The following is a 141,693-nucleotide window of genomic DNA, read 5'->3' as shown; positions in this document are numbered from 1 at the left end:
CCCAGCTAGGTTATGTTAACCGTTTCCTAGTGCCCCAGGTAAGCTTACAGTGGGTTTTCCTTTGCAGCTCCCATTCATAACGGAGGCAATCCCAGGCAGCTGCTTCTCAAAGACAGACAAAAGGTGGGAAACTGAGGTGGAGAGAGGTCAGGTGACTGGCCCAGTCATGCCACAATCAAGTGACTGAGTTGGGCACAGAACCAGGGCCTGTGACTCCTGATCCTTTACGAGCAGACCAGATAACGGATCTGAACCAGAGTCTGATCTATAACCAGGTTCAGGACAGCCAGGCCTGACTGGGAGAGGGGCAGAGGCCTCTATAGTCCCTCGATGTCTGCTGGAGTCGTGGGTGCTCAGCAGCTGGGCGTTCCCATGGATTAAATTCTCCTCCTTCCGCACGGCTGGCGTTCCACTGGTGTCAGTGAGGCCACACCAGTGCGAACAGGAGAATTTAGTTCTCTCTCTTCCTTCACAGTGGTCTCCGCTGCTTTTCTGGTTGAGCCCCACTGGATCAGACACATCTGCAAGGACCTTGTAATGGGGTTTCCCTCGCCTCCCACGAGCATCCCCTGGCTGAGTGCATGGGCCTGCACTCCCTCTCTCTGTTTATGGAGGCTCTTCAGTGACTCAGCTACGCACACTGTGCCAGAGTAAAACAAACCCCTTCTGGGGTACAGTCTGACGGGGCTTCTTTTGGGGACCCCTTTCATATCTCCGAGTTCTTTCCCATTCTGGAGTAGAGTGGTGCCCCCAGGGGTTCCTGGAGGCTCTGTCTTGGCCATCGGGGCCCTTCTAGTTATAACCTTTGGCTGAGTCACTATAGTCCAATTCTTGCCGCCTCTGGGATGCCTCAAGATCCAGGCCACTTCTTCCCAGTGGCTAATGTGGGGTTGGGGTAGACTCAGTCCCACTCTTTACTCTGGGCCCCTCTCGGAGACCCTGTAAATAGCAGTTGTCTGCAGTGTCCCAATCATTACAGTTCTGCTGCTATTCTCATTCCCTGGGCCACTTCTCCGTGGCCCTGCACCGTCCTGGCCCCTCCGTCCGGGCTTTGTTTCAGTCAAGTCCCAGCAGCGTCCAGTCTAGGGTTCTGCCTCTTGTCCCTCCTGCTGAGCCCTGATTTTCAGTAGCCAACCCTGGGCCTCGGAACGGTCTGCAAGAAGCACTGCACCCTGAGCTGTCCATGGTGCTGCTGCTCTTTCAGCCACTCACCCAGTCTGCACTCCTCCAGCTCTCAAGAGCTGCCGGGCTGTGGTCTAACAGCTTTCTTTATGCTGGCCTGGTGGACCCGATGGGCTGCCTCTGCAGGGAGATTGGAGGACTTCTCTACTGCTCTTTTCCTGGGGCTTGGTGTGGCTAAACCTCAAACCTCCAGCAGGGTGCTTCGGGGTCTAGTCCACTCCGCCACAGACCCCCAACCCATGCCAAGCAAAGTTGCCATCATCTTTGTACTCCCTATCCCCTTTCTGTTTTCTCTTGTCCTTTCCTGCCTCTGGTCAGTGTTACAGACTGATGTCCAGATCTTACAAGATCTGCTGATTTTGGTGGGACAGGCACCACCCCATCCTTGAGGATCTGTGCCTGAGGCCCTCTTTGGTTTAAGCTTTGCTTCCCAGGCACTGGGACCGGTACTGATGAACCCATTGGTCTCTGAGAAAAGACTTAGGAACAGTTGTGATTGCAGCCAAGGCTGGGGATGGGGAGGGGTTCATTCCTGGTAAGGAAATGCACCCTCCTGGGGTGGGCTGGTTTGGAATGTCCTCTTGAAGTATTCACACAGCCTGCGTTCATGGCGTGCCTGCTTTGGTTACAGTGACAGCTGGAGTCAGCTAACATTGTCAGCTGCCTGGCTTTTTTCAGGAACAAAGGTTAATGGAAGGCCAAAGGTCGATGGAAACGATTTGTAAATTCAGGCCAAGTTTAGCAAATTGCTTCAGCCATGATGAATGTTTTGATTTTTGGGCTAGATTCACCAGGACAAGAAGGTGTCATTGTTGTTGTTGTGCCCAGTAGCCCAGTGGTTAGGGCACTCACTGAGGTCGGGAGGGACTGGTGTGAATGAAGCAGGGATGTGAACACAGGTTTTCCCTATTCCTGGTTAGTGCCCCAGGCTCTGGGCTGTAGTGTATTCTAGCGAGGGGTTCTGCTTCAGTCCTCCTGAAGCACTTCTACTGTGTAGAAAAATACTGGAAGACCCATTGAGCCAGAGAGAGGGCGTGAATGACTCTGGAGCCTTGTGTGCTAGAATGGAAGTAGATGCTGGCATTAGATAGGAGAGGGTCACTCAGCTTGTCTGCCAGGGAGCAGGGCTGTGTTGAGGACAATAACATCATGTCCTGGCTACTTTGTGTGTGAATTCCTGCCCTCTGCTGGACAGAATGAGATCTGCTCAGCTGGTTCACAGTCCCCATACTGCCAAGAACTGATGGCGATTCTCCTGGCTCTGTGCTTTGGGTACCGGAGGCTCATAGCAGCACTGTTGAGATTAGTCCCCAGTAGATGCTGCCTAGCAGTAGCCTTTACATTTGAAGTGGCCTTGTTACAATATCTTATTAAACAACATCAGTGTTCACCCCTTGAGGCCAAACCCACGTTTGTTTTGCCATGGTGAGTGACTTCTCAGAAAGAGTTGAGTCATGAAATTGACACCAGCCTGCTCTGGAGAAAATCATTAATTCCCTGTTGGTACATGCTCTCTCCTTTCCTTCTTGGATCCCTCGTTCCAGGGCTTTGTTCCAAGTCCAGCTCTGCGGAGGATGATGGATTAGGGGGTCTCAAATGCCCACTTCCCTGTTCAGTCACTGCATTTGCACGTGCTGTAAATTGCTTGGCTTCCTTCTGGGTCTGTGGGGAGGACAGGGGAACAATGAGAGACAGACAATGAAGACTTGTGCTGTGCAAAGGTAATTTGGGAATGCTGGCCTGGGTATGCCATAAACAGCCATGTGCGCATCTACTTAGGCACTGAACCTTTTGTTTTTTAACACAAGAAACCGAAGCAGCCCTTTTGCCAGAGAATTCAGGCGTGACAAGCTGGGACAAGCTGTGTAATGTCACATAGCTTCTTTCCCCTCCGTCATGCAGTGTGGTGTCAGGATAACAGAAATAAAAAACCCCAAGATCTTTCCCTTCTTTCTGATGTAGCAAGGACGTTAATTGCATTCTCAAGTCTGGCACTGGCCTAGAACAATTAAAATTCTGATAGATCAACAGTTACAGCCCTGTACTGTGGGGATGGATTAAACTGAGCCTTGTTCTCCCGGCGACTCTGGACCACGTGGAATTCGCATGCCTTTGCTCTTGTATCGTGCTGCAACAGTTTGGCGTGGTTTACACTGGATCACTGTCTGGCTGATGTAAGAATCCCGTTGCAGGGATGGAGCGTGCAGCCCTGGTCGGCATGCTGGGCTTGACGCAGTGCGAGTGTGGACTTTGCAAGACCTACGTTGACCCTGTCAGGCCTCCAGCAGCTCTTCCACGTTCCCTGTGACAGTGACTGCTCTGATCACAATTTGAAACACCCCGGAGCCCAGAGGTCGCAACCTGGAGTGAATGATTTTCACCAGACCGGGGTTGCTGATGGTGTTGATTTCATGACTCAGTTGTTTCTGAGATCTCATGGAGCTGTGGGGAGAAAAGCCCAGTCAGGCACAGTGCGGTCTGTCCATGGAAATGTGCATGCCTACGAGCAGCTTGCACAGGAGAGGTGGGTGAAGGGATCCAGTGGGGGTCAGCAGCGGGGCTGTGGCAAAGACAAGGAATGCCACATGGGCTTCACAGGGCAACGGAGAGCAACCCTTGATTTGGTGCTGAGCTGCTGCATTTCCAGGCAGCCCCCTGTTATCCTTGGTGATGACCCCCACCCCCGCAGCAGACAACCGAGAAGCCTAATGGGGAGCCATAACAGGAGAGTCCAGCCAGGTTTTGAACCAGGGCCTGTTTGAGTCTTCATCACAGCGTAGCCAGTCTCACCAGGTTCTGCTGCTGCAGTGGACTCGCCGCTTCTGGGGATCGGGCACAGTGTGGAAGTGTCAGGATATCGCTAATTATAGCGGGAACACACATGCAGAGCAGGCAGGACCTATAGCAGGGGTAGCCAACCAGTTAAAGACACAGAGCCAAAATAGCTGTTCATAGTGTGCAAAGAGCCACATATTACGGATTTATTTCTCTCTCTATATAGATAGACAGACAGACAAATGATCTATAGATATAGATAAATATTAAATATCTCTATGTAGATAGATCCATAGCTATAAGATGATACCGTAGGTTGGTGCAGAGCTAGTCTAAGTCACTCTGCACTGGACAGGGAGCAGTGGAAGGAAATAGGAGAACAAGCATCAGGCACCAAGGGGCGCTGAGCCCATGGTGGTTGATGATGATGAGGACGATAGCTATAGAAAAATAAATATATAATACATGGCTCACTGCCCTTCCCCAGGGCCAGGCACCTGCCAGCCAGGGCTGTTTCTTTCTCCGTCTCTGGGTTTGGATAGTGCTAAGCGTGAAAGGGGGCCTGACCACAGCTGGGCCAGGGAGGTGGTTCTGGATGCTGAGTGGCGGAGAATGGGAAAGCAGCTCGCAAAGGAAGGGGAGTTAGTCGGGCTGTGTTCTCTGGGATTGCCAGAGGAGGCTGCGGAGGCTAGAACTAGAAGAGAGTTCAGAGAAGAGCTAGATAAATTCAGGGCGGTTAGGTCCATAAAAGGCTATTAGCCAAGGGTGTCCCTCGCCTCTGATTGTCAAAGGTTGGAGTTGGATGGCAGGAGACAAGTTGCTTCATCATTGTCGTTGGTCCACCCCCTCTGGGGCACCTGGCACGGGCCAGTCAGCAGATGGGATGCTGGGCTACATGGACCTTTGGTCTGACCCAGTAATGGCCATTCATATGTTGTTATGATTGATCATCAGCATCTGTCAGCCTCTTCCCTAAGGGGATGAGAAAGCAGACCTGCTGGGGAAAATATTCTCATCAACCGCAAGCTTTGGAATGCCCAAGTCAAATGAGTGAACTCAAGGGTTTAGAATGCCCCTATGTGCTTTGCTCACATGGACCGTAGAGCAGTGGTCCATATACCCCTTTGGGGATGCAGAAGTCTTCCATGGGATGCGTCAATTCCTCTAGGCTATGGTTACACTAGCGAGTTTGTCCAAAACCCCAGTTTTGTCAAAAAGCTGTTGGAACGTCAGCGCAAAAAACATGTTTTGTCGACAGTTTGTCGACAAAACTCAGCACTTTCCCCAGCAGGGAACACTGCTGTTGATGAATTCTGTCAACAAAAAAGCTGTGTGGGTGCTCCTAGGGGGGCCTTATCTTGACAGGCAGGGCATCTGGAACAATGGGCAACCCTGTCTGCTGTGCTTCCGGGTGCCTGTTTTGTTGAGAGAGCAGCTGGGCAGTCCAGCCAGTCTGTTGACAGAAGTTTTGTTGTTGGGGGGGGCGGGAATCTCTTCCGACAGTGACTTCTGTCAACAGATTGCTGAAGTGTAACCATAACCCTAGAGATTTGCCGAGTTTTAGAACAAGTTACATAAAAACCACTAGTGAAGTCAGTACATACTAACATTGCACAGTCACTGACTTGTTCCTATTGCTCTGTGTGTTATATACCAAAATGTAAATACAATATTTATTTGCCAATTGATTTATAATCATATGGTACACACGAGGACGGCAGCCATTCGTCAGTACTAGCATGCTGTGGTAGGTTTATGGTGAAGTTTTGTAAGCAAGTCATTTTTCAGTGGTGACACTTGGGGATAGGCAAGACAAATCAAACTGCTGAAAAGGATACAGTAGTCTGGAAAGGTTCAAAGTCGCGGGGAGTCGTCTCTCTCATTTTTTCCATCCATGTGCAGAATAAATTTTTTGTATGCACCCTGGCATGTGTGGATGTGCACCACCAATAGAAACACATGCTGCCGGCACTTTGCTAATCAGCTGGGTGGCATTTGAATCTGCCCAAGCACTCAATTTACAGGGAAAATAGAGAATAAGGGTGACGTGTGGCAGAGGTTTGGTGGGTAATGCTCTGCCCTGGGTCGTGTCTTGTCTTTCTTTGTTCTGCTCTGATCATTTGCCCGCCCTTTTCTGTCCGTGGCCGGCAGTGGAGCTGATTGACAAATATGACCTTTCACTCAGCAGGGAACATGCCAATAAGCCCCAGAGAAAGTTCTGACAGGCAGCAAACAAACGCTGCTACTTTAAAAACTACGCTGCCTGGGCCTGGGCTTTGCCTGTGACCATAATCAAGCACTACAGGTTGGCATAGCTGAAAAGGAAGGCTTGGAAAGCTTGAAACAAGCAAACACAGTGCCTGTAACCCTGGGCGTGTGCCCCCAAAAGTTCACATCAAACATAGAACGAAGCACATGGTTTCCCATGTCCCTAAAGGGAGAATCTGTTGAGCTGTGGAATATCAGGATGATTTATCACTCGTCAACGCATACTCAGCTTCCGTGGCAATTTCAAATCGTTTCCGTGGCAGAAGCCATCACCAGAGGACTGGGAGAGCCGGTCAGCACCCCCATGCGGCTGGTAAGCTGCCAGAAGAGCTAGCCAGAGGTTGGATCGCCTGATTCAGGGAAAGCAGGTGGGTCCCCGGGGTGTACCTTTTCTGGTCCATTTTGGAGTGGGGGTGTGTGTTGCTGTTCTGGCTTCGGTGATTGGAGAGTGTCTTAAACTAAACCCTGCAAGCTGACGCTGGCCATTCACAGGAGTCTCCTTCAGCCTGTCTGTGGTGCGTGGGCACGCACCTGGCTCAGCCTGAATTCCCCACTGTGAATCTCTGGCCTACAGTACATGGGCTTTGGGAAGCCCCAGGTGTGGACGCAAGCACTCGAGGGGCGTGTCTACACTACAGAGTTAATCCAGAATAGTTTATTCAGAGTTATCATTCCAAAATAAACTATTCCGGAATAACATGTCCACGCTACAGGGAAGCCCCCTCCCCTCCAAAAAGCAAAACTTATCCTGAAATACAGGAAACCCTTGACTTACGGCGGGAGGTGGGGTTGTGTTTCTGCAACCCCTGCATAACTCAAATTTTCATGCAAGTCAAGGGGAGACAGGAACCAGGAAACTGTCTAGCTGACCAGGGCTGGTCAGTTTCCTGGCTCCCAGAGTGGCAGGGATCCCAGAAACGGGGCAACCTGGTTCCCTTCTCCCCACTGTTAGCAGAGAGGGGAAACTGAGCAGGGCAGCAGCCTTGGTCAATTTCCTAGCTCTAGCCAGTACGGAGGGGCAGGGAACCAGGGGCAGACTGGTTCCAGGCTCCTCACCACACCTTGGAGCCAGGAGACTAACCAGGGCTGCTGGCCTGCTCAGTTTCCTGGCTGTGCAAGCAGAGGGGAGCTGGGAGCCAGCCTGCTGCTTGGTTCCCAGCTTCCTGCCATTCCGGGGACTGGGAAACCACTCCTGTCGGGGGCAGCAGTTGTGTTAACCCTAGACACGCACAACTTGATCACACATATCTTGATGGTTTACTGTAGTCGAAGAGCAGTAGCCTTGTTAGTTTCTATCTTCGCAAAACAAAGGAAGCAGTCCTGTAGCACCTTAAAGACGAACAATCTTATGTATTAGGTAATGAACTTTTGATAAGCTCAAGAAGTGGGTTTTACCTCATAATTGTCTTTAAGGTGCTACAGGACTGCCTGTTTGTTCTGAAATAGTGTGTCCACACACAATATAGCACTCCTTCCAGGGGTTCTACTCTGCAATACAGTCTACACAGCAGCTTTATTTTGAAATAAGCGGTTCCGGAATAGCTTGTTTTGAAATAGCCCTCTTCCCTGTCTGCACGCTCCCTATTCCAAAATGCCCATTTCAAAATCGGCGCTATTCCTCCTGGAGTGAGGTTTACCAGTTTCGAAATAAGCCATCCGCTGTTTCGAAATAGCCATTTTGCTGTGTAGTCACTGGTAAAGTTCTTTCAAAATAGCTTTGCTGTGTAGACGCATCCTAGACGGACAAACTCCTATCAGGGAGAAGCAATTCTAAAAGCAACGGTATCCACCAGCACCAGTGGGCTTCCCCCTCCTGCTCTTGCTGAAGGAATTCCGCTCCTCTTCTCGCTCATCCCTGCTCTGTCCAATCACCGGAGCTTGCCGTTCTGTCGTGTTTTGCCCACGTGATCCTGGCCTGAGTTGTCATTGGAAACTGGCCTGTTTATTTTGCGACTGTGGAAGGAAAAATGAAATAACTCTTGAGACTCCAGCTGGCAGGAGATTTTCTGCCCGTGTGTGTGTGTGTGTGTGTGTGTGTGTGTGTGTGTGTGTGTGTGTGTGTGTGTGTGTGTGTGTGTGTGTGTGTGTGTGTGTGTGTGTGTGTGTGTGTGTGTGTGTGTGTGTGTGTGTGTGTGTGTGTGTGTGTGTAATTCTGCAGGGAGCAGGCAAACCCTCTCCTACCTGCTCCGGCCTGCCTGCTCTCATGCCTGTCTGTCCTCACGAGATGGATCTGGCTTGCCGGGAACTGCCAGAGCATCAATCGCTGGCACCCACTGCCTGTGCAGGGGCCAAGCACGTGCTCAGATGAGAAAATAAGCTGGACATGGCCATCACAGACTTGATTCCAATGCCGCTGGGCCAGCTGTAGGCTGCTGGCTGGCCTCAAACCAGAGTCCCTGGCACTAAAATAATAGCAACAGCGTTGTGTGCCTTGGCAGGCCTGTCTATGGAACCATTTCTATGTGCTTTACAAGGGTTAGTGCTCTGACACTTTGTGGTATCCGTGCTCTGACATTCTTGATACCAGTATTTCTTAAGCGGTGCAGCAAGGTCTTCCTGGGGTACATCAACTCACCTAGATATTTGCCTAGTTTTACAACAAGCTGCATAAAACCACTGGTAAAGTCAGTACAATCTCAACGTTCATTCAGTGACTCTTCATATGCCTTAGGCTGAAATGTAAGTACAATATTTCTATTGCATTCATTTATTTGATAATAAGATGGTAGGAAGGCAGCAAATTTTCAGCTGTAGTCTGCTGGGATAGTTTTGCATGGTTTTGTACGTCGTTTTTAAGTGAGATGTAACTTGGTGGGATGCAAAACAAACCTGACTCTTGCAAAGGGTACAGTCACGTGAGCAGGTTGAACGGCAGTTGTTTCAAGACCTCAGATTACCTTAGGACCATGGTTTCTCAGCTGGTGGTACATGTACCCTTAGGGGTACATGAGAGAAGTCTGGGGGGACTTATAATTTTTTTAGAAGGGATACTGTATAAAGGAAAAGGTTGATAGACACTGCTTTATACCATCCCTTCTGAACTCATGTGGGCATCTCAAGCCTGGAAGTGCTGTCAGGCTTGAGCAGGAAAACCTGCTTGGGGTCGGGACTAACGCTGAGGCTGGTGCACCTTGGGACCCACACTGTGTCCAAAGCACTCGCTCCCGAGATGGAAGCACTGAGCAGACGGGGAGTGCAGTGTGACATTCTGAAAGCCCCCTGTTGGGATTTGACCTTTAATCCAGAGCCAGGCTGACATTTCTGGGATGTCAGATGCGATCAAGCCTGGTTGACTAAGTGCCAGTTGGGATGGGGATTGGTGGGGAGCACAATGCAGCTGGAGATGGGAGTGGGAAAGAGTGTCATTCCCAGGAGGCCAGCAGCCTCTGGAAGTGGGGCTCTCGCCAGCCCTGGGCAGAGTGCTAACCCACAGACAGACCCAGCAACCAGCTCTGGTGCTTACAGACCAGGAAGCCCCTGTGTGGCCTGTGGAAAGCCCAGGGACTGATCCTGGGAGGCACTGAGCATCCTCAGTTCATACAGCTGTCTGTGGGAGTGGTTTTGCTTTTATGCGCTTTAGGTGCCTAAATACCTTGAAGATCCATCTGGGCCTTTCAGGATCAGTCCCTTACTTATGTCTGGCAAATTGGCCTGGCTTTCACCTCCTCCCAGCCCATCCCCACACAGATTGGAGCGGGGAGTTAATTTGCCTCATACCCACCCCCGGGTAAGGTCCTGCTTCCAGTTATGTTCAATGGCAAAGCAGATCTTGACATTAACATTTAATGCCACCCTAGAGGCAGAGTGACCTAGTGGAGAGAGCATGGAACTCCAGAGACCTGGGTTCCAGTCCTAGTTCTTGCCTGCTGGATAAGTCACTTACCCATTATGTGCCTCAGTTTCCTCATCTGCAAAATGGATCATGCATCTGACCCCTTTGTAAACCACTTTGTGTTGAGGGTTGAGTAGCATCTCCTGGAGAGGGCTCATTATGCATTTTTCCACCATCACCCCATTGTGCTGGTGTAACCCCTGTTTTTGCTTCTTATTTCCCAGTGTTCGGCTCATAACCCTCCTGGCTGTAATTCCAGCTGCAGTCTGTACTTGCGCTCCCACAAGGGAGCAGCACAGAGCTTGGTGTGTTGCTATTTCAGCCCCCGAGAGGGCATGCCAGAAAGTGGCACCCATGCCCAGTGGCAGGTTGGAAGCTGGTGTGGCAGGCTCCATTAAGGGCAGCCTTCCTGCGTGTGCGCACCTGTGCCCTTAGTGAGAGGCTGTGACTTCTCTCCAGGAACAAACCTCGTCTGATGCAGTCCAGGTCTGTACGGAGAAGCTGAAGCTGCCAGATATAACCCAGACTGAGCTGTGAGGAGGGTCTCAGTGCAGTTTCCTCTAATTGCACAGGTCATTATTAATTGCACAGATGATGATAATATCGGAAAGAGGGGTGGAGCAGAGGAGCTAAGAAAAGACTCTCTTATTTCGAAATACAGTGTTGGCAAGCCTGGCTGGAGCCCCATGTTGTTCCTTGTCATTTTACAGATCTCAATGGGTTTCAGACTGGCAAAACGCCATCAAGTCATAATGGCAGGCTGGAGGCCAGATGTCTTCAGAAGGTGCGCTGCATGCCTGAACCTGAGACCACGTGTGAGCCTGACCACTGTACGCCTCGCAGAGGTTTCCCTTGCTCACGTGAAGTTGTGTCTGTGCCCAGGAATAGGGATGCTGAAGCAGCTGGGTACGTAGGACAACGAAATGTTGTGTTTTCTTTGTGCTTGTCATATGCAGGGTGTGTCTGGGGGAAAGCAGATTGTTCGACATCCCAGTCCCGTTGTTGATTTTTGTCTGGTAGTCTCTGTCTGTGGGGTTTTGGTGCTCTGTTTCTATTCTTCATTTAAAAGGAGAAATCACACATCTGGTTAGTGACGTAATCGCTGAGGTATAATGGTTTGTCTTTGGAGTGTTGTTCACAGAAAGGAATTGAAATTTGTGTGTGTGTGAGAGAGAGAGAGAGAGAGAGAGAGGGACGCTGTCTTATGGTAAAGATTGGTGCTGGATTCCTAAGAGAGAGAAAGTGAATCCTGTTATAATCGCCACTGCTACTATTTAAAAGGTTTGTCCAAGAAAACGCGGCAGTAGCGTCTCTTGCTAGGACAGGGATCCATGCTCTGTGCAAGTATCAGAGGTAGCTGTGTTAGTCTGAATCTGCAAAAACAACAAGAAGTCCTGTGGCACCTTGTAGACTAACAGATATTTTGGAGCATCAGCTTTCGTGGGCAAAGACCCGCTTCATCAGATGCATGAGTCAAACGTTCCATCAAAGAGAGGAATGCAGCAGCACAGAGTAGGTTAAGTCAATTGACTTACTTCCCCTCTCTGCTGGTTATACTGAGCTTAGCACCCTGGGTTGCTCTTGGTGCTTTGCAGAGTCAGGGCTCTGCAGCCACATCCTCGGGGAGCGTACGGCTGCTTGCAGCTCCCATTGGCCGCAAATCGCCATTCCCAGCCAATGGGGGCTGCAGGAAGTGGTGTGGACCAAGATGCTGCTTCCTGCAGCTCTCATTGGTCAGGAATGACCATCCATGGCCAACAGGGGCTGTGAGCAGCCCCACCTGCAGATGCGCAGGTATATAAAGTGGTGCTAACCCTGGTGAACTGTGCTTAGCTTGCAGGGGGCGTATTCCTCACCCCTGGTCTAATGGTTGAGGCACCTGTGAACTATGACCCCGGCATCCTATAAGTTCTGAAGTGACCTAGCCACACTATTCTGAAAATGCATCAATTGTTCAAGCCAACTAACCACACTCAGCTGGCCAAATAGCCACATGTGGCTAGTGGCTAGCATGTTGGTCAACACAGAGCTGGGACATCTAGCTTCTATCCCAGCCCTGGGGCTGTGTCCTTCAGCAAACCAAGCTGCCTCTTTCCACTCTTGCTGTGTCTTTTAAGACCAGCAACTCTTCAGGGCAAGGCCTGGCCGTTACCTGTTCCATGCCCGGCACCTCGCACAAATGAGTTAGCATCTCTACTGACAGCGGCAGGAGCCCCCAGACGGGTGCGAGACTCTGTGCTGTCCTCATTGGGCCTGACTTTCCATTTCAACCCAGCTCCTGGAATTTCCTGGGCCGCGTGCCAGGTGGTTGAACCCGCTCAGCCTTTGATTTACTTCTGCTGCTGCTTCTGTAGACAGCTGCCGGGGGTGCCTTTCAGGCGTCCTTAGTCCTTTCTAATCAGCCTCACTTGGTTGGCACACAAATGCTTGGACTGGGAATACAGTTCAGTTCAGGCTTTCATGCTTTTGACATTGAAATTCTTCCCCAAGCGGCTGGCCTGCGTGCCAGGCAGCTCTGCAGCACCCCATGGCAGGCCCAGGGGATGAAGGAGACTGCGTCTGGCCCTTAGAAAGGGGCTGGCTTGCCTCTTTGCATCTTGAATTTCAGCTCTCCCTTGCCACAGAGCTCCACTCGCTAGCTCCTGAACAATGACACAAGCTCTTGGCCGAGTGAGGGAGATGTCAAAGCAGGGATCAGAAACCAGCTTTCTAAGGCAGATCCTGCCATGCCCGCCTCCTTACCTCTCTCTCGCTGTACATGCCTTAAAAGAGGGATAGGCAGAAAGACCTTATCAGGCAGATGGACTGAGCCAGGATCTTTCCAGCTGCCTCTTGCTGTACATTTCACTTCCTCCTGCTTACATCTGATGGAGGCAAATTCATGGAGGTTAGGTCCATCAATGGCTGTTAGCTGGGATGGGTAGGAACGGTGGCCCTGGCCTCTGTTTGTCAGAGCCTGGGAATGGGCGACAGGGGAGGGATCGTTTGATGATTTGCTCTTCTGTTCACTCCCTCTGGGGCATTGGCCTCTGTCTGAAGACAGGACACTGGGCTAGGTGGATCTTTGGTCTGACCCAGTCTGGCCGTTCCCATGCTTAAAACCCCATTTATGGCATTTGCTTTGATGGGCTCTGTCAGCAGCTTAGCCCCTTCCTTCTTGTGCTACAGTTTGGTGTGCATTTCTCCAGGAAGCCCTTCCTCCTGGGGGACAGCTATTTGAAAGCTTCGAAATCATCCTGGATTGTTTGTGTGGCCAAATAGCCTACTTCTGACCAGGGTTCCCTTGATTCTTCCCACCCGTGGGCAGAATAAATTTTGTTATGTGCACCCAGACGTGTGTGTGCAGAAGTGCACCAGCTTCCAGGGAACACCAGGAGACCAGACAGACTCAGAGGCAGGTGGAGCAGGTGTCGGAGTTGTGGGTTTGCTTTCTCTGCTGCTGTGGCTGCACCTCAGGCTGAATAGAGCCGGTTTTCCAGCTGCAGCCAGGCTCCAGGCTCAGAATTGAAAGGTTTACTACCCCCACCCTTGAGCTGCCTGCAAGGGGCCAGAAGTATTGACTGACTTTCCTGTAAACAGAGGGAATGAACACTGAGGCTGCTCATTCCTGGGAGTTATTTTTGGCTAGTTGATCTTCACTTTAGGTACATCAGGTTAGCTTCCGCCACCCTGCAGCTGTTCCTCCCACCCTGCCGAGCTTGCACCACCCAGAGCTACTGCCCATGTGTCCCACTAACTTCAGCACTCACAGCAGGATCAGGTCCCAGATTCTTCAGTACCTGCCTGCTGGCCTCGTTCAGCTCAGATCTGATGCTCACTGGGTCAGCAGGAGTCTCTGGGTTGACATGGGGAGTGGCTTTGAGCTTCGGTGTTCCGGTCTCTGCACATCCTGAGTGGTACTTCAACTTAACTACGTCTGTGCCTTACCCAGGGCTTTTCAAAGGGTGCTGCAAAGCAGCTCAGGATCATGATCCCTGGCTTACAGCCTGGGGAAACTGAGGCAGCAGGAGGAGAAGTGACTTGCCTCCAGCTAGCTTGAGTTCCAGGCCAGTGCTGTGTCTTGTAGACTAAGGAAGGGCTCGCCATTTGCAGCAAAAAACCACAAATACTGGGAGGCGGGCGGTGTAGGTGTGGGTGTTTGCAGCAGAAACAACACAGTGCCTGCAAAGAACATTTAATTGCCTGCTGTTTAACAGTCAACAAGCAAGTTTAACTTAAAAGCAGTGAATTAACAGCCAAACAGGAGCACAAAGATAACATAAGCGACAAACCACGAATAAGCAAAACCATGAAGCTACATATCCACCTTCCTGTAGGTTGTCTTGTCTTGAAATGCCAGTGCCCTGTTCAGAGTCATTTTAGAATAGCCTATGTCCGTTTCCCTGCTAGCTAGTTACAGGAATGTTAGGCTGGAAGGAATCTGTCTGAAATGCACAGCTGCACCCCACTCCCCCATGGTGAGCCAGGTGTAGGTAAACGTAACCCAGGGCTCTCTATCCCTGGGATTTTCCTGGCACAGTTTAGGGAGACGGCAATAGAGTGAGAAACATGACCATCACTGAGAGGTGCGTGTCCTACCTCATCTCTAAAACCACCAACCACAGGGATTCCCCATCCCCTCAGCCACCCATCCCTGGCCTGAAAAATCTGTAGCAAGTTTTCCCTGCTACTCCACTTCAATCTCCTTTCTTGCAAAGTGAGCTGTTTCCTTGTCCTGCCGTCAGTGAACAGGGGCACAACCAAACATTGTTCAAACCCTCGCCTCTTTGCACTGTCCCAGGAGGTGTCTGAACCCCTCAGCTGACTCAGCCCTTTTGAGGCTGGTCGGTTCCTTTCTACATCTTGCTCCGTTTTGGCCACATAGAGGGTTAAGGATTTTGCAGGCAGGTCACCACATGCAGCCCCCAGACCTGGCCTGGTTCCAACCCTGACATGTAGCGTCTCAGGGAAGGGAGCTGCTTGCTTTAACACACTTGATTTTTTTTCCCCCTCGAGAGTGCCCAGAGCACAGAAGGAACACAGCCTGTACGCTACCTGCCCCAGCTAGCACTCCCATGGGGAAACTTTGCAAGTGACTCATGCATCTGACAAAGCGGGTGTTTGCCCACGAAAGCTTATGCTCCAAAATGTCTGTTAGTCTATAAAGTGCCACAGGACTTCTTGTTGTTCTCGAAGATACAAACGAACTCAGCTACCTCTCTGATACTTTGCAAGCGTGTTTGCCTACCTTAAGGTCCTCCTCAATGCAAGGCTGTCATGAATGAATACCTGGAAAGGGTTAAACCCAGGGCTAGTAGGTTCTGTGTTGCAAAGCAGCCAAGTGAGCCAGTGGGAGGAGAGGAGGGGGATTTCTGAATTGAAGCTGGGAGAGTCGTTTGTGTGGCCAGAGGAGAGAGACAGGAAATGGTTTAAGTCTGAACCAGGCTTGGAGGATTTCAGTCAATATCCAGGCCTCAGAAGAAATTTGGGCATGCAGGTATGTGAGTGGAAAGAAAATGTTTAGTCAGACACGATCAGGTTATTTATTTTGGGCTTGGTGCGGGACTTCTCAGGCTGGCTGGTGTATCCCCCTGTACAGTGTAACTTCTAAACCGAATCCCAGGGACGTAATCCTCTGTGCTTTCATCTGCTTTTTAGGTGCTCTGTAACACCTTGTAGCCAAGTAGGCTTTATGATGTATACCTTTTTGTTGTGTTAATAGATCACTTCTTTAAGGCGGTGATTTGATTCCTGTGCTCCAGAGAAGGGTCTGCGTGTATACATTCCTGAGACTGAGAGGTCAGCTTTCAGCGCCTGCAGTTCATTTGTTTTCCTTTGTTTCCAAGCTCTCTCCTAAGGGAGGGTTAGGAGCTTGGTGTTACCCTACAGAGAGCCATCCCAAGTGTGTGTGCCTGGGTTCCAAAGAGGGGTTTTACTCACTGGAGTGGTGGCAGGCAGCCTGTGACCTTGGGAAGCCTTTAAGCAGAAGCCTATAGAGACAAGATCAAAACAAAAAGCAGTCAAGTAGCACTTTAAAGACTAGCAAAATAGTTTATTACTATTTTGCTAGTCTTTAAAGTGCTACTTGACTGCTTTTTGTTTTGATAGTGTATAGACTAAAACGGCTCACTCTCTGTTACTATAGAGACAAGGTAATTTTAAGGTCTTCTGTGGGCCCCCAACCATCTGCATTCAGAGTGTCAGAGTGGTGATCAGCCTTGACAAATCTTTATTCCATGCTGCTTCACTTGAAGCTTGCCTCCTCCAGGTGGCTCCTAGGCAGCCCCTCGGCCTCTCCTGTCCTTGGCTGGGATACGCACAGTTGTCTGTCGAGCTCTGAAGTGCTTTCATTGAACTGCAGTTCTTTAGGTTTTGGGTGAAACGTAACGACCTGTGCTATGCGCAAAGTCAGCTCTGTGTATCGACAAAGCTGGCGTGACTCTCTGGTGCAAACAGCAGCTTTGCTTGTCTGAGGAGCTGGCATGGATGCAGCGGCCACGTGGCTGGAATTGGGGCAAACCCCACTGCAGCTGCATCTCATATTATCCTCTGTATGTCCTTCTAGCCCAGGGGTCTGCAACCTCCTAGTCTTTAAGGACATCTTTGTACCTCTCAATGCTAGAATTGCAAACCAAAACCAAAACAAAAAACCTTCCTGATTGTTTGATAAACAGTGAACATCTGTAAGCCCAACAACAACAACTCATATCTAAATAACAAACAATATGTGATCTCGAAACACTGGATAACTCCCCTTTTAATATGTGCCGTGGGATATCATACTGTAGCTGTGTTTTGATCGTGTTGCTAATAAAGTCTTGATTTGGAAGAGGAAAAGGAAGCTTGCATCATTCCTGCTGTGAAAGGCAACATGCATTTTATGAAGGAAAAACATGAAGTAAGATTGGTATAAGTAAAATAGGTTTGGGAGTGAAAGTCAGGAAGACAGTGGTACAAACATACATGTAAAGTGTGAGGAAATAGAATATGTAAAAAGTTTGTGAACTTGCTGCAGTAAACGTGTATTGCATCACAAATCATTGTGTGTGCGCTGTTCTTAAGATAGGGGTTACAAAAAGTACCGTTGGACGTTATTTATTAAGGACCGTCTCGTATTGACATGCATGGTGGCTCCTGAATTACTGAATTTTCACCAAATTCTAAAGAATGGCTCTTCTTGCTCTTTCGGTTGCCGACCCTTGTTCTTGACCATCACTAGCAGTGTTCCCTGTAAGCTGAGCCCTGGGGCGGTCGCCCAGGGGAGATTCAGGTGCTGCCCAGCTGATGAGCAGAGCGCCCACAGCCATATGTTCCTATTGGTGGTGTACATCTGCACTTGCCTCGGTGCATGTAACAAAATTTATTCTGCCTGTGGATGGCAAAAATTGAATGGAACAGTGATTGCCAGGAAGAAAGTTCCAGGGAACCAATTCTACCTTTCTGCAGTTCCCACTGCCACCCTCGCTCTTCCTTTCTGCTGCTGTACCAGCTCAGGGATAAGGAAGTGATTCTGATGCAGAGCACAAGCAGAAATAGACTCCAGCTCATTGCAGGGCTACTGAAAGTAAGAGGAAAGAAAGATTTTATTTACCACTGAGGCCAGCAGGTAGGAGTGTCTTTAAACAGAAAACTATTCAGCAGGAGCTCTGTAGGAGGAGAGCGTTGTGTAGTGGGGGCCATTATACATCATCACCTTTCAAAACAGAACTGCCCTGAAAGCAGCCGAGCCAAACGCTTCAAGCAAATGGTCTGCTCTGCATCACCTTGCAGCTAGCCAGGGTAGGTCAAGAATGACGTACACTAGGCAGCCGGAGTGCAGCAGAAGAGGCTGGAGCTGCTACTGGGGGGGCGCGTTTAGAGAAGATGCAGCGAGGTGGGACTGCAGCCAGCTGCAGGATGGAAAGCAGCGAGGGCATCATGCATCCCAGGAGAAGAGCAGAGAGCAGACACAGCAGAGGCGCTTGGGCCCCTGAAGCCAGGACGTGGCCCAAGAAGGGAACACAACCTAGCCACTCGTGACACACAGCCAGAGGTGTGACCCAACAGGCCAGAAAGCGGGGAAGCTGCAGAAAGATCCCAGTCTGCTCTCCTGGTTTCTGCCGTGATATTAATTAGATAATGCGAGAGTGAATGAGGCCATTAGCAATCAATTACAACAAAGCACTGGCAATAAATGCAGATAATTAGGCTCCCAAAAAGTAATTATGTTTGTTCCACTCCAGTGAACTTTGTATTTTAGCAGTAATTAACTCGGGCTGGGGGCGGGAGGGGAGGTTTTCAGGCCCTACTGCCTCCAGCCCAGCTGCATGAGGAATGGACAGCCTCGGCTTCCAGCTCTGAACTCTCCCTGCCCTCTTCAAAACCTTTGTACGCAGGAGGCTGGTCCAACCAGATCTTCTTTGGGGCAGAGTTTCCAGATGGGCATCCCCTAGGAAACAGAACCCCAGGCTGGTCGAATCATTGTTAAAGCTTCCGAAAGCCTTGTGGGGTAATTTACTAGGAGACAAGGACAGCAGCTCTCACTGCCCCTGAACGCGGCCAAATGTGGCATCTCAAGAGGCTGCTGATAATGAGAATTTTATCTGCTGAATTCTCTCCCCTCAGCTAGAGGAATTGCTGTGACCCTGGCACAGGAGCCCTCAGAGCAGCTGTCAGTGCCTCAGGACCTGTTCTCCAAGAGGAAATGTTTATGCACTCCATTAGGTTTTCAGGCTCGCCTGAGGAGCTGGTTGGCCTTTGGTTCACTCGCATATTAGTTAAACCACAATCAGGATGATGATTGAGTTACAGCGACCTCTGGTTAAAGAAACTCCACTCCTGTGTTGTCCACATGTGGCTATTTGGCCAGTGGAGTGTGGTGACTGGCTGGAACAATAAGTATATTTTCAGAATAATGTGGCTAGTTTGCTATAGCAACGACTGCATCAGAACTGGTTGGACAGCACAGTTCCACATCAAAAGGGGCCATTATTGTGTTTTCAAATATAGTCTTTGCCTATATTTTAAAACAGCTGTTGCTTTCACTATTCTGGCATCGATATCCTTGTCTGTTCCTCCATCTCTGCTCATAACACTCCCCAAATAGCTGAACTGCTCTGCGTCTTCCAGGTCGTCCCCTCCCAGTGTGGTGGTGCTGGTGTTGAATTAGTTGATCCTTATTGTCTTGGTCTTTCCCTTGCTGATGCTCAGTCCAATCACTGAGGCAGTTTTGTCTAGTGTTGCAACATTGTCTTCCATGCGTTCATGTTGGTGTGAAAGGGGGGCGACATCATCAGCAAAATCAAATGTCCTCTCGCTGTCTGAGAAGTGAAATAGGGAAAGCAACAGCTGTATTCAAGACTTTGTCCCATATGGCGTTCACAAATAAATCTGCAAAGACAAAACTACAGATCTTCAACACAAATGTGAAGAGTGTGCTCTTGTACAGATGTGAGACCTGGCGTACTAAAAAGTCTTCAAATCACAAGCTGCAGACATTCTTAATCAGCTGCCTGAGGTTAATAATGGTAGTCCATCGACCCGATGATGACAAATCTGTGCAGATCATCTGTTGTTGGTCTTATGGTGTGCCCTCTGGTGACTGGATAAGCCCATTCTATAGGTGCACATTTTGCCGCAGATGGTGCATGGGAAGTTTGCAATCTGTGGGTTGTGCATTGCTGATGCTCTGTGATGTTGTTCACATGCCTCTTGTAGATGCCAGCAGCGGTCTTCCTCAAAGGCAGTGCAGATATTTCTGACTCTTGCACGCCACTGTGTTCTGTCACTGGCGGCGTCCTCAAGGTCCCTAGGTTTGATACTGCTGTACTGCAGATTGGCTTTGATGGTATCCTTGTAGCGTTTCCGTGGACAACCTATACGCCGGATGCCTTGGGAGAGTTCACCATACAGAAGCTGGCGAGGGATTCTGTTGGCTTCCAGGTGGCTGACATGACCGGTCCAACGTAGTTGTGACTTCATAATCATCATTTCGATGCTGTCATCTGGGCCCTCTTGAGGACCTCAAGATTGGGCACTTTGTCTTGCCAGCGGATCTTCATGATGTTACGGAGGCAGCGCATGTGGAATGCTTCGAGCTGCTTGATGTGATGCCTATAGAGTGTCCATGTTTTGCACCCATACAAAAGAGATGAGAGAACAGCTCTGTACACAAGCAGTTTTGTTGACATCCGGACATCCTTCACATCTAATGGCAGGTAATGGCAGGACTTTGTTACAGATGAGGAACTTTGAAACAGAGCAGGACGAGAACCAATTGACATTAAAATCAAGAGAAGAAAGTGGGGATGGCTAGGCCACACTCTCAGAAAATCATCCTCCAGCATAGTCCGTCAGCTCTCCCATGGAACCCACAAGGAAAATGCAGAAGAGGAAGACCTTGGACAATATGGAGATCTGATGAGACTGAAGGACAACAACTGGGGGACTGCTGGCGTCAGCTAGAAGTTTTGTCCTGAGACAGAGTGAAATGGAGGCGACTTGTAGTGACCTGTGCTCCACTTGGAGTACAAGTGTTTACGTTAAATCTATAAAACATAATAATGTAAGAATTAGTATACTTACGGGGTCGAAGCAGCAACAGGTCTTCCTACGACACATCCATGTGATCGATACATCTTAGCCTCCTTGCCAACAGACCCAGTGAATTTGGTTTTGATGAAGCCTAAGGGATTGACAACCCTGGGCCAAATCTGCACCAGAGAACTGAACCATCGGTCATTCAAATGGTGTGTCTACATTTAATGCAAGTTGGCTGTGACTGAGAACAAAGGGTCAGTAGCTATGATGGGTGCTGCTGGCCAAGGTGGATTGCAAGGTCCTGTTACAAGGGAGAATGATTCTTGCAGTGGTCCCCCAACTTAATTATTGCCCACCCCTGTCCTAGTGGCACATTGCCTTGACCAGAGGATACAGGTTGTACATCAGATGCTAACAAGAATAAAAGGACCTATACACAACCTATGAAAAATGCAGTGCCCCAGTATTCTTGTGGGGAGGACACAACAGAAAAGATGAAAACAAGGGTTGAGGTTTTCATGCGCAGGCCTGGTCAGAATCATGTTAAAAAAGAGGGCGGCCAGCCTGGGAAAACTGAATTCCCTACTGGAAAACTCAGCAGGAACCTGTGAGCCGATGCCCAGGTGCCAGCTAAGGGTCTGGTGGGGCAAAGGGGGTGATGCCACACCAGCAGCTACGCTAAGCAGCCAGGGCAGGCTGGGTTCTTTGGTTTGTGTTTAGTTCGGGTACAGCAGCAAGAGGAAAATTACACTTGGAGAGGCTTTAACAGTTACTTTTTATTTATACAAAGATAGAAACAATTTAACTAAGACAAATGATTAAAGTACAAGTTAGTACTCGTGGTTTTTAAAGGGGAAACAACACAATTTAATTTAAGAAAAGTTTTAGACAAACTAGCTAGCTTAAACTAATACAAGTAATGTGTACACAAGAAAGGCAAGTTGCAGGTGTGATTTTCACCCCTGCCTCTTAGACCTGGTGGAACCAGAGTCTTTCCCTCAATTCCTATAGGAAAGAAGTGTAATACAGGTGTAATTCTTACCCCTGCCTCCTAGATCTGGTGCGACCCAGAATCTTTCTTTCAATCCCTCGGGAAGAAGTAGATACGAACCAGGCGCCCCCAGTCTCGGGAGTCAATTCCAGACCTGGCCAGCAGGTGTAGGTGTTTGGAACTCAAAGGGGGGTGGGCTGCCAAACCCCTCTTATACCCCTTTTGTCACATAGGCTTCTTCCTGGTCTCAAGTGGCCAATCGGGAGGAATGTGTTTGAACCCCAGGTTTCCCAGGGAAGGTGCAAGGCTCAATTTGCACCTGTGAATTGTGGACAATTGGGCACCTTTGGAGGTGATGGGCGGAGATTCCCCGTTCTTTCTGGGGCAGTGATCAGGCATGTCAATTACCGAGATCAGCCAGAAGGGCGGCCATTAGCTAGCCCATTCACTGTCTGTTTTTTGTGTGTAGTAGAGAGGCTGGGCGAGACAGCACACCTGCGTTCCCGGGACATCAAAGGCTGCCTGTCTCCCCCTCTTTGTTTCTCTTTCTCTCTCTCCCAGTGGGGGGGGAGAAGAAAAAAAGGCCAAATGGGGGGTTCATGTCTGGCTATAGAACCATCCTCTGCTGCCGATCAATTATTGAGAGCACCATCAGACTATAAGACTCGCTTGGAGGAGACAAGTATGACTGTAGCTATAATTTGTGCGTGAAGAGATGTGGGATTTATCTCTGCCTGGATAGTCATAATTTGGCTGGTAATGTTAATAACATTGACAAAGGATATGAGACCTTGTACTCGTGGATGTCTGTGTTGCTTTCTTTAGTCCTCATGTGTTCCTAGAGGCTGTAGATCTGAAAGAAGGGGCAGAGGTAACTTTCGCTTTGTTGAGATTGAGACCCTAGCCAGTGGCGTGACGTGACATTAGTAAATCCGCTGGAACTAAAAGTTAAAGGTTATGCTAGCTCTGCCTTCTGGACTTTAACATGAGAATCAGGCAGCATGGAGGTCATGTGGATGACGAGAATCAAGACCAGAGCACGTGTGGCTTCTATGGAGACAAATGCCTCTTGGCCTCTCAAGGATTTCTGTTCTTCAGAACAAAAATCAAGAGGTACCACTTAGTTTACTAAGAATCACACTCTCAGACCCGTGTAAGCTGGGGCAGTTGCATTTTTCACCTCAGCTGAGCTACAACATTTTACACCAACTAAGATTCTGGCCCTAGACGCACACACTGTCCTGATTCTCCACCCTTCCGGTGTGAGGCCTGGAACCTGGAAGAAAAAATAACTTAAACCAGTGGTGGGCCACTTGTAGGCCACATGTGGCCCATCGGGGTTCTATATGTGGCCTGTGAGCAGTGCTCCCTGTGCACTTGAGCAGTCGCTTGGGAGAAATTCAAATGCCGCCCAGCTGATTAGCAGAGTGCCCACAGTTAGGTCTTGGGTGTCTACTGCTGGTGCACATTCACACTATAAATTTATTCTGCACATGAATGGGAAAAAAATAGAACACTCCCCATGAGACAGTTTGTTTACTGTTGCCCAAGTGCAGGACTGCCCGATTCTGCTGGGTCCTGGCCACCTAGTTTTTTTCTTACTGATATTGCTAAAGTAGCCTGCACATAAAACAAGAGCACAGGAAGTGAGGGGCTTGCAGATTGCACATGACATTAATTGTGAGAGCCGTGTGCTCCCTCTGCGCCCATCAATGGCTTCTATGGTTTGCTCCACACCCCCTGCAAATTCTAGGTACGCAAGGGAAGTTAGCAAAATGACCCTATCCTGGGAGACGGTAATGACAATCTTGCAGCCCACCAAGATGAAAGCGAGCCACTCAGATGGCCCTCTCACTAGCCTCAGCTACCCATTGTCGACACAAGCCATCCATATTCATTCCTGGGTGCCATCTAGTCAAGTTGATAAAACACCAGGCTCATTTTTCATGTTAGCTCTTATTGCTTTTCATGATTAAAATTGTCACCTCTTCCTGCTGGACACGGAGAGCATAAATGTTTCCCTTATGCCTCTGAAAAGATTTAGAACATTGCTCCGCTGTGGCTGCAGTATAATTCTTATGATTAAAACACACAGATAGCAGTGTAAATAGCTGGCATCAAGTAGGTTCCGCTCCAGCCTTCAGCATGCTCATACTGATTACCCTTTAAATTACACGTGGTATGTCAGCTAATTCGTGTCTCCTTCTCGTGTCAGTGTTCCAGCCTAGACTTCCTTGCCATCCTTTACTTCTGTGCTTTGGAAAATAAGGCTATCGTATGGTGCATTAGCAGCTAAGGGAGGCAGCAGCACCTTCATTAAGGCCTGGGTCACAATAGTTGTTGTTCCCAACTTCAGGGAGTGTGTTTGCTGTAGCAATGGAAACCCTTAGTGCAGGGGTGGGAAGCCTATGCGCGTGGGCCAGATCCAGCCCACAACTTGCTTTGATTTGGCCTGTGAGTCTTGGGGCTCAGCTCAAAGCAAGCTGCAGGCCGGATTGGGGCCACAGGCTCAGCCCTGGCAGAGGGGAGGAAGCAGCTTCTGTTTTTGGCAGATATGTGTTCTGTCTTGGCTCCTCCCTCACCCCCCACATCGCTCCCGTTGGCCAGGAATCATGGCCAATGAGGTGGGGGGGGGCAGTGCCTTCATGGAGTGCATCCCTACAGGGTGCAGAGCTTTGCAGAGCCACCTGTGCTGTCTTAGGAGGATGCCTCCATCTCCTGTGCCCTCCTGCCCTGACTTCCCCACTCCTGCTCCCCACATACACCAACCCCCACTCCCACCTTGTTCCCACACCCCCAGCCTGCTCCTGTGCCCTCCCTCCCACTCAGACCCTGCACCTCCAACCCACTCCTGCACCCTACTGCGTGCTCAGCCCCTGCACCCTTCACTCCCACCCTGCTCTTGCATCCCTAACTTCCTTCTGTACTTTTCCTCCCACCCAGACTCCCCATCCCTACCCTGCTCCCAGCCTGCTTAGCCTTTCTTCCCTGATTTTTCTGTGGGTCACTGGCCTTTGACCCAAAAAAAGTTACCCGCTCCTGCAGCACATGACCTATGAGGAGAGGCTGAGGGACTTGGGCTTGTTTTGTTTACAGAAGAGAAGAGTGAGGGGTGATTTAATAGCAGCCTTCGACTTCCTGAAAGGGGGCTCAAAAGAGGATGGAGAGAAACTGTTCTCAGTCGTGATGGATGGGAGAACAAGGAGCAATGGTCTGAAGCTACAGGAGAGGAATAGGTTGGACATTAGGAAAAACTATTTCCCCAGGAGGGTGGCGAAGCACTGGAATGTGTTACCTCGAGAGGTGGTAGAATCTCCATCCCTAGAGGTTTTGAAGTCCTGGCTTGACAAAGCCCTGGCTGGGATGATTTAGTTGGGGTTGATCCTGCTTTAGGCAGGGGCTGGACTAGATGGCCTCCTAAGGTCCCTTCCAGCCCTAGGATTCTATGATTCTACTCCAGTGTCCTTCCCAGCATCTATGAGGGACAACACAAGGAGCACAAAGAAACCTTGGAAGCACAGGTGCTGGTTATATGGGCCCATGGTGCCCAGGCACCAGAATATTCCTGACCCAAGGGACCTGCTCAATCAGTTGGGGGCTGATTATCTCCTCTGGCCCCACCTGCCACTCCACCCAGCGCTTGCAGTCCTGCCCTACAAATTCCCTCCCAGAGCCAGAGTCAACTGGTGCAGGGGGACACCACCTAGGTACTCATGCCCCACCCTTGCCTATGTTCCCTCGTGCTCTGCTCTGCCCCTGCTCACCTCTTCCTCCGGGGGCAAGATGCCTATGCTGGGGGGGGGGCAGGGATTTGCATGTGACCCCTGTGCACCTCCCCCACCCAGAGCCTGGGGCAGGGGTGTGGGCTTTGGGCATTCTGGTTACCACCACCCTTTCTGCAGCGCTGCTGCCCCTGCTGGCCAGTGAGCCGCATGGTGTGAGACTGGTCACTGACTGGTACAGAGGGCACAGCAGCTAGCACGGGCCAGGCAAAGGCTGGATGTTCTGTCGAAAGCATCCCCTGCCTGGCCCCAGGTCTCTGGGGGCAGGTCAGACGCTTGCACCAGGCTCTGCCCCCTCCACCCATTCCCCCCTGGAATCTCGCTGCTCTCAGCCGCATGGGATCTCAGAGCATGTGTCAGTGTCAGCCGCGCGTGCCTTTTGCGCATGCATAGCAGCCTCTCCTGTGCCAACGCCAGTCCGAAGCACATCAGGGCGCTGGATTATTGCGCATGCGCCATCCGAGGAGCGCCGCACTCCCTCTGTGACGCCGTCTTGGCTCCCGTAGTTTTGAATACTCTTTCTTATTGGCAATCCAGAATCTGTAGGCATCCTTCAGTCTGCATAGACTATGGATCGTGCCCTTTATAGTTTCAGATGAGGACTTCATTTACAGTGGCTACTGGGACTATGAAGACCCACACGAGAGTGACAGTCCTTGCTGCATCTCTTGCAGATGTGGTGGGTGTCTGACAAGTCCTTAGTGTGCTTTCTGTGCGCTCGCTTCTCCTCTGCTAGCTGTCTGATCCTCATCTCGCCCTTGTGAAGGCCCTTGTGTAACCCCTGCCTCCATCTGCTGTGGTCGTCTGCTAGTTCTTCCCAGTTGTCCAGCTCGATGTCTACTCCTCTGAGGTCTCTCTTGCAGACATCTTTGTAGCACAACTGGGGGTGTCCGGGAGGTCTTTTGCCAGAGGCTAGCTCACCATACAGGATGTCTTTTGGAATCCTTCCATCATTCATCCTGTGGATGTGGCCAAGCCAGCGGAGCCGACGCTGCCTGAGGAGGGTGTGCATGGTTGGGATTCCAGCTTGCTCAAGGACGGCGGTGTTGGTCACTCTGTCCTTCCATGATATTCCAAGGATGCGCCTGAGGCAGCGCAAGTGGAAGACGTTCAGCCTCTTTTCCTGGCGGGCATACAGGGTCCAAGTCTCGCTGCCATAAAGGAGGGTGCTGAGGACGCAGGCTCTGTAGACTTGCATTTTGGTGTGAGTGTACAGCTTGTTGTTATTCCACACTCTCTTGCTGAGTCTGGACAGAGTTGTGGCCGCTTTTCCGATCCTCCTATTTAGCTCAGTGTCCAACAACAGGGTGTCAGTGATGGTGGACCCGAGGTAAACGAACTCGTGGACGACCTCTAATGTATAGTTGTCAATGCTGATTGATGGGGATTCAGCAACATCCTGACTGAGTACGTTTGTCTTCTTTAGGCTGATGGTAAGCCCAAAGTCCTTGCACGCTTTGGAGAACTGATCCAGCAGGTTTTGAAGCTGGTCTTCTGTGTGAGACACTACAGCAGCGTCGTCTGCGAACAGCATGTCTCTGATGAGGACTTCTCGCACCTTAGACTTAGCTTTCAGCCCTGCAAGGTTAAACAGTTTCCCATCAGATCTTGTGTGCAGCAAGATGCCCTCTGTTGAAGATCCAAAGGCATGCTTCAGGAGGAGTGCGAAGAAGATCCCGAACAATGTCGGAGCAAGCACGCATCCCTGTTTGACGCTGCTCCTGATTCTGAAAGCATCCGATAATGCGCCGTCATATTGGATGGTTCCTCTCATGTCTTCGTGGAACGACTGCATCATCTTGAGTGACCGTGGAGGACAGCCTATCTTGTGGAGCAGTTTGAACAGACCATCCCTGCTGACCAAGTCAAAGGCCTTTGTCAGGTCAATGAAGGCTATGTACAGCGGCTTCCTCTGCTCCCTGCACTTCTCCTGCAGCTGCCTTAGAGAGAAGACCATGTCAACGGTAGACTTTTCTGCGCAGAATCCGCACTGCGATTCGGGGTACACCCTCTCAGCAATCTTCTGGAGTCTGCCAAGGAAGACGCAAGCGAACAGTTTACCAGTAACGCTTAGGAGGGAGATTCCATGGTAGTTGTTGCAGTCACTTCTGTCTCCTTTGTTCTTATACAAGGTTACAATGTTAGCGTCGCGCATATCCTGTGGAACCTCACCCTCTTTCCAGCACAGGCACAGTAGCTCATGTAGGGGTTCCAGGAGTGTGTCTGCGGCACACTTGATTACCTCTGGTGGTACCATCCTGGCCAGGGGCCTTTCCTGCTGCAATGCTGTCGATGGCTCTCTTCAGTTCATCCACAGTTGGTTCTTGATCCAGTTCGTCCATTACTGGTAGGAGCTCGACAACATCGAGGGCTGCGTCAACCACAACGTTCTCGCGTGAGTACAGCTCGGAGAAGTGCTCAACCCAGCGCTCCATCTGTTTGGCTTTGTCAGCAACGATTTCACCAGATTTGGATTTCAGAGGTGCCATCTTGTTCTGGGTGGGTCCCAATGCCTTCTTCATACCCTTGTACATTCCTCTGAGATTACCAAAGTCAGCACAGGTCTGGATGCTGCTGCATAGCTGGAGCCAGTGGTTGTTGGCACAGCACCTGGCTGTCTGCTGTACTGTTCTTCTGGCTGCTCTAAGTGCTTGCTGGGTACTCTGGCTTGGTGAGCGTTTGTACTCCAGGAGTGCAGCGCGCTTCTTTTCAATGACTGGAATCATCTCATTGGAGTTAGCTTTGAACCAGTCGTTTGTGTTTCTAGTTCTTCTTCTAAACACCGACAAGGCCGTGTTGTAGACTGTATCCCTCAGATGTTCCCATTTGGATGTCACATCGGCGCCCCCAGGGCCGCTGTGCAGATTTTCCTGGAGGGTCTCTCTGAACTTTTCAGCTTTCTCCGAGTTTGCCGTCTTTCTGGCGTCAATGCGGGGCCATCCAGCAGGTTTAGAGCAGTACAGCTTCTTGAGTCTCAGCTTGAGCTTGGAGCAAACTAGCGAGTGATCTGTATTACAGTCAGCACTATGATAGCTGCGTGTCAGAGGGACGTTTTTGAGGTTATTACGCCTAGTGATGACCACGTCTAGTTGATGCCAGTGCTTCGCGCGTGGGTGTCTCCACGACACTGTGCTGTGGCTTTGTTCGGAAGAATGTGTTTGTGATGCACAGATCGTGGTACATGCACAGTTCAAGGAGACGCTGTCCATTGTCATTCATTTTTCCCACACCGAAGTGTCCTAAGCAGGAAGGCCATGAGGCCCAATCAGCTCCAACTCTTGCATTGAAGTCACCCAAGATGTACAGTTGTTCACTAGCAGGTATTTGCACTACAGCAGCACTAAGCACGTCATAGAACTTGTCTTTTACTTCTGGTGTGGCGTACAGGGTTGGAGCATAAGCGCTGATCAGGTGGACGGGACCGGCGCAAGTTTGAAGCGTGATCCGAGGAAGTCTTTCTGATCCGCCCATGACTAAATCCACCATTTGTAGAAGGCTGTTTCTGACAGCAAAGCCAACACCATGCTGTCTGGGTTCTTCTTGGGCTTTACCCTGCCAGAAAAAGGTGTAGTCCTTTTCCTTTAGAGATCCCGAATCTGCGAGTTGCGTCTCTTGCAGTGCAGCGATATCAACTCGGAGCATCTTCAGTTCCTCGTTGATGACAGCGGTCTTTCGGGTGTCACTGATGGCCTGAAGATCTTCAGTCCAGCCGGTCAGCATGGTCCGCACATTCCAGCAAGCAAGCTTAAATTGTTGATGTTTCTCATTTCTTGTTGATTTTCTTATTGGTTTGCCTGGTGCCCAAATTTCAGTCACTTGTCAGGTTCAGGAACCTTAAGCCTCACGCACCCAGCAAGGCAGGTGAAATGTGGCGGGACTGTACCCTATTGGCTGGGGGCTGCCCCGCTTGTGGCGAGCGGTGACTGTCCAGTGAGATGCGAGGATCTCTCCCACCGTCGAAATCAACCCCTGGCGCTCGTTCTCTACGCCAATCGAGCAAGAGCTTATAACCGGTATCTGTTGCCTCCCGTGTTGATGCAACGCTGTTCAGCGATGCTGGAGTACCTCTCCGGGCGCGAGCCTGGGCACTTATGGAGACTCTGGGCTGCCCAGACACCCGTGTTCCCCTCTCGGCTTTACTGATGAAGTCCAAAGGAGAGGATAACCTCCACGTCTGGTACCAGCTCAGCTGCAGGAGTTGCCGGGACAGTGCCAGAAGTTGACACCGAACCGCCTTCGGACTCCACTCCAGATTCTCTGTCAGGGTTTACTCCCTTAGCCTTTCTCCTTCCCAGGATAACCCACAAGGCAGTGGGCTGTGGAGAATGTGGTTAAGGATCCCACTACTTCATACCTCCCTGTCACAAGTCACCATAGCTACCTGTGGCGCAATGACCTCATATCCCCGGGACCCTCCTCCCCACCTTCCCCCCCGCCCCCAGCTACCATCACCATAGGAACCTCCTCCACCCACTACCCCCATCTGCTCCCATGTCCGCCCTCCTCACTGCACTGGCCCCTCTCCCCCCCAACTGCTCTCAGTGCCACCACGTCCACCTTCCCCCATCGCTCTTCAGGCTCTTCTCTGCAGAGGCTCCTTTTCCTGATCGTGTTTCCTTGCAGGGCACAGGTGGAACACCATACCTGGAAAGGACAACAAAGACCAGGGCTCCTCCCTCGGCGAACTCCCAGAGGCAAACTCCCTTCCCTGTTCGCTGCTGCCCCTGTTTGCTGCTCACAGTATTCGCTGAAAGCGCCCTTCTTATAGAGAGGCAAGACAACTAGGCAGGCAACTCAAGCACACTGAGCAGAACACTAGGTCCAGGTAGAGGCAGAAACTATCCAGTGCAGAGCTGGGGCATGTATGGAGAGTGCACAGGACATGCTCGGGGCTCTTATACGGTCTTACAAGGGTGCTGCACCCCATGAGCACACTGTCAGATCTATAAAGGAAGTCAGGTGCTTCCAAACTCCTGCACAGCTGATGCCCAACTCTGGAGGTAACCAAGCTCACTTGGCACAAAGTTTTTCCTTCAAAAGTTCCTTAGCTGTCTAGCTTTCTGCTGAGCATGTATCCTGCTACCTCACTCAGATAACTTGGCTCCTGCCTAAATCCTAGTTTAAAGATGAAGCCTTTTTCTGTAGCCATGTTGGGAAGCCTAAAACCTTTGTCTGCAGCCAACTTAGAAGAGCAGCAACCGCTAGTGGAAAAGCAGGCAGCCACACAGTCACATTTTATTTTAATTTCATTACAATAGTGCCACACTAGGCTATTGTGAAGGAGACCCTGTCCAAATACTACCTATTACCACAGATAAAGAAACAGATCGCAAGACGGTTAAAGAAAACTTCATTTGACAGCATTTTGTGGGGCTAGTAACTACTTATTGGTTGCAAGTTTAAAACTAACAAAATGAAGGTTTATCTTCATGCAGCGCATGGTTGGCCGGTGGAAATCCTGGCCACAGGATGCTTCAAAGACCTGAACCACATTTAGTAAAATGCAGTTCACTCTTTTGCCCCTCTGTGGTAGGCGCTCGCCTTGGAGGTGGGAGATCCCAGTTCCAGTCCCACCTCTGCCAAGGGACTGGAGCAGGGATCTCCTGCCTCCCAGGGACCACCCTGCCCCCCCTCCTGCCCCGCCCACCCCACCTCCCCTCCCCTCCCACCCCCCTCAACCCCCCCACCACCACCCCCTTGAGAGGTGAGAGCCCCCTGTTCAGGTCCCCTCCTTTTCCCAGGAAGATAATGGCTCCTGCGAAGGAGAGGGGGCCTAAACAGGAATCTGCCACCTCCCTGGTCAACTGGGAGAGAAGATTTCCTCTGGTCAAACCCCTTCTAAAGGGGCAGAGGCAGGATTTGAACTAGGAAACCCAGGGATCTCCTACCTCCTCAGCAAGTGCCACAACCACCAGGCTAGAGAGTGATCCTAACAAAACTGCTGCCCCAGTTCACACTTAAGTAAAGGGGAGAAGTGCCAACAGGGAAAACTGATGCTGCTTCCTCCTAACAGGAAACCCTTTTACTAGGGTAGGAGGGCCTTGAACCCAGCATACTTACCACCCTAGACAAGGGCTAGAAGCACCACACTAGATAGAGCCTTAATGTTTGCAGCCTTCCTTTGGCCCTCTTCTTAGTCAATTAAAGTAGTCTAGCATTGACTGAAAAGTAAGCCCTTCTCTTTCATTGGAGGCTGCTCTCCCCCTAGGTGGGGTATTAGGGACTTGAACCCAGGCAGCTCCTACTAGCAATCAGGTACCACCCACTGCACCACGAAAGGCTGGCTGCTGAACACTTGCTCTGACCCCACTGATGGTTAATTAAAGTGATATGACCTTCCAGAGACAAGCCACTCCTCAAATCTTACAAGCCCCCGCACAGGGCTGAGCCCACAGAGGGAGGGAGCTGCCGTAAGTGGCGCAGCTTTTGCATATGGCAAAGTTTAACCTTCAGCGGTCAGCCAGGCTGAAAAGTGAGTGTATCACAAAAGGGCCAGCGTCACAGAAACAAGTTTAGTTTTGACCAGAACAGGCAGAAAGCAGCTACATGTGAGAGGCAGTGCAGCCATGTATGCCAAATAGTGCAGCTCTGGGCAGTCTGGGAAAGATTTTGCGCTAGTGGTGATTATTTTTTTTTTGCACTCAGTGTTTCAGGCCCTTAGCTGGGAGGTGAGTTCTACATTTTTCTTGACCTGAATGGACTCCACCCTTTTTCAAGTGAGTGCCTGATCACTGGCCTCAGGGGCATGCTGATGTGGGTGGTTCCTTTTTTACTGAGCTGTTTCACTTTAATTACATATTAATTGACGCACAGAGACCCTCTGGCCCAGTATGTAGGCCCTCTCCTTGCCCTAGGAAGAGCTGGGTTCACCCCTCTTCTGTTTGCTGAGAAATTCTCCTCCAGGGCAGTTGAATGGCATAACTGTTGGACTTAGACATGTTCTGCAGCAGAACTCCCTCAGCCTCTCCTGTGGAAGCTGTTAGATTGTAATTTTTGCCAGGCGTAGCTATTCTACTTTATTTCAATATTAATTGGGGAAATACCAGTATAAGAAGCCTTCCACAACACAGTGGAGGAGAGGGCTCACTTGGGCTACTGAAGACAGGTTTGTTTTTTTTTAAACCCTGCTGGTATTGCCTGAAGTGAAAGGAGATGAAGGGCTGCTGCCTTAGTGTTCCTCTGGACACTTGTCTGCTTTAAGTAAGTATTGATTCGGACCAATTAAGTTTCAGGCATAAGCAGTCCTCTGCATTACAATGGTTAGAGTAAGTATGTTGGAAGATAGGGATCCTGGTTCAATCGTCAGGGCTAATCCAGTGGCCTTGATTAGAGCCAAACAAACCAGCAGTCATGTTGCACTTTAAGAAAATAATTGAAGGTGATGAGCTTTCCTGGAGCAGATCCACTTCTTCAGGTCTGGAACGAGTGCTGAAAATGAACTGGCAGAAGTAATATGAGAGAGTGTGAGAGAACAAAACAAACAAAAATGAATTGAAATCTGACAAATCAGCTGGCACAGCTGAGGGGGTAAAAGCTGGGAAGGAGAGGGAGGAAAATTACTTACTCCAAGTGTCTATTAAATTAAATTACACACCCCAGATTACTACAAATATCAGTGATGAGGAAGCTGTCATTTTAATGTATAAGGTAATTGCTATCTCTAGTAAGACCCACTCCCCAACCATCAAATTTGAGAATTTATTCCAGTGCAGATTTCTCCATGGTCTCTTTGTTGTAAAACATAGATTCTCAGGTCTTTAATACTATGGCCTACTCCATGGAAATGCTCACTGGCAGGTTTATGTGTATTCAGATTCCTACTGTCTGATTTATGTCTATTCATTCTTTGGGGAAGTGGCATTTGACTCTCTCCTGAATGGTACCAAAAGCGCTTGCAGGGTCTTGCACTGGTGAAAAGACTTCTACAGTAATAAGCTCCTTAGTCACTATTAACAATCACCAAAACCAGAATGCACACACTAAGCATATAACATTTGCCACTCCCAATGAGACACCAATTTTTCCTGCTGTCCAGGGAGCACTTGGTCGATCCGGGGGACTTGTTTTTCTGTATGGTGTCTTTGGCACAGGGCTAAAGTTGGGCAGCTTCAGTCTCGGAGCTGTGTCCTGGAGTTAGATCCCAAAGAATGGCCTTTTGGACCCCAGGTTACATAGAGGACATAAGAACAGCCATATGGGGCCAGACCAAAGGTCCAGGTACTCCCGTATCTTGCCTTCTGATGGTGGCCAATGGCAGATGCCCCAGAGGGAGGGAACAGAACAGGGAATCCTCAACTGATCCCTCCCCCGCATCCACTGTCACACTCACAACAGAGCCAGGGCTCCGCACCCCCCCCCCGGCTGAGAGCCGCTGATGAACCCAACCTTCATCCAGAGTCACGTGCTCCGTTAACCGTCAAGTCCGACATGGCGGCGCCCTGCTCCAGGCGGGTTGTGAAACTGCGCGAGGCGGGACCGCGGAGGAGACCGAGCGGGGCCGCGACCTGATCGCCGTCCTCCAGCCGCGGGTCGCTCAGGCCTTCCGGGAGGGGAGAGCGCCCACGTGAGCGCCGGGAGCGGGGCTGTGTGATGGAAGATGGCCCCGGCCCGCGCCTCTCACAGCCGCGTCGCTGGTCCCTTCACGTCACCGCCCTACCCACAAAGACGTCATCTCACCGCGCCCCCGCCCCTCCTTACAGCTACGTCACCGTACCGTCCTACCCACAAAGACGTCATCTCACCGCGCCCCCCGTTCTCCCCACAATTACGTCACAACACAGCCCCTCCCCCGCGACATGAGAGCCCCGCCCGCGCACCTCCCCTCGCGCGCGCCTGCAGCCGCCCGCCTGAGTTCCGCTTTACCTCGCTGCTCACAGCGTCCCCCCGCCGTACGCGCGATCAGTCCTGGGCTCATATCGCGTTCGGTCCTAGCCCGGCCTCTCCCAGCTACCCCAGGGCCCTTCCCTTACGTACGCACCCCATGCAGGCTCCCCCACCGCCCCAGCTTACTTTCTCCTTCGATCGACGTGCAGCCCCTGCCCCCCGGTTTATGGTCCGCTTAATTCACACGTAGTAAGATGTGCTGGTTTAGTTCCTGCTGCTGTTATTGCTAAAATATCAGAGGGGCGCCCTGTTAATCTGTATCTGCAAAAACAACAAGGAGTCCTGTGGCACCTTGTCATGCATCTGACAGAGCGGGTCTTTGCCCATGCAAGGTTATGCTCCAAAAAAATCTGTTTGCCTGTAAGGTGCTACAGGAATTCTCGTTGTTTTTACTAATATATTCATAGTGTTTTAGGTGGGGCTAAAGTGTGGACAGGTCACCGGTCTCATTTTCCTGCCTGCAATAGCTGCCGTTAGCTGATGCTGTGGAAAAAGAAAAATCGCTTAATTCTCCCCACTTCCTTAGTACATTGTACAGGTTTTTCTGTTTGCTAATTTTATGAAGTAACACAGATAAGCTCTGTAACCCCTAGTTATAAAATATATTTTTGAAATTAGCTGGCGACAGAAATCTAAACCACACCTGACAGAATTGTAAGCTTTTAATACAGTGGCACATAAATAACAGTAATGAGTCTCAGGCAAATTGCATAGCTGAAGTCTACGTACATACTGTGTTGTCTTCCATGCACCTCCCCTTCACAGCTATGTCACCTTACAGCACACGTTGATGGGGGCTCCTCTCCCGTTGATGCTGGCTCCTATTGTTTTGCTGGAGTACAGTAAAATCTCAAAATACACAGTGCTGCTGGGGGTAGGCAGAGAGAGAAGGCTTTTAGCCTGCCTAACTGCCTGCTGCTAAGAGCCCCTTCTCCCTGCCTTCCCCCAGCTGTGTGGCTGTCAGCCTGACAGTGATGCCACTGGGGGAAGGTAGGGAGAAGCAGCCAGGTGGGCTGGTCAGTTTCCTGGTCCTGCAAATGGTGGGTAGCTGAGAATCAAGAGGCAGCCTGGTTCCTGGCTCCCCTCAGCTTGCAGAGCCAGGAAACTGACCAGGGCAGCAGATCTGGTCAGTTTCCTGGCTCCAATAAGTGGCTAGGAGCCTGGCGCGCATGCCCTTTTTTGGCTTTTCTTATTACATTTTTACATTTAATTGGACAGTGTTTATGTTCCTTCCTATTTACCTCACTAGGATTTGACTTCCACTTTCCAAAAGATGCCTTTTCGTCTCTCACTGCTTCTTTCACATGCTTATGAAGCCATGGTGGCTCATTTTGAGGTCTCTTACTATGTTTCTTAATTTGGGGTATACCTTTAAGTTGGGCCTCTATTATGGCGTCCTTGAAAAGTTTCCATGCAGCTTGCAGGGGTTTTACTCCAGTCACTGTACCTTTTAATTTCTGTTTAACTAACCTCATAATGATGATGATAATAATACTACTAAAATATGGGGATATGCCCCTAATAGAACTGGAAGGGATCTTGGAAGGTCACTGAGTCCCACCCTCTTGGCAGGACCAAGTACCATCTGTGATGGATTTTTTTTTTTAATCTATTTGCCCCAGATCCCTAAATGGTCTCAAGGATTGAGCTCACAAGCCTGGGTTTAGCAGGCCAATGCTCAAACCACTGAACTATCCTTCCTCCCTTAAAAGGGCTTTAAATGGCTGTCTCTCCCCACCCACACTTTAGTCTGCTGGGAGGGAGGCAATCCCTCTTCAAAACCCTTCTAAGGGTGGATTCAAACCAGGGACTCTTGTATTGTAGGTGAGCAGCCTAGCTATTGCACTATAGCATGTCTAACTTTTGAGTTGGCCCAATGAGTTGTTGAGCCTCAATAGGCAAAACTGAGGAACATTACCCTACTGAAGGGGGCTTGAACTAGGGCTTGCTTACATCCTAACACTAGTCCCAAACCACTGTACTAGAGGGTTGCTTGGGCCTAGTTAGAGAATTAGTGTTGAAAAGCTTCAGCAGGAAAAGCCCCAGGGAGCAATTTGTGCAGAGCCCTTTGCCTCATTAGACAGGGAGCAGAATTGAACTAGGGTTTTCGGCATCCTAGTAACAGATGCAAGCTACTATGCTATAGAAGGTAGCTTGTGAAAGTTTTCTTAGAGCTCAATTAGTAGTGAATTAACAAGGAACAGCCTGAAGAGGAAAGCCCAAGGGAGTGCTCTGCTCAGCTCCCTTCTCAGCAGGTAGTTAGGGAAATTGAACCCCATTTTCCTTTGATACAGACCGGTCCCTGTCCTGAACACTGCTGATGTCTGTGATGTCGGGTTTTTACCATGCATCAGACATGCTCATTGACAGTTCATGTTCTCTCTCACTGGATGGGTCAAGAGAATGGTGAAAAAATAGAATTTTCCTCTTTAGGGTATGGCGGTTGAACCCAGCTCAGGTCAGTATGAACCAAAAAACTGTCACTGTCTGTGGTGGCAGTGTAGCTGAGCCAGTCATTTTCCACTCTGCCTCTCTTGTGCATATACAGGACCTAGCAGTAGGCAGCTTCTAGGGGGGCCACAGTAATGGTAGCCCATTTCCTGCTCCTGTCAGGGGCAGCAGCTGAGAGTCAGGCTGCCAACCCTGACAGGAGCAGTTGCCCAGTCCCCAGCCTTGCGAGGAGCTGGAAACCAGCCAGCAGCCTGGCTCCCAGTTCCCCACCACTTGTAGAACTGGGACCTGGAGCAGGACAGCAGCCCTGGTTAGGGTCCTGTCTCCAAGAAGTGGAGGGCAACCAGGAGTCAGGCTGCCCCTGTTCCCAGCTCCCCTACCACTTGCAGGAGCTGGTCAGTTTCCCAGATCATCAGTTTCCCAGGTCCTGCAAATGGCAGGGAAATGGGAACCAGGCTGTCCCCTGGTTCCAACTTCCTGCCACTCTGGGAGCCAGGAACCTTACCAGCTATGGTAGGCTGGACAGTTCCCCAGCTCCTGTAAGCCCAGGGGGAGGCGGGAACTGCAGCTTGGTTCCTGTCTCCCCTCAATTTGCACAAACATTTGAGTTATGCAGGGGTTGAAGAAACAACGCCCCCGACCCCCAATAACTCAAGGGTTTACTGTATACATCCCCCCCAAGTAATTTCCCATGCTGTACCTGTCCTAGCACTAGGAACTTTAGCTTTCATGGTGCTCAGCATGGCACCTTTCTCCAGCAGTAAGAGTCATATGGAATTTTTAGTGTATAAGAGGCTTAGTTTTAAGGGCTGAGAGTTGAAGACAAGGTCAGAGGTGACCACTGTGAACAAACAACCTGACCTATAGCAACACCTGCATTGAATTCAATCCCACTTGTGACTGAACTACAGCATCTCTCTCACCAAGACCTGGAGTTTGGAAACTGGACATGATGGAGGCTATGGGGCTGGAGGTTAATTCAGAGCAGAGGAAGCAAGAGACCCTTAAAAATAAATCATTATTTGTAGCCCTCATAGAGCACTTGTCCTCCCAGGGCCTTGCAGCGCATCCCAAAGGCGCTCCGTGTCATTATCCCTGTGGGACAGATAAGGCACAGGGAGGTGAAGTGACTCATCTAAGCTCCCCCCCCTCAGCCGTACAGGGCCAGAGCTTCACTTACTCCAACAAATGAAACAGCTTCTGGCACACGTTTTACTGGGGTTTGTTTTTAATTAGTTGTGTTAAGCTAATGAGCATCGGGTTGCGCTCTCAAGAAAACAACAAAAGGCACACACACAAAAAAGTCAAGTCAGAATGCCTGAGAAAACACCTCCAGATTAGGAAAGCAACTCTTGAGACACTGGTTGGAGTTTATTGGCACCACAGCACTCACGTTCACCTTCTCGCAGCCTTCAGCAGTTACTGTTGCCACTGGAACGCTCTCCTCCCAAAAGAACAACTCAAATAACCAGTGCACTCTGGTCCCTGGGGAACAGGCCAAGATCCCCCCTGTGGTACAGGAGGATGACCTCAGCCTGCAGCCCCCCGAGGAGTCAATGCTTGGCACTAGGGAGATGGTGCCTTCTGGCTGGAATAAAATGTTACATTAAAACATTCATGTTGTGCTTTTAAAAGCACATTGAGGCAAGGTCTGTGGGGGAGGGGTAGAGCAGGAGGCGCAGTGTGGGTACAAGTCAGCTCTGTCCTATCCGCCCCCCAGGAGTGCAGACAGACACGAGAGATCCTGGGCCTTTCTCCTCTTGGCCCTCAAGAAGCAGACCGGGGCCCAGGCCCCTTTAATGAGACTCCTGCAGCATTGTACAGTAATGGGTCAAGCTGCCACAGCAGACAACAGCCATGTCACAGTGCCTGGGGCGAGATCACTGAAGTACTCTTTGCAAGGGCCTGGCCAACTGTGGAGAGAGCTGGCAGACACCCTCCAGCTCAAATCCTGGCTCTTCCAGGGGCTGCTCCTTCCGCACCTGGAAATCTCCTGCCCTGCAGGCCCCTTTAAACCAATTCCTAAGTTTCTAGACAAGTTTTCCTAATAGAAATTCAACACTTGTCTCAATGTGCTAGTGCAGAAATGCCTACAGCTCAGCAACCCCAAACTATACTTGTATCTAAGCAGCCTGTGCACGCACGAGACATTATAAATATAAAATCATGTCTGCTACGAACAGAGGACGTATATTGTACATCTCTTACCCATATACACAAGACCACAATATACACATATGCCTTGGAGGAGGAGTGTTGTCATGGAAGCAGGATTTCAGGAGGCATAGCTCCCAACTCCAGTCCTCGGCGGGGAGGGAGGGGCTGTGCGCACAGCAGGTTAGATCTGTCACAGGAGTCATCTTGGCCAGTGGACATGTCATTCAGGACAGTGTGTGGATGGGCCAGCCTCACTCACACACATGCACCCCTGTGCTGTGTGAGGAGGAGGAGAGAGTGCATGTGAGCATGTCTCCCATTAACCCGTGCAGTGCTGCCTTTCTTCAGCCACTTGGAGAGAAGCAAGGCCCTGAGAGCTTTTTGCATCCTACAGCACTGCTGCTCTGAGAAAGGGGTCCACCCGGACTGGTCGCTGGTAAGGCATTTTTGTCTGGGAGTTGGATCAAACAGTATGTGAAGGGGAAACGGATCCCGCTGGGAGTGTGTGCGCACCTGGGTGGGATAACATGAGGCAACAAGGCTCAGATGGCTGGTGACAGCCAGGCCAGGCCTGCGGGGTCAGCCAGAGGCTCAACCCTTGGCTGCGTTTATACATAAAGCGCCACAGAAGCTGCCACACTCTGCCTCCGTTCCCCTCAGCTGTCAGCCACCAGGGCAGCGTGGAATACTGATGGTTCAGTGGCACATCCACACATGGAGTGGCAGGCAGGCACACGTAAGAGTTAAGACAGAAGTCGATGTGAGCTTTGTACAGCTAGGAGTGGCTCCTGGCCAGCATGTCCAAGGACTTTGACGATGAAATGCCACAGTGATTAGATCAGGCCAGGGTGGGGAGACTAAGTCCTGGCACCTATCGGCGGTAGTGATTTGGGGCATCTGCAAACATGTACTTGAGTCTGTAGGCTTCAGCAAGGAGGAGTCCAATCTCTTCATTGCCCCAGTGTATTGTTGGTAGGTTTTGTAACAACATTAGAAGACCCTGAAACAAGGAAAAAGTAGGTTCTTATTTTGGGGAACAGTGGAACAAGGATTCTAACTACATGGCAAATTTATATCTGGTCTGAGCAGGCACGGGGGGGCTGTGACTGGCCCAAGGTCACTCAGGACCCAAGTCTCCTGCTACTGGCCTGCTCGTCCCTGCTCTGAGTCCCAGTCCAGTGCCCTGTTCGTGCCTACCATGCTGCCCCCATGAAGTCAATGGAGTTGTACCTGTTTACATTAGGTCAGAATACGGTCCTGACGGCAGAGAGAGACAGGACTTTATCAACATTGCACACACGCAGATCTGGGAGTGCTGACACACAAGTTGGCAGCCACACAAAAGTGGAACTTTGTTAGCCATCTTTTCAGTTATCCATGGAAAATGGGATCACATCCCCCAGCCCTTTTCCTGATGCACTGAAGCAGTCATGCCCCAAGTCTGCAGCACAAGCCTTTATAATGCATAAGCCTGATACCAGCACCCATGAGCGGCTCCTCCTTTATCCAAATTGATTTCACATTCCCTGGTCTAGTGAACCGATTGCAGTACTCAGACCCCAGCAGCAGTACCTGCACACCCAGTTCTGTGGGAGTTGCATACACAGTGCTCTGCCCTCTTTAGCTTCTAGTCTGCTTCCAGAGGATCTCAGAGCACTTCACTAAAGGCTCCCCGCAATCCCACTGTGAAACAGAGCATTAACAGACTGGAACCAAAGCACAAGGGCAGACCGAGTCTGTGATAGAGGATCCCAAAGTGCCTGGTTCTGCCCTATTCTCAGAGTAACAAAGCACATGTTCTCTCTTACGTACTCGTGGGATGGTCACGTGGAAGGCCCCCCATTCAGAGGAGCACTTGGGCACAGATCTGCCATATCACTTGGCTGCAATGAACATATGCACACAGCCACCTGCGGTGCATTTCGCTGCTTGGCCTGACCACCCAATGGGGGAATTATACTGCCCCGCCCTCCTCCCTGCCACGGAGCTGCTTCCCTGGGAGTCACCTGGAAGTCCTCCTCTTCCAGGATCTCTTTCCGCCACTTGATCAGAAATGCAGCACACACGTAGAGGTGGAAATGGGAGAATCCTTCCGGCTCTGACTGCAAAGGACACAAAACTCTTGAGTCAATCCATGCAGCAAAGTCAAAGCTTAGCCTGCCTTTGCTCCAAGCTCTCAGCAGGCCTGGGGCAGGCACTTGGGGCTGAGCTGCACAACAAGGCAGATGAGAGGAAGCAGCAGGTCACTTTGCTGCTCATCTTTAACAGCACAATAGCCTTCCTAGCACTGGAGCTGCCCCATACCCATCACTGGGGAGGCTGTGCCTGGAGCTGGCCCCTGGGCAAAAAATGGAGCGGCCGTGAAGTTTGAGTCCTACATACCTGGTAGGTGTCCCACAGGCGGATGGTGCAGCGCAGGGGAAGCTCCCTCATGAGCAGATTGTTCATCCAGCGAAAGGCGAACTGCAGGTATTCGACCTCATACTTCCTAAAGTGATTGTGTACCTGCTCTGAAACAGCACACTCCATTACACATCTGCACCCCCATGGCGCTCCCAGCTCTGTGCACTAATGCACAGTCCCTCAAAGCACACTGGACCAATCCCACCCCCTCCATTACATCAAGCCCCCTCCAACCATATGCATTAAAGCCCTCTGTTCTGTTAAACGACCCCTCCATGTGCACTTCAACCAAGTCCCCCTGCTAAACCTCCGTCCCTGATACCATGTGCTTTCTGGCCAAATGAGACTGACTCATGCCCAACCCTGCCCTTCCCCACCTGCTTTCTAACCGAGCCCACTCCCCTGCCAGCCAGGACCCCCGCTGTGTGCCTTCCACCTGAGTCCCTTCTGCCACCTAAACCACCCCACCAAACCCATGCCTCCTCTTACAAGCTAAATTAGCCCCACATCTTCATCAAGCCACACCCATCCCAACGAACTACATCCACTTCCCCTTTCCAAAGCAAGCCCCACTTCCAGCTCTTTCCAATGGTTTTTGGCCTCTGTCCTGATCCAGATACCCTCTGGCACAACCACCGGTCTGTGGGAACCTCTTGGGGGATGGGAGAGGAACCGTTACAGTGCAGGCTTGCTCTTGCCTTAGGGTGTGTGCTAGAATTCTAGAGCGGAGCCGTGTGCACCAGCAGCTTCCACTTTGTTGAATATTCCACTTCTCCCCAAAAGATCTGTATCGTATCACTGTGATCAGTGGTTACTGAACAGCCCTACGTCCCCAAGGATTAGATGGGATTCAGCCAAGATTTCTGAAGGAAGCCAAACGTGGAATTGCTGAAGTAACTGCTTGGTAACCAATCGTTTAAGTCAGTTTGTGTATCAGATGACTGGAGGTTAGGTAGCTAATGTGAGGCCAATTTTTAGAAAAGGTTTCAGAGGAATGTTCTTTCTCCTTTCTTCCATCCAGGTGCCAATTATTTCCACCTATGTGCAGAATTAATTTTTTAAGTGCACCAATGCATGTCTGCATGTACACCACCAGTCAAAACAAATTCTAGCTGAGGTGGCTCTACTAATAAGCTGGGCAGCGTTTGACTCTTTCCTGAGCGGTCACAGCTTACAGGGAACACTGCTTGAAACAATAGTTAAGAACAGAATTATCAGAGCCACAGATGACCACAATTTGTTGGGGGAGTCTCAACATGTTTTTCGTAAAAGGAAATAATGCCTCACGATCTAACAGAATTCCTTGAGGGGACTACCAGCATGTGTACAAGGGGAATCTGGTAGGTATAATATACTTTATATTCCAGAAACCCTTTAACAATGTCCCTCACCAAAGGCTCTTAAGCAGAGTAAGCAATCATGGGATAAGAGGGAAGGTCCTCTCAGTGATCAAGTAACTGGTTAAAAGATAGGAACAAAAGGGAAGGAATAAATGTCAGTTTTCAGAATGGAAGGAGGTAAGAAGTGGTGTCCCTCACGGGTTTGTACAGGGACCAGTCCTATTCAACATATTCATAAATGATCTGGACAAAAGGTAAACAGTGAGGTGGTAAAATCTGTAGATAATACAGAACTACTCAAGATAGTTAAGTCCAAGCCAGACTGTGAAGAGTTACAAAAGGATCTCACTTTGTTGTGATTAGGCAACAAAACGGCAAGTGAAATTCAGTCTTTACGAATGCAAAGTAGTATACGGGAAGACATGACCCAAATATAAACATACAAAACGATGGGGTCTGAATTAGCTGTTCCCATTCAAGAGAGAGATCTTGGAGTCACTGGAGATAGTTCTCTGAAAACATCCACTCAATGTGCAGTGGTAGTTGAAAAAGCCAACAGAATGTTGGGAATCATCAGGAAAAGGATCAATAATAAGACAGAAACTACTACATTGCCTCTATATAAATCCATGGTACACTCGCATCTTGAATACTGCATGCAGATGTGGTCAACCCATCTCAAAAAAGCTATCTAGGAACTGGAAAAGGGTCAGAAACAGCAACAAATTAGGAATATGGAACAGCTTTTGCATGAGGAGTGAATAGAAAGATTGGGCCTTTCACCTTGAAAAAGAGACAGCTAAAGGCAGGTAGGATTGAAGTCTATGAAATCGTGACTGGTGTGGAGAAAGTAGATAGGGAGTGTAATTTACTCTTTTTCAGAACACAAGAACTAGGGGGCCCATCACCAAATGAAATTAATGGGCAGCAGGTTTACAATAAAAGGAGGTGTTTCTTCATACCGTGCATAGGCAACCTGTGAACTCTTTGCCAGAGGATGCTGGGAAGGCCAAGACTAACAGGATTCAAAAAATAATGAGATAAATTCATGGAGGAAAGGTCCGTCAATGGCTATTAGCCAGATTGGTAGGAATGGTGTCCCAAGCCTCCATTTGTCAGAAGCGGGAAATGGATGATGGGTGGGATCACTTGGTCATTCCCTGTTGGGCACCTGGCATTGGCCACTGTCAGAAGACAGGATACTGGGCTAGATGGACCATGGGTCTGACTCAACACGGCCATCCTTATCAAACTTTGGGGGCTGAGGAACAAGAGATGTGCACAGCATGACCTCCCCCCTGCTTCCTTGCTCCCTTCAGATCTCCTCACCACCTACCATCGATCCGGCTGACTAGCTCCTCCAGGGCTTTGACCTTCTTCTGGATCCCTGGCTGTGCAAAGGTGTAGTTATCCTGCAGGAAGACAGGGAGAGGCAAAGGCAGCAGCTGCTGCAGTGACAGCATCCCAGAGTGTGGAACCCAGCTAGGAAACCTGCTTGCCCTCTGCCTACTCTTGGGATCAGTGAGGTCAGCTGTCATGCTTTCGACAAGAGTCCCTGCATGTGACCTGTCCAGGGGACAGTGAGTGTGGGGTGATGGGATCCTCTGCTCTGCAATTCACGTCCCTGCTGGGAAAATTTGCTGCCCTTCCAAGCCCAGTGTAAGCCAGAATCCCTAGAAAACACGAGCGCGAGGGTATTGTTGAGTTCGGCAGGATGCTCTAGCAGTTAGATCTACAGATTGAGAATCAGGACGCCTGGGGAGAAATCCTGACTCTTGCTGGGCTTTTTGCTCTAGACTTCCATTGGATCAGGCTTTCCCTTCTGGATTTTATTCCCAGCTCATGCTGAGACACCAGGGGCATCTTCTCCACCTCAATTCCCTGATCTGTCAAGCTGGGGCAATTTTGTAAGGTGCTTTGAAATCCCCTGATTGATGCTAAGTGGTAATTCTTCCATTTGAAGTGGAAGGTGTTTGGTGTGTGTCTCATTGTATGCTTTGCTTCTTGTCATCTATGGGACCCTCACGTCACAGGAGAGCACACTTGAGAAATGGCTAAATAAGTGAATTTGTGTCAGGGTGCAAAGAAAGCCACCTGGAGCTTACAGAGCAAAAGTCCATTTTAATGGGGCCATAAATAGGCACATAAGGATCAAGTACTTAAGTCTCACTTTATTAGGAAGGTCCTTGATAAAAGAGGAGTGTTTCTACTACAGGAAACAAAAGGACATTTGTTACTGCCACTTGTAAGTGCATGTATCTTTGGGAGACCCTGAGCAGTGAGGCCTCTGTGGGATCCCAAGCCAAGGAGGAAGTGGCAGAAGTCTGCAGCACTATGAGGCAATGAGAGGCAGAGACATGAGGGGCTGATGTGCCTGGAGACACGGGACTAAGATGCAGCGTGTTTTCTGGGGGACAAGAGGCATGAGAGATCAGAGAGCATATGCATGGGGACAGTTGTGATGGAGGGGTGTGATAAGGGAGTCTATGTGGGGAAGCAGGAGAGCAGCCAACCAGTGAGTAGGAAGTTTCAGAGGCCAGGATAGAAGGGGATCAAGAATAGACTCAGCAGAACAGCCCTGCCAGGAACTCCCCTCTTTTAACTGAGTGGGGGCTAAGCACAGGTCAGTGACGGGGACAAGACCACTGAATTACCAGTAGATGAGCTAGGATTAGAACTTTTTTGTTCCTGGCATTGGGGCTCCAGTCTCTAAAACTAGACAGGACTCAGCCTGGAACCAGAAGGGAGCTCAGTAGAAATGTCACTCCAGTTGGGGCCTGGCCTGAGGGTGGAAGACAAAGGGAAGACACTGGGACTGTTACCCAAAGGAGAGGGGGAGCAGAGAGAAATCTGAGGGGTGTTCCCCGGTGCACGTACCTGTATGCCATCCAGTAGTTTGCTCATGCACCAGAAGCTGTCAGCTTCGATACTCCGCAACACATCCTGAGACAGGTTCGTCACATCAAAGTTCTCCACGTCCTCTTCTGCAAAACAAAAAGTGCAGGGAATCCAGAGGCCATGTCTGCAAGGGTGCTGGGAGAGAGGACATGGGAGTGCCTGGTAGCTTTATCGGGATCCTTTAGTGGGATGGGATGCCAGGCTGAGTTCCCCACAGTGCCACCATCCTTGTTGCAAACACACTTCTGTGTCCCTGGTGCAACCTACCCTTGGTTTTGAGTCACGCTCCTGCGGCCAGGCTCAAAGGGGAAGAGGGTGGGTAGACTGTTCATGGCAGCTCTGGCTTCTAGAATATGATCTGTAACAAAAGCCATGCAGCACAGCGAAAGATCAGCTGGGAAAAGCTGGAAAGCCCAGAGCCCCTGCACATGGAATGCTTGGGATCACTTGCACACAATTATGCTGTGTAGGGCAGTAGTGCCTGAGTTCCAAGCACAGACCGAGACCCCAGTGCACCAAGCGCTGCACAAACTGAGAGCAAAGCTCTTACGATCTAACAGAACACCTCACCTCGCTCGACAGGGGAGCCAAATCCACAACTACAGTGCCGTTCCATAGACAAGCCAGCGCGCATGCTACGGCGGCTGTGGCGCTCCTTACTAACACTGGTCCTGGATCCAGTCATCTGAGCAAGCTGTCAGGTGGGCATACCGTCCCCAGGCACCACATCATGGTCACCCCAACCAATGAGTCGCCTTGGTCACTGCTAGGCTGGGCAGGATTCTATTTGCATTTCTGATCATTTGGATGGATAACATTGCTGTCTCTTTCCAAGCATTTTGTTTTCATTGGTTTACACTGTCGGTTGTGGGAAAGGGGGACGGGAGTCAGACAATTATTTCCTGACAGTAGGTCTTAAGATTGAAAAGGTGAAAGCTTTATAATCACTGAAATACAAACTGTCAACGCCATGCCAGAATATGCAGAATAAACAGCCTTAAAAACCAAATCGCATCTGCTCTGACTACTCCTTTGCTCGCCACTTGGGACAAGCCTAATTCCAAAGTTTGAATCACTGGATTTTGAGTCTAAGTGCTCAAGCATGTTGCCCGTGTGCACACGTTATTGATGGAAATAGTTCAGGGGGTTTGGCTGTGCAGTGAAATTGGCACCTATCAGACACTTGCGTTTGAGAATGCTGGTGATGCATTAAAGTCCCTAACGAGGACTAGCCATCTCCTTGGCTCAGTGACACAGTCTACCTGGAAGTGGGGTGGGGGAAGATCAAGGAGTCCAGGTGCAAGGGAAAAGCCTGCCCAATGGGTAATGGGTGGGGGAGGGGAGTCAGCCCCCTTTATAGAAATAATCCATCCTTGGAGGCCATGGGAATGGCCCCACAGCAACTCCCTCACTCTGTGAAGGCAGGGAACTCATACACTCATCCAAGCTGAGCGCTGCCCCAAGAGAAGCACAGAGAGTAGATCTAAAGACCAGGATTCAGACAGAGAAATGCCACCAGGCAGTCAAAGCCGTGCATTCCAGGCAGAGCACTGGCTCCTTTGATTGCATATTTGATCTGGTCATGGTTCCTCCACAGGCTGCTTACAGCAGTTTCTCCTCAGGCTCTTTCCTACTGCACTGGCTGCCAAGCCAGAAACCCCAAAGCTCTAAAGCAGCACAGCATGCTTTCAGTGGTGATAATCCTACTGATAGAGCTGACAGCTAGTGGAAAAAGAACTCCTGACAGGGACTGGTTTCATTGGTAGAACTAAGCAGGAGGTTAAATGTTGCCCATCACCCACAGCCAGCAGAAAGATAACAGGCCACTCGAGCCTCTCGCAGAATTAACAGCGACGGAGCAACTGATGGAGTTCTCTGAAGGCAGGTTAAAGGGGAGCGGAACCCAAGACCATGGTACAGCCAGCAGGCCTGGGATGCAAACTGGCAGAAAAGCCCTAGGGAGGAATTCAGAAAGGGTAGGACCTGAGGACACTGCTGCTTCTACCTTTTTACATCAGGAACAGTGTGAGTGCGCCTTTCACACAGGCCTGGAGGGAGGGATGGGCTCTTACTCTGGGTAGCAGCCAGCTCATTCTGTCTACAGCTCTTCCTCAGCTCAGTATATGCTGGTGCATCCAGATGGATGGGAAGCGGGGCTGGTCAGTGACACCTGAGCAGTCTAGTCCCGCCCCCTGCAGTGCCCAAAGCCAATTGCTCCTTCAGTCCATGCCACTGGTGTGCTACCGCTCCTTTAATCTGAGCAGCTCCAAATGCCAGTCTCTCAAGCCACCCTGTGGTGCCTGTAGGAAACAGGAAAGTGTCATTACGGCTGTAGCTACCAATGGCCAAACTGAGGCAGGGAGATGTTGAGTGACTTGCCCACCCTAGCACAGTGGTCACAAACAGCACTAGATCCCATGATTTGGGACTCCCTGTCCTCTTCCCCACTCCCTGGCTGGGAAGCGGAGACCCACTCACAATTTCTAAATCCCTCCCCAGTGCAGCCAGAATAAGAGACTACCAAAACCATCCCAACTACCTCCACACTGGCCTGGGAATGAGCACGCGCCCACCCAACAATAGCTCTTCGGAAACATGCCGCAGTGCTAGGCGGAGAATCCGGGCTCCCAGCAGGAGAGGCAGCTGATCAAGCTGCTCCAGCACCAGCTGCATAATAAATACAGCTCTCATTTGGGCTTTGGATGGGAGCGTCACATCCCACTGACTTCCAGGCTCTGTGCAAGCCTCTTCTCTCTCTGCATTTCTAGCCTAAGCTGTGGCCATTCTTGGGATAGAGAAGGCAGCGGTTTGAGGTGGCAGTGGAGTAAAACAGGCCCTGGATGAGACGAAGGGTTCAGTAATCAGACTGCTACAACTCCCTGGTGAATCACCAGGGCATTTTTTCTCCCCATCACTGGGCAAGCGGTAACTCAGAGACTCATCTAGGCTACGGTAGGAAAACGGAGACAGATGATATTTGCCTTGCCCCAAATCTTGGGAGCTAGACAGGCAGATTGTGTGAGCCTCATGCTCCAGGCATAAGCCAATCTCTAGTTCCTAGGAGGAAGCCTAAATGGAGCTGGCGGGTGGGATTAGCTAAATGTGAGGTCTCTTGAACCTTCGTCTACAGCATGTGCCAGCCAGAATCCCTATGGAAAGGGCATTGCTAGGGACGTTTAAACACCCATCTCACAGGCTCGTTCATTCCACCCTTTGAAGCAGGATCTCACCACCAGCATTTCTCCTGGCAGCTGGAGCCAAGATCCCTCCACTCCCCACTGCTGCTCCCCTCTCGGTGGGTCAGGGGGGTTGGAATAAAAGGCGCTGCAGGAAGCACGGCCTAGTGGTTAAAGCCAGAGAGGGCTGGCTGCCACAGACACTGCATAGCACTGAGCTCCTCACGCTCTTCTCTGCTTCTGTGTCCTTGTCTGTCCTGTGTGTCTCACCCCTCCCTCCCTTGCCCAGCTGGCAGGCGACTCCCTGCAGAGGCACCCACATCTCCCCTCCATTTCCACTGGTGCTGCAGGTGCCAAGCACCTTTGAAATCAGGTGCCAGGAAAATAAGGGGTAAGGGGTGGTCGGCTCTTTGGGGCAGAGCCATCTTTTTGTGCTGCATTAGTCCAGCCCCCAGCCCAAAGGGCTCCTATCACTGCAACAGCCGTAACCCCCTGGACACCAACAGGGCACTGCACTCTCCCAGCCTTGCTGTGAGACGGGCTCCTCGAAGGGACAGGGCTAGAGCTGCGCAGCTCCTTGTGGGCTGGCTGAGGGCTTAAGGCTCTGGTGCCCATTTCCAGTTAGCCCACTAATGAGCTTCACTTTTTCTCTTAGCTTCCAGTTGCCTCCCCTTCCCCTCTGCCGAAGCCAGGCACCCAGCATAGCCCTGCAGGGAAGGCACACGGCTGGCCTGGCAGCAGCGAGGGAACGGAGACAGTCCTAGAGCCCCTACGCATTACAAAACCAGCTGCTGGGAATGGCGAGGAGGCAAAGTCTGTCAGTCAGTGCCCAGGGGAATATTTTGGGAGGGTTGTGCCTGGGTCCGCAGGTGCAACAGCTCTAACATCTTCTGGGCCAGCAAAGATGTAACAGTTAAACCCAGCTTGCAGCAATTAGCGACGAACTGCCAACAGTGCCAGGACTGCTCAGCTTCCTAAAGACCCCTTCCCTCTCGCCTCCCTCTGCAAAGCTGAGCTCCAGTAACTGCAGCCAGCCATAGGCATTGGGGGCAGCTAGGAAGATTTGCTTCTGGGCACAGGGAGAGGGAGGACAGGGCTCAAGGCCATTGCAGACCAGGTTTCTAAATCGAGCTAACTGGGGGCGCAGCAGGCAAATGCTGCGAAGTCCGTCCCTGAGGAGTACGAAGCAGAAGAGACAGCGCTTCCCTTCTAGCCGGCCCATGAGCCACTGGCCAGGCGCAGAAGGAGACCATCAAACTCAATTCTGTGTGGCAAGAAGGCGGGAGCAGCACCACAAGACGACCCCGACTTACATACAGAGACTGCCACGGGCCAGGCAGGAGCACGAGACTCACACCCAGAGCCTGGTGCTTGGAGTCAGGCAGAGCCATCCTGCCCATGGGACTGTTCCAGGGGATTGCCCCATACCTCACACTTTGGGGGCCCCAGGGCAGTTGCCCCAACTGTCCTATATATGGAACAGTCCCCTTTATTGAGCTTAGGCCATGGGGCTGCAGGAGACCTGCAGGATTACCCGGGAGGCTTGGCGCAGGGTGGCAGCAGGGGTTAGATACCCCCACACACTGTTGCTGCAGGAGCCATGGGATACGGAGCGACCCAGCAGCCTGCTCCACCTCCATCACCCAGCTGGGCTGCTCCACTTCACCACTGCCCCAGAAGTGCAGCACCCTGGCTCCTGCCTGCTCTGCTCTGCTCCAGCCAGGTGATCCCTGCAACTGCCCTGCGCCAAGCTCCCTGGTAATCCTGTCACTCGGAGGCGGCAGCTTCAGGGAAGGGCTGCAGTGGGGACTGGAGGGGGCAGAGCAAAGGCAGGAAGAGGTGGGATGGGGCCAGATACAGAGAGGGGGTTGCCTGGGCTTCAGATGCTCCTAGGGTCAAACCACCAGAGTGAGTAAGGAGACCCGAGTCCCACTGCTGGCTCTGGACAAGTCACCGCACCTCTCTGTGCCTCAGTTTCTCCACCACTTTGTCTTACCTAGTTAGACTGTGAGCTCTTTAGGGCAGAGGTCATCTTCCTCTGTCCTGTGTCTAGCACAACAGGGCCACTAGAGGCGACTCTCGTACTAACTAGTAACACCAGAATGAGCAAATTCATTTGACTAAAACCCAAATCCACTTGGGGCCTGAAATTCATTATTTGCTGCCGTTCGGGAACCACGGAATTGTAGGACTGGCAGGGACGCCTGCACTCAGGGCAGGGTGAAATTTTACCTAGACCACAGGTGGGGAACCTGTTTTCTATCAGAGCCACTGACCCACAGAAAATAAATCTGCGTGGGCCATGCACAGTCCCACTGAGGGGATGGGGCTTCCCCCTACAACAGGGCAAGCCAGCACGTGGGGCTCCAACCCTGCAGTGGGGCATGGAGGCTCAGGGCTTCCTGTAGTGTCCAAAGTGGTGCTAGAAATGAGGGGTTATGGGAGCAGGGGAGGAGGTCTGGGGTGCCAGCTCCAGGAGGGAGCCTGGGGCTTCTGACCTGGGCAGAGGCGTATTGGAGTGAATTAGGATGCAGGGGGCAGGGACGGTCCGACCAGGGACCTGGGGTTTGAGGTGCAGGTGCTGCCTAGGTGGTGCATATGCCAGCAGGCTCCTGCTCAACAGCACAATGGGGCTAAGAAAGGCTCCCTGGCTCCATGCTGCTCCCAAAAGCAGCCAGCACATTTGGCTCCAAGGTGGAGGCGCAACCAGGTGACTGTGTAGTGTGTGGTGCCCATGCCTGCAGGTATTGCTAACGCTGCTACATGGGCCACCGTTCCCAGCCAACGGGCTCCATGAAGCCAGCACAGAGCTTCCCTGATTGCCCCAGCACCTAGGGCAAGGGTCTGCAACCCTTTAAGGACTTCTTTATGGCTCCTTACACCGTAAGTGCAAAGCGTTTTTACAAGAAAAAAAACCCTGATTATTTTTGATACAGGGTGAACGTCTAAAAGCCCAACGATGAACAACTCAGAGCTAAAGAGCAAAAGATACATGATAGTGACACGGTGGATAACTCCCCCTTTAATACGGGCAGCGCTTTGTGACTATGACACAGTATCTGTGTTTTGATTGTGATGCTAACGAAGGCTTGATTTGGGAAAGGAAAAAGGAGCTTGCGGCATTGCTGCTGTGAAGGGCGACGCACATTTAAAGAAGGAGAAATTAAATAAAGTGGCAGAATTAAAGTGGGTTCGGGAATGAGCCAGGCAGACAGTGGTACAAACACACATGTAACACGTGAGGAAAGAGAAAACATAAAAGGTTTGTGACTGTGCTGCAGTAAACGTGTATCACATCACAAATCATTGTGGGGGTGCTGCTCTTAAAATGGGGGTTACAAGACGTAGGGTTTGACAGTATTTATGAAGGAGCATCTTGTGTTCACAAGCATTGCGGCTTTTGAATGAATGAGTTTTAACAGAATTTAAAATAAAAGGCTCGTCTTACTATTTTGGTTGCTGATCCCGACCTAGGGATTATTGAGGGACACACTGGCTGTGGCCAGGAGTAGACTGGACTTTTAATGCCACTCATGCCCCTCTCCTAGTGGGTACCGGGGAGGCATGAATGGGACTCCCTGCTGCTGCTGCTGCTGCTGCTGCTGCTGCTGCTACAGCCACCACTGCACCCTGGCCCACTTGGTCAGGGAGAGGATAAGGGGCAGAATAAGGGCAGAGCAGGGAGAGTGCCCTGGGCTGGGGCGGTTCACAGGCCTTCCCCTGGCCAGGATGTCCCTGGAGGAAGGCAGTGCTGGAAGCCTGAAAGTTAGCGTGCAAAGGACAAAAGGGGAGAAGGGTGGAGCAGACAGCAGAATGGGAGGGAGAAATTCAGGAGCAAGACTGAGGGCTCGATTCCTGCGTCAGTGTTGGTCTCGCAGGAAGTGGCTTCTCTGTACAGGGACTCAGTGGTATTTACTGGCCTTCCTCCTGCAGGGCAAGAAACTGCCAGGCCCAAAGTCCTGGAACGTGGGCAGGGAAAGCTTGTGCTATGTTAAGCTTGGGGCAATGTCATTAGAGAAGGAGCCTGCAGCACCTGTCCGGCTCCCTTCTCCAGCCCTGCCACTCAGCACAGACCCTCTCCTCTTCCCCCAGCTGGTTTGGAGGTTAGTGGTGCAATCAGGAGGGCGGCCTGAGCCAGGTTTCCTGACAAAGATAAGCTCTGATACACTCCTCCCCGGATCACAGCACTCAGCACAACCGTCTGTTCCACAACAGCATTAAAAAGGCCCCACATAAAGAACGTGGAGAGCCTGCATAAGGCTCTGACAGACACTGACAGCCAGCCAGCATCAGCCACTTGGCTCAGGAGGTTCCAGCCCAAATGAACATGCACAGCTCCCTGCTGCACCAGCTGTCCCACCGGGGAAAACAATGCCCCTGCCATTGGACCTAACTGCCCCACACAGGGACTGCCGGGGGGAACCTGGCTGGGCAGCAGGCGAAACGGACTAGCCTGAGAATTCCAGAACCCCTAATGGTGGGGCAGGCACACCAGCTCCGTCCTGTTAACTCTGACCCTTTCTCCCTCTCTCAAGGGATGGATCACTCCTGTTCCAATCACAGTCCCCCAGCTGGGGGTAGTGGCTAGGGGCTGGGCTGAGCTGCTTGCTGGATATTTACCCTGTTCCTCAGTGATGACCTCTGCTACACATTGGGCACGCACAGGGCACTGATGGCAGAAGGACGACAGCAATGGCTTGGTCAAAGGCAGGCTCCGAGTTTGGCAGCATAGGATAAAAGGGCTCAGCCTGAACTATGCCCTTTGCTACATCCAGCGTTCCGCTAGGTGAATCTAACACTGACAGTCGGCTCCAGGGGTCCATCAGTCCGAGCACCACTCCTGCTAGCCGACTAGCTCTCTGGTATCTGCTGTGATGTCGTTAATGGCTTCACTGCCACCTGCAGTTAACACCGGGACAGTTCAGAGGGACCATTTCTATGTGCAGACTCGGTTGGAAAAGAAAAACATTGAATGAGCAGATCCCCTTAGCACCCACCCATGCCAGAAACACAAGCAGTGCTGGGTCAGTGCCCTGCCCGCTACCACCTCCAGCCAGCAAGGAGAGTCACCTTTACAGCCTCCCTTTGATTTACCGGAGCAATAGCAGTCCCGAGTTCCTCCTGTGGCTGTCCTTACCCTACTCCCCCACCCAGCCACACGTCTCGGAGGAACATTCAACTCCAATGCACTGGACCCCTTATGCGCTCCCCTGCTTGCCCTAAGTCAGGTCAGTTTGCAATGGGCTGGAAAACTGAGGCTGTTCCACCCGAGAGAAAGCTGCAGGGAGACCAGGGTACAGCATGGAACGTGCTTACAGGGGAGCTTGATTAGCACAAGATACGCAGCAGAGATCCCTGGGAATTACATATGCATTTGCTTGTTTCTGAAGGTTCCCTTGTCTCCCTCACAAACACCCCTTCCCCACACACTGCCAGCTTGGAGATCTCTAGCATGTGGACATTCCTGGCCTGGCCCAGCCCGGCCCGGCCACAAATTACTCATCCGGACAGTGCAAGCTCAGATTCCCCTCTACTGCTCAGCTGCACACAGCCACCTGTGCCGGAACACGCTACCTGCACATGCTACCCCGAGGCCAGCTTGCATCGCAGTCATTCAGCAGCTCTGGCTGCTGCAGCCCGAACACTGCCCATGAGCTCCTCTGTCAGAGGCACCAGCTGAAACAAGCAGCACTCAGCAATCTTCAGCGGAAGCCATTGATCAGCTGGGAGCAGCAGGCCCACCGCAGATAGATGGGTCGCTGGCACAGCCCCCAGGCATGCTGAGGTAGCAGCGTTTCCACAGCAGGCGCACACAGAACACCCTGGGACTGTGCAAACTGGCTCCCTATGGGGGACGCACAGAAGGGAACGAGGGACTCAGATCCTGTGCACTTGCTAGAGATCTCCAAGCTGGCAGCATGCGGGGATGGGGTTTTTGAGAGGGAGACAAAGGGCCCTTCAGAAACAAGCAAATGCAGAGCCAGGGCTGTTCTCCGTCTGATACCACCTCCCTGGGAAGGAGCCACGCAGCAGGAGAAGGATGACAGCACAGACCAGACCCCAAGAAGCTTCCGGGGCAGGTACTAAGCTTGCTCTGGATTGCTCAGAGGCCATCACCCTGGACAGCCGGAGCACTGCAGCCAAGTGTACAGCTCAGCAGACTGGGCCGTCAAGTGAAAGAGAAGGGCCCCCAGCCCCCATGGCTAAACAGCTGGTTCCTTACACACTCATGAAGGGAGCCAGAGCTACAGCCCATGGAGACCCAAGTCCTCCTTGTCCATGGAAAGGTACCACATGGGCGGCGCTGGCTCCCCCACAGCGTGCTCTCACCCCTTGTCCTGCAGCAAGCTTGAGGGCAGTGAGAGGGGAGAGGAGTCCCATCTCCAGCCAGTCCAAGCATTGGCCTCCCTACAGCTGGAAGGGCCAGTGGGAGGGAGGTTCCCAGCCCCTGCTGGCTGGAGCCCTAGCAGCTCATGCCACAAAGGTCGCAGCCAGAAGACAGCAGTAACGGACATCATTCCCGGCCCGGCCCAGCCCGGCAGCAATTACTCATCTGGACAGCACAAGCCCAAATTCCACTCCCAGCTACACTCCACTGCTGTACCCCCGGCTCCTGCCCCCAGCAGCCGCTCACACCCCAGGCACCACTGGGTGTTACAGGCCTGGGACCCCCAACCAGGACATGGCATGTCCAGCTTCCAAAACCACCCCAGGCTAAGGAGGCCTGAGCCCATAGTAAAGAGGTTTCTTTTGGCCACATCTAAAAGCCTTTGAAGGTAGCTCTAGACTAGAGCCTTGTCCAAACAGCCCCTCTGTCTCCCAGAACTGTTCCTTTCACTGCTGGGCGAGCAGCAAGTCCCCCGCGCACACACCTCCCCTGTGCACACTGACAGCCCTTCACTCAAAAGGTGTTCCAAAGGCAGGTCCCCGTTTCACAGTTGGCTGGAAAACCCTGCAAAGTGACTGGCCAAAGTCTCACAGGGAACTGGGTCTCCTGGATCCCTGTTCTAATCCCTAGAGCCCCTCACCCACAGCAAGGTGGACTGGGCCAGGCCTTACCCGTGGCCAGCAGAGTGAGCCAAGCTGGGGCTGCAGGGCATTTACTGCTAGCAACCACCACGGAGGAAGGAAGCGACTGGTTTGAGCCTGTGAATGGAGCACTTTGGATCATGCAGCTGTTGAGGGAGCAGACAGTGCCCTCCCTGTCTCTTAGGTCATCACATGACTAATCTCCCTGCACAGCTTCACCCAGCACATCCCTGCACCTCCTTCCTACAGAGCTCAGACAAGCCTGTTGGAGAGGTGGGTCTGGCTGCTGCTTGTTTTAAACGTGTGGCTTGCCCCTTTTATTGAATGGGACAGCAGGGCTGATCAGCCAAAGACATGCATTAACCAGCCAAAAGGGAGGAGTTGTAACTGACCTCTATAAAAGTTGCCGCTGCTGCCTTGGCTTGGGCTACTCCACCTGCCCAGGTCTGAGGAAGGTTAACACGTCCCCAAGACTTTCCAAATGGGCTAATTTGGGGGGGGGGCAGGAATGCTAAAAGAGAAACTATTAAGTCAAACAGTAACAGCTCTGCTCTCAGTGTGGACTCGCGCTGAACAGTTAACCCCCACCTCAGCACAGCAATTATTTCCTTACACCACATGACAGCTCCCCGGGAGCCACTCCGGTCCTTCTGACTCAGCTGGCTGCAGGCTCCACTGTCAGGAGAGGGAGGCATTTGGAAAGCACTTAAGTCAGAAATCTGAGAGGCTAGTGGGCAGCCAACTAGATGACCTTGCAGGGCAGTATGACACAGGGAGAGAAAGAGGTTCTTTGAGGCTGCCCATACTGAGTCACCCACACAGGCTTCCTTTTAACTTTTTTTCCAATCCATGCACAGAATAAATTTTGTTTTGTGCACTGAGGTCTGTGTAGATGCACACTAGCAATAGAAACATGCTGCTGGCTGAGGGCTCTGCTAATCAACTGGGTGGCTTCCTGGGCAGCCACCAAAGTGCTCAGCTTACAGGAAACACTGGTCACCACAGACCCTCTCTGCACAGCTCTGATGGCACCATGCCGAGAACATGGTACAATTTCTTGGGGGACCTGACTTCCAAACAAATACAAAAACAATGGGAGTGAGTCTAGAGAAGAGCAACGCAGATGCCGGTGGTGACTGCTAAGACCCAGCCACAGAGGGACTGTGAGGAGTCCCAGAGCTATGTGAGTTGAAGAACTGGGGCTGGGGAGACAACAGTGGTTTGAGATGGTCCATGGTGGGAAGGTATAATTGTCCAGTGAAAGAGGACGCTTTTCCCAAGGAGATCTGTTAGGCAGAGCTACAGGCCCCAGACTATGTGATGGGAGCAACATAATGCAACACCAGCTTGGACAAGTAGGTTTGGAAGATGAACTCTATCAGCAAATAATCGCTAAGTGTCATTTGTCTGTACGTTATAACCGAAGGAACATTCTTCCCATCAGCACTCCAGGATTCCCTGTATCTATTGTGACTGGTGATGTTTGGGTTTTTATGGTCCAAGTGTTGACTGTTTGGATCTCAGCATCTACTGGCATTCAATTAGTGTCCAATTCCCTCTCCATGGCCGCCATGCCCGCCCCAACTCTCCACAACTGAGCACTTAAATACACTGAAAATGCATAAAAAGAAACACTGACCTTATCCGCCCAATAGAACTGAATTCTGAGACAGCTAGTTATGAAGCTACAGCCTTGCATTGGGTAGAGACTAAGCAGTCCCACTGCTACCTTCTGAAGACTACAATTGCACTCCTTACATTAGGGCTCTGCAGACCTCTGTAATGATGCTTTGGGCCTGTTTACTCCATCAAAACGAACACAACAAACCCCACCTCAAGCCATCTGCTTTCAGGCCACCTGCCAGATTCACCACTAGGAGACTGTCCATTTCTGCCTCATCCACACACCCCACTGCACCATATGTACATAGAAGTTTGAACCCAAGTGATGGGCATGAGGTTACTGTTCGGATGGCAAAATGGCGCATGCCAAAAACGAGCCTTCTCACTATGATTTATCTGCTGTCCACAAGCATGCTGGTTGCTCTGGCCTGGCAAGCCAGCAGGGGGCATGGTCCAACCCTCCTGATGGCCTTTTCAAAGGTGGGCCTAGCAAGCCAATGAGCATAAAGCCTGCAAATGGCTGAACCACTAATAGCTCAAATTAACCCCCTCCACCTCCCTTGCAATGCCTACTCATGGGTAACCCCTCTGAGCCAGCTTTAGCCCTGGAACACACCGCAGGGCGGGACACCTATATGGAGTGACTCTTTGGAGCTCTACTGCCCATACCCCGAGAGAGAAGGCACGTACTTCCTGGAGACAACACCCCATGAGATGTGCCTTTAAGAGCGGAAGCCACAGCACCCAAGGAAGAGGTGCCCCTGGAGGGTCTGTCCCCTTACAGAGAACATGCACCTGGGGGCGGAGGGGACCTCAATGTAACAGGCACGAGCCTCTCCACATTACTGACTATGCAAAGCTGAATGGTGGCAATGGAGCCTTTGTGTTCTCCAGCTGCAAAAGTCTAAGTGCAACCCCCGCGCTTCCTACTCCTCAGAGTCACAAAGGTGAGAGAGAGAGAGAGCGCCTCTGAACACACATTTCCAGGAGTCACCGGCTCTGGCACCTGCCAGCAAGGGCTGCTGTCCTATGAACACGCATAGCTCCACATCACTCAGCGAGCAGCACGTGGGTGAATCTGGTGCAGAGTGGAGCTAGAAGAACTATATAGCACCAATCCAATGTCAGACACTGTGCAAGGTTCGCCCACCTCTCTTGATCTTCCTGCCTTTGGAGACGTACAACGCAAGCCACTGGTCCCACACCAGGCCTTTTGGTGAGCAAAAGCTTTCCAGTCAGACCATTGGACAGCTGTCTCCTTCAGAGACTAAAGCTTATTGCACTTACGATCAAACTGGATTTGAACACAGGTCTCCAGAGGTGAAAGGCTGAAGTGGGAGCCTGCTGTGCCCCTGGAACCATATCAGTGAAAGGGCCAATTTCTTACAAGCCAAAAAATGTTGTCTATCCCACATTTCAGGAGCAGCTCCTAGCAGGAGGAGCAATTCAGTGAGAAGGGTTGATCTTCAGGGTAATAGGCATGAAAACCAATCAGGGCCTGTCACGATGTGAAACAAACATTCAGACTAGTGTATCTATTACAGCAGACTCCATGGCCCTGTGTGGCTGCAGGTGGACACAGAGCACAAGGCCCTATGGATTCTCACCCACAGGAGACCAGCCCCATTACCCTCCAGAGATGGGCACAGTGCACCTGACATTTCAAACTTGTCTTGCACTCAGCTAGGTTATTTGTTCAGCCTGCCCAGCTCATCAGACCACAGAGCAAGCCACAGCTCGGGCTTGGTGCCCTCATGCACCGTGTCACTCTATTAACACCGATAGAGCACTACTTGGCAGACTAGCTAGGCTCTGCTCTCAGTCGCTTCTAAGACATAAGTTTTTTCCTTCTGTAGATACTTTCATAGGAAATAAAATTCACTAGGGCAAAAAAATGGCAAGCCCCTTTAGGCTTTGTGCCACCAATTCCTCCAGATCCTTCAGCTGAGCATAATCCTGTAAGACGCTGAGCACCCTCAGCTCCCACTGACTGCAACTTGAAAGGACTTAGCCCCTCACAGGATCAGACCCCTGGAATCAGACACTGTCAACTTAAGTGTCTTGCAGGGACTGAGCCAAAGCCCAGTGAAGTCAGCAGTCTTTTCATTGACTAAAGTGTACTCTGCATCAGTTACCTTTATGGGGGTTTGAAAATAGCTTTAACCTGGCGACTGAGTAGCCATCCTGTTTCTAAAAAAGGTTTTCTGAACCCCTATGTTTAAAGTGCAGCAACACAAGCTTCACACGTTCTCCTGAGAGGCAGCAATGAACCCAAGAAGACAGGACAGACTAGAACTGGCAGGTCAGTGAAAGAAACTGACCAGACATGGGGGTAAAACTGACCGGCTACTAAGGTAAACGCTTAAAGCAGAATGGCAGAGTGGGAGAAATCAATTCATGTTTTAAAAGCTCTCCGACTGAATCAGCTGTGGCTGCATTAGTGAAACAGAGCAGCAACGGGATTTTTATTTTTTTAATTTGAACAGGGCCCCTTTACGGCTCATTTGTCAAGGACCTGAGCGAGCGCCAGCTCGGAATTCTAGCCACAGGAGCAAGAAAAATTCAGTTATGGGTTCAAGCAAAGCATCGGAACAAATAAAAGGCTCCACTACGTGGAAACTACAGGCGGATTAGGCCCATTGACATGTAAATACACCCTTGGCACTTTTGGTTTTGTAGAATCCTGTACATTATGTAGCTACAGCCAATCCAGGAGGAAGAGAAGGGGGCAGCAAGGTTAAGGAGCAGCTTTAACATCATGCAGCAGCTAAACAGCAAAGAGATCCTTTCTCCAGCTGGTTAAGCTTGTCTGAGCTTAACAATTCAGAACCATTGCAGCACCAGAGGCAATCATCTGTTCTGAGCCTCAGATGTCACTTACCAACATATTCGGAGAGGAACACGACAAAGAACGGAGTGACCAGGTCATTAATCCCCTGGACGTAGCCACTGGCTGGGTGTCGGATGGCCCAGATAAACAGAATTCTTTCAAAGATCTAGGAGAAGCAAGGAGGAAAGCCACACATCTGTGTTAGCCAGGCTCAGAGCAGAAGCAGAGAAGCATGCATGATAGGCATACAGGGTGGTCATGTTTGGCAGAGCCATTCCTAGCAGCCACACTTACAGGATCCAAGTAAGCAAGCTAAAGAACCAGGACTCCCTGGGTGGAGCTGAAGCCCTGATCCTCCTCAGCCCAGCCCACCTCTCTCCAAATGTCAGTGCTTGGTTTCCTTGGTGAGTGAGCTTGGAGCTTGAGTTTCTAAGATCCAGACGCAGCCCCAGATGTGGTTTCAGGCAGTTTTCAGTGTATTAACAGAGCTGGTCACTCAAGACGTTCATCTGCACACAAGCTCAAGCCCTTTAACTGTGGCACTGCATGCAGCATTACGGGACTACTCCTGAGTAAGCAAGCTCCTGGCTGTGGGACCGGCAAGTTAGCAGCCAAGCTGCTGGGTCTGTTTTCTGTTACAGCACTTCAAGAACCCCAGTGACAGACACTAACAGTGCTACAAGCAGGTACCCCCGGGCTTTTCAGATTTCCCTGCAGATTAGAGTGCACTGTGACTGACTCCAAATAGGCTTCTTCCGAACGCTCCCTGTGCCTAGCCTCCAGAACCCCTTGTCCTCTTCTCGCCCACTGATGCCCTGTGGTCTGAGACCCGAGTGGGAAGAGAGATGCCAGATTCCAGACAGCTCTGCCTACGTAAGAGCACCTCAAGGGCTTCTACAACACACGGTGGTCCTCTAAGGACACAGGCAAACCAAGAACTCCAAACTGAACTCTTCTGCAGCTGCTTGTACATCTTAGCAACCCCACTAAAGCACCTGCACCTCGGACAACACAGGTGGGGATTCTCTTACTAGCTCTCGCAAGGACAAGGCAGCTTTGATAGCTTTAAGGGCTTAGGACAGCCTACTCTGGCTTGAGGGCCTTGTGCTGGTTTCAAAGAGAACTTCAGCTTTCACCACCACTCAGTTACTGTTAGTCAAATACATATGTGCCCTTCATCACTGGAGTTCCTGGCCAGAGTCCCTAGATCAGATCTTTAGCCTTTAAAGAAAGGCCCCGAAAGGCTTAAAGGAACTGTGCTGATGGGTCAGAGGACACACTGGACTTGTCCAAGCAGGGACATTTACCCACACAACTGAATGGTTAGTTTAATTCTCCACCTGCACACGCTTATTCTGGAGTCACAGGGGTGCATCCCAGGTTAGTTTATGTTTCTCTTAAAGCACCACAGAGTCCAGTCATGGTTTTGTTCCTTCAAAAGAGGAGCCCACACCAAACTCACCCTTGCCACCAGGCAGAAGATACTGGATGTGCCATTCAATAGCTAGGACAACTAACCAAAGCTACAACGAAGATGTTTTGAGGCAAATAGCTAGAGCTAGACATAAGAGACCACGTCTTAATCACAGCTCTGCCCGTGCCCAAGCTCACAGCAGGCTTAGTCACACATCCTCTCTGCGCCTCCATTTCTCCTCCCATCCTTTGTCTGGTCTACTTTGCTTGTAGGCTCTCCGAGACAGATACTGTCATTTACTGCATGTGCATACAGCACTCAGCATAAGTGAGCCCCAATTTCAGTTGTGGTGCCTCTCCACACCTGCCTCTCACTAGCTCTACTCAGAGTTACACCCAGCCTTCTGCACGATCCCTCTTCCCATGCGGTGCTTGTGTCTGAATGGTAGGGTGGGATTAGCTACATTTTACATCCAGTAACCCTTTCCAAACAGATCTCGTGAGGATGATCCTAAGACAGGTATTAGAAAGGAGGGATGGTCTGCCAAGGGTAGCTGCAAGACCACAGTCCAGATGACAGAATTAAACCCACTGGCTCTACTGGAATGGCCCTCTCAGCACAGAATGGGTGCCTCTCGCAGAACACACCCAAGCCAGATGGGCCTGGCACCCTGGGTGGAATGGGAGTTACCAGTGGGACTTGGCCTGACACAGGCAGTCCTGCCTCACCTCCTGGACTAGCGGCTGCTGGAAGAGTGGGATGAGGGGGTTTGTCCTGGGGATGTCAATGTGGATCTGAAAGAGGAGACAGACAGCAGGTTAGACATGCTGACCTCCATCATCGGGAAGGGGATGCAGATGTGATTCGCATCTATGAATCAGCGGTGCCAATCCATTGAGGGGCTGATGGAGAGAAGGGCCCAACTCCCTCTACCACCCCCCAGGGACAGAGACACTTGCTAAGAGGCAGAAGGTGTCAACTCCAGCCACCACTGCTCAGTCCTGGGGAAGAAGCGGGAGCCGCGGAAGTGGTGGGGGCCTGAAAGCCAAGGATCAGTGCATGGGTGGCAAATCAGAGAGGAGAACCACTGGCGCAGCTGATACAGCCAGAGGAAGGACAGGGGTTCCCCACTCTGCCTCACTGGGGGAGATGGACCCCACCTCACACAACTTTCCCCAGCTTTAGCTGCTGTGATCCTACACAGGCCAGAGCAGCAGCAGCAAGGGGGAAGGGAGAACAGGGAAGAAGGAAAGCATCACACTGGGGAAAGGGAACAGAGGGGGAAGCCCGGTTGCAGCAGGGTGCACTCCTGGGTGCAGCGAGCAAGAGGAGGAGCCAGGCCAGTACCTGCCGATAGGTGTCCTGATGGTGCTCCTCATTCCTGGAGTCATAATACTGCTCAATGAAGCCAAAATACTCCTCCCGCTTGCGCTGCAGGGTCAGCTTCCGCCGCTCCTTGTTCGCAGGGAGATAACCCTGTGGCAGAAGGCAGCCGGTCACGATAGGTTCCCTTCCCCTCTCCTGCATGTCTCATCATGCTCAGTCCCCTGTAACCCTGCCAGGCAGCCCTTTTTCCAGGGAGTACTTCCAGCCTGTGTGCAAAGGGTGGTGGAAGGGAGATCTCTAAGGATTCAATGCTCCCAGCCCATGATGCACCAGAGCCTTCCTCCCTGACCCCAGTGCAATCTCCCAGCACTCAACGGCACGAGAACGGATCACGCTGTTTTCATGCCAACAGCCCTTAGAAGAGGCTGAATGCCTGCAAGTGGACTACGCAGGGCAAGGGCACACGGAGATGGGTGTTGGGCTCAAGCAGCATAGGAAGGAGCTGGAGGGCAGCAGTGCTAGCGAGAGCCCAGGAGGTCCCTGGTTTTGCTGTAGGACTCTGCAGCAAGTGGAGAACTAGCAGCTCAGGACAAACACACCTGACTCTCAAACCTACATAACTACAGGGAGGGGTTTTTAAGCATGACCAATGTGAGGCATGCTGCTTAAGACACTGGTGGCCAGTGCTCATGAGCTATGAAATTGAGTGTGATAAACAACTATTCTGTGCTAGACAGTCAGTCACTAACCCTTTAGTTTAGTTCAAAATCTGCATAATCCAAACTTCAGACACACACGAGGAAGGAAAACCTACAGTTTCCACTCTTCCAGCTCCAGGCTGAATTCCAACGCTCCCTTCAGCGACCCAAAGACAGACACATGGGAAAACGCTGCTCTTTGTAAAGGGAAGCAGCTGAGATGGAGGCTCTCTCACTGGGGACATCAGGCCATTTTATACCATGAAGGAGCAGCAAATGAGACAGGCAAAAACGTGTGTAAACTTTGCTGAGTCCCTTAAATCAGCAGTGGGCAGCCTGGGGCACATCGGGGTTGTGTGTCCCCTGCACGACATTTTGTTCATTAGTGCCCCTGTACACACTTGCCAGATTCTGCTGGTTTCCATCATCTGCATAGTTCTTTCCTGCCAGTGTTACTAAAGCGACATGCATGTAAAGCCAGGGCAGCAAAGCGAGGTGGGGGATGACTGCACGGTACGTTGACTGTGAGCTGTGCTCCCTCTGCACCCAATCAAAGCACTGCTACGGTTTAATCAGCGCAGCCCTACAAGTTCGAGGTAGGTGAGCACAATTAGCAAATTACCGTATCCCAGGAGGGTGCCTGGATTAGGACAGGTCTTGTGGCTGACTGAATGAAGGGTCAATCATGCAGTCCACTCACTAGCCTGGGTTGCCCATCGCTGCCTTACAGACTTGTCCTAAGGATCCTTGGTGGGGATGGTTTTACAGGTGGAGTCACATGCACCAGGGTGCACCTCAACAGCATGATGCCCTCAGATCCCGCTGCAGGTTTCAGAGGCTGGAGCTAACTGCAACCACATTGCCTCCTGAAAGTCCCTTCACCAGCGCCTGCCCTCCAGCTGCCAGGGTGGCCTCAAAGCCTGAACTCCCATAGTCATCTGACACTAGAGCCCTCACTCCTTAGGTACCTCTAGCTCCTCCTCACATCCTTGGGCTTTCTCCTTCTAGCCTTAGAGCAGCCTCCCATTCTCCAGCCAGTAAGTGACCCTCTCTCTAACGCCCTGCTCTGAGGTTCTCTGCACCTGGAACATGTTTGGCCAGGTGAGACTGGAGGTGCCTCAGGGCAGGGCTCCCCCTCCCATTCTGCCCCACGCCTTTGAGAGTCTGGATCCTAAGATGGGCAGCATGTAGCATGGCATGGAAAGGGCAATTTCTACATAAAGAACAGCTTCATGTTCAAGGTCATGTCCCGCCATGGAACTGGACCGTGCCATGTCTAGATGGTCATACATGGATCTGCCATCTAGTGCAACGCACAGGAACGCTTGCATTCGGCAAGCAGGAGGCCCATTCATTTGCCTGCCCTTAGGCGTGTACAAGTTCCTGTGGGTCTCTCCACTGCGATCACCCTTGTGGTGTGGCACAGCAGCATGTATGACTGTGTTGGGCCAGGTGTTGCTGCACCCAGCTCTGCACAGCCTCTCCCCGGGCCACAGCGCTTGGTACTCACTGACAGGAGTCGCCATGTCACAGGTCGGACTTCCCTGGGCACACCCGGCCAGCTGCACTTCCTCAGCTCATCTGCAAATGCACAGTGGTTTCAATGGATTAGATCCCTGAGGTCCCCGGATAGGCAGAACTACACCTAAAAGGAGAGGAAACCCCAGTCTGCTCCTGCAGGCTCCAGACACAGAGCCCCTAGGAAAGCTCCAGGCCAGTGATGCCTGGGATGTTCCACCTTTGGGCTGAGCAGAACAATCACACTCGCTGATAACATCAAGTGGAGGCTGCAGTGGGTGAAGACAGCTGATAAGGCCACAGAGCCTAGGCCAGTAGCACCAAGCCTCTAACAGAGTCCATCCCCCCCTCACCCTGGGGGTCTGTCCCGCATCTTACCCAACCTACTATCCCCCTGGTGCTGCCCCGAACCCCGCACTCACCCAGGTCCGTGTTGTGGCTGGAGAGGAGCTGCCGGAACTTCTCCAAGCGCGTTTTCTCCCGCACCGTCATCGGGGGCGCCCCCGAGGCATTCTGGTCCGAGATGCGGGCGACAAGCGGGATGATGGGTCGGAGCGGGAGGGACTGCTGTTTGTGGAGGGCGTTCCGCACACAGGCATCCTCTGCGAGAAGGTACAGAGAGTTCAGACATACTGTGAGCAACGGGCGCAGGAGCAGAGAGACCACAGGAGCAGGGCTCAAGGGATGCACGTTCTAGTCCTCACTGTCCTACTGAACGATGCCTCGATTTCCCCTCCTGTACAACAGGGATACATCCCTCCCTTGGGATTCACTCCCTCGTGTTCGTACAAGTGCCTTGGGATCTTCAGAGGGGAGAGAAGTATTTGGGGAGCCCTCCAACAAAGGAGGGGCTCACCCAGGGTCAAGCTGCCCTCTAGCCACTGGAAAACGCTTGGAAAAGTTTATTGGGCGAGAAAGAAATTGATTAGGTCTCTTGAGTGAGACCAGGTACCTGCTGAGATCCTCACCCCTAGAATCAGAGTGTGTAAGGCCAGAAGAGCTCACCAGTTCACCCAGTCTGACCTCCTGTATGGTGCAGGCCACCTCCCCACAACTGCTCGTGCAAAGCCCAACTGCTGGAACTAGACCAGAGCGTCACAGCCCACAGGACACTGGATGAGGTCCACCAGTGCCCAAAGGTCCTGGAAGAGCAGGGAGTTAAATGAGGGAAACCCACATAATCCTGGTAGTGGTTGACACACACATACCACAGAGCAAGGCAAAAAAAGCGAGCAAGGTCACTGCCCAGCTGAAGAGGTGGAAAATTCCTTCAAACCACCAGGTACAATGGTCAGTTAGAGCCTGATTAAACAGCAGCCAGGCAAGCCCTGAGAGCACGCTCAGGGGCACCAGTGCTCCTCCTGGCTTGTTATATCCGTGTGTGGAATGACTTTCACTGAGTGCACCAACATTGAGGCCATGGATCATGCAACAAAAGTCATTCTGCACACGGGCAGTGGTGGGGAGAGTGCTCAGGCCTGGGGCAAAGGGTAGGGGAGCAAGGTGAAGGCTCTGGCTGGGGAGAGCTGCCATAGCCAGGGGCTTGGTGTCCCCTATCCCCAGCATGGATCAGCCGCAACAGCTTCTGTCATAGCTGCAGCAGCTCCATGCCGGGCTGAGGCAGCACTCTGAGGCTGCCCTGAGTGCCTGTGTGTGGCTTGTTAGGCAGCTTAGAGTGAATTCAGGGTTGGCCAGGCTCTGGGGTAGCACCTAGCAGGTGTCCCATCTCCAGCTGTGCCCAAATCTGATACTTCCCAGGACACAGACAAAAGAATCTTCCTGTCTTCCTGACCCCTGAGGCCCTGAAGCATGAGACTTTAGGAACATAAAGCAGAAGGAGACCCCAGGGCTGCCAAGCCCTGCACTCTTCCATCCTCAGCAACCCAGCCCTGGAACTCCACTACCAGATTGGTCCGGCTTTCCTTTCAAACTAGCACACTAACTAAGACGTGTGCGCACCCCACTCCGCACCCAACATCCTGCCTCCCATCATCCCAATTACACCTCACTTGCCTTCCCCGACCCTGTTCCACATCCACCTCGTGCTTGGGTGCAGCCGCCACCGCAGGAGAGCCAGGACTCCCTGCTTTGCAGCAGCAGCTCTCACACGGTGACGTCCTCAGCGCGGGTCAGAAGTCCCAACACAAGTCGGGATGCCAGAGGGACCTGGCTGCAAACCCATTGGTCAGGATGAAACAAGGCCAGCTCCCTGCAGCTGTTCTTCCATCACTTCCTTCCTCCCACTCCAACATGCGCCCTTTCCTTCCTTCCCCTTTCACATTCGGCTCGCCCAGCGCTGCACCACACCTCAGAGAGGCCAGGGAAACGGACCCTGAAATCTCCCCTGCCTTGAGCCTTCCAAGATCAGAGCTTGAACAGAAAGGAAGAGATTACGTGGCATCTGGTGCCATCTGGTGGCTGGACTCTCCGCCGGCTCCTTTTCCAATGGCAAGTATCCCAGCCAGGAGCTGCAAAGGCACTCCAGGTCCACCGGCAGAACGGAAGGACCCGTTTGTATGACCTCAGACTTTAAGGTTGAAGGGACTGTCATGATCATCTAGTCCACAGGGGAGAGGGAGCTCCCCCTTTCATGCCTTCAATTAGCCGGGGCCCCCAGCCTGTCTAATAAAATCCATACTAATGGATGTGCCAGTCTATGTGAGGCAGCAACGCAAACTGCAACGGGAGAGAGGAGACTCACTATACAGATGGAGGCAAAGCATGTCTGAAGAGCTACCCTTCTCCAGCCCTCCCAGGCGGCTATTAAAACAAAAACTTCACTGTGTTTGAAGAGCACTCCCAACTCCCGAAGTCCCAGGTTTTGTTGTTTCAAGGAGACAAAAAAGAAAACCCACCACCACCAACAGCTCCCTGTTGTTGCAAGAGCGCACACATCCCTTTTCCAGCCCTCCCTGGCAGAATGATCAGCATACTTGCACTTGCATTAAAAAAAAAAAAAAAAAAAGCCTGGACTCTCCTGTTTCGGCTCCCCAAGAGGCTGTGCTGGTAAAAGCACATCTCTTACCCCCACTCAGATGCCTCTGCAAAACAAGAGGGGTAGACCAGAAATGATGGCAGAGACTGCAGGGGGCAGGGAGGTGGGCAAATGAGCCAAGAGAGGTTGCAGTTGGCAACGGAAGGAAAGGCTTCCATGGGGGGAGGGGCGGGGCAGGGAAGACAGGACTGTAGATGAGAGGGGCAGGGAGGCAGGCAGCGCAGAACCTCACCCACCCACTGCTGTAATAGACCACTGACCTCTGGCCAAGCTATTGAGGTCCTCAAATCAGGAGTTCAACGTGTCAAGTTACAGAGAAGTCACCACTTACGCTGGTTTAAACCTGCAAGTGACCCATTCCTCAGATGCAGAGGAAGGCAAAAAACACCCCAATGTCTCTGCTAATCCGACCAAGGGAAAGTTCATTCTTGAGCCCAAATCTGGCAAGTCACTTAGATCCTGAGAACAGCAGTAAGAGGCACCCACCAGACACACGGGACTCAATTCTCTGTAGTAGCTCAGAGCCTTGCCTGTCTATTGTCCCATCACCCTGCCCCTCTGATCAGATACTGACAGGTGATAAAGCAACTGCAGAACTGGGATTAGACCCAGATGCAGCACTGACCTGGAAGTCACCAAGCCAGAGGAGTTACTCTGGTGCACCAGGCAGAGTGCAACGGCTGGGCGCTCAGGGCGAGGTCAAAGCAGAGTATCTCATTAGATTCCAAGAATCACACTCCAACCTGTTCCAAGTGGGCACCGGAGCTATATTCACTTCGCAAAGGTATGAATTTGAACGGGGCGCTGGAAAGCCAGAAGCTGAGCATCGCTGACAATGTGGCCTCAGGTGGCTTGGATGCGAAGCAATGGAACAGAATGGAGGCAATCTCCTGAGCAACCCAAGGCTTCAAAATTAGCAGCTGGAGGCTGAATTCTACAATCAACCAACACTACACATGGGCACTAACTAGCTAGTGTTGGTGGCCAGCTAGGACAGCATACGAGCAACCGATTCATCGCTGCCCTGGGAACAGGGCTCTCTTACCGGGTGATCTGGATAGCTGGGCCTCACTGCTGGACTTGATGACCTTGCAGTTGGTTGGCATCTCACTGAGAGCAGACTGGGCCCGCTCGGGCTTCACGCGCAGCTTGCTGTGGTTCTCCAGCACCTGGACTGCCGCGGCCTTGGCCACTTTTGAGTTCAGGGTTTGGAAGGTGGAGAAGTCTTCGTCTTCGTCATCACCGATGTCCCAGGCATCACTGGTGTTGCGTGCGAACTCATGGAAGCTGGAGGCCTTTTTATTCTTCATTGGCAGCGCACTACCCTTGGAGCGTTCCTTAATGAAGCTGGCAACCGGAGAAATAGGGTAAACATCACAAAAGCAGCCAACCCCATACTCTGTTCTCCTCCAACAATACCATCCCATACACTCTCTCTCCATGGTACAACTCCTTCCAAATGCTCCCTCCCCTTTGCCCCCCCTTCTTCAGCACAAGCCAAGGAACGCATGAAAACCCTCCACTCCCTCCCCACCTCAAGTATGACGCTGGAAGGTGGAACTGAGCTGGCAAAGTCTCAACACATGGACAGCCAATGCTGCTCTAACTATCCCCACCAGACAGGTGCCCAAGCCGGTCTGCTCTACCCAGCATGGCAAAGGAGAAGAACTGATTTAGCTCCAGGCTGCATGAGGCTGCTCCTAGGCTTGCAGCCATCACAGTTGCATACAAAGAACAGAACAAAACAGCAGGCACTATCAACCCAGGACGAGGTACAGCAGCACACACAGGATACAGCTCTGATTGCTCACGCTGGCCTTCTGATAATTACAGACACAGGGACAGAGCTCCCACCACCTGCAAGTGTCAAAGTCCACCTTCCCTGCACCATATGACGGGGCATGATAAGGCACCAAGGCCTCCCTTTCGGCGCTGGGAAAAGGTGCTGACTTGGCAGTTCTAGGGGCTGCCCATTCACAGAGCAGAGACAGCACAGGAAGGAACAGATGTGGCTCCCACACGTGCTGCTGGGTCTCCCCACTGGCCTGAGGGGGTCCCCCTCCAAGAGCAAGGGGAGACTGCAGTCATGGCCCTAGAACTCCTTTGGTCTCTCTCCTGACAGCACCCAAGGCAGTGCCTATGACAGCAGTTCTTGCATGCAGACTCCTTGCCATGGAGATGAGGCGAGAGGCTCATTTCACACAGCTGTCAGCTTGGAAGGCGGGCCAGATTCAAAGACTGCAAGGGAGTATGGGAACTCTGGAGAGCCCCTACCCAAGAAGGGACTGAACATCTCAGTAAAGCAAGAGCTACACGCCCTCCAACAGGAAGGGAGCAGGGAAATCAAGCACTTACTTTTTGGTGAGCCGGGGATCCAAAGGAGGATGCTGGGCTCCGTAGACAGGCTGAATACTGCAGAGGAAACAAAAGCACAGTTTGCAAATAACTGCCTCAGCCTCAGACAGGGTAAATTTCCCCAGCTGTTCTTGGCAGCCAAGAGCAACTTGAATAAGATTTCCAGTTCAAAGCCTTTAAGCCAAGAGCCACAGGCAGCTGAAGGTTTAGCCTCTGGGAGCAGAAAAGACACCGCCAACTGCCAGCTGTGCTCTGGCTCAACAAGGCAGGAGGGAGTGGGGTACTAGGCATCCGGGTCCTATGCCTGGCTATGTCAGTGACTCATTGCACAAGTCTGAGCCTCAGTTTCCCTCACCTGTCAGTTCAGATCCACATTCACCAGCATCAGAGGTGGAGTTTATTATGCCTTGAAATCTGTGGATGGAAGCACTTAGCGGAGGGCAACGTATTACACTCACTAGCACAACTATGTGGCAAAGAGAAAGACATGGGTTTGAGCTCCCCAGCGGCTCCTGCTCCACACAGACTGCTAGCAGAGCAGAAAGTTGCAAGGAAAACACTGCATAGAAAACGCGACGGGGGCTTAAATCCCAGCTCAGTCAGGGACGCTTGGGCAAGTAACTCCACCTCCCTGACTAGGATTCACTGCCTGCGGAACACACTAACACCCCCCTCTGTAAAGCGAGCAAAGACTATTTGAAGCTGTAAATCGCTGTCCACCCTGGCCTAGCCTTCCCAGGTTTTAAACACAGGAAGGACACAGCTTCACAGGCAGTTTAAAGATTCTCATAGTGATCTACACAGAGCACTAGAGGATTCAGTCCAATGTTTAGCACAGGTTCAGGCTAGTTATAGGATACATGTCCCCGTCTCACATCCCTTCCAACATCCAGACCTCCACAGCAACGCTCTCCAAAGCGTAAGCATTCCTAGTGGATGGGAAGTTATATAACCAAACCCCACCCCTCTGTACATGTCATGTACTTTGCAATCGGTCCCACCAGGTCTGGAGCGAGCCAATGACTCCTAGTAGAGCCAGTGGCAAGGGCTGCTGAGCCCAGAGGTACAGGAGGGGACCACAGTCTGGCTGCAGCCGGAGTAGGGGCTGAGTGCTAAGGGGAGGGGGAAGGCAGCAGCACAGGTACAGTGCGTCAGGAGGAAGAAACAGGAGGGTGGTCGAGGCAGCCGCGGCACAGTGCGATGAGGTGCCCCAGGCCCAGGAAAAGCAATGGGTGATTTTAAGCTTCTTTTTTGTTGCATCAGCGCCTCCCGCCTTTCGGCATGAAGCTCTGAAGGCCAGCGGTATTTCCCCTGTAGCGATTACGCTGGGAAGCAGTTTGCTGCTAATTAAGAGCAAAGTGTCAGGACAGCTATTAAACACAAGTGGCTGTGTTGGTGAACACAAGAAGCAGATCCTCCAGGGCAAAAAAAAGAGATCAATGCTGCTTATAACTGTCTCACGTCAGCTTCCTTTAGAGGCCAGGAGAAGCCAGCCAAGTCCTTGCAACGCTTAACGTGAGCTTGTACAAAGCTCACCAAGGTGTCCCCCTATACGCTGATCAGCATCATGTGCGACACCAAGAATGGAGATGCTTCTGGAAGAGTACATCATTTCCACACACGGAGGGCATGGGGAAAGGGCTGATGCAGGAATACTGGAGTCCCCTTTGGGAATACAATACTGATCCCTCAAATACAGGATCCCGCCGCAGGCTGGCTAATACCTAATGCTGCAGAAGACGACAAAGCAACCTACTCCCAACGCATTTGGGGAATCATGCAGGCCTGTACCTGTTTGGGGAAGCAGAAAACACCGCCTTATGCCCCACAGCAAGCAGCTAATACTCAGAAGCACAGGCCAAAACTTTTTAGATTGTGCAACCAACAGGAAAACATTGTAAGGGGCGTGTGTGTGTCTCGGCAGGGTTGGGGAGGTGGGGGAGAATATGATTTTGTAAACAAGTTTCTTTAAGCTGTCTCAGGATCAACACCCAAAACCAGAGAGAACCTAGATCTCTGGTCACATCTGACAACCTAACCCACACGCTTGGGTTATTTTTCACATGAATAGCTAAAAATGTCATTGGTCAAGCATTTCCCAGTCACCTTTGGGAAAGTTAGTTGCTGTATCTGATGCGGGCTTCCTGCAGTAGCGATTTCCACGGAACGACCACAAAAACAGAATTTCCTTTTGTTTGCTCTGCTCCTCATCTCAGAGCAGAGTGAGGAAGAAATGCAAACACTCCAAAGGAGAAAGCTACAGTGGGGTTGACTTATAAAGTATGCTGGTGATCCCATGAGCTTCCACTTTAGAGAAAAACCCAGATGTCACCAACTACAGGTCAGACCCAAAGAACGCAAGCAACAGAACTCCACCGGCCATTACCTACAGCCCCCAGCTAAAACCTCCCTAACAAATATCCTAGGTGATGATCCCTTGCTCTCAAAGGCCTTGGAAGGCAAGCCACTTTTCACTTACAGACAGCCCAACCTGAAACACATACTCCCCACCACACATCCCACAACAGAAACAGTAACCAATCCATGCAACAAACCCCATTGCCAACTCTGTCCAAACATCTACCCTAGTGACACCATCATAGGACCTAAACCCATCAGCCATACTATCAAAGGCTCATTCACCTGCACATCCATTAATGTAATATATGCCATAGGATGCCAATAAGTGCAGTATATTGGATAAACTGGGCCATTTCTATGCAACAGAATAAATGGATACAAATTAGATAAAGAGCGGTTCCGCGCACGCGCACACGCACACAGAGGGGATGGAGAAAATTAACCTCTCTGGACACAGTCACAGACCAGAAAGGGGAAAAAACGTAAAAGACAAGCTGCAATGTCAAATTGCTGAGCTGGAATTCATATGCAAATTGTAAACTGTGGGAATGGGAATGGCTGGCTCATTACAATACGCAATTTTCAACTAGGTATTCTCACTTTTTATTGACATCCACCCTGATTGAATTAGCTCGAACACAACACTTCTTGCTCTGCATCCCTACTATCTATTTCTTTTTCTTTCACTTCATGTATCTGATGAAGTGAGTCACAACTCAAGAAACTGCGTACCATAACAAAATTGTTAGTCCTTAGGGTGCCACCAGATTGCTTGCTGTTCTCCTTCCCTTTGACTACCATCCCCAGCCAGTAAACCAGGCCATAACACTGATAAGGACCAGCTGTGATTAGCACACTGTGGATTTCCCCTAACTGGGCTACTTATAGAATTGCTGAGAATGGCTAAAGTTCACACTAACTTTATAGTAGTTGGATTTTTTGTAAAAGTGGATAAGAAAAAAAGCTTTTGGGAATATCAGCTTCAAGAGCCATTCGCATCAGCGATGTGCCTCAGCCAGTGAACAATACAAAAATATTCAGACAGAGACTGGGAACCGCCTAGCAATCAACAAGGCACAATTTACAAGTAACAATACTCAATCCTTAGTGTCTGATTCTGTTCCCATGGGCTTCAAAGGGGGGAGGATCAGTACACTAACAAAGACCCCTTCATCTGAGGATCTCAAACATTTTGTCCCCACTTTTATAGCTAGAGATATTGAAGCAGATTAGGAGGGAAGAAAAGAGCTGTAAGATAATTATTAAAATTTCCTGACATTTTAGGCAATGTTCAGATTTTATTTACTTTCCACCAATGCCAGCCGATGAACCTAGTACGATCAACTCCACTTTTTGCATCTAGTCAGTTTCACTTGCTTGTTCTGCTCTGCTAGAGAAAGGCTCAGTGCCAATGATGAGGGCACTGAGGAAGGAAACCTACACTTTGCACCCACCTCTACCACCATCCTAAGTAATAAACCAGTTTAGGTCACTTCATCTCTCTGTCTCTCTTCTTTCTCCCGCCTTCATCCAATTTAAGTTGGAAGATCCTTGGAGCAGTGCCTAGCATAACGGAGGCCTGACCTCAGCAGGGGCCCTTAGGGTCTACTGTCTGCAAATAGATAACAAGTCTGCTTGGGTTGTCAATACTAATGCAGAAAGGAGAAACCAAGAAGTCTGTCAATAGCATTCAAAATATTAGGCCCTGGGAAGGCTGCGTGGCTTAGTGATCTCAGTCTGGGTTGATTGCATGCAAGTCACTTCGCCTTTCTGGTGCCTGACTCCCACCCAACACCCCAGTTTCTGACATGTGAATAGATTTTATCACCCACAAAGCACTTTAAGATCTACAGATGAAAAACACTATACATGGAAGAGATATGTTGGATGAAGAAACCCTGAGTGCTTATCCAAAACCTTTAAAATTATCTCCAGTCCCTTCCAGGGTGGCCAGCCTAGAGGGAAGGAGCCAGTAAACACACAGAAACAGGAAAAGACCCCAGAAGTTATAGATAAGCAGCTCTTAAATAACTTTAACCTCCTGATATCATAAGCCCAGCGCAGAGGTAAGCTACCCCCGGCACAGGTGCCAAGAGTGGCATCCAAGCCGATTTTCACGGGCACGCGAGATGGGGGCTCAGCCCTGCTCCTCCTCCTCCCCCACGCAGACAGGAGCTTGCTCAAACCCATGCCGCATATGGATTAACAAGAGACCAGCTCATGGTACCAACCACCACCTAAACGGTACAGCTCTGCATTTCAATTACTTATTAATGAACCTGTCGTAAGTAGGACTATTAGTGACTTTGAAAAGTATCACCAGCATAGAAATGGTTTATAGAGGTCAAAAGGTCAAATTTCATCACTTCACCTCTGAAAGGTTGCTGACCGCCAGCCTAGCATCTCAGCAAATCCTGCCTACTTTCTCCACTCTCTGCTGACATGCTAAGAGTGATGGCTTCAAAATGTAGGTCATTTATGACTAGAGACATTCCCACCTTATACTGCTGGATTTGACAGAATAGTAGCATGCTAGGCTGCGGAGAGAGAGGAAGAGTTTATCCAATGCCCTATGAAGTTTGAGTTACTTGCCCGGGCATGCAATCTCCCACTTATTTCCCCAAACCTGTTTGCCTAGTTAAGCTCTCAAAGTTAACTCAAAGTCATTTGAGATGGAAGAGATTTGCTATCTTAGAGACCACCCCTCTTTGCAACGGAAGGATGTGGATTCCAGATAAGGCATTTTACCAGAGAATAAGATTACACTTAGACACGTGCAAACACATTGTGGAATTTATTTTTCAGAAGAAAAGGAGCCAGGGGTTATGTCTCCAGCTACACAGTTTCCTCTCAGATCTGGGGTGTCCCCAGCAACCTGAGTTTAGGCAGGGAAAGTGACTGAAAGTGAGAGTGCATAAGAAAGAAAAACCATTAACTGGCCAAACAGGATTTAAAGGCAGTTAAGCATATCAAAGGTTGTGCATGTGCACAACAGGAGAGGATTGCAAAGGCAAGATGAGATTAATGGGAGTGTGGAAACCGGGAAGCCCATACGAACTGCTCAGACTTTAACCTTACCTGGTAACACTCCTCACAGAAGGAAGGTTGGTGAAACTCTCCAGTCCTTTCCCTTTGTCTTCGGGATTTGTTTGGGTTTCCTAAAGGAACTTCCCTCTCAAAGTCACATCGGAGGAGCCTCTCTCCTGAACAGGTTTCCTGCCCCTAGCTCTCATAAATCTATTTGAATGCAGTGATTCCTATATTTCTCCCTCCAAGGAAGCCTCCCTTGCCCTAAAGGAAGTAGCACCTTGCTGCACCCCAGCGGGAGGAAGTGAGGCAGGGAAGGTACCCCCCCAGACTGTCATCAACACCTCCTGAGTAAAACCCTTAATGGAAGCAGGATTAAGGGGAATGCTGGGAATTACAATCTTATGTGGGATGCAAGGATGCCAATGTGCCCATTCTGCTGTCTGCTTGGGAGCAAATGGAAATTCTGCTGTTCAAAGAAAAGCCTCCAGGGCAGTGTATGGCCTTTGGGATGAGGGGTTCTGCTTCAGCATTTGAATGGAAAGAACTCACTGAGTCCTCACCCCCCGCCCCAGTCCAAATTGTTCCTACCCCACTGAATGGAGATGCACTTGGAGGAGGAGAAGCATACAGGAGTTTAGTTAACACGCTCCAGTACATTCCCCCTTTTGTCAATGGCTCCAGTTCCCTGGCAAGGACACAGATTACAGGTGCCCACCAATGGATATGAGAAATTAATCCCTTTCCCGCGCAGGTCCCCGCCTCTTAGGCCCAGTCCGGAAATGGACAATTAATCACAATGCTATAGCACTTTAAAGACTAACAACATAATCCATAAGGAGATGAGCTTTCCCAGGACAGAGCTACTTCTTCTTCAGATCTGCAAATTTTTCCAGATCCGAAGAAGAGGTGGGTCTGTCCTGGGAAAGCTCCTCCTCTAAATCAATTATGTTCTTAGCCTTTAAAGTGCTCCAGGGCTGCATTTCTGGGTTGCGAAGATACAGACTAACACGGCGACCTCCCTGCATCAATTAACCGAGGACTTGCGAATCAAACAAGAGGAACACAAGGGGGGGCCCGTCTTCCTTCCCCCTCCCTGGGCAAACGCCCCAGCTGCGGGCAGGCACCGAGGAAGCCCGGATAACCGCCTGCCCCACACTCCGCCAAGAGATGGAGGGAGAGGGTGGCCGGTCCTGCGCCAGGGCTAGAGGTTACCGATTAGGCGGGCGGGCGCGTTGCCCGATCCCCAGCTGGACGCGGGGAGGGGGGGGGGGGGTCCCACCAATTACCGAGCCCGAGCTCGGGTCCGGCTGCCCCCAGCCGCACTCACCTCCCCGGCAGCTTGACGCTCCGCTTCCAGAACTGCTTGCTGCTCTCAGCGGCCATGACCGGGGCCGGGGTGGGGGTTGAGGCTGGGGCCCCGGCCGGCTCCGGGGGGACGAGCAAGAGCGGCCGGTCCCGGAGCCGGGGGCCGAGGCCGCTTCACCTCCTCCCTCCGAAGGCCCCGCTGCCAGGCTCCGGCGCCGCCATCTTGGATCCGGGAGAGCAAAGACCAGCCATTGGCTGCCTCGTTGTGCGGCCTCCAACTCAGCCAATCCTGAGCCAGGATCCTCCAGGGTCGTGAAGCGAGAGAGTCCGGGAGCGGGTCGGGATGGGGGCTCGAGAGGCGGGAGAGACTATCTGTGCCCCGTGGGAATAAACCATCTCCACTGGAGGGGTGAACCGGAGTGAACCATCTCTTCTGAGGAGGGAGGTGTTAGGTTAAATCATCTCCAGTGGGAAAAGAGAGAAATCATTCTGCTTGGGAGAGGAGGAGAGAATAGGGTAAATCCTCTGTCTTCGGGAACAGCGACAGAATGGAGTAGATTATCTGCGCTTGGGAGGGAATTACATCATCTACACTGGGGAGAAGAGGGTTAAACCATGCGCACCAGGGAGGACGGGTGGAACGGGATTAAATTCGGTACTGGGGAATGGTTTAAACCACCTTCGCTAGGGGGAGGACATGTGGAGAGGGTTAAACCATCTGAAGAGTCGCGTGGGATTAAACTATTTGCACTGGGAGGAGGTGGGTGAAATGTGGTGATGTACAGTGGCTACTACAAGAGGGCACCTGCTGGGCTCCCCTGAAAGTAAAATCCAACCACGGTTTCCATATCACTCCCCCCCTTTTCAGTTAAGTGTAACTTTCCCAAACTTTCCATTGGGGAGTTCTCAAACTCCCCTGCTCCGGCCTCTGTCCAATGAGAGAGTTTGTTTTTATTTATTTTAAGTTAAATTTCGAATAGTTTCAACTGAGAGTTAAAAAAACGCTTTTCCGTTAGCATAGAAAAACCTCTTGCAATTGTGTTTTATTTTAGATGTTTCAAACACTTCTACCACTGGAGTAGTTTAGGGTCCAAACCTGGATTGCATCAAAACAGAGCTCTCAGGTTGAGTGGGTGACTCTCAGAATTATGGTGGAAATCCACCTTGATTTGTTCACACTTAAAAAAAAATCGTATTTTGCTCGTGCAACTGGGTGGGATTACACAAGGAAAGTGGTAATAAACGTTTTTGACATTTATGAAGCACACAGTTATCCTGCTGATAAGCCAGACCATTAGTGGCTCATACACCTGCACATCCACTAACGTTACCTATGCTATCAAGTGCCAATAATGCCCGTCTGCCATGTATATTAGCCAAACTAGAAAGTCTCTGTGCCAAAGGATAAATGGAAACATCAGACATCAAGAAAGGGAACATATATAAAGCTCTAGGACTACACTTTAACCTCCCCGGAAACTCTAGTGAAGTATTCAAAAATAGCCACCTTCCACTCCTCTCCACAAAACTTGGAGTGCAAAGGGAAACCGCTGAATTGGAGCTCATTTGCAGATTCAATACTATACAATTAGGCTTCAGTAAGGATCTTCATTGATTAACACTCTAGAGCCGTGTCTACACGTGCACGCTACATCGAAGTAGTGGCACTAACTTCGAAATAGCGCCCGTCGTGGCTACACGTGTTGGGCGCTATTTCGATGTTAACATCGACGTTAGGCAGCGAGACGTCGAAGCCACTAACCCCATGAGGGGATGGGAATAGCGCCCTACTTCGAAGTTGAACGTCGAAGTAGGGACCGTGTCGTCGTTGCGCGTCCCGCAACATCGAAATAGCGGGGTCCGCCATGGCGGCCATCAGCTGAGGGGTTGAGAGACGCTCTCTCTCCAGCCCCTGCGGGGCTCTATGGTCACCGTGTGCAGCAGCCCTTAGCCCAGGGCTTCTGGCTGCTGCTGCGGCAGCTGGGGATCCATGCTGCATGCACAGGGTCTGCAACCAGTTGTCAGCTCTGTGGATCTTGTGTTGTTTAGTGCAACTGTGTCTGGGAGGGGCCCTTTAAGGGAGCGGCTTGCTGTTGAGTCCGCCCTGTGACCCTGTCTGCAGCTGTGCCTGGCACCCTTATTTCGATGTGTGCTACTTTGGCGTGTAGACGTTCCCTCGCAGCGCCTATTTCGTTGTGGTGCTGCGCAACGTCGATGTTGAACGTCGACGTTGCCAGCCCTGGAGGACGTGTAGACGTTATTCATCGAAATAGCCTATTTCGATGTCGCCACATCGAAATAGGCTACTTCGATGTAGGCTTCACGTGTAGACGTAGCCTAGAGTAGCAACTTCTCATCCATGGACGTTCACATCTCCGCATCAACTACGCTGAATGACAACAAACACTCTGACTGATCGCTCTCATTTACAACAGACAGCAACACAAATAATGGATATTAACTTTTCTGGCAGTAATTCGCTTACAGGTATATCTGCCTTTGTTTTTCCACTCCATTCCACCTGAGAAAGCGAGTTTTACGCACAAAGGCTTATGCCCTAGTACATTCTTTAGTCTATAAGGTGCTACAGGACTCCTCATTGTTTTTACAGTACATACAGATAGGCAAATTGAAATGTAAGTTAGACAGATGGGTATGCATGGTAATTAGCTACATAGATATTTCTCTCTTCTAATTAAAATGTTATAAAATATAATAGAAATACTGGCATTTTTCCATCATCTTTTTGATCCATCCAACTTAATAAAATGATTATAAACCTGTTATAGAATTATGATTAAAAAGGAGCTCATAGAAACGAGAAGTGTCATTTCAGATTTCAGTTGGAAGGGGCAAGCATCAGAGGGGTAGCCAAGTTAGTCTGTACCTGTGGGCAGGTGGCATATGTGTGCACTTATTGCAAGGAGTTCCTGACCCTCAGAGACTGAGTTCAGATTTTGGAGGCCAGGGTGGCTGAACTGGAAGAGCTCAGGGAGGCAGAGAGGTATGTGGACGAGGCTTTCCAGAGCACTGCAGTACTGTCCCACCTCCAGTCTGAGAGCCTCAGTGTTCTTAAGGAGGATGAAAGGCTCAGGGGAAGAGAGCAGCTATTGGAAGCTCAGGGAAACCATCCCACAGCGGGGACCCTCCTTCCGAGGGATGTTATGGTTATCCCTCGGATACCTCTCTGGGGGAGGGAATGCCAGTTTAAGAAAAGGCAGGTGTTGGTAGTGGGTGATTCGCTTGTTAGAAACATAGATAGTTGGGTTTGCGATGACCAGGAGAACAGTATGGAGACTTGCCTTCCTGGTGCAAAGGTTGCAGATCTCTCGAGGCATCTAGATAGACTAATGTGCTGGGGAGGAGCCGGTGGTCCATGTTGGTACCAACGATATAGGAAAAGATAGGAGAGACGTCCTGGAGGACAAATTTAGGTTGCTAGGAAAGAGACTAAAATCCAGGACCTCTAAGGTGGCATTCTCAGAAATGCTTCCTCTTCCACGTGCAGGGCAACTAGGCAAGCAGAACCTCAGAGTCTCAATGCGTGGATGAGACAATGGTGTAGGGAGGCGGGGTTTAGCTTTGTTAGGAACTGGGGACACTTTTAGGAGAGGGGGAGCCTATACAGGAAGGATGGGCTCCACCTAAATCAAAGGGAATCTGGCACTAAACATTAAAAAGGTCGTAGAGCAGTTTTTAAACTAAGAGATGGGGGGAAAGCTGATTGGTGCAGAGGAGCACGTGGATCGGACAGAAACTCCTTTTAGAGGAGACTCCATCGATAGAGACACTCTAGGCTTTAGTGAAAAAAAGGGGGGAGATATCAAACAACAGGCTAGCTCAGACAAACACTCACATATAAAAGAATCTAATACATCTGGGATGGAAAGACAAATAAGCAGATGCAAATCGTTAAAATGCTGCTACACAAATGCTAGAAGTCTGACTAATAAGATGGGTGAACTAGAGTACCTTGTATTAAAGGAGGAAATTGACATAATAGGCATCACAGAAACCTGGTGGAATGAAGACAATGTATGGGGGACAATCATACCAGGATATAAAATATATCAGAAGGATAGAATGGGCCGTGTGGGTGGCGGAGCAGCACTGTATGTGAAAGATAACGTGGAATCAAATGAAATAAGAATTTTAAATTAATCAAAATGTTCACTAGAATCACTATGGATAGTAATTCCAAGCTCTGCTAAGAATATAGTAGTAGGAATATATTATCAACTGCCTGATCAGGACAGGGATAGTGATGTTGAAATGCTAAGGGAGATTAGAGAGGCTACCAAAATAAAACACTCAGTAGTAATGGGGGATTTCAATAATCGCCATATTGATTGGGTACATGTCACACCAGGACGAGATGCAGAAATAAGATTTCTCAATGCCGTTAATGACTGCTTCTTGGAGCAGCCGGTACAGGAACCCACAAGGGGCGGGGCAATTCTTGATTTCGTACTAAGTGGCGCGCAGGATCTGGCCCATGAGGTCACTGTTACAGAACCGTAACATTTAACATTTAATATTCCTGTGGTGGGAAGAACACCTCAGCAGTCCAACACTCTGGCATTTAATTCCAAAAGGGGGCATTATGCAAAATAAGGAGATTAGTAAAACAGAAATTAAAAGCCAGAATGACTAGAACAAAAACCCTGCAAGCTGCATGGAAGCTTCTCAAAGACACTATAATAGAGGCCCAACTGAAATGTATACCCCAAATTAAAAAACATACTAACAGACCGAAAAGAGAGCCACCACCAATGTAAAACAAGCAGTGAGGGATAAAAAGGCATCCTTCAAAAGGTGGAAGGCAAATCCTAGTGGGGTAGATAGAAAGGAACATAAACACTACCAAATTAAGTGTAAAACTGTAATAAGGAAAGCCAAAACAGCTAGTCAAAAGCTCAAAAAGTAATAACAAAATGTTTTTTAAATACATTAGAAGCAGGAAGCCTGCTAAAAAACCAGTGGGTCCCATAGACGATACAAATACAAAAGGAGCAATCAAGAACGATAAAGCCATTGCAGAGAGACTAAATGATTTCTTTGCTTCAGTCTTCACGGCTGAGAATGTTGGGAAGAGTCCCAAACCTGCTCCGTTTTTTGTGGGAAATGAAACTGAGGAGCTGTCCCAGATTGAAGTGTCAGTAGAGAAGGTTTTGGAACAAATAGAGGAACTTAACGTTAACAAATCACCAGGACCGGATGGCATTCATCCAAGGGCTCTGAAAGCACTCAAATGAGAAACTGCAGAACTATTAACACTAGTTTGTAACCTGTCCTTTGGATCAGCTTCTGTACCTAATGACTGGAAGAGCTAATGTGACACCAACATTTAAAAAGGGCTCTAGAGGTGACCCGGGCAATTACAGACTAGTAAGTTTAACGTCAGTTCCAGGCACAGTAGTTAAAACAATAGTAAAGAATAAAATCGACAGGCACATAGAACATAACTCGATGGGCAAAAGTCACTGTGGGTTCTGCAGAGGGAAATCGTGTCTTACTAACCTGATAGAGCTCTTTGAAGGGGTTAACAAACATGCAGACGGGGGAGATCCAGGGGGTATAGTATACTTAGATTTCCAGAAAGCCTTTGACAAGGTACCTCATTGAAGGCTCTTATGTGAATTAAGTTGTCATGGGATAAGAGGGAAGGTCCTTTCATGGGCTGAGAACTGGTTAAAAGACAGGAAACAAAGGATAGGCATAAATGGTAAATTTTCCAAATGGAGAGGGGTAACTAGTGGTGTCGCCCAAGGGTCAGTCCTAGGACCAATCCTGTTCAATTTCTTCATAAATGATCTGGAGAAGGGGGTGAGCAGTGAGGTGGCAAAGTTTGCAGACGACACTAAACTGTTCAAGACAGTCAAGACAAAGGCAGACTGTGAAGAACTTCAAAAAGATCTCAGCAAACTGAGTGACTGGGCAACAAAATGGCAAATGAAATGTAATGTGGATAAGTGTAAGGTAACGCACATCGGAAAAAATAACCCCAACTATACTTACAATACTATACAACTATAGTATTACAACTAGATACATATATTATATACAACTATACTTACAATATGATGGGGGCTCATTTAGCTCTAACTAATCGGGAAAGAGATCTTGGCGTTATCGTGGATAGTTCCTTGCAAACATCCACGCAGTGTGCAGAGGCAGTAAAAAAGGTAAATAGGATGTTAGGTATTATCAAAAAAGGGACAGAAAATAAGACAAGGAGTATCTTCCTGCCCCTATATAAAGCTATGGTACGCCCACATCTTGAATATTGTGCACAGATGTGGTCTCCTCACCTAAAAAAAGATATCCTGGCACTGGAGAAGGTTCAGAAAAGGGCAACTAAAATGGTGAGGGGCTTGGAACAGGTCCCATATGAGGAGAGGCTAAAAAGATTGGGACTTTTCAGTTTAGAAAAGAGGAGACTGAGGGGGGACACGATAGAGGTATATAAAATTATGACAGGTGTGGAGAGGGTGAATAAGGAGAAGTTATTTACTTGTGCCCATCATGCAAGAACTAGAGGACACCAAATGAAATTAATGGGTAACAGGTTTAAAACTTATAAAAGAAAGTTCTTCTTCACTCAGTGCATAGTTAACCTGTGGAACTCCTTGCCAGAGGAGACTGTGAAGGCTAGGACTATAACAGAATTTAAGAAAGCACTAGATAAATTCATGGCGGTTAGGTCCTAAAAAGGCTATTAGCCAAGAGTAGGAATGGTGTCCCTGGCCTCTGATTGTCAGAGGCTGGAGATAGATGGCAGGAGACAAATTGCTTGATCATTGTCTTCGGTCCACCCCCTCTGGGGCACCTGGGCTGGATGGACCTTTGGTCTGACCCAGTATGGCCGTTCATATATTCTTATCTTCAGAAACAGCAAGCTCCACGAAAGCTTCTGCTCCAAAATATCTGTTAGTCTACAAGGTGCCACAGGACTGCCTGCTGTTTGTGAGTTGGAAGGGGGCAACTTTCAGCAGTGGTACAGAGGTTGCTTAGGTCTTTGGAAGCTCTTGGATTATTCGAAAGATAAAAATCTAAAAAGCAGTCTACTCAGGAGCATTTGTTGTGATTTGCTTAATGTTCAATAACAATTTGCTATATGTTTAATAGCAATTCATGAATGTTTGCTCCAACAAAACGACCAACACACCACAAAGAGGAAACAAAGCAAACTAAGCCATCTGCAACTGTGGCATGCAAATACCAAAATACCAAATAAAATCCAAATAAAATCTAAGTTTCAAGCTTACAACAAAATAAAATCTACCAAATAAAATCTAAGTTTCAAGCTTACAGCAACAAGGTTCTGAACATATAGACTTTCTTCTCAGTACACACATCTAAAATCAGTAACTAACAAAATCATAAAAAAAAAAATCCTCCAAAAACAGCCATTCACCCCCAAGCTGAGTTTTTAACTCCAAAAAGAGGGAAGTGCCAGACAGTCCATCTATCAGAGACGTAGCTGAGTTAGTCTGTATCTTCAAAAACAACAAGAAGTCCTGTGGCATCTTATAAACTAACAGATATTTTGGAGCATAAGCTTTCATGGGTGAAGACCCGCTTCATCAGATGCATGAGTGGGGTCGGGGGTTCAGAGGAGGATTTAAAAGGGAGTATCAGTCAAGGGGAAGGCCAGAGCTATTTAAATCCTCCTCTGAAAACCCTTCCACTCATGCATCTGATGTATAGTCCATCTGGTTCACTCGGGACTATACAGTTATACTATTGCTATAGTTTTTATGTGGAAGTTGCTCAGGTATCACAGTGAAGGGCAGCAGGATAAAACTTATGTGCAGGTATACAGGTATAAAGTAGTTATACTGCACAGCTTGCTGGGGTGCTGACTTTACCCTGGCAGTTCCTACATAGCTCTGGCTGTCTCCAGCAGGGATAAAACAATTGCCAGTCATTCCAACTAACTGAAACTTGAGCAGAGATCAGTGCCCACAACTGCTGCCAAAACTTGCAAAGTGCTCAGCTTCCATGTAGATATCTGAGGACGTTACCAGGGTTGTAGGTGTGCTCAGCATCTCACTGCTCCCATTCAGTGTCTAAATGGCAGCGAGCTCCTTTGCAAATGGGTCCTGAGGTTTAATGACAAGATCCCCTCCTGGGAGCTCAGAGCCTCAGAAAGTCAGGTCCAAAGTCTCCCAAGGTGGCTACTTTTGAAAACCCTGGTCCTAGGTTTATTCCTTCTACTTTGTTTGGTAGGTAAATGAAGAGGAGTGGATTGGCTGCTAATGACAAGAGGTAGAGGCTGGCACCTTCCCACACCTGAGTTTGTTCTTTTGAGTCAATCCAGGCACCTAAAACCTTTGCCAAGGGCCAGTCCAGACACTCCCTAAACCAGTGAGACTCAACTGTGGATTGGCTCTTTCAAGCAAATGATGTAAAACTTTGTGTGATTTCATGATTAACCAGTCTAAGTTATTAACCAATCAGGACACTTTCCCTATGTTATTAATCAATTATATTATCAACTTGCATTCTAAGTTATTAACTTATTTGCTTTAAGAATAAAATATATATTGTATAGCCTCCAGTAAGTAAGCTAAAATTAATGTTTTATTAGCTAAATATTTACCTATCATTTGTACTACTGCAGCTCTTTGGGTTACTGTTGATCACTAGTTTTGGCTCCTAGACCATTGAGGTCTGTGTCTCACCACTCTAAACTTTTATAACAGGCCGCAAGCAAACTCTGGGGTAAATTCTGGACCATGCACTTGGGGAGCATCCATCGTAGTCTGTGCAGATGCATATTCACTGCCTTGAGTTAATTAGATATCTCTTTAAGGTGGAAACTCAAGTGTAAACCTGTCCTTCTGACTGGCGGGCAAATCACTGCCCTGCCTTGTAACACGGTTTCCCCACCTGTAAAGTGGGGATAATAATACAAATCTGTGTCCCAAGGAGTGGAGAGGATGTCTTCAATGCTCTCCAAAGTCCTGTGAGATCGTCAGAGAGAAAGTGCTCTGGTTCAGCAAGAAATTATTAGTGGTGTAACAATTTGAGGAGGGAATAGGTCTAATTCTCCATTGCCCTGCCTCATGCGTGAGCAATTTCCTCAAGGCTAAGTGAGCATAAAGCTAGCATGAGTGGCTGGCAGACTGATTTGCTTGCATTGCTTGCCTATTCTGCACAAGTGTGACAGATCTATACCAGGTATAAGGCCAATACTGGCCCCTGTGCTTCTCTTTTACATTCAAGGGGGGTGAGGGGAGACCTTTTTAAGGTTAGACAAAGAGTCCTACAATCAGATTTTCTAGAGCTCAATGCCTCACCACTGGGGTCAGACCTTTAGACGAGCCAAGCACTGTGCCCATGAAAACCTAGTGGTGTTTCAGTGCCTAAGTGGGACACACCAACACCAGAGGGCAGTACACTTCTACCATTGTAATGAACCAGACCACTGTGCATCATGCTCCTTACAGTGCTTCTCTTTTCTTCTGAGCCAGCCACCCCCAAGGTGCCAGCAGGAGACTCCTAGCTGGGCCAAAGACGAAGGCTAACTTTCGATTCTCAATAAGACTGAAACAGAAAGGGTAAGTATCACTTCTCTCTCCTGTGCCTGCGCCAAGCTGGAGAAGGAACTTAAAGCCAAGCGAAAATCAAACCAATTCTGTGGTTCACAGCCGCAGCAAGAACAGCCCCACCAAGCCATGGGCAAAGATGGGGCACACAGACTGTCTCTTGAGTCCTATTGGAATAGAACAGTCAGCGCTTCATGCTGCTACAGATGTTAAGGCGGAGAGGGCAATAAAGCACCCCGTCTGCCCAGTGTTCCCTGCAAGCTGTGCATTTGTGTGGCCACGCAGGAGAAATTCAAATTCAACAGAACATCCATAGCTAGTTGTTTCTTCTTTCTGTTGGTGGTGCACATTCCTCAGCGCACATAAAAAATATTCTGTCCAGAGATGGAATGGATTAGATTGCATCTGGGCTCCTCCATCTCCAGGGTTCTCAACCTTTTTCTGTCTGAGGCCTCCACACTATGCTGTAAAAATGCCACAAGTGTTGCACTATAATAACTGTTTTTCTGCACAGCCAGTGGAGTAAAAGCTGTATGCACTGGGCTAGTTATATAGTTACGCACACGGAATGTCAAAAAGAAAAGGGGAATATAAGAACAAAATGAAAACACAGTATTGCTTTTGTTTTATTTACTGAGTGTGCAACTCATTGCTGGTGCTTCCCCACAAGCTGGGGGCCCCACTGAGATAGGTAAAGGAGTGGGGTGGCCCTCTTTTCCTGAGTCCCACTGCCAGGGGCTAAACTCCAAGCCTCACCACCACCCAGAGTTGAAGCTGGGTTTAGTTTGGCAGAGCCCCTGAAACTTACTATGCAGGGGGCTGTCCGCTCCCGGTCGTGAACCACTGCGCTAGATCCAGCCCAGAGAACTGCACTTACTCCTGTACTCAGCCCTGTCACTTGTGTTTGGCTGAAGCGTGCGTCCCAGAGAGGCCTGATGGGACATCAAGAGATGAAAAATCCACACCCCTGGGTGGTACGTGCCAATGGTTAATCACCGTCATTGTAACAGCAGAATGCCTTATTTCCCATACGCCTGGTCCTGATCTGTGACAGGCCCCACAGATGCTAGTAGCAACGTTTGTTAGAATGTCTTACCTAGGTGTTAGCCTGAGTCACTGCCCTCCACAGCCAAATCCCCAATGCCTGGCATGCTGCATCTCACTTTTCTAAATGTCCCCTGTTTTTATCATGAGCTGAAACAGATTTAGGATCAAAATACAGTTCCCCTCAACGACTAGGCTAACCAAAATGAAACCACAGGTTTTGCGGTGTGGAGTTCAGCCTTCTTCTCCATCTGGTCAGCAAACTCACAGCACGTTGCGAACAATGTTAATACAAAGCCAGTCGCTGAGCGACAGCACCTACTAGCCCTTTATAAACCATGAACAAACTAGACCTCACACCTTCATGACCAGCAGAAGGGCAGGGCGGTATCACTGGGGGAAACTGTGACACAGTGAGCTCAAAGTTTTCTAATGTGGGAGCCAGCGTGCGGCATGTCCAGCTTTGGGATGCTTTGGCGCCTAATTTTCAGTGACGCGTGAGGCACCTGAAAGTGTAGCAGAAGCCACGGTAGCTGTGACTGTTGACACTCTCTGCAAATCGGGCCTCCTTACCATGTTCAGGGGCTGCTCCAACCGCCACAGAAGTCTTTTTCATGTCAGAGTTTACTGGATTAGGTCCTTCATGGCTATCGAGTGCAGGGCCCAATGGGCCGGCTCTTCTGCTGCATCCAGGTGTCAGGATAGGGAAGGAGGGGAAAGCAGCTTCTTGCAGGGAATTTTACCTCAGGTTTTGCCATTTGAATCCAAAGATTGGTCCATCCCTCCGCTCCAGGCTTTGTTCCTTGGGGAAATTGTTTGGCAACAGCTCAGGTCAGGTGAAATCAGACATTACAAGACATTCCTCTGCTGGGCTAAGCCAGCATCCCAGTTACACAAAGGAAGGGGGGTGCTCAGGTTTTAACCCCTTTCCTGGCATCTCCCAGTAGGACATGAGGGGAAAAGTTTGACGTTAAGGATTTATTCTGCCCAAAGCTCTTTTTATAGTAGATTGACATGGAGCTAGTCTACAGAAACTAAGCCACTCCACAATGGACAGGGAGCGATGGAAGGAAATAGTGAGGGAGACATTGGACACCAACGGACGCTGAGCCCATGGTTGTTGATGACGATGATGATGAAAGCCCTTTTCCAGGAAAGGTGAAATACCCCCCAGTACAGAGGCCCTGCACAGGGTTAGACCGATAAATGAACTCAGGGACTGGCACCTGAAACAGGGACATGGTTTTCCAACAAGCTCATGCAGTCACCTAAATGAGGGCCAGATTTCAATGATGCCCAGTCCCCAGAGTGCAAAGCTGCTGGAATGTCCTACCCTTAAGGCCCATTTTGAGGCCTTAGGTGGTGCCAAGGCCTCAGGCAAATGTCACTCTAAAATAGCAGCTGCGGAGGCCCCTGAGCATGAGGCAGTGATGTACACAGAGGAAGACATGAGCCAAGGAGGCCAAATAGAGGGCAAGGCGCTGACCAAGTAAGGGAGGAAGCACCACCTGCTGCCTGAGAGGAGTGGGAATTCACTGAGGTAAGGTGCCAGTCAGCAAAAGGAGCCAGGATCCACCTGGGGGCAGCACCCCATCCCCAGGTTACGCAAGTCCCGTGGGGCACAGCCCAAATCCCAGTGGCCAACCATCCACCTCACAACAACACCACATCCGGCAGCTACTCAGGCTGCCAGGCCAGCAGCCGCTTCAGAGAAGCCAAGGCCGCCATGAGACAGGCTAGTGAAGTGAATTCCCCCCATAGCGGACAGAGCAGAAAGGGAGAAGCTGGTCCTGGGCTGAAACAGATGAAGCGGGAAGGGAGGAAGCCCCCAGTAAAAGAACCCCTGCTAGAGATGATGCCAGCCCCCAGCTCCACCCATGAGGGTATTTGTAAGCAAGTAAGCTTACAAGCTTACTAGTAAGCAGAGCAGGGAGGGACTACTACAAAGTTTATGGTAATGCTGGTTCTGGGGTGAACATGGTAGGGAGTGATGGGACGGAATAAAAAGTGTGCGAGCGGTTAGGGAGCCCCCTCACTGGGATCAGGTATTTATGGCTGGGGGCAGTGTTCCCTCTAGTTTTTTCCATCCATATGCAGAATAAATTTTGCTGTCTGCACTGAGATGTATCTGGATGTGCACCACCAGTAGAAACACAGGCTGCCAGCTGTGCAGGCGCTCTGCTCATCAGCTGGGTGACATTTGAATCTCTCCTGGGCAGCTGCCCAAGTGCTCAGCTTAGAGAGAATATTTGCTGGGGATGGTGTTTGTAAGGGTAAAGGGAAGGCATATTTAGGGAGACTGGGGCCACTTGCTTTGTGTGACCCAGACAGGTGGGTTAGGCCAGAATGTACTTTCAGGGACACAGGTACAAACCTCCAAGCAAAGAGGGGCTCAGGCCTCCAAGCGGTGTAAAGCGAGAAGGATCCAGTACCATGCGATGGCAGGAAGGTGAATTACCCTGGGCGCATGTTGGGTCAGGGTCTGCACTGAGAACAATTCTGATATGTTGCTGATGAGACACACTCCAGGAGGTAATGGAGCGGGGTGGGGGGCTGCGATTCAGCACACGTCAATGTGTGATTATTGGTATTGTGGGAGCACCCAGGAACTGGGGCCCCACTGTGCTAGGTGCTGGACAAACACAGTCTCAAAGGTCAAAGGGGTAGCTGTGTTAGTCTGGATCTGTAACAGCAACGAAGGGTCCTGTGGCACCTTATAGACTAACAGAAAAGTTCTGAGCACGAGCTTTCATGAGCAAAGACTCACTTCATCAGATGCATCAGTCTCAAAGGGTGCTCCCAGGAGCTAGTGCTCCAGCCGAAAATGAGAGTGCACTGGACCAGTGCAATACTGCGGAGCTATTTATTTCTGCCACATGTCCTGTCCTGGCTAATCTAGCACTTCCTGAGAGTTCCCCCTTCAGACCTGCATCTTCTGACCTCTGCTGCTAGGAAGCTGGTGTTAGCGTAACTTTCTGGCCTATGCTGGTACTGATGTTTTCCATGAATGCCTCAGGAAGCCATCGCTATCATGGAATAAAAGGGTATCAGGTCTCCTTATGTTTGGTCAGGGCCTGGTGCTGTCAGGGGTGCAAGGAGCTCATCTCTTCTGATATAAGCTCCTTAAGAGGCTCCTGAGGAGAGTAACACCCTGGTCAAACAGTGATCTTGGGCAAGTGACTCAGTCCATCTGGGCCTCAGTTCTTTATGTAAGACACGGGGATAATTGTGCCTTTCCTCTCTCCCCCATTTTGCTGCCCCATCTATTGCTCTTGTCTACTCTCTAGATGAAGGATTGTCTATTGTGTATGTATATGTGCAGCACCTAGCACAGTGGGGCCCTGATCTCCACATACACCACACAAATAACATTACAGGCCACACAGACTCTCCCAGCCCTGATTTTAGCTGGCGCCTGTAAGAACTCTCAAGGTGTGCTCTTTGGTGGAAGGCTTGCAATAATGCAAATTAATTAATACATTTCCATTTATTTGGGTCCCTGGGGAATCCACATACCCCAGCCTTGGTTGGCCACGAAATTTATTTGTGGGGGTGGGAGGGAGAATGGGAAGTAATGAAATTTGATTTGGATAGAATTTTAAGTTGCAAAGGAGCCCATTTGGACATAGGCTTTGCCTCCCCAACCTTGCAGCTTTGGGCTCAGGTCCAGCGGCAGAAAGTGAAACTGACAGGGCTAGTTCCACTCTCCAAGTGAGGTGGAAACAGAGGCAGTCATGCTGTTGGGTTTATTTTAAATCTGGCTTGTTTCTTTCACTATGATACGCTGCACAGAACACGTGGAAAGTTCCAGAATGGCCAGCCCCAACGGCTCCAAAGTCAGGAGTCACGCCCCAGCCATTATGAGATTGGCTTAAAAAATCAAGAGTTTTCTTTTTCACTAATACACATGTGCACGTTTTCTTGCCTTTGGGAGCAGTCAACTTTTCCCCATAGCCCAAAGGCCTCGAATTTTTTTAAACAGAAGTTGGCATTCTCACCAAATCATTTGCTTCTGTGGTGGTGGTAGTAGTAAGCCTACAACTGCACCACAAAACAGAGAGATCTTTCTGATGTCAAGCTGACACATGCAATGCATGCCAGCGGCTCCTGGTCTGCCTGCTACATGGTACGCGGTGTTGTCTCCTTGAACCTTTGTCCACCAAAATGTCATCGTTCTGCTGTAAGCCAGAAAAAGCTGGAAGTAGGTAAGCTTGAAATACCCTAGACACAAGCACTGTTTCAATGCAGTCTTGATGCTTCCTTAGTCATCAGCAATGGAGGTCCAGAACGGTCACCCGCTTGATAGCCCTACAGAACCGCTATCAAGATCCTTGGTTCCTAAAAATATAGGCACAAGGAATGGTTTGATAACAAGAACAGAGATGCCCAAGGTCTTCTTGATAAGATGCATGTGAAACACCTGGCTGGGATCAATGATAAAGAGACTGTCCCCAGGAAATTAGCATACATTCGAGCTAAGCAGGAGGCAGGAAGTCAAATTATAGCAAATGAAAGAGGACTGGTAGAAAGATCAAGCAGTTAAACTCCAAGGTACAGCTGATAGACATGATTTTAAAGCATTCTATGACAGGCTGAAGACAGTCTGCAGGCCATGCATTGCTGACTGTACACCAATGCACTCTGCTGACAGCCTCACTTTGATCGCAGATAGTGCTAAAATCCTTGACCACTGGGCAGAACATTTTCACAAAGTAGTGAACCAGGCCTCAGCTTTTGACAGCAGCGTTCTTGAAGAGATTCCTCAGTGGGCTAATGATTTACAACTGGTCATACAATGTACAAGAAGCTGTTAAACAGATGAAATCTGGAAAGGCACCTGGCAGTGTTGCAATTCTATCAGAAATTAATACAGCTGCTGGTGACCAGCTGATCTACCATCTCACTCATTTATTTAGCACCATTTGGGAGAAGGAGCATGTCCCCAAGGACCTCAAAGAGAAAAGGTGACTGCATGTTGTGATGACCATTGGGGCATCTCTCTGCTCTTTTGCTACATGTTCAAAAATGGCATTACTCCTGAAAGCCAGTGCAGATGGAAGCAATGCTTATGAACAAACAGGTTCACTGGATTGGTCGTGTTATGAGGATGGATGATCCAGTGATACCAAAGATGGTCTTCTATGGCCAGCTCGCTCATGGAAAGCACTCCACTGGTGGTCAGTATAAGTGCTATAAAGACATTTTAAAGGCCAATGTGAAGTCACGTGGCAAATCTCCCAACGATCTGGAAACTCTAGTTCAGGACAGATTGTCCTGGTGGCAAACCACTGTACAGGCTCTTAATTGCTTTGAGAGTGAGCATATCCAGGCAGTACAGGAAAAGTGTAGGACTGAAAAAGAAAGTACAATGCCTGAAGTTGGGAGTTTTTTACATGACATCTGCCGATCAAGGATTGGTTTAGTCGCTCACCACTGGCGTCATGGAAGATGAGATCCATCAATCGACGGCTCAGTCCAGGAAAGGAGTAAGCCTCTTCCACTCCTACATCTTGGCTCATAGGCCATTGACAGCTGTTTGCCAGCATCCCCTATCCTGGGCAATCTTTTCCAGTTCTGACCAAGTGTGACCCATCTTTTCAGTGTCTTCCTTCAGGTCTCTGTGCCAGGTGTTTCTGGGATGCCCTCTTTTCCTTTTTTCTTGTGGGTTCCAGCATAAGGCTTGCCTTGTGATGTTGGTAGTTGGTTTTCTAAGGGTACGTCCAATCCATTGCCATCTTCTCTTCCTGATTTCTTCTTTGGCAGGAAGTTGGTGGGTCAGTTGCCACAGGTCTCGGTTGTTGATGGTGTCTGGTCAGCGGAGCCAGAGGATTTTATGGAGGAAGTTACTGATAAACATCTGGATTTTTTTTGACAGTCATCTTTGTTGTTCTCCAAGTTTCTGCTCCATAAAGTAGGACTGATTTGATATTGGAGTTGAATAACCTCATATCAGTCTGAGTCATATCTGCTTAGAGTTCCAGATGTTTCTCATGAGAAGAAAAGCTGTTCTTGCTTTCCCAATCCTCACTCACACATCAGCATCGGTGCCCCCCTTTGTTGATGATACTCCCCAAGTGTGTGAAGACCTCAACTCCCAGCAGTGCCCTGCCACCAAGTATAACTGGCTCTGTGCTCCTAATGTTGATTTTCAAGCTCTTAGTTTTTCCATTGTGATGTTCAAGCCAACTGTAGCTGAGATATCAGCAAGGTATGATGTCTTCTCTTAGGCTGGGTGCTTCCATGAATCGGAGCTTTAAGAAAAACACCAAATATTGCACATTTTATAATAGAATTATGGGCATTGATAACACTGCTCTTCTTGCTCCAGTGAACCTGCAATCTGAGGCCATGATTCAGAGCCAGCACATAACTTTCCATCTGTCTGAGTGGTTTGCATGATGGAGTTCCCTGAATTTTTTGAAGGGAAGAAGCCAAACACAGTCACATGCCAACCTAAAGAGTAGAATCTAAGGCTGGCAGTGGTGTATCTCTAACCCATGTGGCGTCAGATATCTCTTCACAGGGATAACCCTGGCCAGAACAGGCCAAGGAAAAAGCATCACTACTGCTCTCTTGGCCATGAAGCCAAGTCCTCTCCCAGGCCCTTGTCCTAGGTGCTGATCTCCAGCAGGTGGAAGCAGTTGACTTTTGGTAGCTCTAGGCAGGTGGCTAGTTTAACTTCTATCAAGACCTTGGCCAAGTGTCTTCTGTTTGGCCATTGGCTAAATTAGCTCCCTTCTACTTTCTGGGATTTCATTTTATATTTTCTGCAGAAGCATTGGCACTGACTGTTGGAGGTTGGTTCTGCTCCCATCTGGCAAGTCCTCCTATGCTCCCTTTGTTTTAGAGATGCCTGGTGAGCTGAATAGACTTAGCAAAGTCCCGGTGGGACGAGCACATGGGCTCTCAGGTGTTAGCCACTAAGGTCAGCAGCATTGTGGCTAGGTGACACTTCCAGCCAGTGCAAAAATATCACGGCAGATCCATCCATCAGGTCTCTTACTTTTTCTCTCGTGGAGGGCAGTATATTAGCTCCAGTCTGCTGGAGGCAAAATAAAAAAGGGCGACTTCTGGACATCAGGCAAACCTTTTTTTCTTTTTCTTTTAAATGCTCTGAATCTAGAGCTGTGTGGTCACAGTGTTGCAAATCATTGATTTGATGCATATTTGATAATTTTTGTAATAAAATGAAATAATAACAAAGCCCTCACTCTTATTTAGCATGTTTCATAAGTAGTTCTCAAAGTACTTGACAAGGGAGGGCACAGAAACATTAAAACCCCATTTTACAGGCAAGAAAGCTGAGGTATGGAGAAGGACACGACTTGCCCAATATTGCCCAACAGGACAGTGGTCAAGGTGGGAATAGAGCCTAGATCTCCTTAGTGTTGTATCCACCAGGCTACACAGTGGCTGCCAACAGCTGTGAGACTGACAGACTGCATTATTGAGATTTAAACACTAAAGAGACTGACCCAAAGCTAAGGCACCCTGTTGTTAATTATTCAGTAAACACAATTAAATTTCATCTCATCAGCATTAAAAATCAGTTCCACAGGAACTCAAGCAAGTGTGCCCTTTACTGTTTCGAAAAGGGGACTACAGTAGCCCCCATTGAAGGCATCGGACACTCCAATGAAGGAGCTCAGGAGCATGGCCTGGCCTTGGTTAAGGGGGCTGGGAGCCCATCGCTGCACAAAGAATCACAGTGGGACATACGCGAGTTTAGCAGGGGTCTTCACGAGATGGGGTCACAGTGAACACGTGTCAAAGACACACCTATCCCCAATCCCTGGAAAGGGCCGTGGGAACCCTTCAGGAGGCTCACTGTAAATACAGTGGAGCAATTCATTGTTCAGCTCCTAGGATCTACGCTCCTCAGTGGCCTGGTGAGCTGAGTATTTGAAGGAGCCATTCTGTTAGCACAGCGTCTCAGCCTGATCCTTTTCTTTCCCAACACAGGCTCAATTTCACTGGACTTCATCCCAAACAGGAGCCCTGCCGACGTCTTTCCCACCGTGCCTCTCTGCTCTGCAATGCTCCTCCCATTTCTGTGGCCAGTGAAGTAGAAAACATGATTATCCTGTGTCCAGAGGGGTTCTGCGGCATGAGCCCCAAGGAGGGTGCCACAGTAGCTGCTGTCTACATGATCCTAGTGACCAACATGTACCTTATCTTTGAGTTTGGCCACTTAGACCAAGCAGTGAATGACATGGAGAAAATCAAGGCCTTCAATAACATGACCAACATGGGGAAGATGCTGCCATATTGCTATTACACGGCCATCACGCTGGCCATCATGTCCTACCCAGTCTGCGTCCTCCTTATCTACTCAGTCCACAAGCAGCTCTACAGAGGAATGTTCATCTACGTTGCATGGATCATCTTCTACGACCTGGCTAACTGCCTCCTTGTGGCCCTGGCTTACCAGATCTCCAAAGAAGCCTGGTTTTCCCTCAGCCCACTGGAGTGGTTTGGACTGGCCACCAGGATCCCCATGGATGGCTTCTGGCTCTCCTTTGTCATCACATATGCCTTGTTGATTGTTGAAAGCAAAGGGCAAGGACGGCTGTCAATGCGGTTGAGGCGGCTGTCTAGGAATGTGTCAGAACCACCCAGGTTTCGGCTGGGCTCCTCTGGTAGGAAAGGCGTGTGAGGGGAGGTAGCAGAGCACTACGATGGACCCCACGTTACCTTGTGTTTTCTATGGATGGCGATACAAGCCATTACCCCTGTAAACTCCTTCCACTGTTCAGTAATTCAGTGTTTCTCTTGCGGTTGCTGTGTTTTCCAAGTTTTGAGCTCAAGATATGAATAAACCTCAAACACCCCTCATCTGTGTGTTTTAAGGCGGCTTTCCCAAGGCTTTTATTTTGCAGCAGGGAACCACACACAAAGCATGTGACTTGAGAAGCAGTAGGACTAGAGCTATCCACAGCTCTGCCACCAACTCTTCCACTTGACCTTGGGCAAGTCATGCCGCCTCCATCTAACCTTTCTTTTTCCCCTCCATAACATGGAGAAAATGCTATTTCTGTACAGTATATTTGTAAGGCACTTGAAGATGGCGGGATGAAAAGCTTGGTGTTAAGGGGTAAAGCCCAGATTTTGAAAGGTGGTTAGGCACTGCAATGCTCAGTTTTGCAATGCATGACTGATTTAGGAGCCTAGCTCTTAAATTTAGGCACTTGGGACAGCTGGGAGTTGTGATCAGAAGATTGTAAGAGCCCAGCAGCAGATGCTGCTGAGAGGATGAGTTCAAGAAACCACTCCCCCGCCAGCACTGCCATCTTATTGGACCACGTTGCTCGCTTGGGAGTCACTCTCTGGCTGATGGAAACGAGGGGGGTGGCTGCTGTTATCTGTTATACCCTCCCCAGTGTGGATGCTCTGCTAGTAGGGATCTCCAGCAGGCTCAGCAGCACAGACCTTGGCATCCCGCTGACTAAAGCATTACTGTGCCATGGCAGCCATGCAAACAAGTCGGGCACCAGGCTACTGGTGGTAACGCAACACCTCCGTTCTGTGTAGGGCAGAGGCTGCCATCCCCAGCATTTGCTTTTGCACAGCGCGCCCATGGGACACCCTAGTTGGGCAGCCGCAAGTTATGAGCAATAGCCACACAGAGCGAGGCGTGCAAGTCCAGACTGCAGGGGCACCTTGCTTCGTGGAATAGCCTTGCTCAGAATCTCTGGGCCTGCCGAAACAGAAGGTAGTACAGACCGTAGCAATAAGTTTTGTCAGGGCTACTGACAGGGTGCAGGGGACATTCCCACCCAGCTGCCTGAGTAAGAGACCAGCTGCTAGGAAATAAATCCCAGTGCATGCTGGAGCAGGACTTTGACCTAGCACTGGTGGAGGTTCGGAGTAGTCAGTTAAGCTCAAGCCCATTCTACTCCACCAGGCTTGAGATCCTGTGGCTAGTGCTAGCTTTCACCAGTACCAAGAGGCCCGCACTGCTGTCTTCTACTGCACCCGCAGCTGCAGTGCAAACGTATCCGCTTAGGTGCCATTCACTCCTTGGGGCTTCAGCACCCATTTAAATGTTTTCCTGAACGAGGATCTTTGATGGTTTTAGCTTGCGATCTCAGCATCACGCTTCCCTGACAAAGAGCCCAAATTAGGCCTTGTGCTCTCCTTGGTCCTGTGTGCCGTTCCAAGGTCACGCCTCCAAGCCGGTACTACAGCACTGCCGTGCAAGTGAGCTGTTGTCTGGACAGCAGCATGAAGCCCGTAACCCCCCTGCAGGGCTTGACACACTGATCTCACTTGGCCTTTCTGTGGTGAGGTTTCTAAGAAGTGGAGTGAGCAGTTGCACAGCATTTACGGGAAGGAGGGAGAGCCCACGCTCGGGGGGAGCCGTTTGCTATGCTGTACGTAGCCGCACGCAGATCAATTTCACTCACTCACTATTGTAAACATGCGAGATGGACTTTCTCAAAATAAGGAGTGATGATTATTTTGGTTTAGCACAAAGGCCTGAGGTTAACAAAAACCACGGAGCCCCAGCTTCTGAAGAAGTGGAGCTGAGCTCTCATTCAGCCTGCCCACCGAGCAAGCAGAGAGGCGTTTGACAAAAACTACCACCTTTCCTCAAAAGGACCTGCAAAGGCTGTACAAAGAGGGCTCTTTACAGATGGGGAAACTGAGGCATAGAGCAGGAAATGCTGCATACCCTGGGCCAAGTCAAGTGGCAGTGAAGGAATAGAACCCCCATTTCCTGCTGCTCAGGCCAATAATCCAGCCCCAGTGATAGATGTCTCTGGTGACTTAAGCACTCACTTGGTGGAAGACACTTTGCAGGAGATTAGCAGCAGCAAAGTGGGGAGGGGAAGAGAGAAAGAGGGGCAGGTTTGTTTGTTTTTTTAAACTACTGTGCTACGCAAGCAATGCTCACCTTCCATCCTTTAATGTTAGGCAGCTAAATAACCAACATCAGCACACGGTGCGTGCTTGTGCATTCAACCAGGAGGCACAGACATCCAAAGACATAACAGGCAAGGAAGAGACCCTGGCTTTGCCAGGGTAAGCAGAGTTTTAAAGCTTATGCTTCTGATTCCGAGCTGTAGTTACCATTCACACAGAGGGAGTCCCTGCAACACGCTGGGAGCATTAGTTTAACTAGCATGGCTGTGCCAGAGAGTGAAATGAATTGAGTTCTTCTCACCTGGACATCAACTGGCTCTGGGCCAGTCCCAGCCTGTCCAAAGATGGCAGTTATATTTAATCAGATGTCCATAAAGATATCTCTGCCCAATCCCTTCAAGGATGGGAAATTGTAGTGCCTCCTCTGGAAAGGTCCCTTTTTTTCGCATCCATGTGCAGAATATACTGTGCACCAAGGCATGTGTGGATTTGCACCATAACAGAAACATGGTGCTGGCTGTGGGTGCTCAGCTCATTGGCTGGGCAGCATCTGACTCTCTCCAAGCACTGAGTTTACTAATCCTGCCATACAGGATCTGTGTTACTAAAACAATGAGCCCTGGCACTGACGGTCAGCGTCCAATGTGCCCCATGCATTATCAGTACAGCTCTGGGGTTCACCTGCTTTATTCATACACACTAGGCACAAATGGAAACTGTACATCGTATCAAGGGGTTGAGATTCTCTGTGCTTCTGCCACACACCTCTGATCTCATGGTTCAGCTCCCAGGACTGGGCAGAACCATGACACTTGATGTGGACAGTGCCCAAGTTCAGATCCAACACTGACAAATGTCCGCTTTACTTGCCCAAACGAAAATGCTGCACCTGAGTAACTCAGCTTTGAGGCCACATGGACGCAAGCTTTGTGGTTTGGGCTGCCCTCCCTAGCTTACTCCTCTGCACTGAGAGCCACTTGCCTTGGCATACTCTTCGTGTTCGGATCATGTTATGAAGGGGCCCAAGTTTAACAGCACCACATCTCTGCACTGTCAAACTGCCAGTTTTACTCCATCCGAAGAAGAGGTTTCAGGGTAAATCAAGTGATTCATTTTTATTTAAAACTGCAGGTATAAAAAAAATAGGATTTCTGAACTCCCCTGTACAATATTAACTATTAACAAAACCAGCAGACTACACACTGATTACATATACAAGCTTGACAGTCCAGGGTACCTCCCCCAACAGCTCAGCAAGACCAGCGCGATACACACATGCTCACATGCTGTCCCCAACCCCAGACAAATACCCGTGGAAACTCCTTTCAAAACAACTGAGCACACGCGTAGAAGAGGGACCCCAGCAGCTGGTACTATTTACAGAGAGCTGGGAAGCAGTCAGCCACTCCACGCAGTAGTGAGACATTAACAGAGCATTCTAAGCAGGCAGTGCAGTCGAGCGGGAGGGGACCCCAAATGGAAACCAGATCAGCAGCTGTGGAAGCCAGGCATGGGCTCGGAATCCATATGATTCATAAATAAATAAATAAGTTATCCTAAAAGTTAGGACATTTTCCATTAAAAGAAAAAAAAAACAAAAACAAAAAAAAATGAACCCCTGAAAATAAGTTAAAAAAACAAAAAAGTAAAAACTTTACCATTATAAACTACAGTCCTCTGTACACCAGGCTGTGCGCCTGTATAATTCTGTACACATTTACAGCTCTCTTGGGTTGCATTGTTTGTGCACCTGTGAGGATGCCTCAGCTTCTGAGGCTCAAAGCAAAGAGCCGAGGAAGCAAAGGTCCCACTAGACAGCATACCTCGGAAACAACTAGCCAGGGTGCCTCAGTTTCACCCGTGGCTGCCTCTGACCTGTTCCTCAGCAAGGGGAATAAAATAAACCCATGCAAATCTCAGAGAAGCAGCGGCGTAGGAAGATTCAAGTATTCCCCCCCAGTACAGCCCAGATCACAACTGAAGGCACTCAGGAAACGGTGACACAGTGACTAAAACAGCTATTCAAATCAGTACCTTCCCTCCCCCTCTACATTCAGTCCTCCCAAGCCAAATTTTCTTGCTAATTCTCTGGTCCTCACTCAGTTCATATTCCAGGACTCAGCAGGTCAGGGACACTTGTCAGTGTGCCCGTAAGATATCAAAAAGTCTACTGGCAAGACATCAAGTAAGGCAGGACCTAATGAGTTCAAGACTAGTCCATCTGGGATGAATGGTAACCTCCAGCCTCTCAGAAAATTCTCCGGTTAGCTGAGCTCTGGAAAGAGATATGAATGTTCCCATGTAACAGTCAGCGATGAGAGTTTTCTCTTTTACACCCAATGGATGAGAGGAGCTGCTATTTGCTAGACTCCTGAATTAGACTGTGAAGATGGATCTCTGACGTTTTCTGTGGCAACAGGATGTCTTGCATCCAAGAATGATTGAGAATGTCTTCAAAGGACGGCCTGTCGGAGGGCCTCAAGGCCAGACACCATTTAATGAGGTGCTGACACTCTGGGGAGAGAAAGGAGCAGTCAGTGAGAATGTGCTGCTGAGCAGTGTCTGTGAAGTCTACCAGCCTCCCTATTTTACCATGTGCAAGTCTACTTTGGGACCTGCCAATCTTGCTTTGCAGGACAGATTACTATTGCTGGGCGTGGTTTGATTTTCTAACCCAGCCTGGTACCTGTGTGAACCAGCTCCCATCTTTGGAAGGAGACTCCAAAAAAACATAAGGAAACATTTGCAATGCAAGGCCATCAGCAACCCACCCTCCCCTCCCATTCAGGCTCAAGCTAATAAGAAAAAACAAAAACAAACTTTCCCTTCCCTGGGCAGATGATTAGACCTGGGAGCTATTCTGTGTAATCTTTCTTGCTATTTCCACTTTCTGTAAGACTGCTTCAGCAGCCAGCTGCAGTAGCCACATTAAAGACCCCAGCAAGAGGCAGGAGAGTCAAGTGCTAAAGTGAACTACAACAGTGAGCTCTGAAACAGCCATCTAAAGCAGAGAAGACAGCAGAATTCATAGTACTTTGCTGAGATTCAAGAGCACTGAACATCTCATAGAGCCACAGATTTTAAAGCAAGAAAGGAGTCACTAAATCAGACTCACGCCTCCTACGCCCCACTGGTTGCATGAAGTGATGGTACTACACCGCTATGGCACCATCCCTTTGTCACTACTGCATTCAGGCTTTGTAGTTGTTTAGGCAATTCTGACATAATTCAGTAGGACGCTCACCTGGAGAGACCCTCTGTCGGAAGTAGACCTGGCCCCGAACAATCTCTTCATCATGTTCAAAGGGGATATCCCCACACACCATGTCATAAAGCAGGACCCCTAGAGACCAGACAGCTGCCGACCTGCCATGGTATCTGTGATAGCGGATCCATTCTGGGGGGCTGTACACCCTGGTCCCTGGAGAGAAGATTCAAGAATCACTGTTAGCAGAAATATGTCATCTATACCCTAAGCAGAGAAAAATCAAAGCAATCTTCTTATTTATTTACTTTTTAAGGCCTTATCAGGGTGGTTTTAAGAGACCAAGTCAGGCACTTCAGCCTCAAAATGTAAGTTGCAATATCCTAATTTTATTTAAACTTTCAGCCTGGTTTGACTGGGATTTAATCCCCTGGAAGTTTTAGCAATTGCAGTGTTGTGCTAGGGCACAGACCGTAAGTGAAGCAGAACTTGTGAAATGCAAGTAAACATGTTTCCCCGTTGCAATCAGTAACAGGTTTTTTAAGGTCACTGTTATCCTGACTGTGTCTCTTTCAAGTTCACCATTTCCTGTTGAAGTAAAGAGAGAGGCAGCTTGCAGATGCTGCAGTCCACGGTGACCCAGCACACACAAAGCATTTGGAGAGGGGCTGAGCTCTTGTCTAACACCACCAAGAGCCCAGATAATCTTACAGTCCTTTGTACATAAGAGGTTTTTCCCTGCTTAATCTAAATAAGGGCAGATATGTTGGAGAGTTTGATCCTTTTTTGGCATAGGCTACTCTCAAGTCAGCCAGGTATAAAATAAGCCAAAGCTGCAGACAAAGGTTGGTTGTACAACCTCCAGGGAGCACAGACCTGGAGCGGAGTGGTTAGTATAGTGGTGCATGTGAGAATTATGCTTGGCACTCAGATTCCACCCTGCTTCTGGCCTCTGCAGATGCTTGCGCCTTTCGCCTTTGTTGTATTTGATCTCCTCTCTTCTGGCAGGAAGAGGAGACTGAGGTCAGAGCTGCGAGTCTGGTTTCTGGCCACGTGACCCTTGTTTACAAACTTTGGGTTGTAAAAAGAGAGCCGAGGGCCCAGCAGGGGGCGCTGCCCGCTCGGGGACAGGCCGCCGAAGCCAAGGTGGCTGGGAGGGGCCAACCCAGCCCTTGTCATTAACCGTTAAATTAAAAACAAAAAATGCAGCGCGGGCCAGGCAGGAGCAAAACAAGCGCCGAGCAACAGCCAGCGGGGTGGGCTTTTTCGAAAGCCAACGGCCCTGCATTGCACGTGCCTTGGGGGTCAGCCCGTCTGCAGCCAACAGCCCAGGGCATTTGTGTGTCCGCCCCCCCACCACCCCCGGCAGATCTCTGCACCCCTGCTGCAAGGTCAACCCCCCCTCCCAAAGACCTGCCTGCGGTGCGGCGGAAAGGGCGCCAGCTGTAAGCAGATCTCCCGCGGATCCGATTTCACAACATTCATCCCGTGACAAAACGCAACTTTCCAAGGCCATGAATAATTGAGCGAGATGGCGGCGGCTGCAGCAGCATCTCTTGACACCCCACCCCCCCACCCCGCAACCTCCCAGTCCCAGCATCCTCACCCGGCCCTCTGCCCCTGCCCGGGGGGGTGGGTCTCACGCCAGAGAGGGGTGCGTGGGAGTTCACCCCCCTTCTGCCACCGCCCCTCCCTGCGTGACATGGGCAGCCAATGCCCCCTCTGGGGTTCAGAAAGGCCCAGATTTCTGCATGCAAGGCAGGGAGGGCAACCCCCGCAAGCTGCAGAGCACGCACCAGTATATTTAGCCACTGAGAGCAACAAGGAGAGGGAGGAACAGCCCATTCCCGGCCGGGAAGTTCCCGTGTGTTTCCAGGCAGGGAACAGCCCATTTCAAAGAGGAATTTCCCTGGCTTTCCTCCCTACGCAGCTCCACCAGCCGCGCCTGGCAAGAGCTACTCACCATCAAAATCAGTGTACACCGTGTCCTTGAGCAGCGCCCCGGAGCCAAAATCTATCAGCTTCAGCTCGCCGCTGGTCAGGTCGATGAGGATGTTCTCGTCCTTGATGTCCCGGTGCAGGACGCCGCAGCTGTGGCAGTGCCGAACCGCCTCCAGAACCTGGCGGAAGAAGGTGCGGGCCAGCTCCTCGGGCAGCGCCCCCCGCTCCGTGATGAAGTCGAAGAGGTCCTGCACCGGATCCGGCCGCTCCAGCACCAAGACGAAGCTGTCCGGCCTCTCAAACCAGTCCAAGAGGCGGATGACCCCCCGGAAGCCTGAGCCCACCTTCTTGAGCAGCAGGATCTCCATGGGCACTCTGCTCCCGCCCGGCTGCGCAGAGAAAGGAGAGCTCCGTCAGCGCCCCCCTGAAGTCAAGGGCTACCTACGGCCCCCGCTGCAACCTTCGCTCCCCAGCCGGGGCCGGGCCACGCAGAGCCCCGGCGGGGGTTGCTGCTCGGGCCACTTACCAGCTCCCCCCAGTCAGAAATCCGGTCCCGGGCCACGTGCTTGATGGCGACCTGGAACACAAACAGAACCGGGCAGCCCATCAGACGCGGGCCAGGCGAGCAAGGCGGGGATGCAAGATGGTGGTGCCGCCGGGGCGGAGCGGGAGGGGAGCGGGTAGGGGGCTCCCCGGAGGGGGAGGGAGATCTGCAGAGGTATGGCGGGGGGGGCGCCCCACCGGCCAGGCTCTACTCACCGGGGCGCCGTCCGACAGGCGGGTGCCCGAATAGACAGACCCAAAGCCACCGCTGCCCAGGAGCGGGCCCACCTGGTACAGCTTCTCCAGGGGCTCCTTGTCCTTCCCTGCAGGCAGAGAGCAGCGTCAGGACCGGCTGCGCCCCCGAAAGACGGGCCCCTATTCCAAGCCGGACCAGCCCCAGACCAAACCGGGCCAGGCTCCTTTTCGCACCTCCCCCTCGCCTACCAGGCCTGGGCTGCTCCCGAGCCGGACCCTCACTCCACAGCCCCCCCGCCCCCGCTGCCGAGCCGAGCCGAGCCTCACCTGGCTGCAGCTTGGCCGGGTGCAGCTCCCCGCCGGACCCGGAGCACAGGTGGGCCAGCGAGTTGATCTTGGAGAGCAGCATCCCCGCCCCGTCCCCCTGCTCCGGGGCCGGGACCGGCACCGCCCGAACCGACCCGGGCGCCAGCGGCTCGGCTGGGCTCGCAGCCCGCGGCTCGGAACCAAGGGGGTGGGGCGGGGCCGGGCGGAGGCGAGGGGCGGGGGACACGCCTGGGAGCAGGGCCGACAAGGCTGCTCCGCTCGGTGCCGGACTCCCGTGTGGCGCCGGCTCCCCGAGCTCCAGCCGCCAGTAGTAAAGGGAGGGAGGGGACCGGGGAGGGGGCGGGGCCAGGGACGCCGGGGGCGGGGCTTCGGCTGGGCGAGTGGGGGGTGCACCCCGCCCACAAACCCGGTGGCAGCCAATCAGCCGCGGGGCTTGTCGTCCCGTTCTCGTCAGAATAGGACGGGGAGACTAAAGACGTGGCGGGAAGGAAAAGGCGCCAAGAGGGGGGAGGGGAGAATAAAGGAGGGGGCGGGGGGAACGAGGGAGGGAGAAGCCCGAGGACAGTGAGGGAAGGGAGCAGGTGGATGGGGCGCGGGGGGAGGGGGAACGAGAGGGAGAGAGCCAGGGCGGGGGGAGGGGTGTAAATACCCCACCCCCAAAATCCAGCAGAAGCAACGTGCCAAAATAATCCCCGCCACCCCCAGCGGTCAGGGTCCTTGCAAGGACCAGTCAGTGTCGCCAGGCTGGGGGCCGCATGGTCCAGCCCGCATGGGTCCAGAGCTCTCGCCCTGACCTAGCCACGGCTGTCGCGTCTGTTCTGGACCTCGACCTCCCCTCCCACCCTCGGTCCGTCTTTGGAGCGTGATCTCCTCGGGGCAGGCACTTCCCCATGGTTTCTGCACAGCGCCCAGCACACCGGCCCAAGTGACATTTCCGTAATCATAGACGGGACCTCGAGAGGTCATCAAGTCCAGTCCTTGGCCCTCATGGCAAGACCAAGCACCATCTAGACCACCCCGATAGATGTCTGTCTAACCTGCTCTGAAATATCTCCAGTGATGGAACAACAATAAGAAGTCCTAGGGCACATTATAGACTAACTCTCAGCAAGGCGCCACAGGGCTTCTTGTTGTTTTTGCAGACACAGACTAATACGGCTACCCTTCTGATTCCAGTGGTGGAGACTCCACAGTCCATCCGTAATACGCATAATAATCCAAGCATGCTCGTGCAGACAAAGAAGGGGATTTCTGGCAAAACTCCTGTTCCTATCAGTTGGGCCATGGGATCATAAATGTCAACCCTGACCACCAAGAGGATGGGATTTTCAGATCTCCTCTGATGTAAACTCAGTGGAGTCTGATTCTGCCCATGCACCATTTTGACACTAGCAAAGTTCCATTGTTTTCAGTGGAATTACTCTTGATTTAAACTGGTGTAAATAAGCTCAGGCGGTTCGTACTCTTTATCGTATATGTAAAATAGGTCCCACACATGTACACACAATATGGCACCCAATCCATTTGATTTCAAGGCAGCATGTAACATCTCACACTTTTGCAAGTAAAGATTTTTGTAACATATTCCAATGTGTGCTTTTTTTAAAAAGTCACTCCTTCCCTTAAATTGTGTCAGTGTCACACCGCTCTGAAGGAGAGTTGTACTGTGTATATTGAGCTAAAGAACAAATACAACCTTTAAACATTGTCAATTCAAATTGGGTCCCAACATTTTTATTGGGTAAACAAGCTTTGATAAAAGCTAAAGCCAACAGAAGTCTCTTCACAATATTTGTATTTTCAACAAGTTCTGCGAGGAGTAGGAGTATTTAAAACAAGCAACTGCTTCCCAGCAATGCTTGCAAGCTAAAGGTTGCAGAAACCTGAAAGTGAAACTGACTATAAACACAAGTGAAACTCACTAAATTCCATCATCTGCTAGAAGAGCAAAAGGTGAACAAAGCACAAATGGTAGAAAATAAATAGGACGTTAAATGTGTTTTCTTGCCTTACACTTTGAGTAGGTACTGACAACTGTGCAAAATGGGTGTAAAAACACTATTAAACTGGACTTCTCTATTCTATATGCTCATTCTTTATAGTTGTAAATAACAGCACAAACAAGGCAGTGGTGATGCAGGCGCTTTGCATTAAGCTCTTGTCCACATTTTCAGTTCTTCATTCTTCTACATGCACAGAATTTCAGAGCAGTAACCCCAAAGCATTATGATCCAGATTTTGAACCACTCTTCTGGCCAGTCTCTACTGCTCTGAAACAACTAGGAAGCCACTTAACCAGCTATCTGGAATTTCTTGTCACAGAAGGAGTCTAGTAGCTCTGTGCCTGCCTGCCCTTTCCCCTTGAATCCTAGTGCTGAAGATATGAATGGGGGAGCCTGCGGGAGAAAGTATGGCTGAAACAGATCTGATGTAATGAGACGGTCAGTGTTGCCTAATGGTTAGAGTATTGAACTAGCTTCATGAAAGCTGGCTTCAAGTGTTGACTGCCATTTCCCTGTTGAGTAACGTTGGGCAAATCATATATCTTCTGCATGCCTCAGTTTCCCCAGATGCAAAACAGCAATAATGATACAAACCTCCAGCTTTGAGATTTTTGGAACCTATGAAAGCATCCTCTGATCATCTATACTTTGCATTAGAATGGCTCTAGGGATGATAAGCAGGTCAGCTCTGGTATCTCTCAAAGGACAGGACTTCATAACAGAATTTGGTTTTGGTTGAAAGTTCTCATTTTTCTCAGTTCCCGCGTTAATTTCACCTGGGGAAGTCTGTTTGGCTGTTTTGAAACCAAAGTCATTTCACACAATGCATTTAACTTGATATCCTCCTCCATATCCTCTTACTATTGTCTCTCTCTGTTTTTTTTTTTAGCAAAAAAGAGGCTGATAAAACCTTGTGGTTGGAGTTTTTACATAAAATACTCAAGAAATTCCAAAAAGCCATAGATGCTCCATTGACAACAATTTGGCCACTACATACGGAGCTCAAAAGAAGAAACCTGTATAAGTACAAGGTGTTCAAGTTACATTTGTTCTGGAGAACCATAGTTTAGAATTTCCCCATTTCCAGCTTAAGAAAATCAGGATGGAGAGGAAGTTGATAGAGGAGTCAGTGTAAAAGGTTAGGGACAGGGATGGTAGCCCCATAAGAATAATAGACTGAAACAGTAGCAGGTGGTAGGTACAAATGAGACCAGAGCTTTGAGCCTCTCCACAAAGCAATAAACTACCGGGAGCAGAGCAGCCACCAGGGATACAGAGGGGTAGGAGGAGTGATAGATAACAGGTGAGGAAGAAGCCAGTGACCTGCATGTTTTCTTCCAAGTGTTCCAGGAAGAGGGTGTCAGTCAGTGCATTGAGCTCAGAGAGCACCAGCCAGACTGGGATGGACCAGAAGTACTGTGGATCAAGGAAAAGGTTAACCTAATTTTTTCCCAGAGCTTTGCTGATAAGAAGAGACTTTTGCTGGGCAGGTTCTCTTTGCTGGGTTTGAGTGAAACAGCCCAGTGGCTGGAGGACAGCAGCTGGTAGGAACAGTGCCCACAGGTTCAGAGAGGAAGGATGAGTCAGTAGTTAGGGCACTAGCTTTGCACTGCAGACTTCCTCTGCTACCTTAAGCAAATCACACCCAGATCCTCAATAGCAATTAGGTATCTATATACCTCTGAGGAGCTGGGCCTCCATTCCCCACTCATAAAATAGGGGTCATGTCATTTCCCTACCTCACAAGGCTGTTGTAAAGATAATTGCCTTCAAGATTCCAAGGAGCTCAGCTACTGCGGCGGAGGGGCCCTACAAGTATTATGGATAAACTATAGCAGTGAAGTTAAAAGACAAGTCTCTGGTTTGGGTGCTAAAGGGGCTGAAATACAGCATGATCAATTCATCAGTTTCAGCTCCTGTTCTGTGAAAATACAATGGCTCTTTTACTGGCCTAAGTCCAGGTTAAAAGCAAAACAGTTACTTGACTTTCAGCACTGAAGGACTATTTGGAGAGAGGGATCCATGAAATGATTGAGCATTGGCCTGCTAAACCCAGGATTGTGAGCTCAATCCTTGAGCTGGCCATTTTAGGGGTGTGGGGCAAATAGATGTAAAAAATGATGGTGCTTGGTCCTGCCCAGAGGGCAGGAGACTGGACTTGATGACCTCCCAAGGTCCCTTCCGGCTCCATGAGATTCAGGTGCCAAAGCTGCAAGACACAGCTTTGTCTCAACTGCAATTCACAAAACTCCCACTGAACTCTGCAGACCCTTAACCTCCCTTGGCACCCAAGATTTTCCAGGTAAAAGTTCCCCCAGGCAGGGCTGAGGACAGACTGACTTCACTGGCCTAGGGGCAGGAGGGGTGGCAGCTCTGAGCCTCAAAAGGGGCAGGGCCTTGGGCAGAAAGGGTGGAGCTGAGGCTAGCCTATCACAGCCTGCCCTTCAGCACCTGCCAGGCGTGTGCCTCCCAGGGCTGGGGGATGATTTAAACAGCCTGGGGCTCCAGCCACTGTCACTGCCAAGGTGGTGACATCCGGGAGTCCCCATACCTTTTAAATCACGGAACCCCAGGGTCAGCTGCCCGTTTTGCCCTGCTCCATGGGTGGTCCTGTCCACAGGTAAATGTTTAAATAACTGGTGGGGGGAGAAGGAAAAGATTAAGAGACAAAGCTGTATGGTGCAGTGGTTGGGGCCCCCTCCGGGAAGTAGGACCCAGCATCCCATCCCTCTGCTCCAGTTACCTCTTTGTTATTGAGCCAGGGAGGAACATCTTCAGCAGGAGCGATGGAGGGCGCCCCCACCAGAATGTCCCATCACAGTTGTCCCGTCCATAGCGTGAGGTGGGGCGGCCGCTCCAGGGCCTGTGTTTTTGGGGGCCCTGTGGTGGCTGCCTCAGCCGCCCTTCCATCCTCCCCAGTCAACTGAGCCAGGGATTACTTGGGGCATGGTGGGGGATCACCTCCCTTTCCCCCCGACTTCACTCACGGCACAGGCGGCACCAGCAGCAGCCTGCTGCACTCTGCCACGTCGCACCCTCTGGGCCGGCTGAGCCCTGCTTCAAAAGTGGGAAGCAGTCGCTCCCTGCCCAGGTAATCCCTGACCCGCTTGGTTGCGGTGCGGGTTAAGGGGACATAGTGGGGGTGGAGCATGGGAAGGGTTGGCCCTACAGCCTGGGGGGTTGTCCCAGACCCCGCATCTGGGAGGCGGGTGACGCTTGCCCTTTCCCCTACTGAGGTCTTCCTTGTAGCCTGTAGTTCAGTGACTGGGAGGCACACTCCTGTTCCAGGCCATTAGCTCAGAGGGGCGGATAGAACCTGGATCTCGCCAGCAAGTGCTGTCCCCACTGCGCTGTGAATTAGAAGGTGTGCACCTTCACCTGGGGCTATTCTACTAGGGCGATGCCCCACAGAGCCTGCTGGCTTTCGTGGCTCTCACTCGAAAGTCCCTCTCTCCCCGCATTCATGGTATAGGGACTCTAATCCTCTCCCACCCCCTAGACGCAGCTATGTTGATTGCAGCATTCCAGATTTTTTTCAGCACCATGATGCTCCGTCTTGCCACGCGCAAGTCCCTTTATGGCTCCCACCCAGTGCGCCTGTCAAAGCTGGCATCAGCCACGCAAGCCTGGATGAAATCAGTTTGGACTGGCTTTGGGTATTACTGTAACAACGTCACTGCTTCCTGATCCACACAGGCAAACCCAATGCCTGTACTTTTCCCTTTTCTAGTAAAAGTGAAGATCCCAGCTGGGAGTTCTTGACCAACAGTCTTTTTCTACAGAAGTTGCTGGCTGAGATGCTTTGTTGAGTCCCAGAGATAAGATAAATAATTTACTGGATGTAGGTTTCTGATTACTCACTCTATTAGCATTTAGAGCAAAGAGCTCCAGCCACTGGGAACTAAATTATTACAGAGGAAGGCCATCTGGGCTCTTGTTCCTGAGCAGACCTGGGAGCTCCCAGCACCCACACATACTTGGGGAATGAATTGCTCAGATGATCTAATGGGTTTTACTGGAAATTCTGGTGAGCCTTGTTTTCTTTGACTATTTCAAAAACACACAGCTGCTCAGGCTCCTTACAGAGTCAAAACAAAACCCCACAAAAAGTACACAGGCCACGAAAGTTGAAAATAGAGTTTCATTCTCAGACCCTGTAGCTGTCCTCAGAGGCAGGTTGTATGTGGCGGGAGCAACTTGAAAATTATTTTTGAGTTGAGATTAGATACCTCACTGGTATGGAGCAGCTCTGCTTTCCTGATAAGTATGTTACCATATATAACAGGGAAACAGATGTTCACATCCTGTCTGCAAGTGGACTATCGGGCAATTATAGGCATAACAAAAGGGCCACACCTGTAGCTGCAGTGCAGATTATTGTAATTTGTGTTGTTGTGGTGCCAGTCAGGGACCAGAACCTCACTGTGCTAGGTGCTATTCAAAAACCTAGAACCGAAACGCTTTTGTTCCAGGGTTCAATTTCACATGCCTAGTGGGAATGCGCAAAATTGAACTATCGGGGGCCAACAGTCAACCCCTGTACTCCTCAGTCTGGCAAGGAGTAAGGGGGGGTCAACATGAGAGTTTCTCCTGTCAACCTTCCTCAGTGAGGACAGCCAGATAATTCGATCATACATAAGTCAATTGCAGATAAGCAATGCCATAGTTAGAATTGTGCATCCACAATTGACTTTAAGGTCTAGTGCAGACCTAAGTTGGAGTCAGAGAGCTGGAAAGCCCATGGAAACCAGCAGGTATTCTTTGGTGAGCATGACAGACAGTGATCTCAGATCTTTAACCTCTGCAGTGGGTTTTCTAGGTATCACGGCAAAAGAGACGCCTCCTCTATTCTGGGAAGATAATAAATACATGCTGTGGCAGACTCAGATGGGATCCAGTTGTAAGTCCTGACAGTGAGCTGTGTGATAAATATGCGTTTTGTCGTTCATTAAGGCTGAATCCACAAAACCCCTTGCCGGCTCGACTTATCCTGTTTGCCAAGCAGTGAGCACCATACAAGGCTGCCAGAGAGTTTCGATTTTATGTTTTCGGCTTACTCAGAACTTTCTGAACCCTCCTCTTGTGCAGCTGAAATTTTCTAGACTTGGTCTCGGGCCAAAGGTGAAATATTTGTTACTGGAAAGTTTGAGGGAAATCTCTACAGCTTTTTCTACAGTGATGCAAGACTGCAAAGCCAAAAAACTTCCAGAGCCTGGAGACTTGTGCCAGGAAGTGGGCCTGCTCCTGGGAGCAAGCACTCACAACTTGGCCCCAATCGCTTACTGACTTCCTTACAGTGATGATGAAAGGTCCCAAATGGACTGCCCTAGAAATGGAGGTGCTCTGTTGATGAAGAGTGGACAGAGCAAGCAGGCAAACTTTCCTGCCCAGAGACATTGATGCTAACCTGCAGGGACTTCGGCAGTGGAGGATGTGCAAATATCTCTGCTGAAGATGCTGATTCAGGCCAAATCCTCAGCTAGGCTAAATCAGGCTAGCTCCATTGACATTCATGGAACCATAACAATTTACAGAGCAGTGCTGGGCGACCTGTGGCCCCAGGCAGCTCATGGGGCTCCACCTTCAGCCCACAGACCCCTGGCTGCCCCCTCATACACTGGGACACTGGAGCCCCACACTTCCAAAGCCTTCCCCCCTCTCCCCAGCACTTTCGGAGCGGCGTGAATCTCCTGATTCACACTCCGTCCTGCTTCTCCTCCTTCCTCCCAGAGCCGGAACACCGCGAATCAGCTGTTCACGGCGCTCCTGCTCTGGGAGGGAGAGGAAACAGGGGGGATGGTGCGCAAATCAGGGGATTCACGCGCTCTGAAAGTGCTGGAGGACAGGGGAGGAGCAGGGGAGGGTGATGGCCTGATGGGCAAGAGGAAGGGGGGAGAGGGGCACAAGAGTGAGGACAACAGGTGGATCCTCAGTGGGTCACGGGCTGCTGCGGACCTCTCGGGTGAAGGTTCATGATTGCCTGTCGCTGCTAGAGCCTTATTTACTTTGGGGATTTTCCCCAGTTCCAAGCAGCGTGTGAAACGCAGCAATGTAGCCAGGCAGGCAATTATTGGCAGTAGAGGCCTCCACTCTGGCCTGGAGACAGCCCAGTTGGAAATGATGTCTCGCAGCAGCTTTGCCAGTCTGTGTTCAGGGACAGGCCCATTGAAGCTACCCTAATGGTCCCCCAGTCACTGAAACTGGGAGAATCTGCCCCCATGCAAACAACACCTAGGAAGTGAACTGAATCCCACAGCAACTTGGTTCCCATGGCCCAGTAACCAGCTGTTGCAGGGTGGCAGCTTTCTATCCCTTCTGGCTTGTGCCAGATGTAAACTGAGAGTTGAGGCAAAATGCTCCATCTCCAGGCCCTGCTGGGCTGAGCCAGCCAAGCCAGATGAGACAACGTGGGGGTGCCAGCGATTACTTTGCTGTTGAGACAGCTCAGGCCTATCTTTCTCTCTTTGGGCCGTTCCAGGAGCGAGCAGCTCCATCTCCCCCAATGGGCTACGCTGGGTGTGAAAAGCCCCGTTCTGTCGAAACTGACGTAGGCGTGTTTGCATTTCACCTTGCCCTGATTCCAGTCCCGGCATCACCGCTTCCCTGCCCCAGGCAGTGAGGATGTGTCAGCTGTGAAATAATGAATAAACAAAGGAACAAACATGCCAGCTCACTAGCTGGGGTGTGCTTAGCTGGGGGGTAACCCACTTTTTTTGGTAGATTCCGAACTGCTCCCCCCAGTCCATCCCCCATCTGCGGGGACTGGGGATGTGAGCCCCTTGACAGCATCAGCATCTCTTCTTGCCTCTTGGGGACACAAACCATCAACCATTTCAAGCAGGCCCTGCTATGCAGCAGGTAGAGGAGTCTTCCCTGGGCTCCGAATCACTGTGCTTCCCCACAGAATCCCCAAAATCAAGGGTGGTCGGCTCGTGTCTGGTTCTTCCTCGCTCCCTCTCTCCATCTCCTGGGCAAATCCAGGCCTGGGGAAAGCGGCTGTCACGCTTGGGAAGAAGGAGGTGTTTGCACACAGCGACACCACGTCTGAATTTGGTCCTGCTGTCTGAGAGGCGCTCACATGGCTCGCAGAGCAGACGGAGAGAGTAAATCTTAGACAGTGGGGGAAAAAAAAAAAAAAAAAAGCAAGCAAGCAAAAAGCCGGGAGCAGGCGAGCTGGGCGTGTCGGCAGGCGAGCTGGGACCCTGCAGCCAGCCAGCTCGCGGAGCCCTGTTCTGTCTGCAGGGTGGTGCTTCGGCGCAGGACCGCACAGGGCATGTGCAACGGTTTTCTTTTTGTGGTCTGGTGGCGGGCTGAGCCAAGCACCACGCAGACATCAAAGGATCAGTCCCCGGCCCTGCAAACAATCCCTCCAGCGTGCAGTCTCTTCAGCTGCATTCCAGTCCAACCAGGGCTGCCTTGCATGATAATCAGGTCTAATTGCTGCTTTATCCCTTGATTGGCGTGCTGGGCCTTTGGAGCTGCAGTGTCCCTTTCCCAGTTTATATTTTTGTTTCCTTTTTTTCCCCTGTTCCCCCCACTCTATAGATCTTGCCATTACAGTTAGCAAATAGGTGAAAACGCTTGGTAGTAGATCTGGCCTTTGTCCTTGCAATTCACTGAACACAAATAGCTGGAATGTGTCTCTTCCCCCTCCACCCCACCCCTGTGTCAGACAGGCTTGTATGCCATACAGTGTTCTGGGCAGCAGAAGGAATATCGCTGGGTCTATTCCTGAGGCCTGGTCGATGCTACAGAGATAGGGCGACACTACAAGTTTTCAGCCGCTGATGTAAGTTGCCCACGGTGCTGATGTAATAATTCTGCTTCCACAAGAGGTGAAGTGCTTAGGTCAGCATAGATAGGGTGCTGCACTAGCAGTGTAGACACTGTATTACTTATGTCAGCTTTAGAGACTTCTAGGAGGTGTCCCACAATGCCCTGCCCTGACCACCCTGGTCCCCAGTTTGAACTCCCCTGCCCAGTAGCCAGGTAGGCAGGAACAGGTCCCTCCTCTTTTAAAACCCAGTGGATTTGTGCAATGGCATTTCCTGTTTGCTCAGCATGGAGAGCTCACCAAGGCATTGCCCAGCTGATCCTGCCAGTTCTATGCTGCAGACATGTGCTTTCCTGGTGTACGCTGGAGATAGTGGATCTGCTGGGTCTGTGGGAAGAAGAGACTGTGCAGGCGGTAAAAACACTGGTATCTACAAACAGCTCACTAGGAGCAGCGGGGAGAAAGGCCGCAGTAGAGCCACGTGAGAGCAAGGAGCTGCAGCAGGGGTTCCAGAGGTTGCCGGATACTGTGCGGCAGACAGCCCATGTTTAGAACGGAGCTGCGTGCCACCCTCCGCAGAGGACCCCCCACGTCCCCTGGTGCCCTTTGGATTCTTTGGAGGTGTTGGTGGCACAGGCCCAGAGAGTGAACAGCAAGGAGCAGGTACTGGAGAAGAGGAGGAGGAGGAGTATGGAGGGCAGGTGACTGAGGCATCCAGTGACACCAGGAGCTGGTGTTGACTCCAGAGTAGCTGAGCCAGTCCCTGTGGTGCAGCATGGGTGGGCCTGACACAGGGGAAGAAACTGCTGATAAAGATGTACTTTGCTTTGATATTGCAGGGGCCCATGGGCTCATTTGCTCTGTTTTGATTGCGCTAGAAGAGGCAGCAAAGTAACCAGGAGAGGTAGAGCTGCTGGCTGCTTCCCTTCCCCTGTACTGTACAGTTCAGCCGTGAATTCTCCGTAGAGGTCTGGGGGACAGGTGCCTGGAGGTGCTCCGCAATCCTCTGCTGGAGCTCTGCCACTATGGCAGGACATTCTCCCTTGCCAGTCAGCAACTACTTCGCCGCTGCAGCGCACAGGCTAGCAGCGTGTGGGCGTTAGAATCATAGAATCCTAGGGCTGGAAGGGACCTCAGGAGGGCATCGAATCCAGCCCCATTGTCTGCAGCCAAACACAGGCAGGAGCTATTCCCTGTCTGCTTCGGTTACCTACACATCCTTAGACCTGTGAGGTGTTGTCCCGATCACTCTCTCCCTCCCCTGGCCCACAGGCACCACGCCTGGGACTGCCGCCCTGCTCTGTGAATCCCAAACAGAAGAGCGAATGTCGTGCTTGTCATTTATGTGACTCAAGGGGAGTGAGTTCAGGATATCAAGTTCCCATTTATCTTGTGAATAACCCCTGCGCATTGTATCATTTGCAACTGCAGCTGGAAAAGTGGTCGTCAAGAGCTCTCCATTCACACCAGTGGAGCAGCTTGGCCAGATAAGGAGAAGGAAGGAGGCATGAGATGACACAGTCCAAGCCTCCGGTGCCTTGGGCTAGGAGGGTCGCTCTCGTGGACAGAATGGAGGAATAGTCGGGGCTGGGGGGAAGCACAGGAAATGGAGGCAAACATGCAACAGGAGATGCTAGAACTTCTTGAGCAGCAAAGAGATGTGTTGGAGACTGCTGCCGACCTTCAAACCCTACGGACCTGTGCTTGCCCCCCTCTGCAGCCCAAGGAGAACTGCATTTCGGGACCTCCTTACGGGACCCCCCACGCCCACATTTGACCTGGCTTCCAGAGCTGTTGCATTACCTCTACCGCCCCACCCCAGAAGAATTGCACATACACTTTGAAATGAGCTAGGCTGTTCTTTCCTGTTCAAAGGTTCTTCTCCCTGTCTTTAAGAAGTGCCACTCAGCTACAAACATGTCTGTTTGCGCGGGTTTGGAATAAAACTCTATCTACGGAAACTTAATTCATCTTTCTTAACTGACAACATATGCTGGTGGGGGCTGACATCATTCGCAGATAATAGCAATAGGTGCATTTGTTACTACACACGCAGCACTCATGCCACGGTGCCCAAAAAGCACCAGGTAGAACACACTATAGCAACCCACCTTGGTGTGGTTCGCTAGTAGAATGGTCTTTCAAAGCTTTCTGAGCCATATCGTTTCCTATCTGGCTACTCAAAATCAGTTCCACACCCACGGTCCCCCAGGAGACGCTTTCTCTCCTGTTGTGACCACACAGCAGGCAGTTAGAACCATTGGAATATTTTTTTTCACTGAGGTCTAATCTTGTGAGGAGATGGTGCCAGCAGGCTTTTAAATGGCCAAAGGCACAGTCAGTTATCATTTTGCACCTGCTGAGCCTGTAGCTGAAAGCCTCCTGGGTGCTTTGTGAGCCATGGGAGCAAAAGGTAGCCTGGGTCTCCCTGAATCTTTACAGGCATTTCAACATCCCCAATGGTTAGCCTCTAGTCTGGAAAGAAAGTCCCTGCTTGCAGCTTTCTGTACGGGCCTGTTCTTAAAAGATGCACCTTCCCTGACCAGCCTGCCGCGAGGTTGGCAAAACATCACCAGTGCCCCACCAGTGCTTGTGACATCAGAGAAGGTAGCCCTTTCTGTTGATGTACTCCTTGGCAATACAATCAGGTGGCGAAATTGGGATACACGTGCCATCTATCACCCCACCGCCAAACCCTATTGCTGCAAAAACCATCCGCCAAGTCCTCCACATTGCTCCCATCACAGTCCTTCATAGCAGGACACAATTAGTGGCCCTGCACACTTGCGTCACAGCAGCCCCCCCCCCCCGCTTCCTTTGATGGATTTTCCAACTCCAAACTGATTCCCCACTGATCGGCAGCACTATAGCCCTGCAAGCTTCTGCACAGTGATTACCACATGCCTTCCCACTGTCAGCACAGCTCACATTTGGATGTCGCTGTACTTCCAGGCTGGGGTGAGCTCCACACACAGTTCCGGGGAAGCGGTCTCATACATCTGAAAGTTCTGCAGCCACTGCTCATCGCTGCACAAACATGCGATCCTCCCAGTCAGTGCATGTGTCTTGGGCTTGGAATTGGCACTCCACCGTCTGCAGCTGCTCTGGGAACGCCAACAACAACTCGGAATTGTTTCCTTCTGTGCCCCACAGCAAGCTAGCCTCCAAGGAATCGCCATAGCCCCCAGCACTCCTCATCACAACGGTGCAAAGCTTTGCAGGAGCCATGCTTCTCACAGAGGTGGCGGACACGTGCGTCTCTGGAGCTTGTGATAATCAACGCTCAGTATTACAGGATGCACCTAATATTGTGGAATGAAGAAAAGTGCATCACGGGGTGTTCAAACCATGTTCCCAGTTACTCTTGCACAACTTGGCCAGGTCTACACTAGACGTTAAAGTCAATTGCAGCTATGCAATTCCAGCGACAGCAATTGCATAGATGGAACCAGCTTATCTATGATCAACTTATCTGGCCTTCCTCACTGAGGGAGGTAGATGGGAGAAACTCTCCGGCTGACTGTCCTTATTCCTTGCAAGAATGAGTACAGGGGTCGACTGTTGACGCCTGACGGTTCAATTTTGTGCGTTCCCAGTAGGTATGTGAAATTGCATCCCGGAAGATCAACCCTGGCTGGGTCGATCTCCCGTAAGTGTAGAAATACCCCATGAGGTACTGCTGGCCCTTCTCCAAACACCCTGCGCTGGACGTAGGCAAGTGGTACTGCGGGATAACTACCCACCATGCTCTCTGTATCAGTGCAAGCAGGGCCAGTGAGGACGTGCGCTGCTGACACAAGGAGCATAGCCTGGACATGAAAACACGTTTTTATGACTGCAGTGGCTGTACGTTAATGCGCCTTGCATCCCCTTAACTTTGCAGTGTTACTTCTCCAATGTTCAAGACTGGAACGTAGATTGTCAGCAGCTGCAGGCATTTAGATGTGTCTCTTTTCCCTGTCCCCTGCCGTCTAGTGTTACACTTCCAGAGTGGATGGGAGTCACATGAGTCACTTTAGTATCCCCAGGAAGAGAGGAAGGATGGGCTAGTGGCCTGGGAAGCCACGAGGGCTGTGTCCTGCGACTAGAACTGCTGCTGACCAGTACCTAACTGGGTGTTACAAGGAGGGAGAGAAGTTATTCTCCTTAGCCCCTCAAAATAGGACAAGAAGCAATGGGCTTAAATTGCAGTAAGGAAGGTTTAGGTTGGACATTAGGAAAAACTTCCTGTCAGGGTGGTTAAACACTGAAATAAATTGCCTAGGGGCATTGTAGGATCTCCACCATTGGAGATATTTAAGAGCAGGTTGGATAAGTATCTAACAGGGATGGTCTAGATGGTGCCTGGTCCTGCTGTGAGGGCAGAGAACTGGACTTGATGACCTCTCGAGGTTCCTTCCAGTTCAGGTGTTCTATGATTCTACGACTCCCTGGACAACCTTGGGGAAATCATGTTTTGATGGGTGCTGTAGTTTAGCCACCCATAAAACTTGCTGTCTGCACAGGGGCATGGGGCACACATCGCCTCCTTTTGAGTAATGTGAGTGGACGCATGAAAGTCTGTCAGGAGGTTGACGGCCCTCAGGAACATGTGCTACCTTTTCAGTGGCCCAGTACATAAAGACACAGACTCCCCCCACTACAGGGTGTGAACTCTGATCCAAAGCCAGGCTTCCCCAGAACTCATGAGCCCCAGAAGCAATGAAGCTCAGAGCCAGGGGCCCCATGGGAATAAAGAGCCTAAACACCCATGATGACCCACACTTGAGTTAATTACTGAGCCCCACGCTCCCTTTCAGACAGGAACAACCCACTCTGCATGTGCAAGGCCACAGTGATACATAAGACAATGGGCTGTGATGGCCGGACCTTGTCACCCGCTTGGCCTCACTGTGACCTTGGCCGAAGCATCTCCCCTCTATGGGTTCAGCCTGCTTCTCTATGCACCAGGGCTAGTAACATGTCCCCAGCCTCACAGAGTCAGTGCGAGGGTGACTGGGATACACCCACACTTTCTGCCCCCCTCGAGTTATTTAGGCTCCACATTCTTCAGGGCCGTGATTTGTCTCTTTGTTCTGGGTTTGTATAGTGCTGGGCACGGCAGGAGCCTGGAGTGCTACCCCAGTTCAAAGAAGTCATTGCTGTTCGGGGTGCCCAACTCAGAAACATGAGGCCTCATCAGCAGAGGGGTCAAGCACTCCCAGCCCCTCCTGACTGGGACAGGAGAGAGGGGTACTCACCCTTCCAGGAAACACACCTAAAGCCTCGTGTTGGAGCCTGAAAAAAGGGGGACCTGTTCACAAATCAGTGTGGCCTGAATCACATCCCCTCCTGCTGTTGATACAGGAATAGGTACCAGATCTGGTTACGAGGCCACCATGCTATCTGTTGGCCTACAAAAGAGAACCAACCTCACACTGGGGCAGCAGTTCCCTTCCCATGAGAACTGGGAGGCTCCCTATTGTGGAGGAAGGGGAGCAGGGTGGGAGAGCAGTAGATCCCTGCTAGGAGGGACAAAAGCCCTCAGCAGAGACCAGAGAACTTTGGGCTGACTCTTTCAGCTCAGGCTTTTGGGGAGTAGGTGCAGCATGGGGGGAAGGAGCAGCCGCCCTTGGAGGCAAAAAAAAAACAAAAACCATTGCTAATCTGCTTTGTGAATGGAGCTGCATGGGGGTTTGGAGAAGGGGAGCTGGGAGCGGGAGGGAGCCACATGCTTGAAATTCCTTTATCTGGGTGGGCTCTTTCTCTGCAGCCTCTCAGGATGTGGGAAATGGAAGATGAAAGAAGCTGCATTTCCACCCTCTCGGGTTACAATGTCTAAAGCAGAAAAGGCTGGTGGAAGGGGGCGGGAGAGGGCTGCTGGAGGGAGACCTGGTTTGGGAAATGGCCCAGGGAGAGAGAGCCTGGGGGGCAGAGCTGCTTGGGGTGCGGGGGGAGGATCACGTTTCATATCACATCAGAGCTATGGAATTTCCTCTGGTCTGGGGGTGCCTGGCTGAGGAGGAGGAGGTGGGGGGTGAAGGGGTTTTAAGGCTAGCTTGGGATGAATAAGAGCCCAGAGGCAACTGATGAAGAGTGTTACTACGGGACTGGTGTTTACCAAGCCCACAAAGTGTGTGTGGTGTTGGGGGTGGGGGTTGCTGGGGAGGGGCCAAGCACAGCTGTGTGGTGTGTGCCTGGAACCCTGTGACAGAGCAGGGACTGGCTGTGTGGCAGTATCAGAGCTGGAAATACAACCCCCAGCCTGCCTCTGATTCCTGCAATGCAGCTGCTTTCTCTGCTGGAAGGAGAGCCCAGCGCTGGGGCGGGAGCTGGGCGGCTGCTGCACCCCCTGGCGTGAAGTGGTTTCCCTCACTCGCAGGGTTTAGAGTTTGGGTCAATGGCTCTCAGTTCCCCTCTTCCCCCACCTCATACAAATTGCTCCTGCACCCCTGGCCCACAGGCTGGCATTTCCCCTGACATCTCCTTTCTTCGGATCTCTCCAAAAAGCATTCGCGTCAATTTTTTCTCTATAACTCTTCTCGCTCGTGTGTATTCTGAAGTCCAGCTGCGTTGCTCACCAGCAGTTAGCTGGGCAAGTCACATGGGCACGGTCTCTGCCCCCTGCCTGGCGGAGGGCAGGAGCTTTGCCAGCTGGAATACTCCTGCCATTAGCTCCAAAACTGGCTTTCCCTGCTGGTGTGTCCTGGGGCTGCCCGGCAGATCCAAGAGCAGTGCAGACCTGGCCACAGGGAAGGAGCTTCAAAAATTCCCACAAAGACTGACGGAAATGTTTCCGTATCATTCCTTTGGCGTTACGCAATAGACAGACCCCAGTGCCCACATGTGGAGCGGGAATTTGGCCCAGTCTACCCTGGTTTTAAATTCAGTTCAATCTGGGACTCACAAACTGTATTAGAACCATCTTTAGAAAAGCACAAGCCAGCACACGTCAGCTGGTGGAAACTTGATCTACCTCCCTGGACACCGGTTGATCCCAGCTGAGAATCTGTCCCATTTGCCAGTCCGGGTTCTCCCTGCGTGACACCCAGGTTGGAAAACCACCTGGCAGCAGCAGGTTATTAGAGCTCAGCTTCCATTTAGGTACCAACCTCTGTGGAGAGTTTTGAATGTCTAGGTGCCTACATGGGAGCAGAGAGTTGTGGAAAATCTGTCCTTGGCTGTGGAGAGTGAGCCCTGACGTGCTAACTTAGGGTTAGTGCATTTTTCATCATCCTTGTTTTAAAGCAGTGTTGGCCTCAGGTATGTTAGCAGGACTATAAGACCAGCCAGACCAGGTCCATCTAGGCCAGTGTCCTGGCTTCCCGCAGTGGCCAATGCCAGATGCCCCAGAGGGAATGAACAGAACAGGTAGCCATCCAGTGACCAAAGGGTATGGTTACAACACTGTCTCCCAACCCAATGTTCCCTATAATTTTTTCCATCCCTGTGGAGAATAAATTTTATGTGCACAGAGCCATATGCAGAGTGCACCACCGGTCAAAACATGTTGGCTGTGGGCGCTCGGCCAATCAACTGGGCAGCATTTGAATCTCTCCTTGGTGGCCATGCACACCCTCAGCTTGCAGGGAACACTGCTCCCAACCCAAAACTAAGCAACCAGCTTTAGACAAGCTCAGTTTTAGGGGTGGGCAATAATATTTGATGGAGTGTGGGGCCACTCCAAGAACTTGGCCAGGACCTTTGCTAGTATGAATGTATTTCTCATCACAGCTCCCCCCGTGGGGAAGGGGGAAAGGCTACAATATTAATAGAGGTGGTGCAGGGTCTGGGATGGAGTTGGGTGCAGAAGGAAATGGGACGGGGTGCAGGGTCTGGGAGGGGTATGGGTGCAAGAGAGGGTTTGAGTTACATGGGGCAGGGGTGTGGGTCTGGGATGGAGTTGGGTGCAGAAGGAAACGGGATGGGGTACAGGGCCTGGGAGGGGTATGGGTGCAAGAGAGGGTTTGGGTTACATGGGGCAGGGGTGCAGGTCTGGGCTCCTGTGGGCCGGATCCAGTGGCTTGGTGAGCTGCATCCAGCCTGTGGGCTGTATTTGTACAGCACTGCTGTAGCTACATTCAACTTTTTTTTTTTGGGGGTGGTTGTGGGGGGAAGTGGCGGGTGTGTACTTCTAATTGCAGAGGCTTTGGGGCAGCTCTAACAGGGACCACCATACACATCCACCGGAGCCCTGGCTGCACAAGCAGCTCCCGCAGTCCCAAGAAACCTACGCTAGAGGGGACCCTGGGAAAATCCCTAATGAGGGTAGAGAATTCCCCTTCCTCTACTCGCATGCGCAGACTATCCTGGGCACTTCCCAGCCCCGGTTTGTACTGGATCTGAGCACCTCAGCAGTGCAAATGTATTCATCATCACAACTCCCCTAGAGGAGGGGGAAATGCCATTATCCCCATTTTGCAGGGCGGGAACATAGAAACTGAGGCCACACACCTGAACCGAGGTGTCCTAAGTCCCAAGCAAGTGCCCAGACCACTGGACCATCCTTCCCATGCATCAGTTACAATGGCAAAGCACCAGCATGGATTCCATAAAACAACCCCTGGCTCCAATCCAGCTCAGCACAAATGTCTAACTCCCTTTCAGTCCTACGGGGGCTTGCCAAGCTCTTGACCTGTCACTGTAGGTCTTTCTTTTGCCTCTCATCACCTCCCATGCATTAGGCGCCTATTTGTCCAGGAAGCCCAGCCTCAGGGCACAGCTCATGCAGCTATCTGAGAGGCAAAACTGCCAGGCACTGGTGGCTCAGACAGAGCCAGCTAGCGGGAGACAGTGCTCAGAGAGATGCTGTTAATGAGTCCCAGCTTTGTCATCCTCTGTCTGGTCAGGAAAGCCCAGCTGGGTGGCAGCAGCACCAGGATCAAGGCTGGCATGGCAGCCTCTCATGCCAGCAGCTTCCAGGAGCAGGCATGGGGGGCAGTTTAATGCCCTAGTGGAAATCAGTCCTGGGCAGTCATTCTAAAGCTGCACCCCAGTGTCGTGGAAGTGAGCAATGGGCTGGGGAAAGCCGGGGCAAGGAGTGCTCGTTGGGCAGGCAGGAGGGCTGCGTCAGCCTCTTGTGCACCTCTCCACATCCCATCCAGCAGCTCCCCACCGGCTTGGCCTCTCCTGGGCCTCTTTGACACGGAGACGGGGAGGCTCCTTGCTGGAGAAGTGCCAGCACGTGGCGGTTGTGAGGCAGCCGCTGGGATTAGGCTGAGACACGAGTCACTTCCAGGCCTGCCAGGAAACTCGGACCTGAACAAAATCTTAGAAACAAAGAGCTGAACCCCCCTGTGCTGTGGAACAGAGCCTGTCCCCAGGCTAAGCTTCTCCTTATTACTTGCCTTTGTTAGCACTGCTGTGTCATCCGGCGAGGTAGAATCTGCCCAGCAGGGTCAGTCTGTAAACAAAGAGCACACACCTTAGGGGCTTTTACACAGGTCTCCACTGTAAGCACCACATTCACTCAGTGCTCACAGGAACTGGGCCTTGCCAGGGGAGAGAGGCCCCGGGGAGCAGGCAGGACCAACGAGCTGACCTCAGCGGAAAGGTTCCACAAGCCAAAGGAGCGGCCTACAAAGCTACCCCTGGTCTCTGTGCTCACGAGGGAATGAGTCCTCCCAGCCTGTCCTGCAGCTGGCAGTGGCGTATGGGCAGTGCTGCCCAGTGCCCGTCTCCCGCAATGCCTTGGTTCCCCAGCAAACCCCTGCCACGGCTTCCTTGTTCAGGCAGAGCTCCTTTGTCCCGTCCGTGGAAGCCAGCGTGTCTATGCTCTAAGAGCCTCACAACTGCTGCCACGAGGGTTTCTGCACTCAGGCTTTAATGCTCCTGGGCAGTGTTCCCTGGAAGCCAAGCACTTGGGCAGCTGCCCAGGAGAGATTCAGGTGCCACCCAGCTAGCTGATTAGCAGAGAGCCCACAGTACTCACAGCCGGCAGTGTGTGTTTCTCCTGGTGGTGCGCATCTGCGCATGTTGTGGTGCACACACTACTACGACTTAGCCCTTGTACTCCCCACGGAGCAGAGGTCAAAACTCCTAGCTGGCCCCAGGAGCACCCCAGCTGTTGTCCTTCCATCTCAGCAGATCTCCATGTCGTCCGAGGTCCTCCCCATCTGCGTTTTCCGGGCGGGTTCCATGTGAGAGCTGGAGGATGATTTTCTGAGAGTGTGCCAGAACGAAATTTATCCCCCGCAATGGAAGAAAATAAGAGGGAGCCCTCGTCCCGGTGTAACAGTATAACCAATATGGCTTTTTTCTATAGCCATATTGAAAGGCTTCCTCCACAGCCACACCGAGGAGCAGCAGCAATTCATTGTAGAGCTACAAGTCGCATGCTCACATGCCATCTAAAATCTCATTACAATAGTGTCACCCCAGGCTGTTAAGAAGGAGACACCATCCTACTGCCCCCCCACTGCCACCAGATAAAGAAAGCAGATGGGAAAAGAAAACTTAGTTAACAGCATTTCGTCTGGCAAGAAACTGCTTATCAATAGCTGAGGTTCCGGAATCCCCATTCTATGATGATTGTCTTCACTTTTCTACTGTTTTCTGTATGATCTCTGGCTGGTTTGTAATTGTTCCCCTCTGCGGTATAATTAATTTTGCTAGGTGTAAATCAGTTAAGGTGGTGGGTTATGATTGGTTAGATAATTCTGTTAGAGTGGGTTACAATTGGTTAGTAAAATTATACTAAAATAATTGGTCCCGATCTAGTTCAGCAGGACTCAAGTTTCACTACTTAAACTGGAGTCCAAGAAGGAAGACAGCAGGAAGGATGGAAGAAGGAAGGAACACCTTAAGGGAAGAACCTAGGAGACGGGCACTGCCAACCCTGAAGTGCAGCAACCAGCATCCAACTGCGGAAGTCTGCCTGCCTGCCCTGTCAGGTTTGGTGAGCATGATAGCGTGTGCTTAGCATGTGTTCTGCTTTCTTGGTAACTGTAAATAAATAGAAGTCCTGTGGCACCTTATAGACTAACAGATGCATCTGACGAAGCGGGTCTTTGCCCACGGAAGCCCATGCTCCAAAATATCTGTTAGTCTATAAGGTGCCACAGGACTTCTTGTTGTTCTCGAAGATACAGACTAGCACAGCAACCTCTCTGATACTTGTAAATAAATAGCGAATAAGATTCTTACTGTGCAAGGCTTTTTCAGCGGCACAGATCCTGCCTCCCCACAGGGAATTACGCCCTGAGCCCTAGGAACTGGATAAGGTGTGTGTGGCCCTGAAGGGTGGAAGGGATAAAGAAGTTGGGGTGGGTAACAGTGGGCCTCTTTCCCTTGGCTCTAGATCTGCGTTTCCCTCCTAGTGTGTCCCTTTCCCATCACCTTTGGCATTTCCCCATGGCATGACTCAGGGAGTTCCCCGTCTCTGCCAAGGCAGCGTGTGTGTCACTTTCTTGGATCTTAGCGACAACAGATGTAAATTGGGGATGCCAAGACAAAGGAGGAAAAATGCTGATTTTCACACACAGCGCAGTCTAAAAATCAGGGGACTCAGTGGCCTCGGGTACTCGTTCCTAACTGCCACTGACGCACTGGGGGGACCTTGGGCAAGTCCTTTACTGCTCTGTGGCTCAGTTTCCCTTCTTCTGAAAAAAAAAGGGATAATGAGACCCCCCCCCCACGACGTGGGGTGGGTTGGCTGCATTCATAGATGTCATGGAAGTGCCAAGGGAGGGCAGAGGCTTAGCCCTAGGCCGTGGCTACACTGGAAATCAGCTAGTCGCTCAAGCGGCCCTGTATGACCCTGGCATAGAAAAGCAAAGCTGTGATCAGGCCCCTTGCAGCTCTTTCTGGTTCCTAAACAGCACCTTGGATCCCCTGTACTGGCGGGTTCACATGGACTCAGCAACACTGGACTTGGGGTAGTTCCCACTGTAGTCAAGGCCTTCGGTGGACTCAGACTGCCAAAGAGTGGAGGGGACCCCCTCTGCTCCAACCTTCCTGGCTCTCCAGCCTGTGAAAGAAAGCGCCTCCCTGGAGACGGGAAGGGAGAGTCTGGTGCAGAACATGTCTTTGTCCTGTGAAACCTGAGGCGCTGGGGACATGGCGCCCTTGGCACAGTCTGTTCCATGGCACCTCCATTCCCAAGGGCACAGTTGTTTGGATGCATAATAGCTCAGAAGGGAGCAGAGGGCACTGCGGTTTGGCCTGGATTTCACACACTCTGTGTTGGCCCCAGCACTGGCCTAGGGGCGGGTTTGGGGCTGGTGCAGGAGTCCCTCTAATTTTTTTCATCCGTGGGTGGAATAAATTTTGTTATGTGCACTAAGGCCTGTGCAGATGTGAACCACCATAGAAACACACACTGCCAGCTGCGGGTGCCCTGCTAAACAGCTGGACAGCACCTGAATCTCTCCTGGGCAGCTGGCCAAGCACTCAGCTCACAGGGAGCACAGGTTGGGTGCACAGTAAGATAGGTGGGGACCTTCCTGCAGGTTCCAGTGATACCTGATGGAAGGGGTGGGTTTGGCACAGGGCTGTGGGGTGGGGGCGGCTTTGCTAGGCCACTGCTGGGAGAATTGCAGTGAGCAGGGAAGATGGGTGGCTCAGGGAGGCCTGGGGTTTGAAGACGGGTGGTGAGGAGGTGGCCGGACTAGCCACTGGAGGGGGATCTTCAAACCACTGGGGAGAAGCCCTCCCTCCTGAGACTGACATGTGGGGTGCAGTGGCAGCATCCTGGGGGGGTCCAGCCACACTGCACTGGTGCTCCCCAGAAGCACAGAGCCTTCTCCCCTCTCCGATCCAGGCTGGGTTAATTTCCACCGCAGGCTGTTGCTCTTGCATTGAATATAAGGGGAAGTCCCCCCCGTCCTCCGCCCCCGGCTTCCAAACCATTAGACGTCCGTCCTCTGCGATTGGTAGGAAATGATGTCATGTGTGGGGACCCCTGGGCATGTGGGAGCACAGAGGGGGGGTGCTGTCTGTGGCGGCTGCTTCCTCTCTTTGAACCTTGACCTTAGCAGATGAGTGTGAGATCAGGGGAACATTTTACCCACTGTGAGATCAGCCCTTCTATTTAAAAAGCACTGCCACGAGTCACACGGCATCCCCGGAGGCACACAGGAGCACTTGTTTCTGGCTGGCAGGTGACCGTCTGGAGAGCCGCCTGGCTTTGATCCTTCCAGAAGCCACTGCCGCAAGTGGAATTCCAGGAGTCGGTGGGGATGGCCATTTAAGGTGCTGTCCTCGCATCAGAGTAGACGCCTTGTTTATCTGCTCAGGGAGGGCTGGGGGTGGGAGCCTCGCGGAGCTCACTGAAGGGAAAGTAGCTGCACTCAGGCCTCTGCTGCAGCCTCACAGGGGCGGCCAGGTCAGGGGTCTCCTGCGTGTCTTGGGGCTGGATGCCCCACGTGAGTGTGGCTCTTACCGTGCTCCCTAAAAAAATGACCACGTAGTGCGGGAGGGGCGATAGCACAGGCTGCTGGGACTCAGGACTCTTGGGTTTGGTTCTCAGCTCTGGCAGGAGAGTGTTGCCCACTGGTTAGAGCAGGGAAAAGCAAGTGATAGATTAGGGTTGGAAGAGACCTCCAGAGGTCATGTAGTCCAGCCCCCTGCTCCAAGCAGGACCAATCCCAACCAAATCTAAATGTAGGGCTCTGCTCCATTTCACCTCTGAAGGTAGCAGTTAGAGCAATCAGCGCTCCTGGGTTCTACCCAGAATCCTCCTACAGGTCTTCTGTCCGAATTCTCCTACTTGCGACTCTGACAAGTCACTAACTGGCTCTGTCCTTCTGCCTGTCTATATGTAAAAAAGGGGCATTAACGTTTACCTCAGGGGGTCAGGATGGGGAGAGTGGCAGAAGACGGATGAGTTCTTGTCATTGCCACGTAGAGCCGGACAGACACTGGTTCCCCCTCCCACAAGAATTTTGGAGAGATCGAACATGTTTCCAAAGCTGAACCAGGACAATCTCGCCAATTTCACAGTGTGATCACCTGAAGAAAGAAAGTGGGATTGGGTCAAACCTTTGTGTTTTCATCTTTTCCAAGCATTTTATTTTGGATGCCCACCTTGGGCAACGTTTCAGTTTCTTTAGTGTAACACCAGAAACTTTCCAATCAAACAACTCGTTTGAACCCAACGCTTTTTGGTTTTAAAACAAGTCAGATGGGTCATTTAAACACTTTTCTCCCGCCCTTCAGAGAAGTTATTTGAGTCAGGCCATTGATCAAAACAGATTGTTTCCCACGAATGCTTTTGATGAATCAGCATTTACTGATGGCAAAAAAAAAAGTGTTCACTCAGAGTTTCCTAACCAGCTCTGTTGTCATATGTTTTGCGAGGTGCAGAGACCCATGTCATGCTTTACTTTCTTGGGGGGGCGGGAAAGGCTGGCGGATTTGAAATAGCAAGTAATGGAGGCAGGGCAGGGGCAGGGCTCTCCAGGGAACAGTTACAGAGCTCAGGTTCAAGCCCACCTCCTCCTGGCACCTTTGAGCTGACCCTCTCCCAGCACTCCCAAACCATAGTTAAGCCTCAGAAGCAGTGTGTACAATAGAAATGGAGAAACTGAGGCAGGGAGAGGGAAGCGGCACTTGCCCAAGTCTTCACAGCAAGTCAGTGGCAAAGCTGGAAATGGAGTCCTTGCTTCCAGCTCCTCCCTTTAACTGCTATCTTGTTTCCTCACACGCTCCCCTGGGGTGCACCTATGCTTTCTGGAGGCCTCAGACTGTCCCAGAGGGGTTGCACTGGGGAACCAGGGGGCTGGAAGGAAATGTGCTCTGATCAAGGGGAGCTGGAAATGCAACTCTTGTCCCTTTCTCCTCAACCTCTAGCATGCACAGAATATGGGCAGATCATTTGTCATTAGCTGTGGGTCACATTCCCTCTCATTCTTTCTGCCTATGCACGGAATAAATTTTATGTGCACCACAGCGTGTGCAGATGTGCACTGCCAGTAGAAATACAGGCTGCCCTCTGTGGGTTGCTGGGAGTGCTCTTCTAATCAGCTGGGCAGCACCTGAATCTCTCCTGGGTGGCCACCCAAGCCCTGAGTTTACAAGGAACACTGGTCACATCCCTGGCACTGCCACAGCTTTGCAGCATGACCTTGGGCTGGACCCTGCTGAGAGCTCTGATGCAGACCCAGTGCAGAAGAATGGGCTTGTCACCAGCAGACTAGGCTTGCTGAAGTCAACTGCATGGCTGGATCGGGTCCACCGTGCAGGCACAAGTGCTTACCGGTGCTGAGAGCAGAGCATGCATGCATGGGGACTCTCGTATCTGCTCAAAGCCCCAGGGAGGTCGATGGAGCTCTCAGGATCTGCTCGCATGGATCCAGTTGCAGGAACAGGACCAAAAAGCCCAGTCCAGGGAAATGCAATGGGGCAAACTGTTTCCTTCCTTAACAACAAGAAGTCTTGTGGCACCTTATAGACCAACAGATATTTTGGAGCATAAACTTTCGTGGGCAAAGACCTGCTTCATCATGACTCATGCATCTGACGAAGCGGGTCTTTGCCCACGAAAGCTTATGCTCCAAAATATGTTAGTGTATCAGGTGCCACAAGGCTTTTTGTTGTTCTCGAAGCTGCAGACTAACACAACTACCTCTCTGATACTTGCTTCCTTCCTTGGCTTCTCTGGCTGCAGCACCGTAGGCAGCTGTGCTGGGTAGGGGAATTTTTGCCTAGATGGAGGTCAGACCAGGAAGATCAGGAGGAGGGCAGGCATAGTTTCTGGGCCAGATCCTCAGCTGCTGTAAACTGGTGTAGCTCAGGGAAACACTGCAAGTGCCACAGAGCTGAGCAGGGGCTAGGTGAGCACTGCCCATTAGTGCCTAGTGAGGACTGGCTCTTGGCAGTTCAACCAGTCGTTTCTTTAAACGAGGCAAGATTTCTCCCGGCGATCCCACCAAGAAAGCGGCTTGTTGTATTTTAAGCCAGCGAGAGGCACATGAGCAGACTCCACCCTGCGGAGACCTAAAGCAGAGCTTGCTCTCACAGCTCCATATGCATCTTTGCAGGTCCTGAGCGAAAGGAATTGCCTGTTCCCCGCTTACATTCCTTGCATCCCTTTGCCCCTGAGTGCTGGGGAGAACGCTGACCCCTGGGACCCTGGGAAAATGCCTCTCTCTGCTGTAGGGAGTGGGCCCGGCTAGCGAGGGGTCAGGAGATCAGACAGGAAGTCCCTTTCATCTTTTCATGGTCCTTAACAGACACATCCAGCTTTGGCAACTTGGGAGAGCTGCCAGAGGAGAGGGCAGAAGAGAGGAGGTTGCTTCATTCAGGATCGGTTTCCGCAAGGGGGCTGCCTTACGCTGGGGCTCAGGATGGCTGCAGGGTGACTTTTTTGGACGCTCCTTTTTCTCGTAAAAAATGCAGATTTGGGTTGATGGCGAGATCGTGGGACTCTGCGTCGAAGGGTTTCAATCCGAAACAAACTCCGGCCAATGGGAACACGCTGGGGGTCTCTCTAGGACACGTTTTGGGGGTTGCAATTGGAACACCTTTTTCTTTGGAATTTTTGGAACGAAAGGGTTAAGCCCCCAGCCACTGCCAACCCTCACCAACTGCAGAGGGGTGGTCATTCGCAACTCGGGTCTGTCAAGTCCCGGCCTCCCCCGTATTAGTGCCCTGGACGTCTTGGCCCTTCCTGCCCAGAGGTGTGATGCACATTGGCTGCCTTGTTTCTCAGCCATGAGTTGAAATCTCCTTGTCCCTCTTGGAAGTGAATCTGCTTCACGGTGGGATCCAGGGTGCACTGGTGGCCCTGTGCCTCAGAAGCAGAGGTGGCACAAAATTGGCCTGTGTGGTCCCAGTCCCAGTGGAGCTGACAGCCACTGGCGAGGAGGCAAGTACAGAGGCAGCGCCATGCCCTGGAAGGGGCAGGGCCTTGGATGGATGGGATGAAGCCAAGGGCAGCCAGCTCTTAGCGCCACCAGGAATGTGGCACTGGGCCCCCACCAACCCTCAGAAGCCGCTAGGAGCAACTCTCCTGCAGCGTTTCAAAGGGGCCCAGAGCTCCCAGCTCCTTCGAAATGCCAGGCCCCAAGGCATTTGCCTGCCTTGCCGCCACTTGGTCAGCCTGCAAAGTCCCCTCTCCTCTCCCTCTGCTAAGCATGATGCACTGGGAAGAAACAGCTCCTTGCGTCGCTCCTGGAAAAGCTGACGCCAGCGAATCGATGTTGCCGACAAGCACACCGAGCGCCGGTTCAGCTGCCCCTGGACAGCTGCTGCTGCTGCTATGTGATATTTCAAGCACCTGCCAGGCCAACATTCTCCCCTTCTGGCCCGCCGGCCATGGCCTTGGGCGGTATGCAGGAGAACGCGTGTCTAAGCGTCCAGCGCTTTGGAATCGGGAATCCCAGTGCCCGCCAGGAAGCAGCCGGGAATCGGGAATCCCAGTGCCCATCGCTTGAGGGGCTGGGGGCTCGGTGGGGTTAAAGAGGAATCAGGGTGCGGTGTGGAAAGGCACTCCCCAGAGTCACTCTTCAGCTGCACGAGCCTGGTGCTGAATGATCTGTGGAAATACAGCTCCTGACAGCGGGCGCTCCCCCGGCCTGCCTGGCAGTGGCTCCCTGCAGGCAGAGGTGCGGCGGCCCGGCTGGGGATTCAGGTGTGAGCTACGCCCTGCAAGCTGAAGCGAGCCCAGCCTGTGGTGGGCCAGGCTGGCTGGGGAGTTCGCTGCCCGCGTTGTCCCCGGATGGAGGGACCCCCAGTGGATATGTAGATGACCTCGCTGCCATTGGCTCGTGCTCCGCCCCAGCTCTCCGTTGCCAAAACAAGCCTATTCCCCAGCATGGTTTCCTAGCTACGAGGCGCTGTCATAACAGCCGCTTGTGCTCTGGAGATCCGGCGTCCAGCAGCTCCGGGGCGGGGGGAGCCCAGCCCAGCCCAGGGCAGGCAATTCAAACCCACGTCAGGAAGCTGGGCATGCTGCCATGGCGGGCGGCGGAACTGCAGAGGGGGGTCAGAGCGTGGCGGGCGCCTGCTGGCGGGGCTGGCATTCGCCCAGAGGCCAGGCAGAGAGAGGCGCAAGCACCAGCCACCTGGAGGGTGGGCTCTCTTCTCAGGGCTCCCGCGGGGCAGGAGAGGAGTCGTCTGGGGTGCCCTTCCCACCACCAGCTGCTCACGCTCCCCGCTGCGTGTTCAGTCTCCCACCTGTCTCCCCAGGAAGGTGCAGTGGGTGCTTTGGTTTTCCTGAAAGCGTCGTTCCGACTCGTGCAGCTCTGCGGGGTGGGCCGGGAGGCAGAGAGGCAGAGTTTGGTCCGGACCTGCTCCGTTCGGTCCATTGCAGGGGTCCAGGCTGCAATGTCAGCAAAGCTCTGGGCTGATAAAGATAGAAGTGGGGAACCAGGAGGGATCTTGAGAAGGCATCTGGTCCAGATCCTGCCCCAGAGATCTAGAAGAGCCCTGAGAGGGGTTTGTCCAACCTCATCTTAAGAAACCTCCAGGGAGAGCAGTGGTGCTGGGACGATTCTGGGGGAGGGGCATGCCCCCGCCTTATCCCATCCGTGCCCCTCATCACCCCAGGCTGCAGACGCTACAAAGCCCCTGGTACAGCCCTGACAGCCAGGACGCTGGGCAGTAGCAAAGCCCCCATTGGCCGGGACCCTGGGGCCAACAGAGGAGTCCATGGGGCTGGCGGCCGTGACTGGCAGCAGTGGGGACCCTGGGCATGGGCTGGCAGTGGAAACCTAGTGTGGGGCTCAAAAGCCCCGCACTCTCCTTTCTGTGCCTATGAGTGACGGGGCTCCCCCAGCCTCCCTTGGAATCCTGCTCCAGGAAGCTCTTCCTCAGCCTGCTTTGGTGCAGAGGAAGCCCACCACTTCTTATCCAAGTTCAGTGGAAACCGAGACCGAAGGATCCCTCTCCGCTTTCTAATAGCACATCACCTGCTTGAAGACTGTCACCTGGCCCCCCTCAGTCTCCTTTTCTCAAGACTACACTTAGCCCCATTTTTAACCTCTCCTCCTCCACCAGCTTTTCTCAGTCTTGTTGCATTTTAATTGTTCTTCTCAGGACGCCCCAATTTGTCCACCTTGGTCAATGTGCGGTGCCCAGAATTGGACAGATGACACCAGCTGAGGCTCCACCAGCGCGGAGTTGAAGCTGAACAATTACTCTTTACGTCTTACTCACCACCCTCAGAATGATATTAGCCTTCTCCACAAGTGTATAACTTTGTTGTCTCATAGTCAATGAGTGATCTGCTGTCACCTCCAGATCCTTTTCAGCCGTACTGCCACCTGGGCAGTTATCCCCCCTGTGTAGCTCTGCATTTGATTTTTCCTGCCTGCGGGAAGTAATTTGCCCTTGTCTTTTTTTTAATTTTGTCTTATTGATTTCAGATCAATTCCCCAATTTACAAAGGTCACTTTGATCTCTAACCCTGTCCTCCAAAGTGCTTGCAATCCCTCCTGGCTTGATGTCATTTGCTAATTATATAAGCGTACTCTATGCTCCACTATACAAGTCATTAATGAAAAGAGTGAATAGTGCCTAGCCCAGGGCTGACCCCTGGGGGACCCCCACAGATACATGCTCCCGATCTGACAGCGAACCATGGAGAACTACGCTTCGGCATCAGCCTTGCAAGCAGCTGTGCATTTACCTTATAGTAATTTCATCTAGACTTTAGTTCTCTAATTTGTCTGTGAAAACATCAGGTGGGACTGTGTTAAAATGAAGGTATCGCACGTCTACTGTTTCCCTCTCTTACTCTAGGTCAGTAGCCCCATCAAAGTAGGAAATTGGGTCGGTTTGGCATGATTTGTTTCTGACAGATAAATACTGGCTATTGCTTAACACCTGATTGACCTCTCTAGGGGTTTACAAACTGAGAGTTTAATAATTTGTTCCAGTTTCATTCCAGGTATCGAAATTAGGCTGATTGGTCTTTAATTCCCCACATCCTCTTTGTTCCTCTTTTTAAAGATAGATACATGTGTGTGTCCTTCTCCTATCCTTTGGGACCTAATCCATCCTCCATGAGCTCTCGATGCTAATCACTAACAGTTCCAGGATTGCTTCAGCTAGTTCCTTAATTACCCTAGGATGAATTTCATCAGGCCCTGATGATGCGAATACATCTAACTTATCTGGATAGTCTTTAACCTGGTCTTTCCCTTTTTTGGTTCACGTTCCTTCCCCCATGTTGCTGATACTGATCGTGTTAAATATCTAGGCCCAATTAAATGTCATAGCGGAGACCGACAAAATAGTTAGGAAACACTCAACCTTCTTGTTGCCATCAGTCGTTCGTTCTTCTTTTGGGCTAAGTAGAGGGACCTACCAGAGGTGCAGGGATGGTGGTGGGGGAGTGGGGAGGCTGCTCCACCCAGGCCCCCCCGATCTCTACTTCCCCCAGGCCCGGCCCTCCCTCGCCCCTGCTCCATCCCCACCTGCCCTTCCAGTGCATGTAGGTCAGTCTCTTCTCCCCTGGATGCTCCGACTGTGTTGCTCCAGGGGAGGCCCTTGTTCTCATCACAATTGGTGCAGCACTGACAGTGAGTTTGGGGGGACCCCGATGCTGGGGTGTATGTGCTCCCAAGTGCACCCCCACGTCACCTATGTGACCTACACTGTCCTTGGTCTCTCTCTTGCTCCTGCCTGGCTCTGGGCTGTTTGCAGCTCAGGCAACGTGGGAGTCAAGCCCCTGAATTATTCGGTGTCCTAACAGCGAAGGACCTGGCAAAATGTAAAACCTGCTGGTGAGTCCTGCTGCTCTGACCCCACCCACACAACAGGGGCTTTTCCACTCCCCTTCAGGCCACCTGGGGACCCATCCTTGCTTGGAATGTGGAACTTCCTCTTGGCCATTTGCTTCTGTCCAGGTCCCTGCCCATGAATATGCCTCTGTTGGACAATCCCTCCTCTGCGTGTTTAGAGGCAAGGCCAGTATCGACGGCCCCTTGAGTCTGGGCCTCTCTGCTGCCAGGCTGCCCCTCAGAGGGTCTCCTTGGCCCAGTCATAGAAGTGGCGGATGGGGATCTGGGCTGAGAACGGCCAGACTAGCTACACAGAGGCCTCACACAGCTGCTCATTCTTGGGGAATTGGCCTGTGACCAGGAGTAGCTGCAGGTTTGTTCTCGCCTTGGGCTCCTCCTCCCATGCCCTGGTGCCTTGGCAGGTCGTGGGGTTTACTCTTCTCTCCTCTCATTGCTTGCCGCTAGCCCAGATCCAGCCCCTTGGAAATCCACAAGTGGGGGGGCCTGAAATTCCCCAGGCCACAGGCTGAGTGACTGGCCACTCTTGTGGCCCTGGCTCCACTCTGGTTCTGCATTCACTGGTTGTTGTGTTGCGCTGGGTGAGATCCCTCCTGCTGTAGGCTGGTCTGCAAAGACTCAGTGTGTGTCTGTGTGTGCAGTGCCCAAGGGGGATGGTGCCTGGAGGGGAACAAGTAGGAAATGGCCCAGCCACCTGACACCAAGGCTAGGCGGAAGCTGTCTGAACAAAGCAAGGGGCCCAGCCGCCTGGGGCCCAGGGACCAGTTGCCGGGAGTGTGGTTTAGTCTGGGTGGGGTAGGATGAGGACAGGAGACTGGGAGCAGGAAAGTGGGGGTTCAAGGCCCCTAAGCCCTTTCCCCCAAAAGGAATCAGGCTGCCTACCTTGGCCCCTGTGCTAACATGGATCCTAAGCTACACTGTGTCTCTGAGAAGCAATACAACCTACTCAACTGGCTGGCTGAGAGTCACATCTGGCTGCGGATGGGGGTGCAGGGTCGGGCTCCCCAGTGCAGCACACAGGCTGCTTCCCCTGCTGCTGCCCGTCACGCTCTGCTAGGAAGCAGATCTTTGAGTCCTTGGCTTGGCTCAGCCGCCTCAGTGGGACTGTCTCACGCAGGTCCCAGCGTGTGTCTTGCGCGCACGTAGGCAGTGGGAGCTGCTGGAGGGACATCGGTTTCCCAGGAGCCAAATCGCAGTTGCGCTTGGCCGAGCCATGGTGCATCACGGCAGGCTACCAGCTTCCCCAGCTGGCTCCCTGCCTGGCTGCACGGCCAGAGCCAGGGGGTTTGGGATTGCCTGTGGATTTGAGCACAGGGCAGTGGGGGGGAGCTGAATTTCCCTGTTTTGAAAGCAAGCCCCACAGTGCTGCATTTCTCACCAGCTCTGCTCCTGCATCCCAATCCTGACCCTTAACCTGGTCCCAGGCCCCCCAGAGCTCTGCCGATGCGCCTTGGTCCTGAGCAATGGTCCTCCCAAATTTTTCCACCCATGTGCGGAATAAATTTTGTTTTATGCACCAAGGCACCTCCTGTAGAAGCACACTGCCAGCTCCGGGCACTCTGCTCCTCAGCTGGGAGACATTTGAATCTCTCCTGGGCAGCCTCCCAAGCCCTTATTTTACAGGGAACGCTGCTCCTAACTCCCCTGCAGCCAGTCCTGCCACATCCTCCCCCCTCGGCATCCCAGCCCAGTGAGGACAGTGCTGGAGGTGAACTTCGCTGGATGTGAGCGCACCGAGTGGGAGATCATGACTAACGAGGGCGAAGTTTCTACAATCCCGGGTAAGTCTCTCATGGTATAAAAGCTTCAGAGCAAAACTGACAGAGAAATTCTCTTTCCTACTCTTCCCCCTCTTTCCATCACACACACCTACCAGACAGGAGGCTAATATCTCTCCCTGCCAGCTGTGTCTGGACAGCAAGTCCCCAGCCGGAGGCAATACTGGGGTTTATCAGTTATAGTTGTCCACACATGGGGCCCAAGAGCCCTTTTCATCAGGATGCTGACTGCTTGAGGTCAGGGGCTCCTTCTGCCGGGTGCTGCACACAGGCCTAGTAAGAGACATGTTCCCCCCCCCGCCCCCCCAGTGCGCACCTGCTGAATAAGCACACCAGGCAAAGGCTCAGGGAGCTCTCTTTGTGCTTTGGACCAGCTGTGGGGCTGTGGGCCAGGCACGGGGCTCCCAGCCATCGTGGCAATACAAATGAGAACTACAGAGGTTGGGGAGGGGTAGGAAGAATCTTTATCCTCCCGTACAGATGGGGACACGAGGCACAGAGAGATGAGGTGTCATGCCCAGGGCCACATGAGGAGATGGTAGCAGATTCTTCTGCTCTGCTGCCTGTCACATAGCATCTGGGCACCTTGCATACAGTAAGGGCTGATCGGACTTCATAGCATCTCTGGTTCTTCTCTGTTATTGAGTTATAGGAAAAACTCTTCGTGGGTCTGGCTAGAAAGCAGCTTCACAGCTCCTGAGCCCCTCTCCTGTGCCTGAATACCAGCCTCTTTTCCCTCTCCTCGGCCTGTTCTTTCTTGGTTCCCCCTGACGTCCCTTTGGCCTCAAACACCCCCTTTCTCCCGGCTCCCTGGACCATGCTGGAAGTGGCAAACTCTTGAGCCTGAATTCCAGTCTCAGGTAAAAAAAACCAAAACTTTCACTAGCACAACCCAAGGAGCCCTGGCTGGGTTAAAGTCGGCTGGTGCTTTCCTGACAGAGCACTCCCAGTGGCAGCTGTTCCGCGTTGGCACCTTCTCCTGCTGCGCCTGCCTGGCAGTGTCTGCACTGAGATTGGATCTCGGGGTGGGGGGGTCTCTGTGAGGGGAAGCCGTCCCGCCACAACACCGCCTCCCCTCTGGGATTTGTGCCTTGGGCTGCTCCTCCGCCGTGCAGCAGGAGGGAGCCCATCCCACGTGCCAGGCAGATGGGGACGCAGGAGCAACAAGCTCCAAGCTGAATCCTCAGTTTGTTCCCAAGTCTCAGAGTCACATAACTGGGGAAAGATGGGACTCAACGAGACAAGGGACAAGCACCAGAGAAGGAGCCGTGTTAGTCTGGCTTCGTGAAAACAACGAGACGCCCTGTGGCACCTTATAGACTTAACAGACGGATGGGAGCATGAGCTCCAGGGCGCTTGGCTTAGAGGGAACCCTGCCCCGAGTCTGCTCCCCGTGGATCTCAACCACATTCCTCCTGATTTACGCTGGCCTGGGGAGAGGGGCCTCCGACTGCACAGAGTTACTCCTGAGAGCAGTGGGTGAGTGGGGAGGGAGTTAGACCAGATTTGGATTCACACCAGGATGGGTCAGAGACAAATCGGGTCCTAGGTAAGTGGAAGGGAACATGGAGGTAGCCTCCATTCCTGCCAAGCGGCTCTCTGGGGCATCGGTCAAAGGGCCCTGTCCTGCCAATCCAACAGCTTCTTGGCTTCGGCACCAGTGAGTGTGGAACCGCAAAATTTCGGGAGCGCATGGTGCTGGGCCACATAGTTTCCCTATTAACACACGTTCCCCTGCAGCATACATCAGTGGCCTCCTTACCGGCGGGCCTGGCTGGTTTGCTGGAAAAGGCTGGCAGCAGATGGTGACCCAACACTTCCTTCCTTTCCTGGAAGCTGCTTGCTTGGGGTGCTGACACACGCTCGCACTGATAACCAGCCGCTTTCACAATGTGGCACAGCGTGTGACTTTCGTGGGGCGTGGCCGGCTTCAGGATCTTTCCCCTCTTCTCGCCCCAGCCCCGGCTGCGTAGGCGGTTCTTAGATCCGTCACAAAGACGAACAGAGGAAGCATTTTTCTGCTCCAAACCTGAGTAGCGGCTGGTGGGGACAGAGGCTGCTTTGACTGGCCCCAAACCGGGGTGAATCCTGTGAGATCATCTCTTGGGGTCCTGGCTGTTAGATCTCACCAATAACTTCCTTCTGGTCAGCTCATTGTGGCCATGGGACTTGGCTGTGGGGAACAGGATTCGACCCACACATCCATCTGTTTGAAACAGGCTGAGTTTGCATCAATGGGAGGTCTGGGACGGGCCCTCAGCAGGCGTGAAGTCGAGGGGACGGTGATAATTTACACCAGCCCAGGCTGTGACTCTCAGCGGCTCATTAGAAGGAGGCTCCAGCAGCTCTCAAGGGCTCCGAGAGGGATGTTTCCACAGCCACTCTTGACTGAATCAGGGCCTGGGCAAAGGGTGGCAAAGAGAAAACTTTCTGTGGCCAGATGGCCTGTTCCCTAGTGGAACCAAGCTGGAGCGAGAAGGTGCAGTAACACTCGAGAACACTAGTGAGCATTGAGGCAAGGCTTCCAGAGAAAGGGGAAACGCTGAACTCCAGCAATCAGTGTACGTACAGCACCTAGCGCAATGGGCCCCGACCAAGGCTTCGAAGCGCTGCTGTAAGACAGCTCATAAACGGGAGCCATGCCACAGGACTCAGCACAGCCTGGCTGGCCAGCGCACCCCAGCCCGGCACCTCTTTTCCACATCAGAAAGCTCTCGGTGGCAGCCAGGAACACCTTGTGTGTGAAACAGTTTGGAGGTCGAGACCCTGCAGGGGGACAGCAGAGGGGAGCTGTCTGATAACAGAGCAGGCTCCTTCATCTCCTCCCCTTATCTCTGCTGGTGGCTCCACCCTTATCAAGGCAGTGGGGGGTGTTTCCTGTCACCCGCTGGATGCCTGAGCTGGGGGCGGATTCACCCCAGGGAAAGCACTTCACCCTCTCAATGCCGCCCCCCGCCCCCGGCCCCCGAGCCCAAGTCAGGAGGAACGTCCTCCTGTGGCTCTGAGTCCAGCCAGGACTTACCCCCAGCCCAGTGCTCCCACATGGGGAGCGTGTCAGCCCAGCCCAGCCCAGCTTAGATTAGGCGGGGGGGGGGGGGGGAATCCACATTCACATTAAGCAGGTTGTGTTGCCTGGGCCAGTTTGGTGCCTGTTACCCATAAAGCGGCAGTGACACTCCAGGGACTCATTTAGCCTGAGCTGCTGTCCTAAGTCCTTGTCTGGAGTACAGGACCCAGCCCTGGGTGGTCTCTTTCTGACGGCCTGCACGCTCTGCCACTGAGCTGAAGTGGATCCCTTTGGGGATCTCGAAGCCCTTCAGAGGCCTCCACAGTTGCCTTGCCCACTTCACAGATGGGGAAACTGAGGCACCGAAACAGGACTCTCCCCAGCTCCCAGAACAGATGAGTGGAAGAGAACCCAGCAGCCCTGTCTCCCCGTCCTATGCCCTGGAGCCCAGATTATGCCCCTATGACTGAGCAACTGGAGAGTTTTTCTGCCGAGCACCCCTGGGAGCCGGGGCAGTGCTGTGATCTATTTTAAACAGGGACAAAGAAACAAAGAGATTTGCACGGAAATCCGCGGCAGACTGGAGATCCGAGCCTGCGTCTTCCAAGTCGCAGCCCTGCACCTTAACCCTGACCACCCTTCTCGTCTGACCATGAGCTCAGCCTGACCCTGAAGCTAAGCTACACGCTGATCCTTCCCTTCCGAAAGGGTGCTGTGCTGGAAGACGGCCCGGCACGCCGCAGTACCCAGCTCAGGTGGAAGTGCAGCAGCATGACTGACTAGGTACAGGTGCATGATAATTAAGCACCTACAGACACTCCTTTTATTGCTACTATTATTATAGCAGCTGGCTTGCCTGGCCGTGGTTAAGGGCGTGTTAGCATCTGCCTTATGAAACTCGCCATTCCAGGATTTATGTAACGTGGCTGCAGTGCGGAGGGTTTGCTCTGGGCTGGGACCTGCCTCCAAAGCTGGGGGACATTTGTGGCCTCAGACCGCCCCAAATCCTTTTCCTCCAAGTGGATGCAGGATGGTAGAGGGTGGTTGGGGGATCTGAGATCTAAAAACAAATCTAGCTGCATCGGAATTGAGCAGGGGCACTGAGTGTGGCGAGTTTGGGGGTTCTCAGCCCTGCTCCCCTGGGAACAGCCATGCCCGCTCCTGAACCACCAAGGTCAGAGGTGCTGCAGGACAAAGCACTGGGTGTACATTGGGGACTGAGCTCTCACTGTGGATGCAGAGACCTTTAACATCTGGCCCTGAGCTTTTAGAGATACCTGGGAGGGTGGGGCCACAGAGGCTGAGACCCCCTGTGTCTCTCAAGCAGTGGGTGATACAGCCCAGGCCTGTGGGTGTGCCCCAGGTAAGCCTGTTACATGAGCCACGAGCTATCTTGGTCCCACCTTATTTTTTGTTTCCATAGCAGCCAAAGGCCACAGATGTGGCCTGGGACCCACTGCGCCAGGTGCTGGACAGAGAGGCAAGTATCAGAGGGGTAGCCGTGTTAGTCTGTATCCCCAAAAACAACAAGAACTCCTGTGGCACCTTTTAGACTAACAGATATTTTGGAGCATCAGCTTTCATGAGCACAGACCTTGGGCAGTCCCAAGTGTCACAGCTAGGGCTTGTGTCTGGACAAGGACCCCACACCTGAATATGCCCCTCCTGTGGCAG

At 51.2% G+C, this 141,693-nt stretch overlaps 3 protein-coding genes across 5 annotated transcripts; 1 reads left to right on the top strand and 2 right to left on the bottom strand.

The window, feature by feature from the left end:
• Positions 1–37,871: 37,871 nt before the first annotated feature.
• TBC1D22B (TBC1 domain family member 22B) lies at positions 37,872–77,432 on the bottom strand. 3 transcript variants are annotated; one of them, XM_074977669.1, is made up of 13 exons: positions 77,142–77,427; positions 70,424–70,480; positions 69,114–69,415; positions 65,496–65,675; positions 65,066–65,136; positions 62,879–63,007; positions 62,260–62,325; positions 60,169–60,283; positions 45,439–45,545; positions 43,898–43,973; positions 41,201–41,328; positions 40,825–40,920; positions 37,872–39,818 (listed from the first exon to the last, which is right to left on the bottom strand). In XM_074977669.1, exons 1-13 carry the CDS (start codon positions 77,195–77,197, stop codon positions 39,690–39,692), a joined length of 1,512 nt encoding a protein of 503 aa, XP_074833770.1. In that variant the 5' UTR covers positions 77,198–77,427; the 3' UTR covers positions 37,872–39,689. The 3 variants fall into 3 exon arrangements, 2 of the variants coding, with proteins under 2 accessions (XP_074833770.1, XP_074833771.1); XM_074977670.1 differs by lacking the exon at positions 43,898–43,973 and having other exon boundaries at positions 41,201–41,323; positions 77,142–77,430; XR_012642596.1 differs by lacking the exon at positions 37,872–39,818 and having other exon boundaries at positions 41,201–41,323; positions 77,142–77,432.
• Positions 77,433–95,791: 18,359 nt separating this feature from the next.
• On the top strand, positions 95,792–96,373 carry TMEM217 (transmembrane protein 217). Its single transcript, XM_074977723.1, has one exon. It carries the CDS (start codon positions 95,792–95,794, stop codon positions 96,371–96,373), a length of 582 nt encoding a protein of 193 aa, XP_074833824.1.
• Positions 96,374–99,683: 3,310 nt separating this feature from the next.
• On the bottom strand, positions 99,684–105,069 carry PIM1 (Pim-1 proto-oncogene, serine/threonine kinase). Its single transcript, XM_074977317.1, has 6 exons — positions 104,795–105,069; positions 104,489–104,595; positions 104,256–104,306; positions 103,752–104,118; positions 101,828–102,004; positions 99,684–101,097 (listed from the first exon to the last, which is right to left on the bottom strand). Exons 1-6 carry the CDS (start codon positions 104,874–104,876, stop codon positions 100,940–100,942), a joined length of 942 nt encoding a protein of 313 aa, XP_074833418.1. The 5' UTR covers positions 104,877–105,069; the 3' UTR covers positions 99,684–100,939.
• Between the last annotated feature and the right edge of the window lie 36,624 nt (positions 105,070–141,693).

Source organism: Carettochelys insculpta, chromosome 26, assembly GCF_033958435.1.
Source record: "Carettochelys insculpta isolate YL-2023 chromosome 26, ASM3395843v1, whole genome shotgun sequence".
Taxonomy (NCBI): domain Eukaryota; kingdom Metazoa; phylum Chordata; order Testudines; family Carettochelyidae; genus Carettochelys; species Carettochelys insculpta.
Note: the sequence above shows the minus strand (reverse complement) of the source record. Positions and strands in the feature narration are given on the sequence as shown.

Excerpts from the sequence above, each read along its gene's own strand:
- TBC1D22B (XM_074977669.1), bottom strand. The coding sequence starts at position 77,197 with ATGGCCGCTGAGAGCAGCAAGCAGTTCTGGAAGCGGAGCGTCAAGCTG. Across the intron at positions 70,481-77,141 it reads AGCGTCAAGCTGCCGGGGAG|TATTCAGCCTGTCTACGGAG; the intron begins GTGAGTGCGGCT and ends TTTCCTCTGCAG. Across the intron at positions 62,326-62,878 it reads ATCAGGACACCTATCGGCAG|ATCCACATTGACATCCCCAG; the intron begins GTACTGGCCTGG and ends CTCCTCTTTCAG.
- TMEM217 (XM_074977723.1), top strand. The coding sequence starts at position 95,792 with ATGATTATCCTGTGTCCAGAGGGGTTCTGCGGCATGAGCCCCAAGGAG.
- PIM1 (XM_074977317.1), bottom strand. The coding sequence starts at position 104,876 with ATGCTGCTCTCCAAGATCAACTCGCTGGCCCACCTGTGCTCCGGGTCC. Across the intron at positions 104,119-104,255 it reads TTTCTGACTGGGGGGAGCTG|CCGGGCGGGAGCAGAGTGCC; the intron begins GTAAGTGGCCCG and ends TTCTCTGCGCAG. Across the intron at positions 101,098-101,827 it reads CCGACAGAGGGTCTCTCCAG|AGTGTCAGCACCTCATTAAA; the intron begins GTGAGCGTCCTA and ends TTCTCTCCCCAG.